The following is a 144,179-nucleotide window of genomic DNA, read 5'->3' on the forward strand; positions in this document are numbered from 1 at the left end:
CAGTTGAGGCCTAGAGAAAGGAAGGGGTTTACTTAAGGCCATTTAGCTAACCAGCCACACGTGGGTCTCTGGTCTTCTGATATTGTTTCAATTCAGATTTCTTACCATTTGGTAAATAATTATATTGACTCCCAAACAGAAGTAACAAAAATTATTAATTAACAGTATAAGCTTTTATAATGCTTTTAATTTATTAAAAGTATTTTTACATTTGCCATAACCTGTCCCTCCCGAGACTTTCCCATCTCAGTTACCAGCACCACCATCCAGCCAGTTACTCAAGCAAGAAACTTGGTTATTTTTGATGTTCTGAGCTTAGAAAATTCCGTGTCACAGAGCGGACATTCAGTAAATATTTGCTGAGCGAAAGAGTACTTGGACAGATATATGCATTTGAAATGTCTAAAATCTGATGTAATTCACACTGCTTTTGTATCATAGGTCGTAAAGGCTTTCACATGAACAATGAATCTCAAACATTTGGCACGTAAAGCACGGGATGCCTTTTGGTGTGCTTTCTAATTTTTAAGGTGATTTGAAATAACTGACCATATTTTATAATGCAATAAGATTATATTTTTATCATTCATTTTGTCCATTTCTTCCCTTTTTCCATGAACTATTTATAAGGTTGTTATTATGTACTAGACCCTGTGCTAGCACTGGTGATGAAGATATGAACAAGAGAATTATCTTCTCTGCCCTCAGGGTGTTTACAGTTTGGCAGGAAAGGCAGACAGAACAAATAATGAGAAATGTCCCTTTTCATGTGAGTGTGATGTATTATGGGAGTGTGTAGCAGGTGCGCTCAACTCAGTCTGAGAATGAGAACAAAATGGAATCAGTAAAGCCTACTGAGGGAGGTGACATCAGAGGGGATCTAAGAGTAGGGTAGCAATGAGCAGGTGAAGAGCGAGGGGGTGCATGTTGCAGGCAGAGGGAACAGTGTGTGGAAGGAAGGAAGAGACATTGCACATTAAAGACAAACAACAACTGCCCCAAACCTAGAAGAAGGCCTGTGGGGTTGGATCAGGATGAGTGATGGGAAGAGTGATGTGACCGTATGTGCATGGATTTATCTATGGGCTTTCTATCCTGTTCCATTGATCTATCTTTCTGTTTTTGTGCCAGTACCATACTGTCTTGATTACTGTAGCTTTGTACTATAGTCTGAAGTCAGGGAGCCTGATTCCTCCAGCTCCGTTTTTCGTTCTCAAGATTGCTTTTGCTATTCGGGGTCTTGTGTGTTTCCGTACAAATTGTGAAATTTTTTGTTCTAGTTCTGTGACAAATGCCAGTGGTAGTTTGATAGGGATTGCATGGAATCTGTAGATTGTTTTGGGTAGTAGAGTCATTTTCACAATGTTGATTCTTCCACTCCAAGAACATGGTATATCTCTCCATCTATTTGTATCATCTTTAATTTCTTTCATCAGTGTCTTATAATTTTCTGCATACAGGTCTTTTGTCTCCTTAGGTAGGTTTATTCCTAGATATTTTATTCTTTTTGTTGCAATGGTAAATGGGAGTGTTTTCTTGATTTCACTTTCAGATTTTTCATCATTAGTGTATAGGAATGACAGAGATGTCTGTGCATTAATTTTGTATCCTGCTACTTTACCAAATTCATTGATTAGCTCTAGTAGTTTTCTGGTAGCATCTTTAAGATTCTCTATGTAGAGTATCATGTCATCTGCAAACAGTGACAGCTTTACTTCTTCTTTTCCGATTTGGATTCCTTTTATTTCCTTTTCTTCTCTGATTGCTGTGGCTAAAACTTCCAAAACTATGTTTAATCATAGTGGTGAGAGTGGGCAACCTTGTCTTGTTCCTGATCTTAGTGGAAATGCTTTCAGTTTTTCACCATTGAGGACGATGTTGGCTGTGCGTTTGTCATATGTGGCTTTTATTATGTTGAGGTAAGTTCCCTCTATGCTTGCTTTCTGCAGTGTTTATATCATAAATCGTTGTTGAATTTTGTCGAAAGCTTTCTCTGCATCTATTGAGATGATCATATGGTTTTTCTCCTTCAATTTGTTAATATGGTGTATCACGTTGATTGATTTGCATATATTGAAGAATCCTTGCATTCCTGGAATAAACCCCACTTGATCATGGTGTATGATCCTTTTAATGTGCTGTTGGATTCTGTTTGCTAGTATTTTGTTGAGGAGTTTTGCATCTATGTTCATCAGTGATATTGGATTATAGTTTTATTTCTTTGTGACATCCTTTTCAGGTTTTGGTGTCAGGGTGATGGTGGCCTCGTAGAATGAGTTTGGGAGTTTTCCTCCCTCTGCTATATTTTGGAAGAGTTTGAGAAGGATAGGTGTTAGCTCTTCTCTAAATGTTTGATAGAATTCGCCTGGGAAGCCATCTGGTCCTGGGCTTTTGTTTGTTGGAAGATTTTTAATCACAGTTTCAATTTCAGTGCTTGTGATTGGTCTGTGCATATTTTCTATTTCTTCCTGATTCAGTCTTGGCAGGTTGTGCATTTCTAAGAATTTGTCCATTTCTTCTAGGTTGTCCATTTTATTGGCATAGAGTTGCTTGTAGTAATCTCTCATGATCTTTTGTATTTCTGCAGTGTCCGTTGTTACTTCTCCTTTTCATTTCTAATTCTATTGATTTGAGTCTTCTCCCTTTTTTTCTTGATGAGTCTGGCTAATGGTTTATCAATTTCGTTTACCTTCTCAAAGAACGAACTTTTAGTTTTATTGATGTTTGCTGTTGTTTCCTTCATTTCTTTTTCATTTATTTCTGATCTGATTTTTAGGATTTCTTTGCTTCTGCTAACTTTGGGGGTTTTTTGTTCTTCTTTCTCTAATTGCTTTAGGTGTAAGATTAGGTTGTTTATTCGAGATGTTTCCTGTTTCTTAAGGTGGGATTGTATTGCTATAAACTTCCCTCTTAGAACTGCTTTTGCTGCAGCCCATAGGCTTTGGGTCATCGTGTCTCCATTGTCATTTGTTTCTAGGTATTTTTTGATTTCTTCAGTGATCACTTCATTATTAAGTAGTGTATTGTTTAGCCTCCATGTGTTTGTATTTTTTACAGATCTTTTCCTGTAATTGATATCTAGTCTCATAGCATTGTGGTTGGAGAAGATACTTGATACAACTTCAATTTTCTTAAATTTACCAAGGCTTGATTTGTGACCCAAGATATGATCTATCCTGGAGAATGTTCCATGAGCACTTGAGAAAAATGTGTATTCTATTGTTTTTGGATGGACTGTCCTATAAATATCAATTAAGTCCATCTTTAATGTATCATTTAAAGCTTGTGTTTCCCTATTTATTTTCATTTTGGATGATCTGACCATTGGTGAAAGTGGGGTGTTAAAGTTCCCTACTATGAAAGTGTTACTGTCGATTTCCCCTTTTATGGCTGTTAGTATTTGCCTTATGTATTGAGGTGCTCCTATGTTGGGTGCATAGAAATTTACAATTGTTATATCTTCTTCTTGGATCGATCCCTTGATCCTTATGTAATGTCCTTCTTTGTCTCTTCTAATAGTCTTTATTTTAAAGTCTATTTTGTCTGATATGAGAAATGCTACTACAGCTTTCTTTTGGTTTCCATTTGCATGGAATATCTTTTTCCATTACCTTACTTTCAGTCTGTATGTATCTCTAGGTCTGAAGTGGGTCTCTTGTAGACAGCATATATATGGGTCTTATTTTTGTATCCATCCAGCCAATCTGTGTCTTTTGGTGGGAGTGTTTAGTCCATTTACATTTAAGGTAATTATCTATATGTATGTTCCTATTTCCATTTTCTTAATTGTTTTGGGTTCGTTATTGTAGGTCTTTTCCTTCTCTTGTGTTTCTTGCCTAGAGAAGTTCCTTTAGCATTTGTTGTAAAGCTGGTTTGGTGGTGCTGAACTCCCTCAGGTTTTGCTTTTCTGTAAATATTTTAATTTCTCCATCAAATCTGAATGAGATCCTTGCTGGGTAGAGTAATCTTGGTTGCAGGTTTTTCTCCTTCATCACTTTAAATATGTCCTGCCAGTCCCTTCTGGCTTGCAGAGTTTCTGCTGAAAGATCAGCTGTTAACCTTATGGGGATTCCTTTGTGTGTTATTTGTTGTTTATCCCTTGCTGCTTTTAATATGTTTTCTTTGTATTTAATTTTTGACAGTTTGATTAATATGTGTCTTGGCGTGTTTCTCCTTGTATTTATCCTGTATGGGACTCTCTGTGCTTCCTGCACTTGATTAACTATTTCCTTTCCCATATTAGGGAAGTTTTCAACTATAATCTCTTCAAATATTTTCTCAGTCCCTTTCTTTTTCTCTTCTTCTGGAACCCCTATAATTTGAATGTTGGTGCATTTAATGTTGTCCCAGAGGTCTCTGAGACTGTCCTCAGTTCTTTTCATTCTTTTGTCTTACTTCTGCTCTGCAGTAGTTACTTCCACTATTTTATCTTCCAGGTCACTTATCCGTTCTTCTGCCTCAGTTATTCTGCTATTGATTCCATCTAGAGTTTTTTAAATTTCATTTATTGTGTTGTTCATCGTTGCTTGTTTCCTCTTTAGTTCTTCTAAGTCCTTGTTAAATGTTTCTTGCATTTTGTTTATTCTATTTCCAAGATATTGGATCATCTTTACTATCATTATTCTGAATTCTTTTTCAGGTAGACTGCCTATTTCCTCTTCATTTGTTAGGTCTGGTGGGTTTTTATCTTGCTCCTTCATCTGCCGTGTGATTTTCTGTCTTCTCATTTTGCTTATCTTACTGTGTTTGGGGTCTCCTTTTTGCAGGCTGCAGGTTCATAGTTCCCGTTGTTTTTGGTGTCTGTCCCCAGTGGCTAAAGTTGGTTCAGTGGGTTGTGTAGGCTTCCTGGTGGAGGGGACTAGTGCCTGTGTTCTGGTGGATGAGGCTGGATCTTGTGTTTCTGGTGGGCAGGTCCACGTCTGGTGGTGTGTTTTGGGGTGTCTGTGGACCGATTATGATTTTAGGGAGCCTCTCTGCTGATGGGTGGGGTTGTGTTCCTGTCTTGCTAGTTGTTTGGCATAGGGTGTCCAGCACTGTAACTTGCTGGTCGTTGAGTGAAGCTGGGTGCTGGTGTTGAGATGGAGGTCTCTGGGAGATTTTCGCCGTTTGATATTATGTGGAGCTGGGAGGTCTCTTGTGGACCAGTGACCTGAAGTTGACTCTCCCACCTCAGAGGCACAGCACTGACTCCAGGCTGCAACACCAAGAGGCTTTCATCCACACAGCTCAGAATAAAAGGAAGGAAGGAAGGAAGGAAGGAAGGAAAAGAAAGAAAGAAAGAAGGAAAGAAGGAACGAAGGAGGGAAGGAAGGAAAGAAAGAAGATAAAATAAAATAAAGTAAGATAAAATAAAGTTATTAAAGTAAAAAAATAATTATTAAGAAAAAAAAATTTTTTAAGAAAAACAAAAAACAAAAACGGACAGATAGAACCCTAGGACAAATGGTGGAAGCAAAGCTATTCAGACAAAATCTCACACAGAAGCATACACATACACACTCAATAAAAGAGGAAAAGGGGAAAAAAATCATAAATCTTGCTCTCAAAGTCCACCTCTTAATTTGGAATGATTCGTGGTCTATTCATATATTCCACAGATGCAGTGTACATCAAGTTGATTGTGGAGCTTTAATCCCTGCTTCTGAGGCTGCTGGGAGAGATTGCCCTTTCTCTTCTTTGTTCTCACAGCTCCCAGGGCTCAGCTTTGGGTTTGGCCCTGCCTCTGCGTGTAGGTCGCCTGAGGGCATCTGTTCTTCACTCAGACAGGACGGGGTTAAAGGAGCAGCTGCTTCCGGGACTCTGGTTCACTCAGGCCGGGGGAGGGAGGGGTACGGAGTGCGGGGCGAGCCTGCGGCAGCAGAGGCCGGCGTGACGTTGCACCAGCCTGAGGCCAGCCGTGCGTTCTCCCTGTGAAGTTGTCCCTGGATCCCAGGACCCTGGCAGTGGCGGGCTGCACAGGCTCCCCAGAAAGAGGGGTGTGTATAGTGACCTGTGCTCGCACACAGGCTTCTTGGTGGCGGCAGCAGCAGCCTTAGCGTCTCATGCCCGTCTCTGGGGTCCGTGCTGTTAGCTGCGGCTTGCGCCCGTCTCTGGAGCTCCTTTAAGCAGGGCTCTTAATCCCCTGTCCTCGCACACCAGGAAACAAAGAGGGAAGAAAAAGTCTCTTGCCTCTTCGGCAGGTCCAGACTTTTGCCCGGACTCCCTCCCGGCTAGCCGTGGTGCACTAACCCCCTACAGGCTGTGTTCACGCCGCCAAGCCCAGTCCTCTCCCGGCGCTCTGACCCAAGCCGGAGCCTCAGCTCCCAGCCTCGCCCGCCCCGGCGGGTGAGCAGACAAGCCTCTCGGGCTGGTGAGTGCTGGTCTGCCCTGATCATCTGTGTGGGAATCTCTCTGCTTTGTTCTCTGCACCCCTGTTGCTGTGGTCTCCTCCGCGGCTCCGAAGGTTCCCCCTCCGCCACCCGCAGTCTCCGCCCGCGAAGGGGCTTGCTAGTGTGTGGAAACCTTTCCTCCTTCACAGCTCCCTCCCACTGGTGCAGGTCCCGTCCCTATCCTTTTGTCTCTGTTTATTTTTTCTTTTGCCCTACCCAGGTACGTGGGGGGGTTTCTTGCCTTTTGGGAAGTCTGAGGTCTTCTGCCAGCGTTCAGTGGGTGTTCTGTAGGAGTTGTTCCACATGTAGATGTTTCTCTGGTGTATCCGTGGGGAGGAAGATGGTCTCCGCATCTTGCTCTTCTGCCATCTTCCCCTCCAAGCGAAGCTCAGGTTCTTGATGTCTCATCGCAGAAAGAATTCAGTGAGAGACCAAGTGATAAGTAAGAAGTGGATTTATTTAGAAAGAAACACATTCCACAGGCAGAGTGTGGGCCATCTCAGAAGGCGAGAGCAACCTATTTTCACTTTTAAAATAAGACTTTGGCTTCTGTGGAGAGGTTGATTAGAGAAGGTAAGAATGAACACACAGGTGGAGACCAGTAAGGCAACTGTAGTCAACCTGTTACTGCATCACAAATCTCTCTAAATTTTAGCAACCTGCAGCAAGCACTATCTCATAGTTCATGGGTCAGGATCCCAGTGCAGCTTGCCTGGTGTCACTGATTCAGGACTCACAAGGCTACCATCCGGGTGTCAGCCAGAGCTGCTGTCATGTTTGACGCTCACGGGAGGGAGGAGCCACCTCCACGCTCACTCACACGGCTGTTGGCCGGAATCAGTACCTCAGAGACCATTGGGCTGGGAACTTAGTTGTCATAGTTGTGGCTGGAGGCTTCCCTCAGTTCAGTGTCATCTGGGTCTCTCCACAGGGCAGCTCTCACTCGCAGCAGCTGGATTCCTTCAGAAGCAGCAAGTGAGAGAATGAGAACAAAATGAAAGCCAGAGTCTTTTTGTCACCCTCTCAGCCATGGCAACCCATCATATTTGCTGTATCCTATTTAGAGGTGAAAGGAGAGAGGATCACACCACACTGTGAATACCAGAACGTGGTGGTGGGGGGTGTCACTGGGGATCATTTGCCACCGTGTAGCTCTTGCAATGGTCCAACTCAAAAATGCAGTTTGAACTTGGGTGGTAGCAGGAGGGTCAGAGAGAAGTGCTGGTATTCTTCCTCTTGCCAAACACGAGTAATATTTAGAAGACAGAATTGGAAAAACTTGATAGTTGCTTGGATATGGTGGATAAAGGAATGAGAGATTTTAAAGAAGACTGCAGATTTCAGGCTTGAACACCTGAGTAGATACCAGCACTATTTGCTTATAGTGATATCCTACAGGAAGGGAGAGATGATAAGTTCAGTCCTGGATATAGTAGGTTTCAGGTGACTCTGCAGTAGCTAATTTGACATAAGCAGATAGGTAGTTATATATTGAAACTTGGAGCTCATAAGAAAGTTATGGGTCATATGATAGAGTTTGTATTTGTCACCATAGGGATGGTAATCAAAGCCTCTCTTAGGTCTGGTTCCCTAGAAGCTCAAATTTCCCAAGTGACAAGTGGTCACTGGGAATGAGGTGAGTAGACTCTAATTCTACCCTGGCTCCTGGATTCATCCATTCTATGTATTGGAGACAGAAGAGCACATAATGACCATTGGCATAAGGTATATGTTATATCCTGAAAGCAACACCCCAACCTCACTGGGTGTCATCTCCAAACTGTAACCTTAGTTGTCCCTCCAAGAGGCTGTTCCAGTCTCTTATCAGGACAGTAATGTCTGGGTTATGCAGTATGCGAGAGACCAGCCTCAGTCTACTTTTAGTTTGTACCAACATACCAATCTGACCCAGCTATGAACCAGACCTAGGTCTTTTCCTCCTCCGTCATTGGATGGATTCTCAGGTATTATATAACAGAACCATTTTAACATGCCCACATCCTGGGGCCTTTGGATCTTCTTCTTGGAACTCTAATGAGGCTGTCCTGGCATCTTCACCTCACTTAACGTGAATCACACATTTCTCACACCAAATGTGTGGTTTTTTCTTCCCGCACCAACCAATTTTCCAACTTCCTGGACACCAATTAGGTGTCCTATGATTCAATTATAACACTATCTGGAGTTAGCTTAGACCCCACAGGTTAAGAGCTTAGACCCCACAGGTTAAGAGCTCAGTCCCAAAAGGCTGCCCTCCCTCACAACTTCAGACATTAATCACAAGTCCATGTTGTCACCTGTGTTCTGACTGACCAGCTATAAATCAAAGGTTTCTGTGACCCCCTCTTGAGGTTTGACAATTTGCTAGAACTGCTCACAGAACTCAGGAAAACAATTTATTTACTATATAACCAGTTCGTTATAAAAGGATACAACTCAGGAACAGGCAGATGCAAGAAATGTACAAGGTAATGTGTGGGGAAAGGGAGTGGAGCTTCCATGTCCTCTCCAGGGGTACCACCCTCCTAGTACCTCCATGTGTTCACCAACTGAGAAGTTCTCTGAGCCCCATAGGATTTTTATGGAGGCTTCATTACATAGGCATGATTGAGCAAAGCCTTCGTCATTCGTGATTAACTCAAACTCCAGGCACGATCCTCTCCCTGGAGGTCAGGGGGTAGGGCTGGAAGTTTCAACCCTCTAATCACTGCCCAGCAGCCATCCTCCAGGGGTCACCTCATTAGCATAAACACAGGTATAGTTGAAGGGGACTTATCATGAATAACAAAAGAGGCTCCTCTTATCACTGCCACTCAAGAAATATCAAGGGTTTTAGGAGTGCTGTGCTAGGAACCAGAGCCAAGAGCAAAATATTTGTTATTATGTCACAATATCACAGATGGGGATGAAGTAAACTGTGGATATACAACCCACACTTGATTGCCAACTGACTAAACTGTCTGATCTGTGAAATTATACTAGAAAGGTCATGATTCCTGAACTTATGTTTTTTTCACTACTCCCACTTCAACTAAATCCTCCTCCATAGGCACCCAAATATCTTTCTGGGCCATGTAGAATCTGTGTTAAAAAGAACAGCACGTTTCCTGACATCCACAACATTAGGGAGGAAGGGTGAAAAACAATTGCATAATTACTGTTGCACAATCGCAATTGGAACTGATCCTTCCAGCCTGAAATTGGTTCTTGGTCTCCCCTGGTGACATTGCAGACCTTCATTATAAGTGGAGAAACTTGGTAACCATGTCACACATTTCCCTGTGGTCTGAAACATTTAATGAGATGATGACCTGTATTTATCTACAAAATTTGACACCATTAGCTGTTAGCCAAACATACAGAGTGGAGGTTGAGACCATGACTTGTAATCTCAGAATTTAGATGTTTCTCTAAAAAACATCTGGGCAAAATGAACAAATTTCCTCTATTACTAGGGATTTTGATATTAGAGCAGATGCATTGTAACTCGGTAGCGGAGTGTGTATAATAGGCTGCATAACTGTTTACTAATATTCAGTGCCCCATTTTCAAAAATTTTACACTTATCTCACCCTTTGAAATTAGGTTTGGTTATATGACTTGCTTTGGTCAAAGAAATGTTATGGCAGTGACACACATATCCTTTCCTGGTGGAAGTTTAAGAACCGGTACATTTTTGTAGTGCTGCCTTTCTCCTCTGCCTTGGCAACCGGCAGTTATAGCCAGTGGTTCCTTCTCTGGCTGGATCACTGGGTAAGGACAAAGTGATGTGGAGCAGAGCCCCCAGCTAGCATAGAAGGGAAATGTATTATGAGTAAGAAATAAACCTTTGTAACTTTAAGCCACTGAGATTTGGAGTTGTTTGTTACCACAACATAATCAACCTAACTTGACTGATAAAGAGTGTATATTTCTACTGCACACCTCTATTATATTATCTGGAGTCATTTTTATAAGAAAGAAACATTGGGGGGAAAAGGTAGTGTGGGTGTAACAAGAAAAAATTGGTAGAAAATAGTCTTTAAACTGTCACTACAAATTGGTGAAAATAACCTACTTGTTCTTTCATGTTTAACTATATACTGCTGTAAAAATGATCAAATATTTTGTTTTAAGTGCTTAGGGGTAAGGAAGGAGGTGGAGGAGTTGGGACTTCAAAATACTAAATGTACAAAGTAATGGAAAGTTCTCCAGATTTTCTAAAAGGATCAAAGAAAAGTGAACTAATAGAAATACCTCTAACTACAGAGACAAAAAAAAACCCTGTTGGCTGGGTGTTTTTCTAACTCGTCATCTAGGATTAGCCTGTGGGTGTTACCCCACTCTGCTCATCACATTTTAGAGGATCAATCCAACGCTTGGAATATTGGAGAAATCTATCAGATCTGCCTACCACCCATGAGGTAGGCAAAGTATGACGGCCAAAAACTAGTTAGAACTAAAGAAAAGTCCCCAGAGAGACTTTCTCCAAGTTGCTGAAGACTTTATCGGGTTGATATATGTTTTCTTGGTTAGAAAGGATTTCTTTATGTCTCTTAGAGTGTTCCTCAGATTGAAATGTGAATTGAAAAGTCTGATGAGATACATTTCTGTATTGCAATATGATTACCATCATAGCATTAACTAACACCTCTATTATATCACATAATTATTTCTTTTTTTGTGGTGAGAATTAAGATCTAATCTCTTAGTAACTCTGAAGTTTATAGTATGGTATTATTGACTACAATCATATATGAATGTATCAAATCAAAATGTTGTACATGTCAGTTATATCCCCCCAAAAAGTTTGATGAGATGATAAAATCAGGGCCTGACTTTAGTGTTCTTTGAAGAAAGTAAGCACGAGTTGCTTCATCTGACTTGAATGTATCGACAGTTATCTTTAATTGCTTTGCAGGGTATGTATGTGTGTGGAGGGAGCTCCAAGAAATTAGACATGATGTAATTGACCAGTCAGCTGTTTTCAAGGGTTTCCAGCGGTTACTTGAGAAATGTGGCATCAGTGCAATAAGGAGACCAGGTTTTAGATTCTTCTCCAAGCAGGACATATCTGCTTCCACAAACAGGGTTTATAGCATCCCTTTAAACACAATACCTGGAATAGAATGAATTCTGCCTAAAAGAACCAAAGTGTAAGTAAAAAATGCTTAGGTTTACTGGACATGTATGCAGTCTTACTTGGCCATGATATACATTTGCTGACAATGCTATAGAGAAGGAAACACTTGCAAATATCAATTGATTAAAAAAAAAAACTTCTCTTTGAGTAAGTGCATAAACAAAACCTACAGCTTAGTTTACTGCTATCTATAAAAGCAAGCACAAAGGAGGGAGGTAGGAAAATGAAGAAACAAACCCAAATTTTTCTTCAGTGTAGCTAGAACAGAGCTCCAGAGCTCCAGATTTATGTAGTCTGCCTGCTAGCCACGTCCACTTAAGTGTCTAACGGGCATCCAAACTTCTGTGTCTCGGCTGCACTCTTGATATCTCCCTCCTTTAACCTGCTTTCCCTGCAATCTTTCCCATCTCAGAAAATTGAAACTTCTTTTCTCCAGCTGCTCAGGCCAAAAACTTTGGAGTTACGTTTGACTCTCCTCTTTCTTTCACACTGAATGCATCGGTAGATTTGGTCTGCTTTATTTTAAATATATATACTGAATCTGACTACTTATCACCATCTCCCTTGTTCTCAATCTAGTCCAAACCATCACCAGTTCCCTTCTGGACTAAGCAAGAGCCCCTACTCATCTCCTTGTTCCCAGTCTTGTCCTCTCAGAAACACTTCTCACCAAAGCAGCCAACAGGAATTTTTTTAACATTTATTTTTTAAAATAACGTATACATATACGTAATTTAAAGAGTCAAATAATTTCAAAATTTGTTACTTAAACAGCAGTCCCTTACCTCCACCCTCCCCCCTTTTACTGCTTCCCAGAGGCAACCACTTTGAACTCCTTTATCTGATTCTTTTGATATTGACCACATTTCATTCAGTCACCAGTGCCTGTGATTATATGATGCTACAAAAGCTGCCAGTTACACCACGTACGCCATGGGTTGAGACATATCCTGATTATGGACATGCTGAAATGTGAAAAAATGTCTCAGAATTGAAGAAATATGGTACTTTCATTTCTTTGAATAATATGGTTTTATATATGTGTATATATATATTCTTGATTCTTGGGTTTAGCCATTAAACATTGACCTCCCACTGTGGAAGATGAAGCTCCATTATGCTTTTATATCCTCTCCCCTACCGTCATACCCCTCATCCACATATAATGTAATATGATTGTATTAATATCCAACATCTTCCCAGTATGACTATAGAAACATAGTCACAGCTGGACCATATAATCTTTAATTATCTTGTCTCTTTCTTTCCCATTCCTTTCTGTTTTCCCCTGGAATTATTGTCTTTTAAAAAATTTGCTTACATTTCTATGCAATTATTCTCAAATTCACTCTCCTGTGTATAAATCTCAGAAACTTTCAGTTCTTTGTCCCAGAGTCTTCTGAGCCCTCTAGCCAGGAGTGTGACGGCAGAGCCTGCTGCAGAGCTGTGAGCTCGGCATTTCTTTTCACCATCACCCTGGATTCTTGTTCCCTCTCTCAACAGACCCTTGTTCCTTGGATCCCGCATAGTCTTTCTTGGTTTGCTCCTTTGTATAGAGTGTCTATTATATTACTTTCCTGAGAAAGTTTCAAAGTAATGTTTTGAAACCTTGCATGTCTAAAAATAATTTTATTCTACCCCTGCATTTAATTGCCTGGGTATGAAATTTCAAGCTGGAAAGAATTTCTCCCAGTATTTAGAAAGTGTTGCTCCATTTTTTCCCCTGTAATCCAGTATTGCTGTTATGTGAACCCTGTCTTCTCCCCTTTTTTGAAAGTGCTCTTTCTTTGTGACCAGGGTCCTGAAACTTCACAGTGATTTGTCAGTAACTCCTTGAATCGTGAGGGGATTCAAGGATACTCAAGGGGATGATTTCATCCCCTCCTCCCCAATATTCTCTTCTCTGTATTTTAAAACTTTCATTATTTGGATATTGACCTTGTGGATCATTGTCTTTTTACTATATATTTTTTTCTATTTTTGATTTTTCATCTTTGTTTACATTCCTCTATTTTCTATATTTTTTAGTTATTTTCTGGGAGGTTTTCATTCAATCCTCTCACTGTTTTTTCCTTTATTTCCAGTATATATTTTTTGTTTCTTAGAATTATTTTATTCTCCAGATTTGTCTTTAAACAGTTAAGAATCCATTTCCTCTCTTCTCAGTCTGAACACATCAACATTTTTTGAACTTTTCTTCTTATGAAGTTTTTGTTTCTTCTAAGTTATTATTTTGGTTTGTTGGCTTTGTCTTCTGACCTTAAGATGAGTAGCTATCCTCAAACATCTGTCAGTCCTGGATGCCTGTTCAAATTTAAGTATTAGACACCAAAAAGCTCTTTTGGAAGCTGTGTGGCTGGGTTTCACTCCAACACTGGTGAAATGTTGAGCCATTTTGTTAACAAGCACCCAATATTAGTATCTTCAGATATTTTCTTTTGGGATAATCATATTCCTCAGAGAACAGTCTCCATTAATCACCTTTCTGATGTCTAATCACCTCCCTGCCAGAGAACTGGAACCAAGTAAGGGAAGACAGCTGAGAGTCTCAACATTCAGTAGGTAAACTTCACTCCCTCTTTTCAATATGTACACCTGCTCTCAAGTGATTCTCTGTCTCTTTATCCTGCTCTATTTTCCTTCTTAGTGCCCTTCATTGCATGACCCATTATATATTCATCTGTTTGTTTATTCTTTGTCTTCTCCAATTAGAATGTAAGATCAGTGAAAACAGGGCTTTATCTCTTTTTTGTTCACTGCTGTATCCCCAATATCTGACAACAACGTGTTGCACATAGGATGTGCTTAATAAAAATTTATGTAATGGGATAAGTTAAATCATATGAAATTTCTGCTATTCAACTATATGCAAATTCATATAGTTCAAGCTAAATAAAAGAGCATCCTAGTGGCTAAGGATTAATAGCTTTTTCTTAGCGATAGGGAAGTGATTATAGGAGGTATTGAATATCTTTTATAGTTTATTGTATGAAAGTAATCTAATAAATAGTGAGTGAGGAAACTCAAGCCCAGAGAAGTTAAATGACTTGCTCAGGGTAAGACTATGTTAGGCAGTAGTAGAACCAGGACCAAAATCTTATATGTACCAGGCACTATTAGAGGCTCTGGGGATGAACCAGTAACTGAAGTAGACATGGCCTCTGCTGGGGATTTCTGGAAGTTAGAGAGAGAAAAACCAAGCAAACAAGTATAATAGGGCATTGAATGGAATTGTTCTTATTATCTTGCAAATTCAGCCAAAGGCCCCAAACATAGGCAATATGAACCCTCATAAACTAAAGAGAGCAATGTGGAGCTGTCAGATACCCCTCCAGGGCCAGACTGGTCCTTCAAATCTCACCCCGACAACTGTACCCAGCCTGTTCACTCAGAATATGGAAGTTCATAGAGAAAGGGGCACTGATTCACAGTAAAGGGTAGTCTTAGGAATTGAGAGCACTGTGGCTTTATCTGCGCTGCCTCTGTATTCAGACTGGGGATATGGTAAAGAGACTGGATTGTAAGTGCCCAGCCTGAATGCTTCTACTACTTGGTGCAACTATGATTCCAGAGAGATTTAATGTGAAATTATGAGAGTATGTAAATATTAAATGTTCAAGCAAAATGACAAAAGAAAGCACATATCATTCCTATTTCTCCCAGAGAAGATCAACGAGAAAGCTTGAGGCGCTGAGTTACAGATTCCCCTGTTCATGATGTAAATCAAATTGGAGGGCTCTCTAACCACGTAGGCCTAAAAGAAGCAAAGTTGATATCCATCATACACTCACTCACACTTCCAGTTCTTGGTATCCATCTTCATGTTGAAAGGAAATGAGAAACACTCATTGAGCAGATGGCAGTCTACATCAGGGCCCATGAAGTACACCTGTGTCTTGCAGGCCACAGCTACAGTGGAAACAGCTGTTGACCTGGACGCATGTGTTAGTTTTCCATTAGCTCACTGTGTTCACCAGGCCATCTGTAGTTCAGAGCTAAGTAAATGGAGTCATTTTTTCATGGTTGGCTCATTTCCATAGGTTGTTATGTAGAAAAACTGATAAAACATGATTGCTTCAAAGGGGGAAAAAAAAAAACCCCGCTCAGAGTTTCTGGCAAAGTTTCCAGGAAGGTCATCATTAACAAGGCTATTCAATAAACTCTTACCCCCAGGTCATCATTAACAAGGCTATTCAATAAACTCTTACTGCCTGTAGGTACTTTACTAATTCTATGGCAGCCTGTGGTGGACGGGAAGTCTACTTGGATTGCTGTCAAATGTAGTGTGGGGCAGAGGGTTAGCATATCCACATTTATGTTATTTTTCAATGGCACATTTCCTCCTCTCTCTCCCTTTCTTTTCCCTTCCTTCTTTCAGGAACATTTTTGCCAGTGATATGGCGATGAAGTGTTTTATAAGGTGAATGAGCTCTCAAGGTGTGAAATAGCACTTTTCTTCATTTATATTACAGCAGGAATCTCTGTTTCTTTCACCTGTTGAAATACACTTTCCAGGAAGGAAGGAACCATTCTGAGTATTGGGTCCTCATTACCTACCATAGCATCTAGCACATATTAGGTGCTCAATAATACCCACTGGCTGCAAGTATGAATAAATTGTATACATATACTGGGAGGAATTTTGGTCATGAGCCTAGATGGTCAATCTGTATTAGTCTTTAAATAGCACACTAGAGATATAGACTGAAAATAGAATAAAAAATGAAGACAAGCAGGAAAACCCCCTAAACACAGCAGTATTTATAATTAATATAGAGGTAAATGGCACTTTATAATCTAATACTAAGGCAGTATGCCTGGCTGCCTTTATTATCACTGATAGGAGTTCCCTAGCTCACTTTCTGATTTTTTCTTCTAATAAATTGCCCTTGATTAAAAATTTCTTTAATAAATAAAAAATTCACATTTATTAATTATAGATACTGTGCAGAGATGTTTTATCGATGTTTTCGCCTGCAAATTACAGGAAGCAGAGACCATCACTATTTTGGAGATAAAGAAATTGAAGGCTCTGAGAGTTTAATTTTCCCACAAATAGTAAATAGAATGGCTAAGATTTGAACACAGGTTTACTTGACTGCTACATCATCACACTGTCTGTTAAACATCCGATGGCTCTTTCAGTGCTCCCTGGATATACCTCATCCCCTTGAACTCTATTTAGGATAGAATTTCCTGAGAGCTTCGTTCTTCAATGCTTCAGTTTTTTCTTTTGCCCATAAATTTGATGACACTGAAGTTGCACCCATGACCTTTAGAATACGACTAGACCTGGGGCAGCGTCGGCTCTTATAGCCAATGAACACTGTGGTAGCTGCCCTCAGAAGCCATGAGAACCTGCTGGAGGAGGACTTGGGGAGGATGAACCCCACTTGCTCAAGAACACAGCTGAAGACTCCTAGAGAGACCAGAACTTACCAGGGAGTGCAACATTGGCCACAGATGTGGATATCATGGACTTGGATAGAAGATGAACAAGTCAGATGCCAAGGTGAAGGGTAACTGGGAGGTCCTATTTCCGGATTTAAATGTCCTTGTCCCTACTAAAGCAACAAACCCTGCTGGGGCTTCCTTCACACCTTCTGGGCTGAAATCTTCCAGATTTCTGCCTTTCCTCAGGATACACCTTGGGAACCACTCTCTTATTTCCTTTATCTTCTGTGATCTTTCTTCCTTGTTTTATGGATAGCCTCAGCCTGAGACCCCATCAGTGCACTCTGAAGAGAGCACCTTCATCATCATCTTAGAAAATTAGCTTGTAGTTGCCTTTTTCATCAAGTTATACTCAACCCGATGAAGCAGTTTCCCTGACTTCCTGACAATCTGTGTCTCTGCCCAGCGTTTGGAACAGGAGTGGAGCCACTCCCGACACTTCCTGTAAGCTCACAATTACTGTCTGTTCCTTATATCACTGAAACCTCACTTTCAGCCCATCCTTCTCTTTATTCTTCATGGTCAGGCCCCCAAGATGAACTGCAGCAGTTCTTTTCTCAGTGGCTTTGGCGTTTCATTTGGAATTTATTTAGTGCAGTGTCCAGGCACATCTAGGAAAGGAAATTGTTTGCTAATTAGGACGTACAACCCTCTCTCTTTTGATCTGATCCTCCATTTTCTTTGCTTTCTTCCTTATGAGAGAATCTTTAGCATCTGCTTGAATGCAGGCATGCATATCTTTCCGCTGTAATACTTTCTCTCCATTTGACAGGCAGGATTGTCTTACAAGGAAAAGCTGAACGCTCTGACAGCTGATTACGTTACATGCCTTTTAAAATTTTGCTCCTTAAAGAGCATTGGATGACAGTGATGATGACCTATGAAAAGCAGTTAAGGCTTCAGGATCATTTCTACCTGTGAGCTGGGAATGAGATGGCAGGGAGCACCAAGGGACTCTTTGTGATGGATAATAGCTTCTTTGGGTAAGGCACAAGGTAGGACATGAAATACTGTATCTTAGCTTCTGTAACAATGAGTTGTTTTTTTCTACTAAAATAGGTAAACAAATGCAATAGAATTCTCGAATGCTGGTAGATCAACTTAATCGTCTCTGTTTTTGCCAAAACATTCCACAGAGAGTGTAGCCATTTTTCTTTTTCAGGAACACCAGGCTTTCCTCTCTCACTAAGGTGTAGGGCTTTCAGAAAATTGCTTAATATCCTAGAAGATTTGCAGCCCTGTAGAAATTTTCATAGGGAATGAAAGCGGCTACTCCCTTGAAGCCGGTCTCGTGAATAACTTCACATCTAAGGGTGGAATTGTCATGCTCAGAGGCGCAGGATGAGCAGTTTTATTATCGGTGAGGCTCGTTTTGCTGGGTATGGAGCATGTAATTTCCTGTTGATAGAATCTGAGTTGTTGGAGCAATGGAAAGTCTTGTTGTTCTTTGAGTCACCGGCAGAAGCACCTTGACAGAGTATTGTCCTATTTGATTGGTAGGAAGAAGCCTGATTGAGAAATCTCAGTCTACCAGGATTCTAAAAATCTTTGGCCTTGCATGCTATCTTCTTAAACTGGCTGTTTTGCTGAAGAGAGTTGATATTTTGCCTCTTCTGAGTGTGGGCAGTAGCATTTGCTGTTCCATTTAGCATATGAAGTTTATATAAAATGTGTAAAAACATTAAGATGGGGCACTTTATGTAGAGAACCTCTTCTGTGCCACTCAAAACTGGATAATTGCCAGCTATTCAAATATACTTGGTGGAGAAAAGATGAGTTTCCATGGCACCAAAGCAATGTCTGCCTGAACCATATGTTTTCCAATCCAAATACAAGGTTTTTTTTTTTAAAAAACTCAGAACGTTCTCCCTCTTTATCAGATTTTTGCTATCATGACAAGCAAGAAAACAGCAGGAAATACTTAGGACCTTATAACACAGATCCATTTCCAGAAAACAAGCCAGTCCTTTAGAAAAGGACATTCCAGAAAAAATCCCTTATATGTCCATGTTAAGTATTTAATCTATTCTGAAACTTTTGACATAGAAAAGGTGTAATAGAAAGCGTTGTGGACTGAAATAATTTGATTTCCATTCTCTAGGCTCGGGATGAGGGAGGAGGGAATGCTACACAATGAGAACACCATCCCAAGCCTTCTTTGTGGCTCAGCAAAGTATCAACTTTAATCTGAATCATGCATGTGCCCGTGGGTACAGTAAGCACCTATGGCTGCTTAACATCTTTTGAAAACACTCTCTTATGTCTTGATCATGTCCCCATTTTGAGTCCTGCCTTGTTGAGATATGATGCAAAAGACTGCCCCAGAATCCCTCGCTGCTTAAGGTACAGAAGCACACGACCTAGATTCTCCCATTTGGATGCACCTGTGCAAGAGATGAATGAGGAAGTGAACAATGCTAGGATGTGGTCCCACACAGACCTGGCCAGCGTGGTGGCAGAGGGGTTCTTGTTCTTCTGGGTTTGCAGTGGTGGCACATCTGGCACCCAGTCCCAGGTACTCTCAGTGCCAAGCAGTGGGCAGTGGCAGCTGTGGTGTTGTCACTAGGGTGTTTCCCCACAGGTGGTTGGGTGTTGTTCTTGGGCACTTTATTACTCACTAGTCAACAATGCAAGTCTAATTCTCTGACTCTGCTTGAGATTCTGGAAACAAAACATGGCAACAGAGAAGTAGTTTAACTTCAGCAGAAATAGATAAGAAGGGCTTTGGAAATGGAAGATTCAGAGTGTCCACAGATTAAAAGAATCTGATAGATTTTGAAGGCCCTCAAATTGAATGTTCTTTTTTGATTAAATATGAGATTTTTCCCTTTAACTTTCCCCATAGCTGTACAAGGAACGACACTAGGGAAAAATTCTTGAGTATATTCAAGGGCTTGTAAAATAGTATGAAGGAAATAAAAATTGTCCCAAATCATCATTTGAGATAAGTTATTATTAGCTTTTTTCACTCCAGGTTTATTGAGATATGATTAACATACGACATTGTGTAAGTTTAAGGTACACAATGTGATGATTTGATATGTGTATGAATTGTGAAATGATTCACACAATAAGGTTAGTTAACACATCCATCACTTCACATAATTATTTTTGTGTGTGTGTGTGTTTACGTACAGTGAGAACTTTTAAGATCTACTGTCTTAGCAACTTTCAAGTATAAAAATACAGTATTGCTAACTGTAGTCACCATGTTGTACATGAGATCCTCAGAACTTATTCATCTTATAACTGGAAGTTTGTACCTTTTGACCACTTTTATCCAACCCCCCCGCCAGCCCCCTGCCTCTATCTAACTTATTTCACTTAGCATAGTGCCCTCAAAGTTCATTCATATTGTCACAAATGGCAGGATTTCCTTCTTTCTATGGGTGAATAATATGCCATTGTTTATCCATCTATCTCACCTTTTCTCTATTTGCCAAGGGACACTTAGGTTATTCCTATGCCTTGGTTATTGTAAATAATGCTGCAGTGAACGTGAGGGTACATATATCTCTTTGAGATAGTGTTTTCATTTCCTTCACATATATACCCAGCAGTAGACTTACCAGATTATATGATAGCTCTATTTTTATTTTTTTTTTAGGAACCTCCATACTGTTTTCCATAGTGGCTGCACCAATTCACATTCCCACCAACAATGTACAAGGGTTTTCTTTTCTCCACATCCTCACCAGCACTTGTTATTGCTTATCTTTCTGATAATAGCCATTGCCGTTCTAATAGGAATGAGGTGATGTCTAACAGTGGCATTGACTTGCATTTCCCTGATGATTAGTGATGTCCAGCACCTTATCATGGACCTGTTGGCCATTTGTGTATCTTCTTTGGAAAAATATCTATTCAGTTCATTTGTCCAATTCTTAACTGGATTATTTGGTTGGTTTTTTGTTTTGTTTTTGCTACTGAGTTGTGTGAATTTCTTATATATTGGGTTGGCCAAAATGTTCGTTTGGGTTTTTCCATAAACATTTTACTGAAAAACCCGAACGAACTTTTTGGCCAATCCAATATTTTGGATATGAACCTCTTATCAGATATAGGATTTGTAAATATTTTCTCCCTTTCCATAGGTTGCCTTTTCATTTTGTTGAGCATTCTTTTGCTGTGCAGAAGCTTTTAGTTTGACATAGTCCCACTGGATTTTTTCTTTTGTTGCTCATGCTTTTGGTGTCATATCGAAAAGTTCATTGGCAAGACCAATGTCAAGGAGATTTTTCCCTATGTTTTCTTGGGAGTTTTATAGTTTCAAGTCTTACATTTAAGTCTTTAATCCATTTTGATTTCATTTTTGTGAGTGGTGTAATATAGGAGACCAGTTTCATTCTGTTGCATGTGAACATTCCTTTTCCAGCATCATTTATTGAAGACACAACCTTTTCCCCATAGAGTATTCTTGGTCCCCTTGTCAAATATTAGGTGACTGTATATGTGTGGGTTTATTTCTGAGCTCTCGATTCTGTTCTGTTGGTCTATGTAAATGATTTGATGCCAGTACCATTACTGTTTTGATAGATCTTTCTATCTATTAATGTGATGTTTCATATTTATTGATTTGCAATGTTTAACCACCTCAATAATATTGAGTGTAAACTGGACTTGATTCCCCCCCAAAAATTATTTATTTATTTATTTATTTATTTATGACTGTGTTGGGTCTTCGTTTCTGTGCGAGGGCTTTCTCTAGTTGCGGCAAGCGGGGGCCACCCTTCGTCGCGGTGTGTGGGCCTCTCACTATCGCGGCCTCTCATGTTGCAGAGCACAGGCTCCAGACACGCAGGCTCAGTAGTTGTGGCTCAGGGGCCTAGTTGCTCTGTGGCATGTGGGATCTTCCCAGACCATGGCTCAAACCCATGTCCCCTGCATTGGCAGGCAGATTCTCAACCACTGCGCCACCAGGGAAGCCCCCTCAAAAAAATTTTAAATGCTACCCTAATAAATTAGTTTTGAGGAATTTTGCATTTCAATATCATGAGGCTATACCAAGCAAGTTAATATATTCAGCAATAGATTAGGATGACCTCCCAATGTGAATGTAAATGTGGGAATAATGATCAATAACAGTCACATAAATAAGAGAAGTCAGAAAGAAAAACAGTTTAAAAAGCCTCTTTGACACTTTGTTCACATGCACCGAAGACTACTGAACTTGGTTACTGGCACAAGATGGTGAACGCAGCTCTTGGTCTCCTAGGGAAGCTGTTTGCTTTGCCATGTCACATACACAATTTTTTGATCTCAGATACTATTCTTCTGTCTGGTTTCCTTGTGTTTAATACTTCTGACATTTGGCTTGTTTCTCTACCTTATATTATGTCGTTTCATTGGGGGTACTTTGAAATCAGTATAAGGAATAATCAGCAGACTACAATTCTGTCTTAAGTGCATTTCCTTATCAAAATACATAGAATTATATGGCATTCTTAGGATTTAGTGCTTCTACTGATGACATATAATGTAGAGCTGAGTAAAACTATATAGCCTGAGATAGTTAAGTCTATTATTACCTGATATAGAACATAAAAACAGAAGAGGGAAAGCAACTGGATGAAAACAGCCAGAGAAAGAAAAGAAAGGTGTTTTCCTGCTGTCAGTATTTCTTTCTGAGCTTTGAATTTATCTCATTTCCTCTCTCCTTGGGACTCCGTATTTTCAGCTAGTTTGATATAACTTAAGCGTACTGTCAGTACAGTGAAGTCACCTGTGCTCAAATGCATCTTCACCACTTATTAGCTATGTGACCTTGATCAAGTGACTTCAGCTGTCTGTGCTCTAATTCCCTTTCTATGTAATGGGTATAATAATAAGTGAACCTACATCATTGAATGAAGATTAAGTGAAACAATTCATGTACCATGTTCAGCATCCTGCCTGCCACCAAGTGAGTCCTCCATGGATATCAGCCATGACTATTCCGCCCTACTTTTACTCATTGGCACTTTTATCTCAACTGTACTTTAAATGAGTAGGAGAAATAAAGAACTATATTAGATACTTCAACAAGTACATATTAAACTATTATATACCAGACATTGTGCTAGAGTTGGGGATACAAAATGAATACAAACAGTGTCTAGAAGGACAGATGCTTTGTCCATGTAGCACATTACTCAATTTCTAGCCTCTATCAAAGTGTCTGACATATAGTAGATGTTTTAGAAATATGTGCTGAAAAGCAAATAATCAACCTATGAGGTAAGTATAATTACTCTCACCGTTTTACGGATGAAGAAACTAAAACTTAGGAAGATCCATTTATTCTGTGTCCATTCAGATCCATTTATTCATTTATTCAATAACTCAATTTCATTTCTTTTTATGGCTGAGTAATATTCCGTTGTATATATGTGCCACATCTTCTTTATCGACTCATCTGTCAATGGACACTTAGGTTGCTTCCATGTCCCAGCTATTGTAAATAGAGCTGCAATGAACATTTTGGTACATGACTCTTTTTGAATTATGGTTTTCTCAGGGTATATGCCCAGTAGTGGGATTGCTGGGTCATACTGTAGTTCTATTTGTAGATTTCTAAGGACCCTCCATACTGTTCTCCACAGTGGCTGTATCAATTTACATTCCCACCAACAGTGCAAGAGGGTTCCCTTTTCTGCACACCCTCTCCAGCATTTATTGTTTCTAGATTTTTTGATGGCCATTCTGACTGGTGTGAGATGATATCTCATTGTAGTTTTGATTTGCATTTCTCTAATGATTAGTGATGTTGAGCATTCTGTCATGTGTTTGTTGGCAGTCTGTATATCTTCTTTGGAGAAATGTCTATTTAGATCTTCTGCCCATTTTTGCATTGGGTTGTTTGTTTTTTTGTTATTGAGTTGCATGAGCTGTTTGTAAATTTCCCAGGTGAATCCTTTGTCAGTTGCTTCATTTGCAAATATTTTCTCCCGTTCTGAGGTTGTCTTTTCATCTTGTTTATGGTTTCCTTTGCTGTGCAAAAGCTTTGAAGTTTCATTAGGTCCCATTTGTTTATTTTTGTTTTTATTTCCATTTCCCTAGGAGGTGGGTCAAAAAGGACCTTGCTGTGATTTATGTCATAGAGTGTTCTGCCTATGTTTTCCTCTAAGAGTTTTATAGTGTCTGGTCTTACATTTAGGTCTTTAACCCATTTTGAGTTTATTTTTGTGTATGGTGTTAGGGAGTGTTCTAATTTCATTCTTTTACAGGTAGATGTCCAGTTTTCCCAGCACCACTTATTGAAGAGGCTGTCTTTTCTCCATTGTATATTCTTGCCTCCTTTATCAAAGATAAAGTGACCATATGTGTGTGGGTTTATCTCTGGGCTTTCTATCTTGTTCCATTGATCTATCTTTCTGTTTTTGTGCCAGTACCATACTGTCTTGATTACTGTAGCTTTGTGCCATATTCTGAAGTCAGGGAGCCTGATTGCTCCAGCTCTGCTTTTCTTTCTCAAGATTGCTTTGGCTATTCGAGGTCTTTTGTGTTTCCATACAGATTGTGAAAATTTTTGTTCTAGTTCTGTGAAAAATGCCATTGGTAGTTTGATAGGGACTGCATTGAATCTGTCTATTGCTTTGGATAGTATAGTCATTTTCACAATGTTGATTCTTCCAATCCACAAACATGGTATATCTCTCCACCTGTTTGTATAATATCCTTTAATATCTTTCGTCAGTGTTTTATAGTTTTCTGTATACAGGTCTTTTGTCTACTTAGGTAGGTTTATTCCTAGGTATTTTATTCTTTTGGTTGCAATGGTAAATGGAAGTGTTTCCTTGATTTCTCTTTCAGATTTTTAATCCTTAATGTATAGGAATGCAAGAGATGTCTGTGTATTAATTTTATATCCTGCTACTTTACCAAATTCATTGATTAGCTCTAGTAGTTTTCTGGTAGCATCTTTAGGATTCTCTATGTAGAGTATCATGTCATCTGCAAACAGTGACATCTTTACTTCTTCTTTTCTGATTTGGATTCCTTTTATTTCTTTTTCTTCTCTGATTGCTATGGCTAAAACTTCCAAAACTATGTTGAATAATAGTGGTGAGAGTGGGCAGCCTAGTCTTGCTTCTGATCTTAGTGGAAATGGTTTCAGTTTTTCACCTTTGAGAACGATGTTGGCTCTGAGTTTGTCATATATGGCCTTTATTATGTTGAGGTAAGTTCCCTCTGTGCCTACTTTCTGGAGGGTTTTTATCATAAATGGGTGTTGAATTTTGTCGAAAGCTTTTTCTGCATCTATTGAGATGATCATATGGTTTTTCTCCTTCAATTTGTTAATATGATTTATCACATTGATTGATTTGCATATATTGAAGAATCCTTGCATTCCTGGGATAAACCCAACTTGATCATGGTGTATGATCCTTTTAATGTCCTATTGGATTCTGTTTGCTAGCATTATGTTGAGGATTTTTGCATGTATGTTCATCAGTGATATTAGCCTGTAGTTTTCTTTCTTTGTGACATCTTTGCCAGGTTTTGGTATCGGGGTGATGGCACCCTCGTAGAATGAGTTTGGGAGTGTTCCTCCCTCTGTTATATTTTGGAAGAGTTTGAGAAGGATAGGTGTAAGCTTTTCTCTAAATGTTTGATAGAATTTGCCTGTGAAGCCATCTGGTCCTGGGCTTTTGTTTGTTGGAAGATTTTTAATCACAGTTTCAATTTCAGTGCTTGTGATTGGTCTGTGCATATTTTCTATTTCTTCCTGGTTCAGTCTCTGAACATTGTGCTTTTCTAAGAATTTGTCCATTTCTTCCTGGTTGTCCATTTTATTGGCATAGAGTTGCTTTAGTAGTCTCTCATGATCCTTTGTATTTCTGCAGTGTCAGTTGTTACTTCTCCTTTTTCATTTCTAATTCTATTGATTTGAGTCTTCTCCCTTTTTTTCTTGATAAGTCTGGCTAATGGTTTATCAATTTTGTTTATCTTCTTAAAGAACCAACTTTTAGTTTTATTCATCTTTGCTATTGTTTCCTTCATTTCTTTTTCCTTTTTTTCTGATCTGATCTTTATGATTTCTTTCCTTCTGCTAACATTGGGCGTTTTTTTTTGTTTTTCTTTCTCTAATTGCTTTAGGTGTAAGGTTAGGTTGTTTATTTGAGATGTTTCCTGTTTCTTGAGGTAGGATTTTATTGCTATAAACTTCCCTCTTAGAACTGCTTTTGCTGCATCCCATAGGTTTTGGGTCATCGTGTTTTCATTGTCATTTGTTAACAGGTACTTTTTGATTTCCTCTTGATTTCTTCAGTGATCTCTTGGTTATTTAGCAGTGTATTGTTTAGCCTCCATGTGTTTGTATTTTTTACAGATATTTTCCTGTAATTGATACCTAGTCTCATAACGTTGTGGTCAGAAAAGATACTTGATATGATTTCAGTTTTCTTAAATTTACCAAGGCTTGATTTGTGAGCCAAGATATGATCTATCCTGGAGAATGTTCTATGTGCACTTCAGAAGAAAGTGTATTCTGTTGTTTTTGGATGGAATGTCCTATAAATATCAATTAAGTCCATCTTTTTTAATGTATCATTTAAAGCTTGTGTTTCCTTATTTAGTTTCATTTTGGATGATTTGTCCATTGGTGAAAGTGGGGTGTTAAAGTCCCCTACTATGATTGTGTTACTGTCGACTTCCCCTTTTATGGCTGTTAGCATTTTCCTTATGTATTGAGGTCCTCCTATGTTGGGTGCATAAGTATTTGCAATTGTTATATCTTCTTCTTCTATTGGTCCCTTATTCATTATGTAGTGTCCTTCTTTGTCTCTTATAATAGTCTTTATTTTAAAGTCTATTTTGTCTGATATGAGAATTGCTACTCCAGCTTTCTTTTGGTTTCCATTTGCATGGAATATCTTTTTCCATTACCTTACTTTCATTCTGTATGTGTCCCCAGGTCTGAAGTGGGTCGCTTGTAGACTGCATATATACGGATCTTGTTTTTGTATCCATTCAGCCAGTCTGTGTCTTTTGGTTGGAGCATTTAATCCATTCCCATTTAAGGTAGTTATCCATATCTATGTTCCTATTCCCATTTTCTTAATTGTTTTGGGTTTGTTATTGTAGATCTTTTCCTTCTCTTGTGTTTCCTGCCTAGAGAAGTTCATTTAGCGTTTGTTTTAAAGTTGGTTTGGTGGTGCTGAATTCTCTTAGGTTTTGCCTGTCTGTAATTTCTCTTTTGAATGTGAATGAGATCCTTGCTGTGTAGACTAATCTTGGTTGCAGATTTTTCCCTTCTTCACTTTAAATATGTCTTGCCAGTCCCTTCTGGCTTGCAGAGTTTCTGCTGAAAGATCAACTGTTAACCTTATGGGGATTCCCTTGTATGTTATTTTTTGGTTTTCCCTTGTTGCTTTAAAATTTTTTTTTTTATTTAATTTTTGATAGTTTGATTAGTATGTGTCTTTACGTGTTTCTCCTTGGATTTATCCTGTATTGGACTCTCTGCGCTTCCTGGACTTGACTGACATTTTAGTTCCCATATTAGGGAAGTTTTCAACTATAATCTCTTCAAATATTTTCTCAGTCCCTTTCTTCTTCTCTTCTTCTTTTGTGACCCCTATAATTCGAATGTTGGTGTGTTTAATGTTGTCCCAGAGGTCTCTGAGACTGTCCTCAATTCTTTTCATTCTTTTTTCTTTATTCTCATCTTCAGTAATTATTTCCACTATTTTATCTTCCGGGTCACTTATCCGTTTTTCTGCCTTAGTTATTCTACTATTGATTCCTTCTAGAAAATTTTTAATTTTATATATTGCATTGTTTATCATTGTTTGTTTGCTTTTTAGTTCTTCTAGGTCCTTGTTAAACATTTCTTGTATTTTCTCCATTCTATTTCCAAGATTTGGGATCATTTTTACTGTCATTACTGTGAAGTCTTTTTCAGGTAGACTGCCTGTTTCCTCTTCATTTGTTTGTTGGGTTTTTACCTTGCTCCTTCATGTGCTGTGTGTTTCTCTGTCCTCTCATTTTGCTTAACTTACTCTGTTTGGCACACTTTTCTCAGGCTGCATGTTCATATTTCCTCTTGTTTTGGGTGTCTGCCTCTAGTGGCTAAGGTTTGTTCAGTGGGCTGTGGAGGCTTCCTGGTGGAGGGGACTGGAGCCTGTGTTCTGGTGGATGAGGCTGGATCTTGTGTTTCTGGTGGGCAGCACCACGTCAGCTTGTATGTTTTGGGGTGTCCCCTTTTGATATTAGGCAGCCTCTCTGCTAACGGGTGGGGTTGTGTTCCTGTCTTGCTAGTTGTTTGGCATAGGGTGTCCAGCACTCTAGCTTGCTGGTCGTTGAGTGGAGCTGGGTCTTAGCATTGGGATAGAGATCTCTGGGTGAGCTTTCACCATTTGATATCATGTGGATCCAGGAGGTCTTTGGTGGACCAATGTCCTGAACTCAGCTCTCCCACCTCAGAGGCTAAGGCCTGACACCCAGCCGGAGCACCAAGACCCCATCAGCCACACGGATTTTGGGAGGTCTGAGGTGTTTTGCCAGTGTTTAGTATGTGTTCTGTAGGAGTTGTTCCACATGTAGATGTATTTCTGATGTATTTGTGGGGAGGAAGGTGATCTCCACTTCTAACCCCTCCACCATCTTGAAGGTCTCTACAACAGTCCATTTCTCTGTGTTTTGTACCCTGGAGTTTCCTCCTTCTGTACTTCAGGAACTTTCTGGTTCGGTCAGTTGACTGATCATAAGGTGCCCAAGGGAGGACTTTACAAAGCCCCTGTTCTTAAAAGCCTGGCTGGAGTCTCCAAGGTGTCCTGTGTTTTCCTTGACATTTGAAGCCACCAATTTCAGAAACAGGGCACATTTCTCAGTATAATTGCTTTACAGTGGTGTGTTAGTTTCTGCTTTATAACAAATTGAATCAGCTATGTATATACCTATATCCCCATATCTTAAGGAAGGAATTTTTAAATTAATCTCTGAAGGGCAAATAGCAAAGAATTAACTAGAAAATAAATTGAGAAAGAGCATTTCTGGCAGAATAGTGCATAGTCATGACTAACTCGGGGCGTTGCAGTAAAAGAAAGAAGGCCAGTGTGCTACACCCAGAGAGCAAGTAAGGCAGTAAGTTGCATGAAGCTATAGAAACAGGTTAGGGCCAGATTTTTCAGAGCTTCAGAACCAGGTTAAGCATTTTGGTCTTATCCTAAATCCAGTAGGATTTAAAGAAGAGAGTGATGTGGTAAGATGTACAATTCAGAAAAATCACAGTATGAAAGGACAAGAGGGAGAACTCTGTTGAAAGAAGATGGCAGTGTGGACCAGGATAGTGGGTAGGAGATGGAGAAAAGTGGGTAGATTTGAAAGATACCTGTGGTATAGACTTCATAGACTTGTTAACTTAGATCAGGGAGATGAGCAGGAGGCCAGTCCAGATTTTATGGGACCTGAAGTTTATGAAACTGCGGAGTTCCCCCAGAAATTGATTTCCTGTATAAAGGAAGGTCCAAAGATGGCTGGCAGAGGCCCGGAGACATTGCATGCAGAACACAATGAGGTCTGGACGAGGAAGAGGAGGGGCTTCCTTTCCTGCATCTCTCTTTATTGAGGGACAACACTTTCCCCAGAATCCTTCACAACATTTCTCTCAAGTGTAGGAGGTTGGATAGAAAAATAGACGATCCCTTCCAATTCTGAGACTCTCTGATTGTGGTGGGCAGAAAACAATTTAGGCAAGTGCATTATCATCTGTGAGCCAAGAAGGCAATGCACACCCATGCTCTAGTAACAAAATACAGTTATTGTCCAACAAGATACTGTTGAAATAATAATTTATGCTTGGACAACAGAGGTAAACTGAGCTGTACTCAACAAATTGGGAAAATGGCCACTCTATCTATTATGGACATGAGTGACTGGGTAGGTTCCCTCTTTTTTCTCACATCTCACTTGTCTCCCCTCATGAAGATGAGTTCCAGCTCTCCCCAGGGATCACTGTGGGTGGGCTCTGACTCATCTCCTCATTGATAACAGTTGGCACACGTTTTCTGTCAGCTGACGGGTGCTGTAGCACTTTGTACTGAGGCAAGGAGAAGGCATGAGCTGTACAGTCTCAGAAAGAATCAGGCATGTGGTGATTGTAAGCCTTACCTCTGATAGAACCCAGAATCACGCTAGGAAAGTATTAACTGGAGGTAGTTTTCTGGCAGATCATATCTCCCCAAGTGAGCTGAGAGAACACTGGTCCTGGAAGACAGTCCAGGAAAAAAGGATTCTGTCTGGAGAAGTACATCTGCCTCTTGAAGAGTTAGAATGCACAGCATTGTATTGAGAGGACTTCTGAGAACTCCTACAATAAGGGAATACAAAACACTCAGTTTTTCATTCACTGTTTCACAACTGTACATGACCAGGGAATCCCTTTTTAACACACACATACACACACACACACACACACACACACACACGCCACTGATTAATATGCTGAAGAATACACTTTCAGGGAAAAAAGATACATCAGCATCAAGGCAGGAAGGGCAAATAAAATGGCCCAACATAGTAGAAAACTCCTAGAGATCATGCCCAGACTAATAACATCCATTTTCAATATGTTTTGGCAGCCCTTGGGCTGGACTACACATGAATTCATGTGGAGTTGATTCTTGATCCAAAGAATGCGTGAGTTATTGGATTGGACTGTTGCTCTCTTAAGAGAAGAGCTTTGGTTCATTTCAAGATAGGTCATAGAGTGATTACTTATAAAGACAACTGCCTCTCCCAGTTTTAAATTTATTGAGATTTGAAAATTTGAAGTAAAGAAGCAGTATAAAATCTATCTAGTTGTTTCTGGAAGCATAAGACTGCCTATTGAGGCATCAGTTTGAAAGTTGAAAGTACAACCGAAAAGTCAAACAGGATGGCATAGTGAAAAGATGGGGTCAGATAGACCAGTTTTAAAATTTTGGCTTAGCTGTGTGACCTTGGGTCAGTGACTTAACCTCTCTGAATCTCAGTTTCAATAACTGTGAAAACATTTCCCGTGTAGCATAATGCAAGCATTAGAAATAGTACATCCATTCTCGTGAATTATTATCTCATCATTGTGAAAATATAGAACCTATGTGCTTATCATGTAGTAAATGTTCACTTAAAGCTATTTCTATTAATTCTAATAGAAAAGAACTAAGACACATACTATTCATTTGATTCCCATACTATAAATATTTTCTCAAATCTATGTCACCTTTTTGTCTTGCTAATATAAGGCATAGCCTGCGATGTGGAATTACTGCCAGGTTAAAATCTCAATTCTACTACTTGTTATCTATGTGACCTTGAACAAACCACAGTACCTCTCTCTGCTTCAATTCTCTAATCTACAAAATAAGGACACTCATATTATCTATCTCCTATTTCGTTTACAATTTTTGTGAGAATTCAACTAAACAATGCACCGTGCTGCAGATACAGTTAAGGACTCATTGTTTTCAATTGTTGTTAGTATCAACAATTCTCAATGCTTTAAAAAATGTTTGCATTTGAAAACTCTGACTCACTGCACACAGAAAAAGTGATTGGACATAAGACAAAATGTAGCAAATGGTTTCTTTATTTCTTCATCTCCTTTCTCTTCACATGTCATCTGTGGCTTTCCTTGGCCTTGGGTAACTGCTGTCTGAGTCTTAACTGTCACTTTGACACTGACTTCTCATTGCAGTCCAATCTTCATTGCCTTAGGAGAAGAAAGTTCCCATTGCAATGACAATTTCCAAGGCAACATCACCTTGGCCAGTAATAATTTACAGTATTTCCATCTTTTTTTACATTTTTATTTGAGTATAATTGCTTTACAATGGTGTGTTAGTTTCTGCTTTATAACAAAGTGAATCAGTTATACACATGTTCCCATATCTCTTCCCTCTTGCGTCTCCCTCCCTCCCACCCTCCTTATCCCACCCCTCTAGGTGGTCACAAAGCACCGAGCTGATCTCACTGTGCTATGCAGCTGCTTCCCACTAGCTATCTATTTTACGTTTGCTAGTGTATATATGTCCATGCCACTCTATCACTTTGTCACAGCTTACCCTTCCCCCTCCCCGTATCCTCAAGTCCATTCTCTAGTAGGTCTGTGTCTTTATTTCCATCTTATCCCTAGGTTCTTCATGACATTTTTTATTTCTAAGATTCAATATATATGTGTTAGCATACGGCATTTGTCTTTCTCTTTCTGACTTACTTCACTCTGTATTACAGACTCTAGGTCTATTCACCTCACTGCAAATAACTCAATTTCGTTTCCTTTTTTTTTTTTCCTTTTTTTCTTTTTTTTTTTTTGTGGTACACGAGCCTCTCACTGTTGTGGCCTCTCCCGTGGTGGAGTACAGGCTCCAGACGGGCAACCTCAGTGGCCATGGCTCACGGACCCAGCCGCTCCGTGGCATGTGGGATCTTCCCGGACCAGGGCACGAACCCGTGTCCCCTGCATCGGCAGGCGGACTCTCAACAACTGCGCCACCAGGGAAGCCCTTGTTTCTTTTTATGGCTGAGTAATATTCCATTGTATATATGTGCCACATCTTCTTTATCCATTCATCCTATGATGGACACTTAGGTTGCTTCCATCTCCTGGCTATTGTAAATAGAGCTGCAGTGAACATTTTGGTACATGACTCTTTTTGAATTATGATTTTCTCAGGGTATATGCCCAGTAGTGGGATTGCTGGGTCATATGGTAGTTCTATTTGTAGTTTTTTAAGGAACCTCCATACTGTTCTCCATAGTGGCTGTACCGATTCACATTCCCACCAGCAGTGCAAGAGTGTTCCCTTTTCTGCACACCCTCTCCAGAATTTATTGTTTCTAGATTTTTTGATGATGGCCATTCTGACTGGTGTGAGATGATATCTCATTGTAGTTTTGATTTGTATTTCTCTAATGATTAATGATGTTGAGCATTCTTTCATGTGTTTGTTGGCAATCTGTATACCTTCTTCAGAGAAATGTCTATTTAGATCTTCTGCCCATTTTTGCATTGGGTTGTTTGTTTTTTTGTTATTGAGCTGCATGAGCTGCTTGTAAATTTTAGATATTAATCCTTTGTCCATTGCTTCATTTGCAAATATTTTCTCCCATTCTGAGGGTTGTCTTTTGGTCTTGTTTATGGTTTCCTTTGCTGTGCAAAAGCTTTGAAGTTTCATTAGGTCCCATTTGTTTATTTTTGTTTTTATTTCCATCTCTCTAGGAGGTAGGTCAAAAAGGATCCTGCGGTGATTTATGTCAAAGAGTGTTCTGCCTATGTTTTCCTCTAAGAGTTTGAAAGTGTCTTGCCTTACATTTAGGTCTTTAATCCATTTTGAGCTTATTTGTGTGTATGGTGTTAGGGAGTGATCTAATCTCATACTTTTACATGTACCTGTCCACTTTTCCCAGCACCACTTATTGAAGAGACTGTCCTTTCTCCACTGTACATTCCTGCCTCCTTTATCAAAGATAAGGTGACCATATGTGTGTGGGTTTATCTCTGGGCTTTCTATCTTGTTCCATTGATCTATCTTTCTGTTTTTGTGCCAGTACCATACTGTCTTGATTACTGTAGCTTTGTAGTATAGTCTGAAGTCAGGGAGCCTGATTCCTCCGCTCCTTTTTTCATTCTCAAGATTGCTTTGGCTATGCGGGGTCTTTTGTGTTTCCATACAAATTGTGAAATTTTTTGTTCTAGTTCTGTGACAAATGCCAGTGGTAGTTTGACAGGGATTGCATTGAATCTGTAGATTGCTTTGGGTAGTAGAGTCATTTTCACAATGTTGATTCTTCCACTCCAAGAACATGGTATATCTCTCCATCTATTTGTATCATCTTTAATTTCTTTCATCAGTGTCTTATAGTTTTCTGCATACAGGTCTTTTGTCTCCTTAGGTAGGTTTATTCCTAGATATTTTATTCTTTTTGTTGCAATGGTAAATGGGAGTGTTTTCTTGATTTCACTTTCAGATTTTTCATCATTAATGTATAGGAATGACAGAGATGTCTGTGCATTAATTTTGTATCCTGCTACTTTTCCAAATTCATTGATTAGCTCTAGTAGTTTTCTGGTAGCATCTTTAGGATTCTCTATGTAGAGTATCATGTCATCTGCAAACAGTGACAGCTTTACTTCTTCTTTTCTGATTTGGATTCCTTTTATTTCCATTTCTTCTCTGATTGCTGTGGCTAAAACTTCCAAAACTACGTTGAATAAGAGTGGTGAGAGTGGGCAACCTTGTCTTGTTCCTGATCTTAGTGGAAATGCTTTCAGTTTTTCACCATTGAGGATGATGTTGGCTGTGGGTTTATCATATATGGCTTTTATTATGTTGAGGTAAGTTCCCTCTATGCCTACTTTCTGGAGGGTTTTTATCATAAATGGGTGTTGAATTTTGTCAAAAGCTTTCTCTGCATCTATTGAGATGATCATATGGTTTTCCTCTTTCAATTTGTTAATATGGTGTATCACGTTGATTGATTTACGTATATTGAAGAACTCTTGCATTCCTGGGATAAACCCCACTTGATCGTGGTGTATGATCCTTTTAATGTGCTGTTGGATTCTGTTTGCTAGTATTTTGTTCAGGTTTTTGCATCTATGTTCATCAGTGATATTGGATTATAGTTTTCTTTCTTTGTGATATCCTTGTCTGGTTTTGGTATCAGGGTGATGGTGGCCTCGTAGAATGAGTTTGCAAGTGTTCCACCCTCTGCTATATTTTGGAAGAGTTTGAGAAGGATAGGTGTTAGCTCTTCTCTAAATGTTTGATAGAATTCGCCTGTGATACCATCTGGTCCTGGGCTTTTGCTAGTTTGAAGATTTTTAATCACAGTTTCAATTTCAGTGCTTGTGATTGGTCTGTGCATATTTTCTATTTCTTCCTGATTCAGTCTTGGCAGGTTGTGCATTTCTAAGAATTTGTCCATTTCTTCTAGTTTGTCCATTTTATTGGCATAGAGTTGCTTGTAGTAATCTCTCATGATCTTTTGTATTTCTGCAGTGTCCGTTGTTACTTCTCCTTTTTCATTTCTACTTCTATTGATTTGAGTCTTCTCCCTTTTTTTCTTGACGAGTTTGGTTAATGGTTTATCAATTTTGTTTATCTTCCAAAGAACCAGCTTTTAGTTTTATTGATCTTTGCTATCATTGCCTTCATTTCTTTTTCATTTATTTCTGATCTGACCTTTATGATTTCTTTACTTCTGCTAACTTTGGGGGTTTTTTGTTCTTCTTTCTCTAATTGCTTTAGGTGCAAGCTTAGGTTTCTTAAGGTAGGATTTTATTGCTATAAACTTCCCTCTTCAAACTGCTTTTGCTGCATTCCATAGGTTTTGGGTCATCGTGTCTCCACTGTCATTTGTTTCTAGGTACTTTTTGATTTCCTCTTTGATTTCTCCAGTGATCACTTCGTTATTAAGTAGTGTATTGTTCAGCCTCCATGTGTTTGTATTTTTTACAGATCTTTTCCATTAATCGATATCTAGTCTCATAGCGTTGTGGTTGGAAAAGATACTTGTTACAATTTCAATTTTCTCTAATTTTACCAAGGCTTGATTTGTGAGCCAGGATATGATCTATCCTGGAGAATGTTCCATGAGCACTTGAGAAAAATGTGTATTCTGTTGTTGTTGGATGGAATGTCCTATAAATATCAATAAAGTCCATCTTGTTTAATATATCATTTAAAGCTTGTGTTTCCTTATTTATTTTCATTTTAGATGATCTGTCCATTGGTAAAATTGGGGTGTTAAAGTCCCCTACTATGAATGTGTTACTGTCGATTTCCCCTTTTATGGCTGTTAGTATTTGCCTTATGTATTGAGGTGCTCCTATGTTGAGTGCATAGAAATTTACAATTGTTGTATCTTCTTCTTGGATCGATCCCTTGATCCTTATGTAGTGTCCTTGTCTCTTGTAATACTCTTTATTTTAGTCTCTGTTGTCTTATATGAGAATTGCTACTCCAGCTTTCTTTTGGTTTCCATTTGCATGGAATATCTTTTCCATCCCCTCACTTTCAGTCTGTATGTGTCCCTAGGTCTGAAGTGGGTCTCTTGTAGACAGCATATATATGGGTCTTGTTTTTGTATCCATTCAGCCAGTCTGTGTCTTTTTGTGGGAGCATTGAATCCATTTACATTTAAGGTAATTATCGATTTGTATGTTCCTATTCCCATTTTCTTAATTGTTTTGGGTTCGTTATTGTAGGTCTTTTCCTTCTCTTGTGTTTCTTGCCTAGAGACGTCCCTTTAGCATTTGTTGTAAAGCTGGTTTGGTGGTGCTGAACTCTCTCAGCATTTGGTTGTTTGTAAAGTTTTTAACTTCTCCATCAAATCTGAAAGAGATCCTTGCTGGGTAGAGTAATCTTGGTTTTAGTTGTTTCTCCTTCATCACTTTAAATATGTCGTGCCAATCCCTTCTGGTTTGCAGAGTTTCTGCTGAAGGATCAGCTGCTAACGTTATGGGGATTCCCTTGTGTGTTATTTGTTGTCTTTCCCTTGCTGCTTTTAATATGTTTTCTTTGTATTTAATTTTTGACAGTTTGATTAATATGTGTCTTGGCGTGTTTCTCCTTGGATTTATCCTGTATGGGACTCTCTGTGCTTCTTGGACTTGATTAACTATTTCCTTTCCCATATTAGGGAAGTTTTTAACTATAATCTCTTCAAATAGTTTCTCAGTCTCTTTCTTTTTCTCTTCCCCTTCTGGGACCCCTATAATTCGAATGTTGGTGCGTTTAATGTTGTCCCAGAGGTCTCTGAGACTGTCCTCAGTTCTTTTCATTCTTTTGTCTTTATTCTGCTCTGCAGTAGTTATTTCCACTGTTTTATCTTCCAGGTCACTTTTCCATTCCTCTGCCTCAGTTATTCTGCTATTGATCCCTTCTAGAGTATTTTTAATTTCATTTATTGTGTTGTTCGTCGTTGCTTGTTTCCTCTTTAGTTCTTCTAGGTCCTTGTTAAATGTTTCTTGCATTTTGTTTATTCTATTTCCAAGATTTTGGATCATCTTTACTATCATTATTCTGAATTCTTTTTCAGGTAGACTGCCTATTTCCTCTTCATTTGTTAGGTCTGGTGGGTTTTTAATCTTGCTCCTTCATCTGCTGTGTGTTTTTCTGTCTTCTCATTTTGCTTATCTTACTGTGTTTGGGGTCTCATTTTTTCAGGCTGCAGGTTCGTAGTTCCCATTGTTTTTGGTGTCTGTCCCCAGTGGCTAAATTTGGTTCAGTAGGTTGTGTAGGCTTCCTGGTGGAGGGAACCAGTGCCTGTGTTCTGGTGGATGAGGCTGGATCTTGTGTTTCTGGTGGGCAGGTCCACGTCTGGTGGTGTGTTTTGGCATGTCTGTGGACTTATTATGATTTTAGGCAACCTCTCTGCTAATGGGTAGTGTTGTGTTCCTGTCTTGCTAGTTGTTTGGCATAGGGTGTCCAGCACTGTAGCTTACTGGTCGTTGAGTGGAGCTGGGTGCTGGTGTTGAGATGTAGGTCTCTGGGATATTTTTGCCGTTTGATATTTCATAGAGCTGGGAGGTCTCTTGTGGACCAGTGTCCTGAAGTTGGCTCTCCCACATCAGAGGCACAGCACTGACTCCTGGCTGCAGTACCAAGAGCCTTTCATCCACACGGCTCAGAATAAAAGGAGAAAAAGTAGAAAGAAAAAAGAAAGAGGATAAAATAAAATAAAGTAAGATAAAGTTATTAAAATAATTTTTAAGAAAAAAAATTTTTTTAAGTAAAAAAAAAAATCGGACGGACAGAACCCTAGGACAAATGGTGAGAGCAAAGCTATACAGACAAAATCGCACACAGAAGCATACACATACATACTCAAAAAGAGGAAAAGGGGAAAAAGTCATAAATCTTGCTCTCAAAGTCCACCTCCTCAATTTGGGATGATTCATTGTCTATTCAGGTATTCCACAGGTTCAGGGTACATCAAGTTGATTGTGGAGCTTTAATCTGCTGCTTCTGAGGCTGCTGGGAGAGATTTCCCTTTCTCTTCTTTGTTCTCACAGCTCCCTGAGTTCAGCTTTGGATTTGGACCCGCCTCTGCATGTAGGTCGCCTGAGGGCGTCTGTTCTTCGCTCAGACTGGACGGGGTTAAAGGAGCAGCTGATTAGGGGACTCTGGCTCACTGAGGCCGAGGGGAGGGAGGGGTGCGGATGCGGGGCGGGCCTGTGGCGGCAGAGGCCGGCGTGACATTGCACCAGCCTGAGGCGTGCCGTGTGTTCTCCCGGAGAAGTTGTCCCTGGATCCCGGGACCCTGGCAGTGGCGGGCTGCATAGGCTCCCGGGAGGGGAGGTGTGGATAGTGACCTGTGCTCGCACACAGGCTTCTTGGTGGCGGCAGCAGCAGCCTTAGCGTCTCCCGCCCGTCTCTGGGGTCCGCGCTATTAGCCGTGGCTCGTGCCCGTCTCAGGAGCTCCTTTAAGCAGGGCTCTTAATCCCCTCTCCTCGTGCACCAGGAAACAAAGAGGGAAGAAAAAGTCTCTTGCCTCTTCGGCAGGTCCAGACTTTTCCCCTGACTCCCTCCCGGCTAGCCGTGGTGCACTAACCCCCTGCAGGCTGTGTTCATGCCACCAACCCCAGTCCTCTCCCGGCACTCTGACCGAAGCCTGAGACTCAGCTCCCAGCCCCGCCCGCCCGGCGGGTGAGCAGACAAGCCTCTCGGGCTGGTGAGTGCTGGTCCGCATCGATCCTCTGTGCGGGAATCTCTCTGCTTTGCCCTCTGCATCCCTGTTGCTGCGCTCTCCTCCGTGACTCCGAAGCTTTCTCCCTCCGCCACCCGCAGTCTCTGCCCGCAAAGGGGCTTCTTAGTGTGTGGAAACCTTTCCTCCTTCACAGTTCCCTCCCACTGGTGCAGGTCCCGTCCCTATCCTTTTGTCTCTGTTTATTCTTTTTTCTTTTGCCCTACCCAGGTACGTGAGGGGGTTTCTTGCCTTTTGGGAGGTCCGATGTCTTCTGCCAGCATTCAGTGGGTGTTCTGTAGGAGTTGTTCCACCTGTAGATGTATTTCTGTGGTATCTGTGGGGAGGAAGGTGATCTCTGCGTCTTACTCTTCCCCCATCTTCCCCCTCTAGCCCATCTTCTTGATTGATTCTAATTTTTTCTCCTGTCTTGAATTTGTAGGTAAGAGCTGCATATTGAAATCTATTTGGCTTTAATGTCCATTTTGTTTTCACAGCACCATAGTAATAATAAGGGTAACAGTCTCACTAATTATAAAAACTAAAATTTATTGAATATTTATTAGGTCAAGAACCATACCGAATTATTTATCTCCATTATCTTATTTAATTCTAACAGTGAACCTATGAGCAGTAGACTTCATTGTCATACATGAAGAAACAAGACCCAGAGAGGTGAAGTAACCTTCTCAAGGGCACACAGCTGGGACATTGTAGAGCCAGAATTCAAATTCACTTGTGGCTGACTCAAGAACCTATACCTTTAACTGCTGCTGTTGCATTTTCAGACTTTTCTTGCCCTTTAATAGTGATGATGCCAGTAGTAACTCTAAAGGATTTAAGGCAGAACCAGATATAGAGGCTACTCTCCTCACATCAAAGCAGCATCTAGATTTATAAACCATCTGCTGTTAGGGCTACTAGGGCCAGGGATAAAGGAACTGACGATGGAAGGGAATAGTCATGACAGCCCTGCAGGAGCAGACCTGAGAATGTTTCCCCCTACCTTCTCCTATGAAGAAGACCCTTTTTGAGACTGTGGCCCCTTCCCCAGGTAAATATTCAGTGAAAATACCTACAATATGGGCTTCTATGGAGGTGGAGGGTATGTGGGTGTGGATGAGAGTGAATGTCCTTTATGGAGTTCCAGGCAAGTTGTCTGGAAGGAGCACATATGATAGAGGTCCCGTATAGAAAGTGATTTTTGCCTCCCTTGCACATGCCCTGAGAATGGTGGACACATAATGACCATAGTCACCTCTTTACCCATACACTGATGATAGATTAGTGCTTACCTAATATCTATATGTAGCAATATACAGGCAACACAAATTGTACAGATGTACAAATTGCAAGCCAAAACCCAAGTGAGCAAAAGTTACTTCATTTTTTTTTTGTAACAGAACTTTGTTTATGTTGAAAATTGCGTTTCTAATAAGTGGTGTCAACTTGATCTCAGCCAATCAAGTTTTCTTCCCTTATGCTGGGGTTGCTTCTGAGAGCGGCTGGTGGACCATGAAGGCATTGAATGGGGTAGGGACGGGGGAGAGAGGGGAGCATAGGTGTCTGCTCTGAGCTACCTTCTACCAATGCCATTGTCAGCTGAAACATCCATTCTAGTCTTTGGGAAGTCTTGTGCTGATCAATGTTACTCCATGCTCCTTGAGAGTTATGTGAGAGTCATTTTTGCTCTTGGCTATTACCTCCTAAATGGCTACCTGTATGCAGTTGTTTATTATCTGAGGCTCTGCTTCCAGGTGGAACTAAGCTTGGGCAGGGTTTTTGTTTATCTATTGGATCAGCATTAAGAGGTGTATGGTTTAATACTGGCTCTTTTTTGTACTCTAGGCTCAAGAAGGCACAATTTGAAAGGGATGGTATTGGTAGTGGAATGAACAAATGGAACTTTTATTAGTTTTGTTGATATAGTAAGGCTGTGTAATCAACTACCTGAAGACTCAGTTGCTTACAACAAACATTTATTCTCAATTCAACTTGCCAAGGTGACGAGTTCAGTTTATTTAGGCTGCACTCATCTGGACAGCTCTGGTTCATGCTGTGAGATGGCTGGGGTTTGTTCCAGAATGTGGATCTGCTCCATATATATCTGTTCCGGAAACAGGCTGAAGGGGCAATAGCTCCCAGGAACATACTCTTCTCATAGCACGGAACCACCGAAAAGTAAGCGCCAAGCCAAACTGCGAGCAGATTTAGGTCCCTTATTTGCACCACGTTCACTAATATTTCGTTGACCAAAGCAGATCAAGCTTAGCATCCGTAGGCCAGGAAAGTACACTCTGTCCACTGGGGCAGAAGGAGTAGAGTGAATAATCATCATCATCGTGTGTATTAGTGCTACATAGGCTTGTAAAATTATGAGGCAGTTAGGAAAACACTGCTCTTCCTGCTTATGGGTTTAAATTTATATTTAAGAATTAATGTCTGTCCTTGAGTCATGTGTGTGTATTTGTGTTTGTACTCACAACCTGCACATGGTTAGTCCAAGTGTCAAGGCATTCAAAAGAAAACAGAGATATATCTTCAACCCTCCTGGTGGGAAGACTTTGAAGGTGGCTGGATATGGAGGACAAAAGCCAGTTGAACAATCCTCTGGAATTCTTGAAAAATTATTTTAGTTTTACTGAGTATTTATAACTTAAGGGGAAGGAATGGAGTCTGGGGGAAAACCAACACTCCCCCTCCCACCCCCCAGTAGGAAGAGGTCAGATTCTGAAATGGTGGGTGGAAATTCCTGGAATGAAGGTTTGAAGCAGGGGAGAAAAATGGGCCTGAGAATAGGAGATCAGAGTTAGGAATTGGGGGCTTCTAATGAGGGGCCCTCTGGGAGGGAGTTAATGCTTAGTTGCTGTAATCTGGCCTATAAACAATGTCATGATTAGTGAACTGTTGCAAATGACTTCTCTCACATGCAGTCCCTGTAGTTCGGGTTTTTTGTTTTCTGTTTTTCCCTCAACACTTTAGTTAACGCTCAATCATACAACTCACACAGTGAAAGACGGGGCTATAAAGGAAAATGAAATATACCTATTTAAGCAGATTCTTAAATTACCTTTAAGAAAGCCCATTTAGGGACTTCCCTGGTGGTCTAGTGGTTGAGACTCTATGCTTCCACTGCAGGGGGCTTGGATTCAATCCCTGGTCGGGGAACTAAGATCCCACATGCCCTGTGGTGAAGCCAAAAAATAAAGAAGAATAATTAATAAAAAAGGAAAGAAAGCCCATTTAACTTCTTAATGTAAACCTTCACCTTTTCCTTTTTACAGTTCATTTGGGAAATATAATAAGTAAGAGAAGGAGGTCCTGTTTTTGTTGGAAACATAAGCTTTTTTTTTTTTTGACTTTGTGAGAAACCATTTATTCTTTTGATTTATAAGCATATTGTACATATTCTAGTTAATACATCAAGTATATAATGTGGGAGTTCCTTTAAAAATGCTAAGACCATACATGTTAAACTCAGCTACACATTGTATTAGGCTACTAGACAAATGTCATTTTTAATACCACAACACATATATATTACACTTCTTTTTTCACTGACAGAGGAACATGCCTTTCAAAAATATTTTATTGGATGAAACTCTCTTATTCTCAGGAAAATTTTGGTTTTTGATATAATTTATTATGCCTTTTAAAATTCTGTTTGATAAAAGCATTTGGTAAAGCATTATAAATACCTGTAAAGAAAATATAGTTTAAAATTCTGAGGGAAATATTATATAAGTTTCCTTTTCTACATTTTCACAAAAATCCACACAGGCACTAAGAAAGACTGACAAAAATATTTTATGTCTGAACAGTATGTTCCAGGTTGGAAACATTCAAACATGACTTTATTTAAACATTAAAGCTTCTCTTGATTGAACCTTTGGCTACAATCCAATGGTTGGTTGGGGTTTTAACCAGGAAAAGATACTGTCAGAAGAATGAAAAAGAAAGCTTCATACAATTAGCACTAGGTTAGGAATGGGGATAGGATGAGTTTTCATTTTTTACTGTTTATTGGCCTCTCTGGGCCTTAGCTTTATTTTTTTAGTTGAAAATTGATCTAACAACTCTCTGGTACTTTTCAGCTTTATTTAATACTTTTTGTTGTGCAGAAATTTTCAAAATTCTATCTAACACTATGTATCAAACATGTGATACTTCCAAGGACAGAGTGACACTGCAATTCTTTCAGGAGAACATCCTACATGCATCATGGGTATTGCTCTGGAAATACCCTCATTCTTCACAAATTCAAATGGTAGAATTGGGGGTGAAAGTTTGTCTTACCAAACACACTTTAAAGCAAGTGACAGACTCTAGGGTTCTTTTCCTGATCTAGTTCAATGTAGTTCTCTTCCTGGTCCAGTGCATGTGTGGCCTTATGAAGTTCAGACTTCATAGAAGAATTGCAAATAGCAAACTCAGTGGGAGAATGCCAGTATTGTAGGTGACTGGAACCTTTGTGAGCATATAGGGAGTGGGAAGTGAGGGGATTGGCAGTTAATGAATTAGTATAAATGAGCATCTGGGTAAGGTGAGATTAAACACGTAAGTCAAACAGGATTTCAGAGCTACTTTCAGGGGTCTCAAATACCATTTTTTTTTGGCCTATAAATTAGATCATGACAGATTCTTATAATTATTGATTACCATACAGAAAGAAGTTGGGGATATTTCTTTCCTAATGCATTTACACTTTGTACATGTTCATTAGTGCAGGAAAGGGTAAAATCAAATGCCTATTGAATGCTGACCTGTAAGGTGCCCGTGATAAGCAGCACGGAACAGGGTATCATGGGGGCATGTGTTCAAGTCTAGCTGGGCAGCTGCTACTCAGCTCCAGCCAACTGTTGCGATGAGGGAAGATGGGTCTGAGAATTAGGTTTTATGTGAAATCTCATATTTTCAATAATCACTCACATATTTAAAACATTTAACAGGCCAGACAAAATCTAGCCTTTGGGCTGCCAGCTTGTGTCCTCTGAGTTGAAGCTTGGAAACAGTTTGGTGAGAATTTGGATACTATCATCTATAAGACTGGAGAAGGGCCTTTAGCGTCAAGGAATAAACACTCAGTTTCAAAGATCCAGAAAAATCTGCTCTAATGAACATAATTTAAAAAGCAAATGAAACCTCCCACTGGCTCACCTTATTATGAATATTTTCCTGTTATTGGTTTTCCATGTTATGAGTGGTTTCCTATTATGACTATTAAAAACATTATGATTAGGAATTTGCCAAGTCCCGAGTATAAGTTTGTTCTAAGAAAGTGGTATCAGTAGCTCTCTCAGTATTTAGTTTGTGGCTGAGAAAGGAGAAGGTAATGAGGAAGAGAGGAAGGCCAGAGCTCACAGCACGAGTCACAGTCACCTTTAGATCCATGGAGGCCTCTCCATGGTACACCAAGCCAAGCAAAGAAAAATGCTCTAAAACTGCTCCAACCAGAAAATGCAGGGTTTGAGGCCTGTTTCTGGATCTAAATAACCCAGCCTTTCCCCAGGATTATCTAATGGCCACTTCCGGAATGAGCAGTACTTTGGAGTAGAAAGACCCAGGGTGTGAGTCTGATTGTGAACTCCTTCATTAGAGACTTTCCAAACCCTTCTTTGGCATCAAAATTTGAATCACCACATGGCAAAGACAGAGGACAAGCTGTTAAGAATAGTTTTCCTTCCTCTCATTTTTTGCAGATTACTTTTTCAAATTAACTGTTGCCCAGGTGATGCCTTTTCTTTTCAGACATGAAATGGGAGGCTTGAGGAGGCATTCTCATGTGGTATGAGGACCACGTCTGAACCGTGGCTCTAGAAAGAACAAAACATTTGGCTTGTGCAGGCAGGGAAGATGTGTTTTGAAAGAGCTATAATCAATTCAGGAAGTTGGATTTACTGCTTGAGCTCATAGCTTTCAACTGTCCATGTTGGGGAGAAAAAGAAAAAGTACCGCAAAGGATATTACAAGCAGAAGAATCAATGACAAAACAACCACTTCAGACACAGGCAATATCTAACGGGAAGGAAAAAGCATGACTATTTCCAACTTAGGACCACCACTCATTTTAATTTTCCTTCCTCAGAATGTCCACCAGAGCTTGCAGCAGCCGGTCATCCCTGTGCTTATAAGGTTTCGTGTTATAGAAAACATCAACGTAGTCATTATACAGACTATCCTCAGAGTCTTTAAGCTGGGAAGGTTTGTTCAGCCTTTCCAGGGCTTCATAGAAATTTTCGTAAGGGATGTTGAGCTTTGCACTTGGAGACTTCTTTGGTGATGGCTTTGGGGGTGAGTTTTTGCTGAAAGCGCTTTGTAGGAGTTGTAGCATGGCCTCAGAAAGGGCTCCCTCTGCCAGCTCATCCCTTCTGCCCCCCACACCGCTGCTGCTGGGGCTTTTGGATGCCAGAGGGTTCTCATTCAGGTTCTCTTGTGTGGGCTGCTCCTGAAACACAGAAAGCCACCGGCAAAGGGGAGAAGGCTCATTATTCAGGAGCAGGCAAGCCAGCTGCAGCACACGCCCACTGCCTGCCCCTCGAGAGGCAGTCTGGGGAGCAGAGAGAGCACAAGGCTTGGAATCACACTATCTCGGAGTTCAATCCTCATTTTCTTATTTACTGAGACACCTTTGGCAACTTTTTAAACTCCGTGAACTTCTCCTGTAAGATGGCAATAAGAATCCCTCCATTTCTGGTGGTTTTGAAGACTGAACCAGATGATGTATGTAAGCGCTCATACCTATCGGTCTCCTTCACTTGTCAGCCTGCTGTAGTAGAATTCATGTTAGGGAATTTAACAATATTGAATTCATTAATTTTAATGTCTGAATTCTGGATGAAAAAATAAATTTTAAAAGATAGTAGGGGGCTTCCCTGGTGGCACAGTGGTTGAGAGTCTGCCTGCCGATGCAGGGGACACGGGTTCGTGCCCCGGTCCGGGAAGATCCCACATGCCGCAGAGCGGCTGGGCCCGTGAGCCGTGGCCGCTGAGCCTGCGCATCCGGAGCCTGTGCTCCGCAACGGGAGAGGCCACAGCAGTGAGAGGCCCGCGTACCGCAAAAAGTAGATAGTAGGGTTTCATCCTATGGAAAAGAAGCAGTTTACCACTCCCACTCCCTTTCCTCCCACCCATGTTTTGGGAAGGAGCTGATAATAAAGTAGGTAATAACTCGTACAGAGGCGCCAACAGTGCTGTCATGTGGGAATAGCTTTCTAGAGGCCTCTTGCTCTGTCAGGAGCTGCACTTTCAGCCTCTGAGTTGTCAGAAGGGGCCTGGGAAGAGATTGGGGTGGTGGGCGGGGAAGGGGGGAACTGGAGAAATCAGAGAAGCGGCTCTTTGTCAACGTTGTGGAAGCATTTCAGTATTTCAACAGCCAAATGGTCCTGTTAATACCCCTTAAGGAATCTTGGAGGAAGAAATACCCACAAGGTCCACCTGCCTCCAGAATTGGGAAGAGGAGGCCTCCAAGGTGGAGTCCCAGAGGAAAGCTATTCTGCAGAATGTAAATGGGGCCATAATATGAGCTGAGGCCTTCTCACAGCTAGTTCATAAATTTCTTGAATAAATAATGTCTTTGTACCTTCCAAAACACCTGTCACAGAGCCAGACCTATTCAGGAAAGGACATTCTGGGAATTCTGATAACCTACCTACTACATCTGAGGCACCGTGCTAGAGGCCTGGGGGATACAGAGATAAAGAAAATGTGTTTTCTGCCCACCATCTGATAAGGGAGAAGCCAGCAGCCTCAGTAGGCTGAGACCTAGGAACGTAACTGACTGACTTTAGCTTTCCTTGGCAACTTTCTGAGAGAAACTGTGATTCTATAGCTCCCCTTGGAGTTGCCAAGAAGTGTCAGTTAAGGAATTAGTAAAGAGAAACCTGCATGATTTGATCAGTTGAGCCTTGGTCTTCTTTCTGTAAAATGGATATATTGAGGTCTATCCTTTCTAGGTTACAAGGATTATACGTTAAATGAGACAATGTGAAAAATGCTTACAAACTAGGTGCAATACAAATGTTAGCTATACGTGATCATACAAAAAGACAGCTCTCTTTAAAATTTGATATTGTTATAAATGGAGAAAATTCATGTTAGAGAACTGAATAATTTTGAATTCATTAATTTTAATTTCTAACTTTCGGATAAATGAATGAAACAATTTCCTATGGAAAATAAACAGTTTACTCCTACTCCCTTTGCTCCCAACCCATGTTTTTTGTGGTACGCGGACCCCTCACCGCTGTGGCCTCTCCCGCTGCGGAGCACAGGCTCCGGACGCGCAGGCTCAGCGGCCATGGCTCACGGGCCCAGCCGCTCCGCGGCATGTGGGATCTTCCCGGACCGGGGCACGAACCCGTGTCCCCTGCATCGGCAGGCGGACTCTCAACCACTGCGCCACCAGGGAAGCCGTGCCCACCCATGTTTGATTCACTTCCTGCCTAAAAATTAGGGGCAGCTTCACCCACTACACTGTCTACTACAGTTCACAAAAGAACATGCCAGTAAGAACAGAGCCACACAGACCTCCCCCGAATCCACCATCTTCTCCACCCCTCTTCGGTCATTCTGAACGGTGTTGTAGGACGTGTACACTCGGGGCTGTTTCATGTGTTCTGGTTGAGAAGAGGTCCCATGCAGAATTAGCTTCCAGTTCACGATTCTTCCTTCATTTTGCATTCTTCCAGACTAATGAGTAAGCATACATAATTTTAGTGTATGTTCTGAGCAATATAAACTCCTTCAAAATAGCTAAATTTTATAGTTTAATTTTAAAATTCTGTGCATTTCATGTGTAGAGCTCTGGGTGCAAAGACAAAAATCACTGGCCTCACTCTTCCTATGAAAATAGATAGTTGACAGGTTCAAAGATTTAAAAACTGATTAATTGCCTTCAATTAAAAAAGGAGAACTCTCTACGTGAACCTTCTTTTCTATACTGGGTGTGTCCTTGAAAAGTTGACCGTATCTTATATAATGAGAATTATATTTATCAATTATCAACTTGTAGAAACATTCCATTGGGGAAAAAAAAAGTCTGCAGAGTAATATAAATAGCCCTCAGCATTAAGCAGTCCTTAAGAGCTGTATATTTATGGGAAGAGTAATCATTTTCACAGGCTCAACAATTATGTTAAAAATAATGCTGAAATCTAAAATATCTTTTAAAAAATTCTAAAATATCTTTTTAAAAAATCTAAAATATCTTTAAAAATAATCTAAAATTGTAGAATCAGATTTTGCAGACTTGGTATAAAATAGTCCCATCTTGGTAAACAGATTTTCTTAGTTTCCTTATGGTGAAACTGAGTTAAAGAATGGAAGCCAAGGTCAGGAACAGGACCATAAACTAAGGATGTTTTCTTGTTCTCCCTATGAGAGCAGAAATTTTTACAATTTCCATTGCTAAATCACAATTTTAGCAGTCTTTAGATGAAAGCTATTCTCAGAGAAAAAAAAGTAACAATGACTGTAGAATTTTTATTAACTTAAGTAACATCTCCAGGAATTTAAAATCATTTATTTTAAAAAAGTTATCTAGACATTGAATCTGGTGCTACTGGTACTTATAACACTGCTATCTCAGAATAACTTGGACCTGAAAAACCATTCATTTATATGTTCACCTATAGAAAATGCTGGAGAAATGATATAAAAATAAATAATTCAAATGTATTTGGCTTTTTGCTCAGACACTTTATTTTTGGGACTGTGTGTTACAATTATAGAAGAAAATCAGTGTTAGCAAACAGAAAGAAAACTGAGAAATGCTTTTGTTTCATAATTGAAACAAAACCAAAAAAGTCATATTAAATAAGATATGTTATCTAACAAGTAAGCTACTTTTAAATAGCCACTGCAGTAAATATTGGTAAGAGTTCTGTCATATGACCCCAGCAGAGTGTCATAGCAAAGTTGGTGTAGCATTTAACTATGGTTGTAAATACAGCTGATTCTGGTGGCTGAGTAGGTCATGTGGCTGGCTGTGTTTTGACATGACATGGGTATACTTGGATTTGCCCCACAGTCTGTCACATTGTGTATCAAAATATCTTTTCTTCCTTCTTATATGGCTGGTGCCTAATTTTTTAAAATTTATTTTCTATGTAGCCAAGTGGGGAGAGCTTGAAACACTAAACTTTCTCCTTACCTCTATAAGGAGTGATCAAATTTCCTTTGGGCCCTTTCTTATGCACTAACTTTAAAAGAGCTTCAGAGTGTTTAAAAGTGAGCTTGTGGTTCTGAATCCTTTCATTCATACTTACAATGTCTGTAATTCCCAAAGTCCAAGTGCCTATGGGATTCTCTCCCCATGTGTGAACAGACATGAAGTCCCAATTCTTAAAGCCATTAGGAGATGTATCCCGCTCTCTTTCAGCCAACAGTACGGTGCTGGTTCCTGTTTTCATGCAAGCATCACAAATTAACAAGTGTCCTAACAGATCTGATAGTAGGACACACTTTAGCATTTGATAACTGAAAATGGAAGCCGGGTAAAACTAGCCCTCTTAATTTTCCATTTGAGTATAATACTAGGATGGAGACATTCTCAGGAAATAAAAAAGTTTTTATTCACAGTACTTAGTGCATTGCCTGACATATAATAAGCTGTCAATAAATATTGTAGAAAAATAAATAATGGATGAATATATTGAGTAAGGTTTATCTGAATAAGGAGAATTCAGAGAACTATGTTTATGAACTACATTAAAGAAGAGCATCAAAGACCTAACATACATATTAATGGAACTATCATTTTGAAATTTAAGAGGAAGTTTTGAAAATTTAATAGGTGCCTGAGTCTATAATGTAGCACAGACATAATAAAATAAAGCCATATATAATTTAATCTCTTGTAGTACTACTAGTAAAAGTAGTTTACTAGTAAGAGTAGTTACTCTAAATTTTCAAATCCAAGTTCTCTATAGATCAATAAATAATATTTTTAAGAGAAAGTGTCAAATGAACTATAGGGCCATTAATGAAAAAGCATTCTGCCAATATTTCAGGCCAATTCCAAGGTATTAAGGAAGCATAATTCCAGAATTAACAGAACTTACTCCAAACCTCTAGGAAGTTCATATCCTGGAAGGGCATTATAGAGATAGTTCATCTTTCTCATACATCACTTATGGGAATTAAATTTAGTCAGTTGAACCCTACTAAAACATGAAAAAGGATTAGGACAGCTTCTCCTGGTTGGATCGTGGTTTATGTTTCACAAGCTCTTTACCATCTATGATCTTGTCTGACTTAGTAACCTTTCAGGAAAGGACAAATTGTCCATATATCATATCATATGCCTTAATCATATAATTGTGGAAAATTTGTTAGTCTCCTCAACTCTCTTTCATGGATCAGAATTCTCAGTTTTTCCACTTAATTCCTTGGATGAGACTGATATATCTGTCAGCTTAATTATTAGAGTAATTTTCACTAATGTGTTACCTGAGAGAAATGAATGATAGATCAGTGACCTGGGATAATGAGCACAGTTTGAAAATGCAGAACTCAGAAGGGTTTATTAATTGGTATTATTTGAATAGGCCTCATTCTTTGCTTATCTAAGGATCAGTTTGAATGAGCAGAGCAGAGTTCTGATGCAAAAAAAAAAAAAACAAACAAACATATTTTTTAAGACCTGAAAGTGTCTATGGGAAGACTTAGGTCTATATATAAACAAAAGTCAATCATTGATTTGAAATCATTTAATTTATACTGAAAAATTCAAACACATAATTTAGAAGAAATTGAATTTTGTTTTGTTTTGTTGAAATTTACCAGCAGCAGAAGTGAGGGTGACATGAAGGTCTCCTCTGCGGGAATATTCAATTGTTGCTTCAAATTGCACATGTTCCAGTGACTTGATAGCATTTTCTTGTCCTTCACAAGCTCTTGTTGGAATTTCTATGATAACTTCTCCATTAGCTTTCAGGGCTCTAAATACATTAAAGAATCATCGCTGAACAAAGTGTATCTCTTCTTCCTTGCATTTTATGGAAATACGTACACAACGCTCTTAAGGAGATACTCAGCTAGGCTTGTTGTCTCTCTCTATTAAGAGTAGAAACCAATTCAGGATTAGGTATAAAGTAATTTTAATGCACAAGAAAATGATAAGGTTTTTCTGGAAATAGAAAAAACAATTCTACAATTTATATGGAACCACAAAAGACTATAAATAGCCAAATCAACCCCAAGAAAGAAGATCAAAGCTGGAGGAATCACACTTCCTAATTTCAAAATATAATACAAAGCTACAGCAATCAAAACAGTATGGTACTGAAGAAAAAAACACTAATTCGAAAGGATACATGCACCCCAGTATTCCTAGCACCATTATTTATAATTGCCAAGATATGGAAGCAGCTTAAGTGTCTATCAACAGATAAATGGATAAAGACGATGTGATACACACACACACATACGATGGAATACTAACCAGCCATAAAAAAAAATGAAATTTTGCCATTTGCAACAACATGGCTGGACTTGGTGAGTACTATGCTAAGTGAAATAAGTCAGAGAAAGACAAATGCTGTATGATATCACTTATATGTGGAATCTAAAATACACAACAAACTAGTAAATATAACAAAAAAGAAACAGACTCACAGATATAGAGAACAAACTAGTGGTTACCAGTGTGGAGAGGGAAGTGGAGGGGCAATACAGGGGTAGGGGATTAAGAGGTATAAACTCTTAGGTATAAAATAAGCTATAAGGTATATTGTACAACACAGGGAATATAACCAATGTTTTATAATAATTATAAATGGAGTATAAACTTTAAAAATTGTAAATCACTATATTTTACATCTGCAACTTATATAATATTGTACATCAACTATACTTCAAAAGAAAAAAAGTATAGTACTGGCATAAAGACAGAAATACAAGCCAATAGAACAGAATAGAGATCCCAGAAATAAACCCACCCATTAGACCTGAAACTGTAAAACTCCTAGAAGAAAACAGGGAAAAAGCTTCATGACATTGGTCTTGGCACTGATTTAATGGATATGACATTAAAAGCACAGGCAGCACACACACAAAAAATAAACGAGTAGGACTACATCAAACTAAAAAGCCTCTGCACAGCAAAGGAAACAATCAAACTGAAATGGCAACCTGCAGAATGGTAGACAATATCTGATAAAGGGTTAATCTCTAAAATATATAAGAACTCCTACAACTCAATAGCAAAAAAACCAACAACCTGATTCAAAAATGAACTAAGGACCTAAATCAACATTTCTCCAAAGAGGACATACAAATGACCAATAGGTATGTGAAAAAAAAATGTTTACCATCATTAATCATCAGGGAAATGCAAATCAAAACCCACATCAAAACACCTGTCAAGGGGCTTCCCTGGTGGCGCAGTGGTTGAGAGTCCGCCTGCCGATGCAGGGGACATGGGTTCCATGCCCCGGTCCGGGAGGATCCCACATGCCGCGGAGCGGCTGGGCCCGTGAGCCATGGCCGCTGAGCCTGCGCGTCCGGAGTCTGTGCTCCGCAACGGGAGAGGCCACAACAGTGAGAGGTCCCCGCGTACCGCAAAAAAAGAACACCTGTTAAGAGTCAGATGACTATTACTAAAAAAAAGAAAAAAGACAAGTGTTGATGAGCATGTGGAGAAATTGGAGCCCTTGCACAATTGGTGGGAAAAGTGGCAAAATGGTACAGCCACTATGGAAAACAGTATGAAGTTTCCTAAAAGAAAATAAAACTGCCGTATGATACAGCAGTCTCACTTCTGGATATTTATCACAAGAATTGAAACCAGGATCTCAAAGAGATATTAGCACTCCCATGTTCATTGCAGTATTAGTCACAGTAGCCAAGATGGGGAAACAACCTAGATATTCATCAACAGATAAATGGATAAAGAATATGTAATATTCCATACATACAATGGAATATTAGCTTTAAAAAAGAAGGAAATTCTGCTTTATGTGACAATATGGATACAACTTGAGGACATTGTGCTGAGTGAATAAACCAGTCACAGGTAGATAAATATTGCATGATTCTACTTATATGAGGTATCTAAAATACTCATAGAATCAAAGAGTGGAATGTTGGTTGCCTGAGGCTTGTGGGGGGAACGGAGAGTTCCTAATCACTGGGCATAAACTTTAAGCAAGATAAATAAGTTCTAGAGATCAGTTGTACATTGTACCTATAGTTAACAATTATGTATTGTACACTTAAAATTTAAGAGGGTAGATCTCATGTTAAGACTTCTTAACACAATAAAATAAAAAGGGAAAAAAGGAAAAAAAATGTTAAGGAAGACACAGATACTTAAATACAATGCTATTTGCCATGGCATTGAATTCAAGCAGATTTGCCTTATAGCCATCAAAAAGTGGTCCAATACTGAAATATACCCTCTTAAGAAATGATTTTCTCTCCCTAATGCAGGCCCTCCAAGCCTCCCACCCTTGGGTATTTTGTGTGAGGGGGTCTTCGGTATAATTGCAGTTGCCTTGATACGAGATTCTGCTTCCGTAGCTAGATGTAGTGGGAGAGGTGTAGTCTAATTGAAAGCCATATGATAAAAGATCCTTCACGGAAGGAAAGTCATGAATCACAAAACACTGTGGCATGAAGCGAGGTTCTTTTGGAAGTAGGTTTGGGGTAACACTGGTTGGCAAGTACTGCATTTCATCATTTCTAAGATGCATTAAAAAAAACTTTAACATCTTTGAATTTGGAATGAATATTAAAGAACTGATGGTTGGTAATAGTTTAATTGGCAGTGATTTTTCTTAGTGATATATAAAACAATTGTGCACATTAACTTACTGCTATCTGGTTGGTAGGATATGAGAGGAAAATACAAATATGTTAACATGATTTGCAAATCTTTGATCTCTGTGATTCCTCATGGACACACAGGGAACACTGACAAATGCCATCTCCATCTACTTCAGAAGGGTAGGTGAGAAAAATTAGGCAGAGTGACAAATGTCATACTCAAATAGTGCCATGGGCACACATTTGTTTAAAATTCCTGGAGACACTTACCTGGGCTCAAAGTCATTGTCCTTTACAACACATTCCTTCTTCTCAGGCACACTGCTCCAGGTCCTGGGATCAGCTAAATCCACCAGAGCTTTGGCATTTAGCAACCCGAATCCAAATCGACTATTCACCATCAAGCCTGCTCCATTCTTTTTCCATCCAGGGTTATTGGCCAGTGGGTCATACTCAGAGGTCCAGACAACCAAGTGCTGCATATCTCGCCAGGTGAGATTTGGACTGGAGAGGAAGTGACCCAAAGAATCTTTAAGGGACAAAAAGAAGTTTCCTTGCAAAAGCAAGTGCTAAAAACAATCATCTCCATTCAGAGATGATGAGGTATCTTTTGCAACTGTGCTTATGTAAATTTTGTGTGTATCACTATTGTTATGTCTTTCATTCATAATTTAAAATACAGTCTTGAAAACTTCTCCTCATACCACATAAGTTACAATCTTAGCATGAGTAAAATTGGTTTTCAGCATTGTAGAAAAGTAGAACCTGGCCCCTGATTCCTATGTACTTACATTTAACTGGAGCAAAAATTAAAAATGACAGCACTTCCTTTGTGCCCTCCAATCTTCTGCTGTTCATTAACAGCCTTAGTATTTTCAGCATTATGAACCCACAGTTGAGCTTTTGACTTCCTTCTTAGGAAGACTCAGATTTAGACATGGGCTGGCTACCTACTCTTAAATATATATATATATATATATATATTTTTTTTTTAATTTTTCTTTTTTTGCGGTACGCAGGCCTATCACTGTCGTGGCCTCTCCCGATGCGGAGCACAGGCTCCAGACGCGCAGGCTCAGCGGCCATGGCTCACGGGCCCAGCCGCTCCGCGGCATGTGGGATCCTCCCGGACCAGGGCACGGATCTGTGTCCCCTGCATCGGCAGGCGGACTCTCAACCACTGCACCACCAGGGAAGCCCAACTCTTAAATATTTTTTATCTCTTTTCTTTATATAGCAAAGGTGTCAAGAAGCTCTTAGCTACTTGAGATCATTCTTACAAGGCACCATGCTGAATAGTGTGGGGATATTCAAGGAGGTAGTTCATGTTTTTAAGAAGTATACAATCAAGTAAATGAACTAAGTCTTTCAATAACTATAATATATCTGTTGAATGCTGTATTCATAGCATAATGTATTGTAGAACTTTGAAGAGAAAGAATTCTTTTGGGATGGAAAGATCTAGGATGGCTTTTCTAGGAGGAAATATTTTAGTTGATTTTTAAAGGGTGGGTAGAATGTCAAAAAGTTGAAAGAGAGAGAACAGGGGATGAGGCAATGGGTCAAAATCTCTGACAGGGGAAGGATAAGATGTGGCCAGAGTACACTGAATAGTCTGGTTTACTGAAGCAAGGAAGAGGTGAGCTGGAGTACTGAGCCGGATGGTGAGGGCCTTGAATGCCAGGAAAAGGAGCTTATACTTTATCGTTTGGGTAAAGGGGAGCCACTGAGGATTTTTGAGCAAGGGAATGGTATAATGAGGAGTCCTGGCAAAATTAATTTAGCAGCAATATAAAGATAAATCAGAGATGCATGGGATTGTCAGGTCTGTTATAATGAATATGAAACCTTCCCTGATCACCCTATTTAAGATTTCAATTCTCCCCAAATACTCCTGAGCTCTCTGACCTTGCTATACTTTCTTTTTTCTTTCATAGTGCTTATCATCTTCTAACATACTGAGCAACTCATTTGTTTTGTGTATTATTAATGTCTGTCTCCCCTGCTAGAATCAGCTGGGAGAAGGGCTGAGATTTTTATCCATCTTGTTCTCTGATGTGTACCAAGCATTCAGAAGAATGCCAGGCGCAGGGTATATATGCTGGGTAAATATCGGTTGGTTGGATGATTGAATGTGTGCAAGTGTTTAACTAGCCTTAAATACAATTTTAAAACTTACTGCTATTAGTCATTAGAGTCTTTCATGATCTCAAGCTTTTCCTTAGCTTTGAGACCTGCATTGTTTCTATCAAGCCAATCAAGCATTATTTATTAAATAAAAAATGCCTAAGTGTTGAGTCTTCAAGGTTTCTATCTTACCACTAGGTTGTGAAACAACCATCAGGGGAATCTGTCTCAACTTGCTATTTTCTCCCCAGAGCCCATCATGGACTGGTTTAACAATCCCCTGGTGACAAGCAAGAGGCAATACACATTCCTAAACACTGAGGAGTCTGTTGCTGGCTAAGATCTAAGTCCTCATCATAAGCGCTGCAAAGGCTCTATCTGGTGGGCCTCACGGGGAAGCTGTCCTCTCCACCCCAGTTTGAGTGCACAGCCCGTGCATCACCATCTCTGAAGGGAGCTGCAGTCAAGGACTCAGGCCTTCCTCCCCCATCAAGCTCTTCCCATATTTACATTCCTAGGCCCTGCGCCTTCGTTCCTAGGTCTCCTTATCTGAGGCCTTGGGCAAAGCTCTTCTTCAGGCCCTCAGCCAAGGCCTCCTAATGGGGGAGGAGAAGGAACCTTGAAGATACTTCTCCCCACTCCGACTCAGTACCCAGCACTTCTCCACTCCGAGCCTTCCCCCTCACCCCACCCCACCGCAGAGTCCATAAAACTACCAGAGCCTTCTGTTGGGGCTTCCTCAACAGTGAGACAACCCCCATGTCCATGCTTTCACCTGACCATCAGCTGGTGCACCTTTCCATGAGGGAAAATGGAATAGGGAGAGTCAGTGTTTTCTCTGGTTTTAGACTCTGGCCTTTACCATCACAGTAAGTGATGAAAGGCTTAACTCTTTCATTTTTGGTCTGTTGCTTTAAAGCTACTCTGACCCCTGGCAGCTCAATATGCTTTCTCTCTGCTCAGCTGAGCTCCTGACAAACAGCACAGAGAATGATTGATAAAGGCCTGAATCTACTGAATCAAAATATCTGAGGGCAGGGCATGATTTTCTATGTATATTGGAAAAAAACTGTCTAGGCAGTTTTATGTTATACCTAAAATAATAGGAGTTGGAAGAAAGAATACAAGCATATAACTAATTAAGACAATTAGGGGTCAGAATAGGGAGTAACAGAAGGCACATTAAATTATATTCTACTGCCAAAGACCTGTGTGATCTTAAGCAAAGCACTTCATCTCCCTGGGCCTGAGTGGACTCATCTATAAGATGAGTGGTTGAGTATGACAATCTTGAAAATTCCATATTATTCAGAGCTCCAATCTGCCCAATACCATACATACTTCATTGTAGATCTTGTTTCCACATTGGCCATCCCACACGGAGGAATAATTAACTAGCTGAGCAGAAGTGGCTTATTTTCTGAATGTGGAAACTAGTTCTGGCCTATATGGCACTTTATTGAAATTCTTGCTTCCAGTCTTTTAAAGGGAGTTTTAGGTAAAAGCCTCTTATCAAGGGGGTCTCTGGGCAACACACCAATTTCCCACTTGGACTCTCAGTGCGGGCAGGTGTGTGTGTGTGTGTGTGTGTGTGTGTGTGTGTGTGTGTGTGTGTGTGTGTGTGTGTGTGTGTGTGTGTGTGTGTGTGTGTGTGTGTGTGTGTGTGTGTGTGTGTGTGTGTAGGTTGGGATGAGGATATGTAGTAAGGAGGCATGGTCTTGATAATCATGATAATCAAACACAAAGCAGATTTTCTACATTTCTACAGTTAGAGAATTGTTTTTTATTTAGTTGCAGATTTTGTTTTTTAATTTTCTTTTACCTATTCTTTGCAAAATATTCAAAGAGGCTTCATTGTCATGCAATTAGGGAAATTAAGCCTATTTTTCATTTGAGTGAGTGCATTTGGTAAATGAAAAGGAGCTTCTAACAATAGTGCATCTCATTCCTGACAGTCTTCCTCTGTTAATTAGCAACTCACTCCTCAGTGGCATCCAGAATAATTAAATTTTTTAAAAATTACATTGGGTTGCTAATCAAGGCTGTGTTTATAGAAAATAAGGGCTTTGGAATTAAACACTGAAATTAAGCATTGCTTCTAATTAGAAGAGTGTAGGTAAAGTAATCTGGAGACAAAACTCTAAGGGGAAAAATCTTAAAGGCTACGTGGGTTAGCCTCTAATCACAATTAGATAAGCCTAGATGTTGAAGATTTTCTAACCTAGAGACTTTCCAACATTTCACAATCCACTGAGTCAAGGATTTCTTTGATGTGACTTATCCAAAGGTTTCACGCAACTTTGAAAGTCCGTTTCCCATCCTCTAACCTTTAATGAAAACAGAGGATTGGTTCATCTGTTTGTTTAATACCTCCAAAGATGTGAAGGGATTCAATGTTTCACTTTTTGTTCTTTATTAAAAATTATTCTGATTCTTTGCTCTCCCCTCAAAAGACAGGTTACTCTCTGCCATCTTTCTTAAGTATAATAGTACCACAGGCATTTATCCAAGGAATTCCTGTCTCTCTTAGTGTGTGTGTGTGTGTGTGTGTGCGTGTGTGTATTATATATATATATATATATATATATATATATATATATATTTCCAGGATATGCCTATTAAGTATCCTAATGGGCATCTTTACAGTCACAGCCCAGTGAGATTGTAGGAAAATACAGTTGTAAGGTAACCCTTCATAGCAGCTGTTTCTCAAATTTTGGCTAAGGTAACTACCAGCATAAACATTGCCTGGAATATCAGAAACTTCTGAATCTGAGTCACTGGCCATTGGACCCGGGAATCTGCAAACTAAATAAACACCCAAGGTGATGACTGTATGCTGGTGTTTGAGAAACACTCTTTTAGGGAAGGAAAGTATTCCTCTGTACATTTGCCCCAGAAACTATTCTTTGAGCCAGAAATCATTCTTTCTCCTTCCCTCTCCTCTTCCCTTTCCCCAGAGTCCCATATTTAATGCAGCATAGTAAGTAATATGCATGACAGGAGCCTTTTATTCAGAACTCATAAATATGAGTTAAGATGTTTCTTTATCAGTCTCAATCTTCTTAACTCCTCTTTCTTTGAGGGGATGAACTTTCCCCTCCCTCACAGGACTATAGGAGGCAGTGTCCCATAGCTGCTGGTAGTACAGGCTTTGGGGTCAGACAGACCTAAGTTTGAATCTTTTGTGGGAACTTGGTTACATTTCTCAACCTCTCTAAGTCTCAGTTTCTTCCTTAGTAAAATGCAATTAATAATTTCTGTGTCACAAGACTGTTGTAAGGATTAGAGTTGGTCTTGTATATAAAGAGGTTAGCACAGTGTCCGGCCATGGTAAGAGGCTGATAAATACTGAATGTTATTATCCTTGATAAATTTAGCCCAGAGTTGTTCTTCAGTCTCCATAGTTGTTCCTTGAGGAGAAGCACATGGTTAAATGATTCTTCCAATCTTGATTGTCTAGGGACTCTTCTAGAAATTCTGGCATTCAGATTTTCTGAAATAGTCATTTGGGTATAGACAATTGAATGGAGCTAAGAAAACTGCCCAGTTGAGGACAGACATCCCAATAATCTGTATGTACTTTGGCAGGAAGTTTATGAATGTTAAGATAGATTATGGCCATCTTACTGATGATTGAATCAAAACGAAAAGAATTAAATTCTTATTACATGCACCAGGGAGATCATAGACTCTTAATGTCTCTTAAATCGTGAGCAGTGTGAGAATCTGATGGAACCTACAAACCATTCCCCCCAAAATGCCAGACACGCACTCCCAAACATTTCTGCATCTAGTTTCAAAGAAGTTCATGGACCCCACGAACTTCTTTGAAACTAGATACATTGTTATGTATTTCATATGTATTTCATAACAATCCATGGAGCCCCTGCTTTATACATAGTCCATTAGGAATTAACTGAGATTAATAAGGCTAGATCATTCTTAATCACTTTCTCCTTATACAGAAATAGAAGGTTTGAAATTTTAGAAGTCAGAGATTACACTTTTAAAATTTCAGTTCTTGGTCAAAATAACATTACATCTGTTCAGCTAGATGGGTGTTTCTACTATTCTGGTCACTAGACAAGGATGGGCTAGGTCTGGCTAGTTACATTTGCATGCATCTGATAGGTGTTGGGTAGGGAAGACAAGATTTTAAGGATGGTTTTCTTTTAAAAGCTCCCTGGAGCTAAAAGCTTGTATCCTAAAATCATAAATATCATGATCTTGTTTCACTACGTGTGTATAACTACTTGCCTTTATAGGACCTTATTTCTTTCACTCTGGACCTCTTACCACCAACCTCAGCAATTCATGTTAGATGATCTCTATATGCTGATACCTTCAGTTTCAAGCTGGAGGATTTTGTAAAGGGAAAAGGTTCGAAAAAAAATAATCTGATCTGACCCCTCTATTCTATAGATGATAAATTGAGCCCTCTTAATTTGTCTAAGGTCACATAGCTAGTGATACGCCTAGAACTTGAAGCCAGGTGTTCCTTGCACTTTTCACTGCTTAGATTATCTTTCCTCAAATTTGGTTTGGGTCTGCTGATGCCAGTCAAAGCTTGAGTCTTTAGACTTTGCCCTCTGTCCATCCCCTTCCTGTTACAACTGGACTCAGATTCTGAACATAGCTTTTCTGTTGGATTCAAGAACTTCAGATTTCCCTGTTTCTGATCGGGCATCTGGATTTGCTCTTCCTTTATCAGTATCTTTCCAGCCTCTCCAAGTAGGTAGACTCTTGATACAAGCCTTACTAGGCCTATCTTTCTTAGCCGCTGTGGCCGTTTCATAACTGAGATACCAGGGACTAAACCACAACTCCACAGGTGGCTCCAGGGCTCCTGGAACAATGCTGGACTCTCCTCAGCAGCTGCAGGGCTTTTCCAGCTATGGCCCGGGCCAAGGAGTTCTGTTCTTCTACTACTGTGAACCTCACCTCATCTACTGAACCTGACATGAAGGAACTGCTTTGTCCTCTCTGTAGAGAATATGGATGTTCTTCTAAGATAACTTCCTTATTAGGAAGGATAATAGTAATTTACAAGTTTTAACACGTCCTCTATCACACAACCCTAGCACCTGACTTAACATTTAAAGATTTCTCACCACACAACATCGGAACATTTTTTCCTCTGTATTAAGTATTAGACTATTGAATAACTATTATGAAGGGAAAAATGTTGCTAAATCTTTTTGGTAACATACACTAAAATAAATTCCAGGGGGATTTAGAACATAAATATGGTAAAAGAACCATAATAAAAGACATATAAATAAATGTGTATATAATTTGGAGTTGTAAAGATTTTTCTGAGCATAAAAAGGAAAAAAGCTTAAAGAGACTAACAAAGATAACTGTATACATATTAACTTCATTACATTAAAAATTACATGTAAGTAAAATTAAAAGGTAAATGTCAAACTAACCAAGCATTAGTAGCTTTTCTAACTAAGGCCATAAAACAAACTCAAGGTCATAAACAATCACAGATGATAAATGGCAAAAGAATATAAAATACTGAGCTTCATTAGTAATGAAATAAAAGCATATAGAGATGAGATGCCATTTTCACCTAACAAAGTAGCAAACATTTTAAAAGATATTAAAAGTAGGTTTGATCAGGGTTTAGGAAACTGGCACTCTCACACATATACTGCTGGTGGGAATACAAAATGGTACCATCTTTATCAACAGTAACTTGTCAATATGTATCAAAATCATTAAAACATGCATGCCCTTTGACCCAAAAATTCCAATCGTAAGTGTTTATCTTAAGGAAATTATCAGAAATGAGAACTGATATCTATGGACAAGGGTGTTTGAGCATGAAATGGCCTTAATAAAATTTGCATTTATATAATGGTATACTGCAAAAAGATAAAAGTCCTGTTTTTAATTCTCATGTCCCCTGATGTGTTATATCAGCTCTAGGATGGGGCTTATATAATCTAAAAAAAAAAGGATGTTTTTTAAACTTATTATTCCTAACACTACCCACAGGAAATTATCTGGACAAAGTCTTTCTTGGTGGGAATAAACAGAAGTGAGAAGGCTTTATAGCTGAGTAGTAGGAGGACTGGAGAGGACTGAGTGGGAGGAGAGCATGAGTTTTTTTAAAGTCAAGGAAGATTGATTTAGATATGAGAAAGTGCTCTTAATATAGGTGGATTAAAAAATTTACAAAATAGGGCTTCCCTATTGGTGGCGCAGTGGTTGAGAGTCTGCCTGCCGATGCAGGGGATACGGGTTCGTGCCCCAGTCCGGGAGGATCCCACATGCCGCGGAGCGGCTGGGCCCGTGAGCCATGGCCGCTGAGCCTGTGCGTCCGGAGCCTGTGCTCCGCAACGGGAGAGGCCACAACAGTGAGAGGCCCGCGTACCGCAAAAAAAAAAAAAAAAAAATTACAAAACCGTGTGTGAATTAAGATTCCAATGTTGCAAGATAAGTGTGTGTATTTAATCTACATTAAGATGTTGACAGGAAGAGAGCTTATTTTTTATTATTTTTTGTAGTTTTCCACTGTAACCATATATTCAGAAAAAAAAAATGCTATGAAAAAGAAGGAGAAACAGCTTTTTACAGGTGATTAGACGCTTTCTGGGCCTTACTTTGCTTCCAGGGCCAGAGCGAAGATGCCAGCAGCCAGGGGTGCTGAGGCAGAGGTGCCTGTGTGGGTCTCTGTGCAGTCGTTGTGCAGGTCAGCACTCGTCTGAGGGGCACCAGGAAAGAAAGAAACATGGGAGAACATGTGAGGAGTGTGATCCTGTCCCCGGGGGTTAGCCCTACCGAGGGCTGCATCTGTTAGGATCAGGAAGCCCAGCTGATTCGATTCCCTACTTCCTCCTCTAAACTACAGGCGGATGTTTGCCATCTGCTGATGTTTTAGCTCACTCTCCTCTATATGCAACTTGTCTATAATTCTGGCATCAGAATGCCTTTTTCTGGGGATGAAGTCCTCCCACTATGAATTTTTTTTCTCTTCTGAGATTCCCAAATGAAATGCTGTCTGTAAGAAAGGGAGTGTTTCAAAATCACTGTGAATCATGCTGGCCCATTAATCATCAGGTCCATTGTGTTTGGCCGGGCATATTTAGAAGGTTTGCCTCAGGCACAATTCCCTTCTGCCTTCAGATTGACATTTGACTGCCTCTTCAGCAGGAGGAGGTAAAGCCATCCTGATCTGGGCCACTTGAACTATTTGCACAAAACGTGTCTAGTGTGTGGTTTGCACTCACTGTTGATGTAATCTGATGGCCATGAGTTAGTGTCACATTTGTACTTTGATGAACATGGCGAGTTTTTCAAATGAAAGTGTGCTGGACTTAGATCTGGGCTCAAATTCTAAACCTGCCACTCAGTAGATGTGTCCCATGGGCAAGCCACTTGGTTTCCCCATCTGTCAAATGAGGTTGATATTTCTTGACTCCTATTCTGAGGCTGAAATGAGATCCTGTCTGTGAAAGCATTTTCACACAATGTGATTGCACATAAGGAATTACCCAGGCTAATTTTAGCTTAGTGAAGAGGTTGCTGAGATGAAGGGAAGAAACCAGAGAGACTTCCAATTAGTCTGCCTGAGGACCACAGTGGTGTTGGTTGAACAAGTACCTGGGCCAAAGGATTACTAACAAGACACCCACCCAGGCTCTCACACTATGCTTTTTAGCTAGAGATTTCAAGGTGTGGGAGGGAGGTGCAAAAAAACCAGTTTGTTCTATTATCACCTCCTTTGGCTTCCCACTTGGAGTCGCTGAATATCTCAAGTTCTGGTAGCCCTGTTCCTCTGGGGGCTGCGGAAGCAAGGTTGCCCTTTTTACCTGTTGACGCAAGTAAGCCCCAGAGATGACTGTGCTGAGGAAGAGGTTTGCGTAAGACAAAGGCTATGTTAGTGCAACTGTCTCAAATAGAATCCACCAGCTGTCTCTTCTATGGCTCATTTACTTAAGGAGGGATCTTTACAAAGATGGAAATTCTTCCTCCTGCTTCACAGAGTGGCTCAGATGAGGGACCGTCTATGAAATGGTGACTCTGAAACGGACCACAGGCCATTTTTTGAAAAGCCACTCTGAACACCCACAGGGTCATCAAGAACCAGGGGCTGTGAATGCAAGTGGGGCACATGTCTGGTAGGCTCCTTTACAGCAGGGTATAAGATATACCTGCCGTAAAGAACCCCTAGGTAGAATGTTACTGTCTCTTTGAGTAATTGAAGATGTGGGCACGAGAGGTAGGCCAGGGCTTCTAAGTTGAGACCATAGTTTTACTGTCTAAACTAGAGTAGGTTGCAGAAACAGGGAGTTCCGGAAGAGTGATCCTGCGTGAAGATCGTAGTTCTGACAGTTTTGTTGAGATGCCATTAATATGAATTTTACACACATTCCAAAGGCTAATTATTAGGCAGGTTACCCACAATCTAATTGGATCATGACCTGGTTTTTTACTGAGATTAGGCTCTACATACTTTAGCTGGTTGGTTCTTTCTGTGTCAGGAGTTAAGTTTGAGGCTTTCAATTCTTAAATGAAAAGAAGTGCCTCTCTTTGTTCTCAGAGCCCCCGAATGGGCCTTCATCATCATGCCCTTGAAGGGAAATCCAATAATTGCCCTTGGCAGTCTGACTCATGGAAACGAAGGCACAGCCACGCGGGGGCTGGAGATGTTCTCTGAGCATATAACCTTCCTAAGCTCCTTATTTGGATGCTGAGAAGTTCACCTCAGGGGAAATTTAGACTGTTATTTTCCTGTAGGTCGTCCATCCTTAGGAGACATAGCCAGTGTATGCTCTGTATTTTTATCATCTGCTAAAGGGCAAGTCAGACATTTTCCCTGCTATTAAAGGATCAACAAGTACAAGGGTGATAAAGCTCCAACAGCCCTAAAATCTCCTTTAAGGCTGTTTTCAGGGAGGCATCACACAAGCTGAACAGACATTTGGAGTCTCGGCCATATGTAATGACAGATTGGTGGCTTCTCAGGGCTGAGTTTAAAAATGACTGAGAGGCGACATCATTTTGGCAGAAGCATCATTATGCCCGGGAGGGAAAACTTCCCAATATATACCCACCCTTCAAGTGAGCAAAGTGTGAGTCTCCCCAGCTGAGACATGAAGCTTAAGCAAATCGGTTTGACCAAAGGATCCTTCTGAAGGCGAGCCGTGTTCTCCTACCTAAGCAGAGAGAGTTAGACAAAAGCAACCTACGATTCGCTGGTCGGTGTAATCCCCGCTGCTGTACGAGGTGGCCAGCGTAGAGGAGCACTTCTCAGCGTACCAGGGGGATAGGCCTTGCTGCGAGGCACTGCTGATGGAGATGGTGTAGATACTGTCCGTGTACCCATCACAGTCACAGTTATCTCCCTGACGCCCCCCATTCCCAGAAGCCCAGACGAAGATAGAGCCCTTTCCTTGTCTCCCCTAAAGGAAAAGCCAAAACATATCACGTCTATTATCACTGGGGTCACTGTCACATCCCAATAAAATCCCCAACAAATATATAAATACATGCATGAAGTTCTCAGAAACAGTAATTTGGAGTCTGTTTCAACTCCAGGTCCTCCAGCATCGATACTGGAACTCTCGCGAGACTGTATGTTATAAGCCACTGAGCTCTGGTGCTGCCAGCCCTCCTCCATCTGGGCCCTCTCTGGGATGGCGCTGAGTGAGGACTTTTCTCTTTTTTCTTTATTATGTGGATTCATAATCTGGCCTTCAGCACTCACTCGAATTTCTTCACTGTTCCCTTGGCTTATGTCACTACACTTGAATCTTTGAACTTCCTTTCTTTCTGCTTGAATCTTCTGGCTGACTGATAGAATGACAAAATCAGGCATTATTCAGATCTGCTTTGCAGCTGCATTAAAATGGACTCTTCAATTGAATGGAACTCGTCAAGGCTACCCTTTCTATGAGTTTTCAATTTGTGCTCTCCAAAATTCCTACTTTTGTTTCATCCTGTGCAGAACGAGGCCTTAGAATCCTGGCAAGAATGCACTCAACCCCAGTGACAGAGAAACACAACCAAGGCACAAGTATTCATCAGGCACGTGCAGAGAGGGAGGTGGCACATTGCTATATTTAAGGATGCATTTTCAGAGTATTTGAAAGAAGTCTGGGTAGTAGTTTACCTCATGTAGAAATCCAAAAGCAGCAGGAAAATGAGAAAGGACATATCCAGAGTATTTTTGAAAGTAAATATTCTAAGACTAATGAATATCTGTTGAATGTCACACCCAAATGGGGAAAACTTTCTTAACCCTTAACTTCCATCCCTTTTAAGAACGATTTGGCTCTCTAAATGCACTTCAAATCATAAACAATAACAAGAAGTTCACAACCATTTCTATGCATATAAACTAAGTGTCCTTCCCTTCTCCTCATATTCAAATGGTCAGGTTTCATTTCAAGTGGGTCTGTGTTAAGCATCTCACCTGTTTGACACCATATTCAAAAGCCTTCTGGGCTAGTCGGCCAGGCCCCTCCACAGTTTTCCCATCATCATTAGGGCCCCAGCTCGCACTGTAAATATCCACGTGTCCAGGATTAAATCCAATTGAGCTGGCTTCAATAGCATCCGTCACAATGCCATCGAGCATCCTTATCCCTGAACAGCAAAACAGACAAATACATATGCTGATGTCAGTGTGTACATGTAGAATGGCACGATGCTCTTAATATTCATTTTTTAAAGGACTCCCAAAAGAGTCAAAAATAGGTAACCAGTGTATGTCCCAAATGACTGTGACCCAGCTGCTAAAAGCACAGCAGGGAGATCAAGTCACCGCCTGCATAAGCTTCCTTATGTGCTGTGCTGTGCTGTGGCCATGGTTGTTGTCGCTTACAAAATGTCTCCCCTCCCTCTGCTGCCCTGATAACCTGAAAATGACAGGATAGCTTTCAGAAAGAGGCATCAAACAGCTCTCTCTCAACATGCCTGCTCATGACTATACCACGAATGGCTGTGGCCCGGTCAGTGCCTTACAGAGGACTCTGTACGGGAAACCGTGCAGCTTGAAAAGATCTACTTACAATAGGAAACTCACAAATAGGGAACAAACTCTTGTTTCTAAGCACTGATTAAAAATAACCCAGAGGCCATTCTTTTATGTGTTTGCTAAGAAACATTTTCAGGGAACATGCTTCCTTTTCTTCTAAATAATCTCAAGGATGAAATCATTGCCATGGATTTTACTCCTGAGGGGGAATCGGTTTTCATCAGGAGAAGGCAGATGCAGTGGCTCTATGCTTTCCAACAGGCTGTCACCCATCATCAGACTCATGTATTCAAGAGCCAGGAAGGCAAAAGCAATTTAGACGGATCCAGGCAGCTACCTGGTTATTCCTGGCTTCAGGCTAATGATGCAATGGAGTGCACAGCTTTATATTTTCACACTATTATTTACTATGGAGCTTGGGTAAAAGAACAGGTAGTTGACATGACTAGTAGAAGTTATATTTATTTTTAAAAAATTGTTTAAAATGCATTTAGGAGAAAAATCCCAGCTCTGCTATTTACTAGCTCTGTGATCTTGGGCAAGCCACTTAACTTCTATGTGCCTCAGTTTCTTCAGCTGTAAAATGCGGATGATAACAGCTCGTGTGCATTGAGAATATACTATATGCGGCTACCATTGTACAGGCCTTAAACATATGAACTCATTTATCCTTATGACAACCATTTGAGGTGGGTGCTGTAATTCTCCCCATTTTACAGGGAGAGAGACTGTGGCCAGAGAGGGACAGGGACTTGCCCAAGGCCACACAACTTGCAGCTGGGAAGCTGGGACTTGAATCCCAGAAATCTGGCACTCAAATCCATCCTGTTAACTTCCAGGATGTGGATAATGTCTTGGAAGGTAAATGATGGACATACAGTAGGTGTGTTTTGGTTTCCTGGAGAATCTTGCTTCTGATTCCTCCTCTATAAAATGAAGGGATGAGATGATTCTCTCACAGACTATAGCTACTTAGTTCATCATTACTTAAAAGCGCATTCTTTTTCTAGGTGATTATGTAATTTGTGCTCCTGCCTCCATTTTCTTTAAATTAACATGGCATTTTGACGATGCTGGTATAAAGGAATCAAGAATGACCCTTAAAATCTAGGAGTGTGCTGTAATAGTGAGAGATGCATTCTATATGCTAGGATGTATATTTATTTGATTTCTGAAACGGAATACAAAGCCAGATTCAAGGTATACTCAGGTAGAGCTTAAAGGAGTTTTACTGTCATTGCCATGTTCTACAATGAATCTTTTTTGTTGTGGTTTTAGAAAACAAACTAAATGCAAAATTCATGGTATAACCATGAAAGCCTGAGGCAGGACTAGTGTGAAGAGGAGAGACAAGTGTTTTATTCTCTGTGAGCCCCTGCAGATCCACTCTGCACCCTTTTTCACGGGAACGTGGATGGCAGCAGTGGGTTCTTTTGTCTTCCCATTGGTTTCAGCCAACTGAAACAGCAGCAGGAGGTTTGGGGGTGAGGGGAGAGTGAGGTACTCATTCCTGGATCCCCCCCTGCTTAGAAGCGGCTCCATTGTTGTACTCATGGCCACAGCTCCTGTCCAGTGGCTGTCTCATGTGGTCACAGCTTTCTCTCTCCAGTTTCCATGACTACTCCCTCCCCTTGCTCCATTAAGTCTAAAGGTGGTAACATCTGCTTACATCAGTTAGTCTCTTGTTGGTTTCTTTTAGCTCTTGTAAATACTTCCTTTATTAAATTGCCCTGATGGAACTTACCATATGCTTACCTATAAAGACACTGACTGAAACAACCAGAGATTCTAAATTTTTGCTACCACAGATAACCTTTGGCTCCTTACTATAAGAAGTATGTATTCTTTTTATTGTTTTTAACTGTTCTTTGTTATGAACTAAAGGACTACAGAATTGAGAGGCAGGGAAAATCTTCGCCTAAATTTACCTCCTCCTCCTGTTCTCTTAGCAAGCACTCAATAACAAACTCTTCTAAATCAGAACACAGAGAAAATTAGATTTGCTTCAAAAGCTATTCAACATTTCCTTTTCCCACCCAACAAAGACGTATGGGCTATATTCAGCTATCATTTTCTAAGAATCCAGGTCAATTGATTTGCTTGCAAATCACATTCAAGTCGTGTAGCAAATTTTGCATGGGGTTCATTTCTTCCTCTGGTTGTTGAAAAGTCCCCCCACACCACCCCATTTACACCAGGTAATGCAAGACTCAAATTAAGGTGCAAAACTACAGGAACAACCTTTGCTTTACCTCCAACTTTGGAATTGTATGCAACTCCGACCCCACACTTGTGATTATTTGCTTGCATGGCAATTTCTCCTGCACATCTGGTCCCATGTCTGAGGATTAGAAAATAGGATTTATAAAACGTAAATGAGGACAAACATTGGTGTTGCATATGAATCCATGGTACATGGATATGTTAACTTTTTGTCAGGCTTGTTGCTGGTTTTCTTCCCATCGGTATTAGATGAAGTGTAGGTATCAGATGAAGGGAACACGTACTGGAGCCCAAGTATATGAGTTCAAGTTCTAGCTTCCGCCACAAACTAGTGATGTGACCTTGGGTAAGTTACTGGTCCTCAAAGAATTGTGGCATCCCGTGAAAAATTGTATGCAAAACACTTAGGAAAGTGGCTGGTGTATAGTAAGAACCCAGGAAGTGTTAGCTATTGATACCATCTCAAAGAAATGGTTTGTGTACCAGAATTTTGGTGTTAAAGTGACTCCTCACTTCCCCTCACTAGTGACTTCCTTGGATTAGTTTAACCTGTACAAGTCCTAGTAGGATGTGTAAAACAGAGCCCCCTCTCAAGCCCTCCTCTCCTCCTCTAACCATATACCAGACTAAAACATCTGAAGGTTTCCTGGTACCAAGAGGATTTTGAAATTTTAACAAGACACTACAGGCTATTTGGGAAACCAGGGTGCTCCTGCAACTCTGACTGGGACCAGAAACCTGAACAAGACTAGTTTTGCAACTAGGGACAATGAGGGTAATTTATGATTTCAGAGTGTTTGGGGAAAAAAAATAATCCATCTCTAAAACAGACCAAAGTCCACCATTAAAGTATCAATTCTGAAATTCTGGGGATAGTGATTGTCTTTTCCCATCACTTCCCTGACCTCAGGAGGGTCAATAAGTTGAGAGAAACTTTAATGTGAATTTGTTTACTTCATGACTTTATTCCATTGTGGAAGCTCCTGGGAGCAGCATGAAGGCTGTTAGTGCCTTGGAGGAGCCACTGACCAGATATGCTGACACAGAGGAAAAAAGAGGAAGGGTTAGCTCTGAGCAACTCTGTCAGCCAGCTCCCTTTGAACACTACTGTACTAGACATCAATTAATTTAGCCCAGCATGAAATATAAAAATCCTAAATTGACTGGGTCATTTAAAATAAGCCTGTTTCAATCCCTGGTCTGGGAAGATCCCACATACCACAGAGCAACTAAGCCCGTGCACCATGACTACTGAGCCTGCACTCTAGAGCCCGTGAGCCACAACTACTGAGTCTGCATGCCTGCCTAGAGCCTGTGCTCTGCAACAAGAGAAACCACTGCAATGAGGAGCCTGCACCTCGCAACGAAGAGTAGCCCCCGCTCGCTGCAACTTGAGAAAGCCTGCGCGTAGCAACAAAGATCCAATGCAGCCAAAAATCAATACATTAATTAATTAATTTTTAAAAATTGCCATCCCTCAAACCACTAAAAAAAGTTAAAAAAATTCTAAATATTGATACTTGATTTATTTAATACTTGTATTATGAATTAAAGAAAGAATAATTCCTAAGGAAAAAAATAAAATAAAATAAGCCTGTTTCACTTATCTTTTTTTCCTAAAATACCAAAGATGATTTCCTGTTCTCCTTCCACTAAATGATGTTCCTCCTTTATGTTACTACTGGATAGGAGTCCTAAGTCAGAACAATGTAATTATCTTTAATTCACAGTCTTCCCTAATGTAGCAGGCACCCACTTCTTTTTGGTCTTCTAGCATTTCCCCCTTTTGGGAAGTGGCCCTCGCTCACTTCTTGTGATTCTCTATCATGAGGCTTGTCCTCCCAGAGAGCATTTCAAGAATTGATGCAGATTCTGGGGGAAAGAATTATATTCTTTCTCAAGAATCTTCAGCTTTAAGTTCCACGTGAGCCATGTGGATCTTGCTACCAGGCAGTGTTCTATTGAGAATGAAGCTAAGTGGAGGTGAGCAGCACTAGGAGATGGATACAGAGTAATTGGTGTCCTGATGGCATACTATTTGAGTTTCTGGATCTTGCAATGCTTGAAGCTGAACATCTCTTGGGGAAAAATATTTTCATATCTCCATTTTACTTAATCTTTGTGTTAGGATTCTCTCACTTGCAACTGAAGCTCTCCTGACCAACACACCCATTCTCTGAGAAATGCATGCATATTGAACACATAGAAGGCACCTTATGCCTGTGGATTAGCCTTCTTTCCTTTTGTGGAAGGGAAAGTTCATTTGCCATCATCGGGGAAATATGCTACCAGAAGTCACTACCACCTGTATTTCCATTTACACAAGATGGAAGACAGCGCCCAAGATAGCAAAGTCTCCAGGTAGAGCCTACAGAATCAACCTGTTGGCAAACATCTCCAGCATTGTACCTCTGTCCTAAAACTGATGCAGTATGACACTACCTATTATTTATCTCTCTTTATATCGTGTTTACCTCTCTTTACATAGTACTATTTTCTTAAAATGTGCAGGATCGTGGTACAAATAGGGGTTGATATCTTTGTTTCCTCTTATCCTCACTTCTCACCTGCACACCTTGAGATAAAAAGACTTTATTAAAGTGGTTCTATATCATTCTTCCTAGACCTGCAGTTTTCTTTCCTTAAATCAGGCTCTGAGATAAAAGAACACTCTATTATCTTAGAACAATGGTTATAACTGGCATTTAAACAAATTGATTTTTAAAAAATTATTCCAGAAGATAATTTAAAGACTACTATTGTACTAGTTAAAATATCCTTGCCACACGTGTTATAAAATAGAAGAATAATCTGTAATTGGTGTTGAAATACTGATCACAAATTCATGCCAGATTAATAGTAAGAGTTACCTGCACTTTTAAGATTTTGTTATTTAGTGATTCCTCATTTGATTTGCAGAGGAGAATTCAAATGTAGCTTTTATTAACCTCATTTACATAGTAATAAAGAACAGCAACAACACAGATAGTTTGGAGAGATAATGCCCTTGGAATTGGGAGATAATAGGTCTCTAACTGCTATAAAGGCCAAGACAAAATGGGGCCATTCATTTTCTAAACTTAAGGGATTTATTTCTGACAATACGCTAGAAGGGTAACTCTACTTTTATTATACATTTTGATAAATGATGGGGATGCTAGCTTTTTGGTTGATAGTCAAGAGGACCGTGAGAGATAGCTGCTTATTGTGTAATTTTCAAATAGCAGATTCTGAATTGGCTTAGAAAATTGTCTCTGCTTCTGCTCTTATCAGATGATACTATTCTTGTCATGCTTTTTTTCTCAGTGAAAGGAGGTCTACCTTAGTTGCTAAATGAAAAACCTTGATCATTATCATCATCATAGCACACATTTAACTTTTTCTATATACAAGGCACTATCCAAGCCAATTACATATATAAACTTATTTAATCCCCCTAAGAACCCAATGAAGTAGGTACTATTATTACCTCTTTAGTAGATGATAAAACTAGTCACAAAGAAGTTAAATAATTTGCTCAAGGTCACTCACCTATTAAGTGGAAGATCTAAGATTTGATCCAAATCTAGCCGCAAAGTCTGTGCTCTCTTGTTTGGCCATGCTACACTAACTCTATGCTATGTGCAAGGTCCACAGTCTGCTATGCTCTGGAAGCTCAGAGTTTTCAGGCACAAAATACATACAATTATGGGTTGCTTCCTTGGGGCCTTTGGAACTCTGTGAATTGGGGGAAATGTGGCTATTATCGGTACCATAAGTTGAGAGTCCCTTTTTTGGGGGGGAAGGGAAGAGGGACATCTGAATTCCCCTTCTCATGAGTACAAAACTCTAGAGAATGTCATTTCACCAGGTATTCACCTATCATGCATCTACCACACAAGTTATCACCCACTTTGGATCCTGGGCCGGACCCAGTACACACTGCCTAAGAAGGAGGCTGACACCTTCAGCTAACAGTCTCCTCAGCTGTGCCCGTGTGGTCGGGAGCAGATTTCCCTCTTAGTCTTGATCAAGGGGATGGATTGAGAGTTGTCATTTTTACTTCATTCTAGGAAGAGTGTCCTTTTCTTCCAAGCACTTATTGCCCATTTCCTTAGGAAGCTTCTTTTAGGAGGGTAGGGAACAGATACCTTGTCACCATTTTAGGAGATGAAATAAAAAGTAGAGGCAGAGTGAGATGAGTGATTTCCTCAAGGTCATCCTCCCTCCTGGTAATTGGCAAAGCCATCACTACCAGGCAGGCTAACATTACAAGGTCATGCTCTAAAAGAACATGTGTTCCTCCTGGTCTTGCACTGCCCTCACTCAGAAATACGGCTGAACGTTTGTCTCGGGGGGTCCTGCTCTAAGTTCCTGAGATATCCCACTTTCCTCCAAGGGTGCCCTCTCATGGTTCCTTTTGTATTGTTACTGGAATGTTCTAACCTCAAGGGCTGTTTGCTGTTAACCCTTTTAAGAGATAAACCCTAAAAGAAGTAAATGGTGCTGAAAGAACCCTCCCCAAGCCTCCCCTTCCCCTCAAGGAAGAAATATACACTCGGAAGTTGAGGCCAAGTCCTGGAGCCCCAGCCTCCCTTCCTGGGGTTTGTTGGCCTCCTGGAGGACAATCCAAAGTAACAACTTTAGGTCAACATTACTACACCAGCCACAAGGGAATTCTGAGAAAATAAGGGAGAAGGGGAGAGGGAAACTGAGAGCAAGAGAGAGAGAACTCTATTGACCCTAATTGGTTAATAATCTGAGAGAGGAAGAAAGAAAAGGGAAGCACTTTATGTGGCATCCACGAAGAGCTTTTCACTACTTGCTCTTTCCATCCCCACTTGTAGCAGCACTCATTTTGCCTTGGCTTTCATCTGCTTTGGTGCAAGTTTCTTTTGGGTGGAGCAAATGAAGAGGAAAGTGTGAATGTCTCCTTGAAGTCTGTGAGAGACATCATTATGCACAAAGATGAGTTTTCACATGGGCGTGGACACTTGAGGCTGTGTGCCTAGAGGGTGAAGTTCCTTTGGAGCTAAGAAAAGAGAGGTTAAAATGTCTCTTGCCTTTGGGTCCTTATTTGGCCTCTTGCTTCGGTGGGTCTGGCTCTTGGTCTCACTCGTCACCTTGGGGCTGCTATGGAGAGTTAATTTAGGGATCAGAAGATATCCTTTTTCTCTTCCCTTTAGCTTTAGAATAGCCAGCAGAAACTCTGGAACAGGCTACTAATTAGCCCAATGCCCCGGAGACTGTGTTGGATTTGAGGGCCAAGCCCACGGTATATTTCTCGTCTGGTGCCTTGTCATATTCTTCTGAGGGAACTAGTGAGCATGGTTGTGGCCAACATAGGAGGTCGTGGGGATTTGTTACCTTGGTCATCTATATTTCTCTTCATGACTAACATCAAGCATGTTGCTAGTAATAAACGATTCATAGAGGAATTGGGGGCGGGGGGTGGACTCAGATTTTTATTCTTTATGTCTCAAACAATTTTTTTTAAAGCCATAACTATTCAGTAACATTTGAGGGGAACATTTCATAATGTAAGAAGAAAGTTTAATTGAAATATGGTTCTATAAGCCCAAAGGAATATATAAATAGAAACTTTTGTTTCTGTTTTAAAAGCAACAAAATATTGTGGTATGGATGGTGTACACGAACATTTTCTGAGAGCTCAAATGTGGATTATATTTATAGTGTAATTTTCTCAAGTAAGATAAAAGCATTTTAAAGCACTTACCCCCACCCCCAAATCCACATTTACTCACTTGTTCTCATTTGTGGGATCATATCGGGGAAATGGATCATGGTCATTATCGTTAAAATCATAGCTAGCCTCTGGATCCTAAAGAGAAAACAAAAATAACATGGTAGCATCATAAAAAAAGCAGTACTTTCCGAGTCTTCTATCCCTATCCTATTCCCATCCTGGCTGATAGCTCGAAAGTCTGCATTTTAGAGTTTCTGGCCCAGTTTCTGATCATTTATCATCCCCATAAACCAGGCAGAGGTGATATACACAGAAAAGTGAGTCATCATCCAATTCTCAGTGAATGTTTCCAAACCTCTAGCTCATAGACTCTCATAGGATATTAGAACAGAAGGAGTCAAAGTTTACTTAGTTCAACCACCTCATTTTCCAAATGAGAAAATTGAGGCCCAGAGAATTTGAATGGCTTAATTAAGCTAGAGCCCTAGTTAGTGACACTTTGATGCTCATCTTTCTTAAGAATATAGGTGCAAAGAGCTGGCTGTGGGCTGGGGCTCAGGTCTGCAGTGATCTCCTTCAGCCTCCTCAGTTAAAATAAACATGTAATTTAATTAAAGAGGCTGTGCTTGAAATTCAAGACAAGCTTCCAGGTCCCACCCCCCTTTGCAATCAGATTGCTACACTTAAACATCTTCCACGTAAGAATTGTATCACTACTACTGCTACTTCTCTATGTTTTCCATATCTTTTAATAACTCCTAATCTTTTTCATCTCTTCTTTTCCTTCCTGTTTCCTTTGCTCTTTAGCTGGGGAATGTTGGTTGAGTAGAAAGGATGAGAGAAAGACAAGGGGCAATATTCAAGATGAAACACTGATTTAAAGACCTAAAATATTATGGAGAACTTCATAACCAATTAAGTAAATAACTTTCATTTACTTATTTCCCATTTTTAGTAAACTTTTCTCAGCTTGCCATTTTTGTATTGTGTAGTGCACGCTTTGATTTGCATGGAAGGAATCGCATTCACATAACTTCACAATGTGAGAGATATTGACCCATAAGGGATGTCAGCAGGAAGACTGTGAAAATGGTCTCAGGCATCAGGCTTGATTTGATTGCTTTCATGTCCCCAAATACTGAGTGGCATAGAGTTTGAATGGCTTTTAATAATTTAGCTGATGTTAAGTGCCTCCCCCTACCCCAACACACATGCTTTCGTATAATCCTTGGCTCCAGCAAATTCTTTCGATGCCCAGTGATACAAAAAAAAAAAAAAAAAAAATTTATGTGCACTGGCAGAAGGGTGAGGGAAGTGGCAAAACCGTGGCCCGTCATTACCAGGGCTGACATCAGAGTAGCCTCCTGCTTGAGGGAAGCAAAGTCCTAACTGTGTGTCAGTGTAGACAACTCCCTAAGTTGCAGCAATGGGAGGGCTTAGACTCACATAGTTGGCATAGATGTCTGTGTGATTCCACTCCAAGCCATCATCCAGTACAGTGATAACAACTCCTTTGCCTGTGATGCCTTTTTGCCAAACAGGTATCACATGGAGGTCCAGCTTGGGCAGGGCTGCAGTCATCCTAGTATCTTGCTGATAAAGAAAAACCAAGAAGCATTAGTAAAACCATGACTTGTTTGCTGCAAAGTAAGAACTGAAGATCCAGTCTGGAGACCCATCTTTCTTCTTCCTGGGGTCACTCTATTCGTTAGAAGCGGGCAATTAGGTGAAATAAAAAAACAAAGTTAAGGGTGAGACCAAGTGAATCATCAGAGTGCTGCTCTTTTTCCAGTTGTTCCAGTGGAAAATCACTCAAAAGGATGAATCACCCTGTGCCCCTTGTCTTTGAGCTGCGTGGCTTTGAAGAAGTTCATCCCTAAGTTGCTTTCATTTATAATTACATGCTCAAGCTTTTCATCTACCAAAGCTTTATTTGATGTCCCATGTTTCCATCTCCCCCCAAATCCTGAGCCTCCACTGCCACACTGAATGTACTTTATATTGTCTGGTTCACAGTTCTTCATGGATGTTTTTATAAATTTTCTAAAAGAAAAGACAGAATCTGGAATGCCCAGGAGGCTGTGGTCTTACCAAGACTTGCAATCTGACTGCCTATGTCCAAGTATTAGTGATTTAGGGAGTAAGTACCTGTGAGAGAAGATTTGGGATTTGTTTTCAGATAATTTTTCTGTTAGTTACTGTATGTGGGACTGTAAGGAAGAAGAGCTAGACAGCAAGGGAACACAGATATGAGCACATCCCCAAGCATTCAAGAGAGATGCACTAGAAGAATGCCTGCTTTTTAGTGAAGAGGTCAACAAGATATTTATAAATAACAACAATCAAAAGTATCAGTGAATGCATTGGCCCCTGGCTGATGTCCTCAGAAAGAGGTGGGGGCAAAACAAGAATTTACTAGGCCAACATGAAGCTGAATCACAGGAGGCTGGAACTACACACAGATTGTTGGCCAACGCCAGAGAAGAAGGACTCTCTGTCAGTCAGAAGAACAATCATAGAGTGTGGTTGTTAAGAATATGGCCTCTGGAGCCATGAATTATGCCCCCTCCACTATAATTACGTGATTTTGGCAAGTTATTCAACTTGCCAATGTCTCTGTCTCTTCATCTGTTAAATGGGGATACTTACTATACCTACAACAAAATGTTGTGTGAGAACTAGATGAGTTAACTCATGTCAAACATTTAGAATAGTATTTGACACATAGCAAATGCACCAGTGTTAGCTAATGAGTCTCTTCTGCTGCAAGGAGTAGGTATTGCCTAGGTTAAGAGAGTTTCAAGAGGAATTGATCTCCTTTCCCATCCATTATGCAACAAGGATGTCTAAGCGTTAGCTTATGGTTGTCATGAAAATTCATCTTTTATAATATTCTCAACAATAAACACTTCTGTTAACATGTATTACTACGATAGAGGCTTAACATTAAAACAGAGGAGAGCACTCCGTAGGCAAGCAGGAACACTTACAGTTTCTCCACTAGGTGCCTACATTCCAACAAGCATTTGATAACTATCTTAAAGGTAGAACTGGTTCGCAAGTCTGGACCTCTGCAGATAGATGCCTTTTGTCTTTCCTTGTGTTCCTTCCTTTAGCCTAGTTCAGAAATTCTCACCTGTAAGCATGTGCAAATTGCCTCTCAGGGCTATATATACTGAATCATGTTCACTGTACTCTTTGGGTGATTAAAAGTGTTCTCAAGAGTAACTTTGATCAAATATGTTTTTTTGCCATGAGTACTGTTTTGGAACCCCTAACTTGCAAGACATGATTCTTCTGTACTTATTCCAGATAAGCTTAAGAAGACAAAAGGCAACAACCCTTCCTCTCATAGTAGCTAAAGATCTGTGTTTCAGACATCCTCACATAGTAAAACAGAAGATCCAGATCATGGAAGGTCCCGTCAACCCTAATCTCTAGGTAACACAGCCCTCTGCTGAATTATCTATCATTAAAAAAATCTGTTGTGCAGCTATAACAAATAACCCAGGTCCTACACAGTCCTCCTGTAGGTACTTACCAAGTACCACTGCTGATTCCACATCGGATCATTGAAGAGATCTAGTGCTGAGTCTCTTAGAACTGAACGTTTACTTCTCTCTTTTTCATACTGTTGTTCAGCCCATAGCACCTACAAGGAGTTTTAGAGCAAAAAAATCAACAAATAGCCACCTCTGGTGTAATCATCTTCCCTCTAACTAGCTCTAGTACTCTCTCCATCAGAGTTCAGGCAGCTCCACAGTGTTTTCGTTTGACTACAGATCAAACTGGCAGCTCAGTGAGAAGAAGGGATTGCCCACTGGTGAGATGAACATTTCCTCTATTACAGTAAAATGTACCTTTAGGGGGAGGAGAAGCAGTCAGTGAAGTGATGATTCCCTCAAATTATTTACACTGTGATTACAGTGGAAGTAAAAGTTCAGCCTGCTTTCATCAGCAAATGGACCATATTACTCACTTTTATATTGAGGTTCCAGGGTTCTGTGGCAGAAAATTTGTGCATTTTCGTGGAATGAGTCAACAAGCTAAGAGATCCTAGAACTGCTGTTATGTTGCTCTTACAGCTTAATTTCTCTTTCTTTATATACAAAAATAGAAATTGCAAATGTGACAAAAGACAAGAAAGGCGCTATGTCTTGGCAGATTTGAAATTCTGCCTCCTCTATTCTTCAGCCTTCTGTTTAAGTGTGTTTAATATGAGAAACAGATCCAGGGTGATGAATGGGCACTACTGACCATGCACACTTACCATTGATTTAGTTTCATGTATTATGCAGACACCTGACAATACAAAAATTACCTTCCCCACATTTATAGCATAATCCTATTATACTTGAGGCCCTGAGAGGGTGAGGGGCTGCCTTGTGGTTATATTCATGATGAGATAATACCATGCTCTAATTTTGCTGAGCAACATGACTCTTTCCTACCCAAAACATATCCTCTCTTCTGTCCTCATGATGATAGTCCATGGTGTGATAGGATATTTTTAATGTGAGAATACTAATGAGTCAGATCCAAAAATAAAAACTGAAAAATAATTTGCAACTAAAGGATAAAACCATCCACTAAGACTGTCCTGAATTTCCAATTAGAAAATATACTGCAAACCTATTATAAACATTGGGAGGGACTTGAGAGTTGGAAATCAGTCACTATAATTTATTTTTAAAGTGGCTGTGTTTTCAAGCGTAAGTGTTTTGGCTTAAAATACCTCAATGCTTGGAATATACTGCCTGTCTTCTGAGTTGGTCTTCGGGAACTGGCTGCTAGGGAACAAGTACTAATCTTTGAGGGAGAGAGTCACTTACAGTTGGAGATTTCATTAACAGGCTTATAAAGATAGCTTATTGCTGCATTTCAGAGTGCTAATTTGAAAGAATATCATCCCTATCAAAAAAAAGGAGCAATAAAATGAAAATCAAAGGCAATTTTTAAAAAATGGAATATAAGAGGAGACACTCTGTCATCTGATCAGATAAACATCCAATTGTTGGAAACAGTGTTATGATTAATGTCATTAACTCCAAATGCCATATCTCCGTAAGAGCAGACCAAGTGGAACAGAGCAAATTAATGGTGTCCTTCTATTATGTATATAATAAGTATCATGTGCTTAATTGTAAACAATCCTTTTGATTTGAAAAGGGAATTAAAAATCATCTAGTCTAACCTCCTACTGCAAGCTTCAGTGTGTTCTAGGGTTTTTCCTGAACTAAAGTTATTCTGGGTATAACTTTTCATAGGATTATATAGACTGCTTTTTTATGAAGTTATGCTGAAGAGTAAATTCTCATCTCTTCTTCCTTATGCTTTGAGATTTCTCCCCCAAATCAATTATTAAGGAAATATCTAAAGAATAGAACTGGGCTATCTGTTCATTTTAGTGAGATATTGAGTAATAGTAACAGTTAGGTCTGCTCCACTCTATCCAATTTCCTCCTATTAAGATGAGAAGGAAGGTCAGTTTTACTTTCTTGTGCATTAATGTCAGGCATGTATTTAGGCAGACAAGGAAATCTCTCTCTTGTTTTGCCCAAGGACTAAGCCTAGCCAGAGTGCTAGAAGTTGCCCTACTTTCAAAGCCCACATACAATTAGCCATCTGCCTTGGGACAGCGAAGAGAAGATTTCGCCGGACAAGAAACGTTTAAAGTAATGTTCAGGGCCTCTGATTAGGTCTCTCACTTCTAGCCATTAACTTGGGTAAAAGCCAGCAATGGTTGTTTGTGAGCTGTGGTGTTGCTGTCTGTGGTCCTGATACAGCATTCTTGGTCTGGGTTTGGTTGCTTCTTTCATGTTTGAACACTGGTAACCCAGGCCCAGTCATTTCCTACTCTCTTAATCTGTCTTCCTTTTCTTCTTCTTTTTTTTTTTTTAAATTCTATCAGTTGCATAACAAATAAAATAGCAAATTATTTTACAGGGTTCACGAATTCCTGTACTTTAAACAGTTCTAGCACCTTTCTGTCACTTATACTTTTCTTTATGGGAAGTTGAAAGTATGTGTTGTATCTCTCACAAAGCTTCCAGAATTCTTTAGAATGTCCTAGACAACAGAAATCATGTACACAGATATCAGGCCAGCCAGGATAAGTGTTCACCAGTATGGCACATTCTTGTGAAACGACAACGTTGTGTATGCAGATTCCAATACTTCAAATTTCTATTTCATTTTAACATTCTATTGGTGTGTTTGCTGACCCTGAAAACAGACTTCAAAATCAAAAGGTACATTAGATATACATGAAATTGGCTCCACACTTTACCTATATCCATTCTAGACATTTCCTGCTGTTGCCTAATCATTGACTATGTATACAGACCAGGATAAAAAGAGATCAAATTCTTTGGATCAGACTATACAATACTTATAGAAACATTTGCCTCATGAAGACATGGATTTAAAGCTCCTTCAAAAGCACTAGTTCCCTGCATAACCAAACCAGACAGAATGGCAGAATGTTTTTTCAGTTACACTGAAATGTTATTAAGAACAGGGTTTATGTATTATATTTCTTTGGCATCATCACATCGGATATCAAAGTGCTTGGTACATAATAGGCATATAATAAAAGTTTGTTGATCGATTGTATTGTCAAACAGTTCATCAGTGCTGCCACTTGATTCTCATATTCATTTTCATGCTCTTAGACTGGATTTGTGAGCTAGTGTTTATAGTGTGTGTGTGTGTGTGTGTGTGTGTGTGTGTGTATAAAATTTAGTCAACCAATTCAATCTGATCCAGTTATTATTATGTGCAATTATAACACTATGGAGATAATAAGAAACACTACAGATTTTGTGAACACAATAAAAAAAATCATATTTGCTTTTGCTCTTGTTAGCAATCACAAAGAAGGCAGATAAGTCAGGTTACTGGTTTGAAGACAAATGCACAACACTTACACGATCATCATCAGATAATCTCTTAGTGATATGAAGGGCACTCCTTCGAGACCTCCGAGGATGGTTTTTATGTTTGAATAAGTAGTGATTTTCAAGTGACCCAATCTATAAGAGAAAAAATTAAAATAAAAATCCTCTTTCCAAAGTAAGTATCTATAGGTTAGGTTGAAACACAGCTAACTTGGAGACAGGCAGCTTTTGTTAAATCCATTTCTTGTATTGAGGTTAACTTTTTTCTTCATGAGGAAGACACTGATAGAAGCCTTCCCTCTCAGTGTGTTGAGTGAGACGAGCTTCATGACATTATCACTTGGGCTCACAGCATACTTGGGAGCTGTTGATGCTTCTGTTCCATGTATTTCAGAGGAACTACATTTGCTTTTCTAGGTGATGTTATTGTGTAGATAGACATTTCTTAAAAAATATTCATTTTGTCAAATTTATTCTGTCAGAGAACAATAATTTGTGGAAGGCAGGCAAACCCTTTGGTACGATATATAGGCAGTGCCACATTCAGCTAGAATAATTTGTTACGAAATATAGCCATTGAATCCATAGTGATAATTATTATAAGCTACTAGTAGTGACCATCTGACTTTCCAGTAGTTCAAGGCTTTGAGGAAGAAACCAGCATGCCACATTTAGGACAGGTGTTCCACCTTGGAGTGTGTAAACTTCTCTGGGTGACTGTCAATACATTTGGTCCATTTAGAACTAAGTTCATTATTCTTTTAAGCTAGTTTCCCTTTATTCAAAATAGTACTTAATTTGAACCTACCAAATTCTCTAGATGCCCTCTATGTTTTTAAACTGAGACAAACAATTGACAATGGGTTATTTCAGAAGAACTACATTCTTTAAATTGGTGTTTCTTATCACCTAGAGAATTTTTTAATAGAGATGCTTAGGGCCTGCTCCAAGCCTGAACCTCAGGGGCTGAATCTGCTATAAGCTTTACATGGAGTTGGGGAGAGAGAACATTAGCCATAAGAAAAGATCACCAGTGCTTAGCTCTGTTTCTGCTATCAACTGATTTTGCTTCTTGTCACCCCTGCCCCCAATCCTAGCTTTTGAGGCCTTAAGGAGCTCAAGATAGTGATGCTAAGTTAAGTGTAAACAAAGGAAGAAACAAGCAGAGCCAGGAAAGCACTATCAGTCTTTTACAAAGAATTATTATTTTAAAAACATTTACTAGTAATGCCATTTAACTGGAAATATGCATATGCAAATCGCATGCAAGTATAGATAGGTTTTCCCACTATTTTCTGAAGCCTCTTGTACTCTGCCACCCCTTCCTCGAAGATCCTACCAAGAGTACTGATTTATTGTTATTTATTTATTTATTGAGACTTGTGATTTTGAAAGACAGTCCGCATAATGAATGGTCCGGGTATGGATGTATGTCTGGGGCTAATAAGGTGAGAAAATGAAGAGGGAGTTATTTTTTGCTCTCTCCTCCAATCTCCTTTCACACAATTACCAATGCTATTTACCCAAAAGATTAAGTTCCCAGTTTTTTTTTTTCCCCTCATAGGACACACAAGATTTCCATGATGCCCACAGTACCCACCCATACAGTTCTGCCCACTACTCACTCTCTTTTTAGATCCCAACAATGCCTTGTGGTTTCCAGACTTATAAGTAAGTCACTTTCTTTTTTATCTCCCTGGTTTCCCACAAGCTGTTTTCTATGCCTGGAGTGCCTTCTCCGATGTCCTCATGTTCTCCTGGGCAACCTTTGATTCTTCTTCCTAAACTTGTGCAAGTGTTTCCTCCTTGGGCTGTCTTCTTTCACCCCTCCCCAATTCCCTTCCATCCTCAATCCTTCAATCAACAAGTATTGAGACTCCAGGAACAGTTTCTTTTGCTATACCAATTGCTTGCAATTGCAGTCATTTGTTTCTAAACCAGTCTCTAGACTCTTGATTCCTTGAAAGTTTATTTTCCTCCTATTATTCCTCAGCCCCTAACACGGAGCCTAGCACAGAACAAGGACTGGACAAAAGCAGAAGTATGGGTCTGCTACTGGGACACGGAGAAGAGAATTCAATATGCGTATTGACTTCCCTGCTGGGGATTTCAGACACTTTGGCTCATGAAGTTGGAGAATGAAGCCTCTGGGAAGGAAAGGCACATTCCCCAGTGGATCTGGATCTATGGAATTGCCAACACCCACACCCCATTACTCATCCATGACTTCAGCTGCATCTCTACCACCACCTCTAGAAAAAACGCGCCAAAATGTTTTACAACTCCTTCCTCCCTCCCCCCCCCCACCCCGTTTCCATGTACAGCAACTCACAAGGCAAGGAATGAGGGCTTGATTCTGAGCCAAGGGAAAGGAAAGCTCAGATTAGAACTCACACTCCCTGCGGTGCACAGCTAAGGAGCCCCCTACATAATGCCTTAACGCCCCCCCCCGCACCCCCCAGCTATCTATTAACCCAGGCCTTGCTTGGACGGGCAACAGCTTTTTTCACTGGATGAAACCCCTGGAGAGCGAATACGCATTTGGCTGGGGAACAAGAAAGATATCCTTTCCCCAGTCACTTCGGCAGCTTGACCCTTCAGGGGAACTGACCGAGCAAAGTTGTGAAGCTCGGACTTTGCAAGTTTCCATTGAGAATCCAGAGCTCGCGGTAGAGGCCCGGAGAGTTGGTCCCATGTTTTTCACCCACCTCATTCTGCCACTCCATAGCCCCCGAGCCCCCGGGTCGCGAGGCCCGGCCACTGACACTCTCCCATTGCCCTGGGCGTATCCTCGAAGGTTGCCGGCGAACATCTCCAAGCCTGCTTGGCCCCTTGGATCAGGACTTGGATCTGCTGCTGCCATATTGAAAAGAATGAAACAGCCAGCTCCTGACGCAGACCCGCGGAGTCTCAGGGGACAGAGCGCACTGCCTCTCCTCTGGGCACTGGTTAGTAAGAGCCTGCGTGCATCTCAAGTTCCGTGAACAAGCGTGGAGGGATTTTTCTTCCAAACCGCGCGGGAACGGATTTCAATTCCAGAGCGGACAGCAGCAAGACTAAGCTGTACCCAGCTGCAGCGGCTTGGTTCTGCCTGGCTGCGCCCAGCCCAAACAATAAATAAGGCAAGCCTTCTCCAAGCGCGCCAGGGCCGAGAGCTGGAGAAGCTCCCGCTCCTTGCCACTGTGCTCAGGAGAGTGCAACCTGGGACTCCCACATGGGAGATTACGCTCCAGTCCCGCCAGTCCCCTCGAGCCCCAGAAAGTTTTTTGAAAGTGCAAACTCTTACCTGACCCAAAAGGTCATAGCCCAGCTCCTCGGCTATCGCTGAGGCTGCCTCCGGTCCCCCGGGGATCTCCGCCGCCCATTCATTCACAAACTGCCTCTTCGCTTTTACATTATTCAATGCACACCAAGCGCAAAAGAGAGCGAAAGCAGTACACTGCAGAGTCCAGGCTCTTGGCTCCATGGCTCTCCCACTCGCTCGCACACGAGTGGGAAGGAGAGGGGGAATGAGAAGCAAGATAGAAAAGCCAGAAAGGATCGCCCCTTCTACCCTCCGGCTCTGGACCACTTCTCGCTCCCGGTTGTTCTGCGACAAGACAGAGACGCGCAGGAGAGGCTGGGCGGCGGCGAGCGCTCAGTGCAGCGCTTCGGTCTCCCGGTCTCCCGGCAGAGTGGAGCCCCAGCCCTTCCGAGTCGGAATGGAAATCAGTGTTTACACGTCAAATCTACGAAAGCCATCTCTTGACGTCAGATCTACCTGGACTAAGATCTGGATGGTATCCCCAGCGGGATGGAGAAGCGGCTAAAATAAGCAGCAGAGAAGAAAAGGAAGGAAACCTTTGCTCGTATCGGTTAAGTCTGCTCCCGTTCTGATTGTAAATTCTGTAGCCGTGAGGAACACCTTCACTTCTCAAAGAGAAGTGCCCCATTTGAATATAACTACCACGAATCAAAGATCTGTCGTGCAGCACACTTTCCTTCCCTTCTGTCCGTTTTCTTTATCTTTACTTGATTATCTTGTGTAAGAGGAGAAGGGAGGGAGGAGGATTCTTATAACGGCCCTGTGGATATCGGCACCTGCTATGAAGAACAGGGCTTTTCAGTCTTTCAGATCGGACAGAGGCTGGGAGGGCAGAGAGAAGGGAAGCTTCTACTGCCCGGATTCTAACCTAAATCGCCTGGGATAAACGAGCACTTCTGGAAGACAATGCTAAAGCAATATTTTAAAAACGTATTTTTAACCGTTCAAACCACCTTAGTTAACAAGTTTACATCCTTCTCTCCTCCGTTTCTCATCCTCAGTAAAACAATATCTAAAATTCTATTCCAGATATTGCAGGACCCACTACCACCCACTTTACAGTCCTTATCAGAAAAAAATGATTAATCTCGTGATTTAAAAATTTTATTTATTTTTATTCACATGATTTTTAAAAACAGAAAATTATTTCCTTTATTTATAAACAAGGGAGTGTAGGGACCCAAGTGCTGTTGTGTTGACTCAGGGAGAGAAAGAGCAGGTTTCATTAACTCTGAACTTTCCATTCTTCCTTCAGTAGAGCTCTTCACTTTGGTGTTGAACTGAAGCTATGCCAATACTTTCCCATAAAATGCACAATTTCTTTTTGTGGAAGGGTGTTTTCCCGTGGAAAGAGAATAAGCAGACGTCTAAATGGTTCTCCCCGCCACCCACCCCTCCCCCCCCATCCCAGAACAGGGAAATGGGTACAGTGCACTGTGGCTGAACCTATTCTGATCCTGAGGGGTTGAACCTGGCGGGAAATGCCAGGATCTCCATTCAGCACCGAGGAATGGACAGCGCCACAAGCGCTGGTTGCTGGAGCTGCCCTTCTGAGCTCCAAAAACTGTCGTCCTCCTGCAACCGCCTAGAACCAAACTGTTTCTATTTTGACTGGTGCCTTTCCTCTCTTTAAAATGGAAAAATAAGAAATTGACCTCAAGGGAGAAGGACGGTTAGGTAATGATCGTGACTACCTCCGTCGGAGTTCGCGGGAAAGCGACGGTCTCAGCCCAAAAGTAAAATTGCAGGGGATTCAAAGTCTTGCCTGCGAAAGGTCTTTTTCTTTTTTTAAGCTCACAGCCGCCGGGGGGCGCAGCCTATTCTAAAAGAAGAAAAGAGATAAGAGTGGAAGAAAGCATATGAGCTTGTGGAGAAAGGAAGCAAGAGATAACTTTTTACCGGAAGCAAGTGAGATGGAGGCTTGGTGGAGGATAAGGCTGAGAAATGCATTTGCCTCCATGTTTGCAGAAATGTGGAGTAGATTGATAATTTCTTTAAACATAAAGCTTCTTAACAAAAACAAATTCCAACGTTAATAAGCCATGTGATGCAGTTAAGTCTATTACTATAATGTAACTCTCACATGAGGTGCTGTAGAATGGGCTCAGATTGACAGTTCTTCTGTCAGCTCCGTAAATTCACGTGTGTGAATGTTGATGGCTAGGTGAACTGTCTTCTTTTCTCTTCGTGCCTCAGCCTGAGTTGTGGCCTCAAGCTCTCTAGGGTGTTTCATTCTCACAACAGACAGATGCTAACTGTGTGCTAGCAAAGCAAAAGAAACTTGTGGCAAATATTTAATAATGGTGTTTCATTATTACATATTTTTAAATATTTCATATTATTTAATAAACATTTAATATTATTTAATAAATATTATTAAATATTTACTGTGAATTTGACAGTTCAAGTAAATCATTAGTGAGGCCAGTGTCTCAGTAATGAAGAATTTGTCTAAAATGGAGCACCCTACACACCTGGAGTAAACATTTGGTTGATATATTTAATAGGGCAAACTAAATTCTCACAGTAAAACGATAATATCCCCATCCAAACTATATACTATATATATATATATATCAGTAATTTATTTTGAAATTCTGTGAATCTTATCTGATGGACCTTATTTGCCACAGTTTCTGGGATGCAGAAGAAATGAATGTTTACTGAGGCTGGAGGGTGCAAATAGATGTAGAATTCATCTTAACTTTGTCATATCAAGGGCTAGTCTTATCCTGCTATGTGGATCATAGCAGGCCCATCACTGTCTTATTTTATATCATGAATTAGGAGAGCCAATTATCACCCTTAAGTTGGTTTTAACAGCATTTGATTCATCTGATTAATTTATGTAGAAAACAGGATAATTCAGAAACTGAGGAGGACTGTGTTTCTATTATGAATTATTAAGTAAGTGTCATGCCTTTCATGACTGCTCCCAACTGCCCAGTGATACAGTTAATCATTTATTACGTTTTCTTGGAAAGTAATAAGAGCAAGGCTATTATGAACAGGAAGTAAGAATATGTTCAGAGGTGACCGTATCTCTTTAGTCTTAGAAAACAAAATGTTTAAACCTTTTGTTACAGTGAAATAAACTATGTACACTAAAGTGCACAAAGCCAGGTGCTCAATGATTTATCACAGCGTGAACACTATATAATCATTCAGGTCAAGAAAAAGAGCATTGCTAACCCTCCAGAATAATATTCCAGGTTTTTTTTCAAGAGGCATAGGATAAGGAGTGAGGAAATAACTTAGGTTTAACATTTTCCAATTGTTATGTAGACTTACCTGTTTTCTTTGGGTAATAGTAGCTATATATTAAGACAAATATATAATTAATTAGTCCGTATACTAGAAGATATTTGGTAACAGAACACATTATAGAGGGAAATCTGCCTATAGCAGTGTTCCCCCAAATAGAAAATTAACAATATTTGTATGACACACTGGGGTAAAACTGGAGGAAATTTGGGAATATCTGTATGGTACTTAGTAAAGGTATTCATTACATTTTTTTATATGATACAGTTTTGGCAAGAAAATAAAATACAATATTTGGAGCAATATATTAAAGTTGAATATAGATAACATTAAATTGAGAACTGTGAATATACTTCCATCAATATAACTTTTTATCTCAGGTTTTATGCTTGAAAGCCTATATACCATTTCTAATCAAAACAGTAAGTCTTTTTGAATTGTTGATGGTTGCTGTCAATGAAAAAAAATTTTGTACAAGAGAATAAAAATTTTGAAACAAGTTTTACAACCATTAAACAATTTGCAACATTTGATTTTAAATATAGCAACTCTTCCTTTTAGCTCCTTGTGAGATTTACCATTGGAATTTCATAAGAGGATGCTATAGATTTAGAATTTACCTAAACTTTATATGTCAAGTATTACAAAATCACTTTTCTAAATTGAAAAATACACATACCTTTTAGAGATGTTACCATGCACCTACTTTGCCACAAATGGATAAAAGTATTTAATGTATGGGAAGACTGATATCGGGATCATCACCTAAAGACACACCTGCCAAAAACCTCTTTCTTTCTCATTGTCTATCCTCCCATGGCCAAATTTTGGTGGACATGCTATGCTAGTGAAGCACTTAAGACCTGAACTTCTCCAACAGATCCACAGAGCCTTCTCCTAAGATAAAAACGGACATGCTTGCAGCAAGTTGCTGAAGTTGATATCAAGATGATAGACACTTGGCTTGGTTGAGCTCAATGTCTTGAGGCCAGACTAATGAGTGCTAGGTGTCACTCACTAATCGTGATTGACTAATTGTCAATCTGGTTGGGTCTTCTTCCCAGGAGCCCAGGATCAAGCTACTTGGCTGGCCTTCCCAAAGGATAAGAAGACCGAATATCTTGAGGGACATCTATAGTTCTACCAGCGGGAAAGCCCTAATCTATAGAAATGAAGGTAAGAGAATAATAAAGTAAAGTCAGTACACTGAAAGGCTGTGAAGTGGATGGATAATTATAAAGGACTTCTGCTGAGTGAACTAGACAAACACTTAAAGTCTTGAATTTAATATAGATTTGGATTATTAAAATTGAAGAAATGAGTGCTATTAATTCTGATTACTGAACATGACTCGTCACTTCTAATGAAAGTGGATAATTAAATGTAGTCATATACAAGAATTTATTAACAATTTTTCTTACCTTAGAATAGTTTCCTTAAAAATATGCATTTACTGGGTAAGTTTTGTAGTATGGCTGCTTCTGTCTCCAGGCAATGCTCCTGCTTCCTCTATGTGCTCAAACACTGCCATTTTCATATGGAAAACACAGTACGTAACTGCTTTCTTTGTTCCTGAAGTGTATTTTTTTTAATGAAAATTATAGACTCTCAGTATCAAAAAGTAACCTTAACAAGCTATCTGGTTCCTTGCTTCTCAAAGTGTGGTCCATATACCACATGACAGGCATCACTTTGGAGCTTGTTAGAAATTTAGTCTCTCAGCCCCCACCCCAAAACTACTGAATCAGAATCAGTTTTTCTAATTAGTCCATGTCGATTCACATGCAATTAAAGTTTGAGAAGCATTGATCTAGTTAACACGTCCCTAAATACATAACACTCCTCAGGAATAGTCCTTTTCACCATTGAGAATGATGTTAGCTGTGGGTTTGACATTTATGGCCTTTATTATGTTGAGGTAAGTTCCCTCTATTCCCACTTCTGGAGAGCTTTTATCATAAATGGGTGTTGAATTTTGTCAGCAGCTTTTTCTGCATCTATTGAGATGATCATATGGTATTTATTCTTCAGTTTGTTAATGTGGTGTATCACACTGATTGATTTGCATATATTGAAGAATCCTTGCATCCCTGGGATAAATCCCACTTGATCATGGTGTATGATCCTTTTAATGTATTTCTGGATTCGTTTTGCTAGTATTTCATTGAGTATTTTTGCGTCTATGTTCATCAGTGATATTGGCCTGTAATTTGTGTGTGTGTGTGGTATCTTTGTCTGGTTTTGGTGTCACAGTGATGGTGGCCTCATAGAATGAGCTTGAGAGTGTTCCTTCCTCTGCAGTTTTTGGGAAGAGTTTCAGAAGGATAGGAGTTAACTCTTCTCTAAATGTTTGATAGAATTGGCCTGTGAAGCCATCTGGTCCTGGACTTTTGTTTGTTGTAAGTTTTTAAATCACTGTTTCAGTTTCAGTACTTGTGATTGGTCTGTTCATATTTTCTCTTTCTTCCTGGTTCAGTCTTGGAAGATGGTATCTTTCTAAGAATTTGTCCATTTCTTCTAGGTGGTCCTTTTTTTTGGCATATAGTTGCTTGTAGTAGTCTCTTATGATCCTTTGTATTTCTGTGGTGTCAGTCGTAACTTCTTTTTCATTTCTAATTTTATTGATTTGAGCAGATAAAGAAGATGTTGTACATATATATGATGAAATATTACTCAGCTATAAAAAGGAATGAAATAATGCCAATTGCAGCAACATGGATGGACCTAGAGATTATCATACTAAGTGAAGTAAGTCAGACACAGAAAGACAAATATCATATGATATCACTTATATGTGGAGTCTAATAAAAAATTAAAGATCCAAATGAACTTATTTACAAAACAGAAATAGACTACAGATATTGAGAACAATCTTATAGTTACCAAAGTGGAAACGTCGAAGGGGGGAGGGATAAATCAAGAACTTTGGTGAACACACACACACTACTACGTATAAGATAGATAACCAACAAGGGCTTACTGTATAGCACAGGGAACTCTACTCAGTATTATGTGATAACCTATATGAGAAAAGAATCTAAAAAAGAATGAATATATATATATATGTATAACTGAATCACTTTGCTGTACACCTGAAACTAACACAACATTGTAAGTCAACTCTACTCCAATAAAATTGAAATTTTTAAAAAAAGGAATATTTCTATCAAGTGGTTAGGTAATTCAGGGTCTCCCAAAACAGCCCATTCTTTGGTTTGGGTTGGCTCAAATAGTTACAAAGCCCTTCCTTATAGTGACATAAATCTTCCCTCATTACCTGCCTCTAGTCATGCTAACTTTGCCCTATAGTACCACACTGATAGGTCTCAAGCTCTTTTCTTTATGACAGCTCTTCTGACCTGGAAGACAGATTATTTTGTCTTGTCTAAGTTTTTTCTACTCTAGGTTAAACATCCCCAATCTTTTTAATGATTTTGCATCCTGGTTACTCTTGTCTGAACAGGGTCTTTTTACCACACTTTTAAAAATATGGTACCCAGAATTAAATGTAATATAGTTGGCCAAACCTTGATTAGAGCAAGAATTTTACCTCTTTTTGGAAACTATCCTTTTGCCACTATAGCCTAAAACTGAGTTAGCTTTACTTTTTTCTTATTGAACAAACAATTTACTAGAATCTCTATTTGTAGTCACATGTGCTGCTATTAAGTTACATTTCCACCCTGATTTGCACAGTTTTTATGTTTTTGTTATCTGTGTATATAGAGGCAGGGGGTTAAGTGTTTTCCTTGTTGAGTTTCAGCCTCTCAGGATTTTTGGAATCTTGATTTTTTCATCCATTGATTTGCTCCTAGCTTTATGCTATATACAAATGTAGTCAACTTTCCATTAGTATCTTCATTCAAGTTATTAATAAAAGATTTAAATTAATTAATTAAAAGACAGGAGAAAAGATAGAACCATTAGAAACTTCCCTACAAGTTAATTGATTTAATAATCATTATGCTTTAGAATCAGTCACAAATTTATCTTGCCGGTGACTGTTCAAAAGGAAAGCAAAAAGACCTTGTCACATGATATGCAGAAGTCCAGATATATAGTGGCTATAGGACTGACTCTATGTCATGCTGGGTGTCAGTGATCTAAATTTATTTTGTGAGTAATAAAAAACAAAACTTTAATAATTTGTTCTGAAATTGATGGTAGTCCACTGATCTAGTTCATAGAACTTACTTCTTTTTCATTCTTGGAACTGAGAATTTTTGACTCTCTCGTCTTTCAGTACGAATCTTTATTCTGCTTTCTAATATTCCTCAGTGATCTTTGACACTGGTTCAGGTGTCTCACGTTTAGAATAAATTTATTCTTAATTGAAGTTTAACCATATTATCTGTCCCCCGCCCCTTGAATTAGTCCCAAGTAGTAGTGGTATAAACAGAATCATTTGATACATGTAACATTTTTGTCTATCAAAACAAAAGTAATCTTGGATGAATCAAAATTATTTTGGTTTCAAAAGACAAAGAGCTGTATCCTAACTAAAACTAGCTTAAACAAGAAAAAGGAAATACATTGGCTTATGTTATTAAAGCTTGAAAAAAGAAAGATAGAACTGGCCCAGGAGACTGGAATCAGAGACTTAAACAGCATTATCGAGTGCCCTCCCCACCCCCTCTCTCCTCACTTCTCAGCTTCTACATCTTCTTAGCTCTCGTTTCTCAGGCTTTTCCAAAGGGTGAAGTACACAACTGTTGGTACTTCTGGGATCGCAGCTTTCCAGTTCATAATCCAAGGAGAAAAAGAGGACCTCCTTTCCATCCTCAACATGAAAATCCCAGAACAAAACTCTGGGTGCTAGGTAGGTTTGGGTGATATGTTCGCCCTGGGCCAATCACTGTGGCCAGGAAGTTTTAATGTTGTGATAGACCAGACGTAGGCCATGTGGCCAACGTTGTATTTGAAAGTGGGAGGAGGGTATTAGCTTTACTACGACTTGTAGCCGCATCATTATTTCAGTGTTTTCAGTAAGGAAAGAGCAATTCCCCAAAGGAAGGGTGAAGTGGAGGTCCCTATAATAAAGGAAGAAAAAGTGTTTAGAAACAAAAGGAAGTTCCCATAATAAAAGGAGAAAAAGTGTTTAGAAACATAAGCAATCACCATGCCCTTCAGTAGGCAGAAAGCAAGTAAAGAATAGTCATTGACAATTCATATTTTCCCATTCTGCATATTATCTGTCCTGTGTTTGATGCATTTAAGCATCATTTAACATTTAAAAGCAAATATCAATGTTGAATTAGTTAATTTAGACAAAATAATATAAATATAGCATGTGATAAATTTAAATCCTTAAAAATTGTTTAAAGAAGACTTAGGGGTAAGGTTATAAAAACAAGATAATATCTTTTCTAACTTTTCATCTTGAAAGTTTAGATTTACAAAAGGTTACAAAAACAGTACATAGAACTCTTATGTACCCTTCACTCAGCTTTCCCACCTTATGTATCTATAGTACAATTAGCTAAACCAAGACATTAACATTGATACAATACTATTAACTATTCTACAGAACTTCTTCAAATTTTCTCATGATTAGATTGGAATTATGCATTTTTTAGTAGGAAGTGATGTTATGTCATTTTCATTCCTGGTATCAGGAGGTACGGATATCCATATGTCTAATTACTAGTGATGCAATCTCTGATCACTTGAGTAAAGTGGCATTGGCCATGTTATCCTCCACTATAAAGTTACTATTTGAGAAAGACTATTTCCATGCAAAAATAATTGTTGAGAAAATAAAAGAAAATAAAAATAATTTCACTTCCACGGACACTTGTACTTATGATCCTCATTATTTATTTTCCCACGTTCCAGGAGATTGCTTTTCAGCCTTACTGATTGTATTTTTTGCTTGTCATGTCTGAGATCAGGGTTGACCCACTCTTATAACCACAATTAGAGACAATTGTTTGAGGCCTGCTTTTCCTCACCTGTTTACAGCAGCTTCAGTGCAATCCTTCCTGGATTACATTTGTTTAAACAATAAACAGATTAATTCCAGCATTCACTGGTGGGACATGAGAAGCAAAGGAAAAGTTAGGTTCAGTCCATTGTTGTTTATCCCTCACTGAGGATGACCAATCCTAAAGCTGATGCTGGGGGATGGCACAGATGACTCAGTTCTCAGCTGCTCTCCTGGGCCTCTTTGACCACTGCTCTCTGACTGGAAAGAGAAAGCAAATTTGTGAAAGCAGAATCGGTCCATAGCACATTACTTTAAAATTCTGAACTGGTTTCTGACGCTCAAGCTCAGGAGATGTCTAATGCAAATAGGGTTTTCTGGCTTCTTTTAAAAACTAGAAAATATGGGTCTGAATTCCCACCATTCTCAGACACTGAGACAACAAGTGTCAATTTCTGCCATTACGTTTACCCCCGCTTTTGTTTTCTTATGATAGAGTTCAGGTATCCTTAACTGTACCGAGAGTGGGAAAACAAAGCACAGCAGAAGGAATCAAGTTTTTAAAGACAACTTTCTCTTATGCCTGACTTACTCGTTCAGCTATGGTATCTGCCTGTCTCCTCTGAGTATTTGTGTCTGCAACCTTTTCCCTGGAGCTTCCTGAAGACTCTTTCCTGTATTGTCCAGAACTGGCCACACTGCAGCCATAGCTCTTTACTCACAAGAAGAAAGAGGCAAAGGACAGCAGGTCCAGTAGCTTAAGAAAACATGTAATTGGCCAGGTCTGGGTTGTTACATCCCAGGAAGAAACTAATAGGTGGCAAGAGTTCATTCCCAGCCCATGAACTTGGGGAAGAGATGGACTTGTGAGTGGGTGTGTTGGTGGGGATGGAGGTGGAAGGTATGTTAGCAAGGTGAAGGGGTCAATTCAAGGATGCTCATGGTTTTCTGACTCTCCAGTCCAGGTTAATCAGGATTCTAGGGTGGCGTCACACCTACACATGGGGAAATGTGGGGTTTGGCACTGGGAAAGCTGGGGAAAAATGGGCATGAGAAAGTGTTTTGTGGTATGTCGTGGCTGGTGATCCATTTTCTCCTTCCTGGTACTCTATCACTAGACCAAGCAGAAGCATGGCCTTTAATTTTATTTGCAAGGTTAGTTGAGAGTTGACTGGAAAACTGACACCATTTGACAGACTGGCCCCAAACTCTACATGGACACTGTTTTGAAAAGTAATAAGCACAGAGGTAAGAACAGGCTCTGAAGCAGACTGCCTGGGTTTGAATCCCAGTTCTGCCACTTATTAGCTGGTGATGTTTGGACACGTTTCTGACCCTTCTGTGCTTTAGTTTCTTCATTTGTAAAAAGGTCTATAATCGTAACTTACCTGATGCAGGTATATAATATACCTAGTGCAAGTAAATGATAGTTATTTTTATTGAGAAAAGAGCACATTGGATATACCACAGTTTGCTATGAAGTGTCTTTTCAATGCGGAGGAGGTTGTGGGGCTGTGGAAGCACACTGGTTGTGTGATTGCAGTGTTTAAACCTGCCTGGCTCTGGCACCCAATTCACACATCACTCTCTCTTCTGTTCCTACTCACTGCTTTCCAGTGTGCTTCCCTCCCTCTTTTCTCTCTTTCTATCATAGTCTTGCATATTCTCAGTAGTTTTTTCCCATAATCCTGTTGAGAGGAGCAAGACAGATTTGATTAACTCTACTCCACTGAGATGGAGAAGAGCGAAGTAATTTACCTTGGGCTCATGCAGCTGACATCACACATTTGACTTTGGGTACCAGCTCCTTCCTCTTTGAGCACTTGGCGTTTGATTTCATGGTGGAGAATAAACAGTCACTGAGTTAAGGGTATTGGGAAGAACTAGAAAGTTACTCCTCTAAACACAGTCTCTAAAAATGGCACTTTAAAAAAAATGAGGTACTATGTTGACTTGATATGTTAAGTATGATGAAAATGTATTGTGTGGGGCTTCCCTGGAGGCGCAGTGGTTGAGAGTGCCCCTGCCGATGCAGGGGACACGGGCTCGCGCCCCGGTCCGGGAAGATCCCACATGCCGCGGAGCGGCTGGGCCCGTGAGCCATGGCCGCTGAGCCTGCGCGTCCGTAGCCTGTGCTCCGCAACGGGAGAGGCCACAACAGTGAGAGGCCCGCTTACCGCAAAAAAAAAAAAAAAAAAAAAAGTATTGTGTGAAAGCTTGAGCCAGTGTATTCTACAGTCAGTATCAGGAGTAGTGGTCAGAGTTTGAGGCACACAGAGAAAACAGTCAAAGGGGCACCTTTTTAAAAACTTTACTTCACCCCTCCACCTTGTCCTCCTGCTATTAGAACCAACCTATGATTCTACCTGTGTGATTGAATAGTAACAAAATTACTTCATTTCTATTTTCTAACTTCATGTGGGAAGATTTAGATCTGGCCCACGTGTACCATGATTACAGGAGTATAATGATAACTGGCATTTATATGGTACCTTATACTCTTGATAAAGAGTTAACATCTACTAGCTTCTCACTACACCAATACCACCAATCCCATTTTACAGACAAGTAACCTAAGTCATAGGCAGGTGAGGCCACCAGAGTTTGCATAATTAATCTGGTAGAGCTAAAATGAGAAGGCAGGCCTGCAGTACTTCTATCTTCCTTTGCATGGAATATTTTGATGTTTAATAGTTTGAGCAGTTGAGGATATGAGTCCTCTTACTTAAACTGAAACTTCAGCTTCCTCATCTGTGCAGTAGGGGAAATAATACTGACTACTCTTTATAAGAACTGAAGGTTCTCAGTCATGTAAATCGCTTAGAACAGGGCTTGGGGCGGCCCTGGTAAGTGCTCAGTAAAGGCTACCTGTCATGACTGCTGGTCTGTCCTCTCTGGTCATTTTCTTGGCCTTGAATCAAAGAGAACTGCCCATGGTTTGAGAGTAATCCTGGAAACACTATGTCCCTAGGTTTATATTATCTTAAAATATTATTACCCTTTGTTGCTTTTGCAAGACTGGGAGCTCGCAAAATAAATGAGTTAAATTGGACAGCATCCCTGGCATTAGTACCAGGCATATTTTAGGCCAGTAATTTTCAAACTGTTTATTGTACATAAAGCTCACCTGGGGTGCTTGTTTAACATGCAAATTGCTAAGCATCCCTCCTCCCATTCTGATTCTTGGATAGTGTGGGGTGTAGCCATCTGCAAACTTTAACAAATACCCTTGGAGGTCGTAAGAAACTCTGAAAGGCCCTTAACCAGTGTTGACTCCTACTCTGCTGTTGCTTCTCCTGCTTCTCTTTCTTCTGTTCCTTTTTTGTTTTTGTCACTGTGACCATCATCCTCTTCATCCCCTTGTCTTCTCTATCTTCTCATTTCTTTCTTCTTTTTTTTAGCCCTTCAAACAGACTTCCTGAGGTTATTTTCCACTGTTAAGCTAGCTATATTATTATCTCTTTAGAGAAAATGCCACTGAACCTGGGGGAAAAATACAGAGTAATTACTCTAAGGGAAAATATATATATATATAACTTCCCTGGAGCCAATTAGGAAGACAATTATTTAGTTGAAGTGATCATTTTGCTCTCACATGGCTGCTGGGCTCTGGCCCTGTCACAAAGAGTAAAATAGCCCATGTTTGTTTCCAGAGCTTATTAACGCTAGAACCAAATTTAATGCCCTGAAAGTCTTTAATGCCCTTAAAGTCTTTCCTATTAAGATGCATAACTAGGTATAGGATTATTATCCATACAATCCAATAGGAATCTTACTTATATTGATTTTTTGCTTCAAATCAGCCAGGCATTCCAAGAAATATGTTCTTGGTCCTCTCTCCCCATCCCAACTCCCACCTCATTGAACCTTATTGCTGAGAAACCAGAAGAGAGAGCCAAGTGCCAACTATAAACCACTTAATCGAACAAAGTATGGTCACCTATTTGGATACTATATCTGTACCGCTTCAAAGAAAGAAGATATTTAGCGCTTACCAACTTTTAAAGAAATATAAATAGCTAATCCAAAGCATGAGTTTCAAAGTGTTTTTAGCCCAAATTATAGATGTGATTATCAGTGGTTGTCAGTTCTTGCTGCACATTTGGGTCATTTAGGTAGCTTTTAAACAATACTGATGCCATGGACCCACACCCAGAGATTATGATTGAATTAGTGCGTCCCAGAGCATGCTAGGAAGGGACTCTACTGAGCATCACAGGATGGTTATTAATACACACAGATCAGATTTACTTGACAACTGCAGCTCTCTGCCTTCCTCTGTAAGGCATAGGTACGGATTAAGATTAGAAGTAAAATAAAGCAGAGAATTTTAAGAACGTTTTAGTCTCAATTCCTGCATATTTTAGGGAAAGTGAAACATTAGGTCTAGGACTTCTTAACTGCCTGAATTCTCCATTTCATTTTGCTAGGGTGTACTTGACCTTGTCAAAATACTCTTATCACCTAATAACATATGCAACTTCAAGGACATTCCAAGTGAATCTTAGCAATGTGAAGAATGAAGGTAAAAAGCAAGTTAAGTCTGCTGGTCAGTCATTCCTCATGGCTGAATCAGAGTAGTCATAGAAGTAGCCAGAAGGAGTTGAGAGTTTATTCACCCCCCCTCACCCTTTCTGGAGCTTGTGAAGATTAGCTGGAGAGATTTATGTAAAGAGACTATTTTTTCACACTGGTCTTCAATTTTGGCTTAGGCCTTTTCAGCTCTCATTGAAAATAGGTGCTTTGAGATCGTGATTTGCCAATATGCCTCGTGTAACAGATTTTTCACTTTGTAGGTGCTAGGCATAAAATTTGTTTTATTTAGAAAGATCACTAATAAAGTTCTTACTTGCTGTCTGCCTAAATGTTCTGGCACTTGGGAATAAACTTCTCCTGTTTTCTATATTTTAAAGTTTAAAGACCTTTTAGAAGTTGAATTCTTTTCTGATTTTATCTCATGCTGCAAAATCTGCTGGCTTATATAATTTAAAATCTTTCCTTCAAAGATTTCCACCAAATCATTGTGTATAATAGATAAAAGAAAAATCTTTTCTTTCTCATTTACAGTCTTTTTTTTTTTTTTTTTACTATTTCTGGAAAATTTTTCTTATATTCCAGCTCTTCCACTGAGTTCTTCATTTTCATTTTTGCCATCATATTGTTAATTTCCAAGAGATCCTTTTTGTTTTACGAATGTTCCTTTTTATTTGTCCTTGTTTTTCTCTCATCGTTGCAAAATGTCCTCGTATCTTTGAGAATATTCCTGCCAGTTTTTTGCTTTTTTGAAGTTTCCTCCCCCTGTGCAGCCACTAAGTTTTTTTGGTTTTTGTTTTTTTCTGTTTCTGCTCTGTCAAAGCAAAGGCATTCCTCAGATATCTGGCAATCCTTGATTGCCAGACCTTGTTTAAGAGTGAGGCAAGGAAAGGATGGTTGGAAGTTGTGATCCTTTCAAAGGGGACTGACAAGTGAGAACTTTGCTATAGGGCGGTCTAGCAGATAGTCGAGGTGAGAAAACTGATGCCGGAGTCTTTTAAGTCTTTCCTCTTGGGTTGGTCAGGTGCCACAGAGAAGACACCAACCTCCAACCCCCAGTCTGGAGGGAGAGAGGGTGGCTGCAGAGGGAAAAGAACCCTGGGGAACTCAGCATCCATTATGTCTCACGTAGTTCCATAGGAAAACTCCACCTTTAGTTGTGCTTGTGTCCTGATAAATCCCTGTTTTACTCTCTGTAGGGAAGAAACCTTTAGTCTTTGGCTGGGGTGGCAGAAGAGTGGATTCCTGGTAGTGATAAGGGGATCTGGGGGTATAGTTGCTTCAGAAGCAGGCTTTAGAGTAATCCATTTTATTTTAGCATCTCTTTACATCTCAGCTTCCAGAGCCATTTGGTGCCATGAATTCCCAAGCCTTAGGGGAATTCTGAGATGTAGAAAGGGTTAGTTCTTAGTTTTCCCTGCCGCTGGCTTAAGATTCAATTTTCTTGGGTCCGCCAAAGTATTTGCTTTTCTGCTTCCATAATTTTATTGCTATCGCTTCCACTCCTGTTCTCATTACAATGAGTTTATGCCCTAAAAAAATTCCTTCCCCGTAGTTTTTGAGGGGTTTGGGGAGGGAGTGCATGTAGACACATGCATTTAATCAGCTAACTTTACCTGAAAGGATAATAGCCAAACAAACACAATCTAAATGACCCCCAATATTTGACTAGTTAATAAACCGTAGGACTCTCATAAAATGGAAGATTATCTAATCATTAAAAAATTATGCCAATGAATAGTTATTGACATAGAAATGTATCAATTTCCATGTGGAAAATGACAGATTAATAACATTAATAATAGTAGCTAACAAAGTACTTTCTCTGTCCTCACTCTTTGCTAAGGACCCTAATGAATTTTTTTCATGTAATTTCACACAAAAAAATGTTATAAGGAAACTATCTTTATTATCCATTTTATAGATGAGGAAACTGAGGCTTAGATAGACTAAGCAATTTGCCCAAGGTCACAGTGTCTTTGGCCCAGATTTGAGAAGACTGTAACTGGGTTCAAAAATGACAGAAATAGAACTCATAGGCACCAGTGAATTCTATTCACAAGCTGTATCCGGTGTCAAAAGGGTATGAGAACAATATTGACAAGGATGCCTCTGACCAAGAATAGCCTCTGGTGTTCTTCTTCTTCCCCCAGGGATAAAGCAATGGTCAGCAGCTTGAGCAGGTGAGAAATCTGACAAGTCTGAGAGGCCCAGGGCAAACAGTGGTCAGGCTTACTTCCTTGTATGCGTTCCAGGCCATTTCCATCCCCAGAAATAATTTATTCTACCATGTAAGGTAATACTTAGCAATCGTGCTACCTGGCTGTGTCCAGGTTCTAGGCCCAGAGATTCTTATTATGACACACTTTCGTGATTTACTTTGTTCTACACCTGCACTGTGGGAGTCTTCCACTCATGTGTATTCAGTGGCTGTCCATAAGTAGGCCTGGTCACAGCCTATTTTGTAGAGTTAGTAAGCAAAGTTTATAATATATGATTCAATTTCTGTAAAATGAAAAGAAACATGCTGGGTTCTGAGAAAAGATGAACCCAGTTCTCATTGTTCTATGTGAAATTGGGGTGGGGAGTAAGGGGTGCTGGGATTCTATTTGGAATTGCAAAATAATTTTGTGTCCAAAAGAACATCACAGAACTCCTAGGATTACCTCCCTACCAGAACCCTTCATTGAGTCTGCATAAGAAACCCGTCCTTCTGTTGTTAACTTGACTCTTTATTATGGTATAAGAACCATTTACTCATGACCCTGGGTTACATCACAAAGTACTCTACCATTACCATGACTTTGAAGGATACCATGGCCAGTTGCTTCTCTCTAATTTCTTGGCCTTCTTCCATGTTTGAAAAAAGAAAGGACTGGGTAGGCCCATCACTCTTACGGGGGTGGCAGGATAAAATTTTGAGATGTTAGCCAGGGTCCAACATCCTCTCCTATTCAGTCAGTAGCAAGCACTGCTTTAGAGAAGATGTGGGGTTTTATACCAAGAATACAAAAAGAAAATAAGCAGTCAGTGCTCAGCTTTTGAATGTCTAAAAATAAAATTTCAACCTCACTGCAAAGAAAGTAATCTATAAAGTCAAGGGTACAGATATTCCAGTTTCTTTTGAGCTGCAAGAGGCCAAGCCCCGAAGGAAACTGAGCATAAAGTTTGTGCTATAAACAATAGAATGGGAAGAGAATACAGAAAGAGTCAGAGTGCCCCATCCTGGAGACCAGAGAAAGGTTATCTAGACTTGGGGAAAAAGTTACCTTGAAGAAAAAGCAACAGTGGAATATGGGCATGAGACTTCAGCTCCTGTCCCCATCAGAACAACATCTAAGAGAGAGAAGTGACTGAGCCTTCTATCATTTCAGAGATTTGAGAGTATAGTCATCATTCTAAGTATTTAACGTAGCACAAAGATTGGCCAATTAGAAGAGATACACAATCAAACCAACTGATCATTCTGGTGCATGTTGGCTAAATAACAGACCTGGACAGAGTGGAGTAATGCCTGATTCCCATTTGAGAATTCAGGGTGGCAGAGCCTTGTGTATGTGTTTCATAGGACAGTGGCAAGAGAGGAATAAAATAAAAAAGTTAAGGCATGAGAAAGCATGAGATACCTCTCTGAGTTTCTTTCAGGCTTCCAGTAATATGGTGACAGCTGAAAGTGTGCAGCCCCAAGGGGTCTTGGAAGTGGCTGAGAACACCGGTGGACTCTAAGAAGCTGGAACCCGTGTTAGGACCTCAGGCAGTAGCAGAACTAAGGAGCATAAGGGCCTATTTCCAAAGGGTAGGCAAGACAATTTAAATAGCAGCTGATGCCAGCAGAGAATAAAGAATGCCTATTGACCACACACACATGCACACACACACATGCACACCCCTGCCAAGCCCTCTTCAGAATTTAAATATCGTTCAGGGGAGAAAATAGAGAAAGGCAGAACCTTAAAATTGTCTGAGTTTGAAATTAGAATAGCTGAGCAATAATTTTACTATCCACTTGGGAAAATTTGATCACATTTTCTGCTTTTAGACAGAAATGTGAATTTATGATAGACACTACATTTATTTACAGATAAATAAAGATGTATTTTACCCATTGGGTGCCTAATGAGGTGTGTGTGTGCACATACACGTGCACATGTATATAAAACCCAGATGTCAGCCGAGGGGCCCTGTTCTTTGAGATTCTAATTAAATTGGCTCACATGCTGTCCATCGTGTAGTGAGACCACATATCTGTTCCAGTCTCTCCAGAAAATACACAACAAGAAGTAGAACGGCTGCTCTGCCAGAACAGCACATGTCTACATCAGTGGTTTCATTTTAAGCGGTAGAGATGTCCTGTTGGATGGAACTCTCATCTGTAAAAAAAGATAAAAGCAGGGCCCTCCTGGCTGAGTGGAGAGGAGGGACCAGGAAGCAACTCAGGGCATCTGTCTGGAGTATTTTCATGGGATAGGACTGCCCCTATATAAAGAACATCATTTTGAAAACTATTGCTCTACTATTGCGGCACTGGGTGTGTTACAGAGAGTGTATTAACCGGTGTGGGGGCTATTAATCTTTTTTTTAAATTAATTAATTAATTTATTTATTTTGGGCTGTGTTGGGTCTTTGTTGCTACGTGTAGGCTTTCTCTAGCTGTGGTAAGCAGGGGCTACTCTTCGTTGCGGTGCGCGGTCTTCTCGTCGCGGAGCATGGGCACCAGGCACGCAGGCTTCAGTAGTTGTGGCACATGGGTTCAGTAGTTGTGGCTCGCGGGCTCTAGAGCGCAGGTTCAGTAGTTGTGGCGCACCGGCTTAGTTGCTCCGAAGCATGCGGGATCTTACCAGACCAGGGCTCAAACCCATGTCCCCTGCATTGGCAGGTGGACTCTTAACCATTGCGCCACCAGGGAAGCCCGGGGCTATTAATCTTAAAGGCCTAGGTTTAATTCCAAATGGAACAGGAAATTTGTGCATAAAATGTTTCTAGTTATGTCCCTTGGGTTTATAACTTCATCTGAGTCCTTGCCTTGCTGGATTTAAAGAAGTGATAGAAAGTAACCAAATGTTTTACTCTGGCATATGCAGACCATCCTGTCAGCCGTCCCAAAAGAATTTGCTATATTTCATTCATTCTACGTATGTTTATTATGCTTTCACCAAATACCAAGCACTGTACTTGGAAACAGTTTCCCTGCCCTCAATTGACTATGATATCTTTACATATATGCTGCCTTTTCAGATCAGAACAAGCTGTGAATATTTGGATGTGTTTCTAACAGTGCTTAAATTCTCAAAGCTCTTAGTGCATTTAGTCCCTTTGGAAAGATCAACCCAGAAACTCGAAATATCTAGAGCTTGCCCAGGTTGTCATGTTCCCATGAGGAAGGAATCTGGTCTAAGAAGACACAAGGACACAAAGATCATATCACTGATCAAAAAAGGTAGGCCAGCAGAGACCCTCAAAAACATTTCTGTTTGCTGCTTAATTGATTCATATGCCATTTAAAAATGCAACCATTCCCTAGACCTAGACTCCTTGATAAATGGTGAAGAAAAATAGTACCTTTAAAAAGATTTGGCATTTTATTTGTATAAAGTTATACACGTAATTATATCAACTACTTCTGCTGGACTCAGTATGAAATGAGGAGTCCTCTGCCCTCCATAGTCTGTTCCATTTCCAGTTCCTCCAAAACAACACTTTCTGCTTTCTTAGCTTTCAGTATTTTATCTTCATTTTATTTCCACATCTCTATATTACCTTAGTTTCTGCTTTCTTGATTTTTTTCCCATTTTAAGCATTATCTAGCCTAAAAGCACCTAGTTTTCTTTAACCACATTTGCACTCCAGCCATACGCAGTAACTTTTGTCTCTTCATACAGTTATATCACAATCTTGTTTAAACACATATTCAGTGTTTACATGATTAGACTGTGTAAAGTCTTTTCACCCATGAGGCATATTGTCTACTATGATTACTTTTCCCTTCTTATACACTTTGCCAGGTGTGTTCTTTGCTTAGTGTTTTATGTGTTTATCACCAATTCATCTCTAAATTCTCACCCATTTGTCTAAATCTCCTCTCGTTATGCTCAGATGCATCAACTAATCTGTCCATCTCATCTTCCTGGGGATATTCTCCCAGAGCCGCCTGGCCTGTCTGGACAGGATTCTTCTCTTCATGCCTGGTGTATCTTGTACACTTTCATCATCATCAGGGATTCTCTTCACCACCCTCTTGAGTTAGAGCCAATTTCTTGGATTCTGTCTCTTTTGCCTTCTTGGTATTTTCCCTTGTGTTTATAGAGTACTTTTAAAAATACGATTATGAAAATGTGTAGTACGTGTCTGAAAATGCCTTCAATTTACCCTCACATTTAATTAAGAATTTAATTGGATGTATAATTTCATGTTGGAAAAATGTTTTCCTTGGAATATTTTAAATATTACTCTAATTTCATACTACTGCCAAATGTTTTGTTGAAAAGTTCAAAGTTATTATGATTCCTGTTGTTTGTTGTTTTTATTGCTGGAGGTCTAAGATTTTCTTTTTAAAATTATCCCAGTGGGGCTTCCCTGGTGGCGCAGTGGTTGGGAGTCCGCCTGCCGATGCAGGGGACGCGGGTTCGTGCCCCGGTCCGGGAAGATCCCACATAACACGGAGCGGCTGCGCCCGTGAGCCATGGCCGCTGAGCCTGCGCGTCCGGAGCCTGTGCTCTGCAACGGGAGAGGCCACAGCAGTGAGAGGCCCGCATACCACAAAAAAAAAAAAAAAAAAAAAATTATCCCAGTGTTCTAAAATTTCACAGTGAAGTACCTCAGTGCAGATCTATTTTCATCCATTGTACTGGACATTTAGTGTATCTTTCAATCTGAAAACTCATGTGTGTCAGGAAATCTGAAGGACAATCTGGAAACTCATTTTCTTGCCATCAATATTCCTTATTCTCTCTTTCTGGGACTTGTATCTGTTATTTAGATGCTGGACCTCCTGGACTGGTCATTCTTATGGGCAGGAATTATTTCATATTCATATTTTTATCTCTCAGAGTCCCAGGTATCTTATCCTTAGCAGTTGCTCAGCAAATCACGGCTGAATCAGACTAAACTGAAGGAGTTCATATTAAGAAAATTCTCTCCTGCTGGGATGCCCTCCTTCTTCATTTACTGACATTCTGCCTTTCCTCCAAGATCTGACCTATGTCCTCTCTTCTGATTCTTCTACTCTTTCCCTGCAGTACTCCAGTGCACCTATCATTTACTTCTGCAGCATATATTTAACTCTTTATATGAATTCTACATAAGCTTAAATTGCAAACCCCTGAACAGCAAGGACCTAGTCATACATCTTTGCATACCACCTATTACCTACATATAACCTCAAGAATCTAACTCAGTGCTTACCACTACATAGTTCTTAATAAATGTCTGTTGAACAATGAATAAATGAAAGTGAGGAAATTGATGTATTTTTAAACATCCTGTCACAGAAATAACAAGTAGCTAAGGAATAACTTCAGCCAATGAACAGCCATGACCCCCAACAGCTATAGAGAAAAAAAACCCAACTGTTTATTTCAGCTAAGAAAGAATGAATACAGAAAAATGGGCCTCCAAAGTATGATGAAATGTAAATCCTCAAAGTCATTGTTTCTAAATCTCAAAACATAGCAGAAAGAGCTATTTAAAAATGCCAGTTGAAAACTTAACCAAGGAGGTGAAAGACCTATGCTCTGAAAACTATAAAACACTGGTGAAGGAAACTGAAGATGATACAAAGAAATGAAAAGATATCCCATGGTCTTGGATTGAAAGAATAAATATTGTTAAACTATCCATACTACCCAAAGCAATCTACAGATATAATTCAATCCCTATCAAAATACCCATGACATTTTTCACAGAACAAGAATAAATAATCCTAAAATTTACATATAATCACAAAAGACCCTGAATTGCCAAAGCAATCTTAAGAAAATAGAACATGGCTGGAGGTAGCATGCTCCCTAACTTCAGACTATACTACAAAGCTACAGTAATTAAAACAGCATGGAAAGACAGCTTACTGAACAGGAGAAGATATTTGCAAATGACATGACCAATAAGAGATTAATATCCAAAATACATAAAAAGCTCATACAACTCAATATCAGAAAACCCAACTGAAAAATGAGCAGATGACCTGAATAGACATTTTTCCAAAGAAGGCATACAGCTAGCTAACAGACACATGAAAAGATGCTCCACATTGCTTATTATTAGAGAAATGCAAATAAAAACCACAGTGAACTATCATCTCACACCTGTCAAACCTCAAAAAGTCTACAAATAACAAATGTTGGTGAGGATGTGGAGAAAAGGGAACTCTTGTACAGTGTTGGTGAGAATGTAAATTGGTGCAGCCACTATAGCAAACAGTATGGAGATTCTTCAGAAGACTAAAAATGGAACTGCCATATGATTCAATAATTCCACTTCTGGGTATATATACAAAAAACCAAAAACAATAATTTGAAAATATATATGCACTCCAATGTTCAAAGCAGCATGATTTAAAATAGTCAAGATATGGAAGCAACCCAAGTGTCCATCAACAGGTGAATGGATAAAGAAGTTGTGGTATCCTAAAGATGCCACCAGAAAACTACTAGAACAAATCAATGAATTTGATAAAGTTGCAGGATACAAAATTAGTGCGCAAAAATCTCTTGCGTTTCTAGACACTAACAATGAAAGATCAGAAAGGGAAATTAAGGAAACAATCCCATTAACCATTGCAACAAAAAGAATAAAATACCTAGGAATAAACCTACCTAAGGAGGTAAAAGACCTGTACTCAGAAAACTATAAGACACTGATGAAAGAAATTAAAGATGACACAAACAGATGGAGAGATATACCATTTTCTTGGACTGGAAGAATCAATATTGTGAAAATAACTATACTACCCAAAGCAGTCTATAGATTCAATGCAATCCCTATCAAATTACCAATGGCATTTTTTACAGAACTAGAACAAAAAAATCTTAAAATTTGTATGGAGACACAAAAGACCCCAAATAGCCAAAGCAATCTTGAGTGAAAAAAATGGAGCTGGAGGAATCAGACTCCCTGACTTCAGACTGTATTATAAAGCTACAGTAATCAAGACAATATGGTACTGGCACAAAAACAGAAATGTAGATCAATGGAACAGGATAGAAAGCCCAGAGGTAAACCCACACACCTATGGTCAATCTATGACAAAGGAGGCAAGGATATACAATGGAGAAAAGACAGCCTCTTCAATAAGTGGTGCTGGGAAAACTGGACAGCTACATGTAAAAGAATGAAATTACAACACTCCCTAACACCACACACAAAAATAAACTCAAAATGGATTAAAGACCTAAATGTAAGACTGGACACTATAAAACTCTTAGAGGAAAACATAGGAAGAACACTCTTTGACATAAATCACAGCAAGAAGTTTTTTCATCCACCTCGTAGAGTAATGGAAATAAAAACAAAAATAAACAAATGGGACCTAATGAAACGTCAAAGCTTTTGCACAGCAAAGGAGACCATAAACAAGATGAAAAGACAACCCTAAGAATGGGAGAAAATATTTCCAAACGAATCAATGGACGAAGGATTAATCTCCAAAACATATAAACAGCTCATGCAGCTCAATATTAATAAAACAAACAACCCAATGAAAAAAAGGGCAGAAGACCTAAATAGACATATCTCCAAATAAGACATACAGATGGCCAAGAGGCACATGAAAAGCTGCTCAACATCACTAATTATTAGAGAAATGCCAACCAAAACTACAATCGGGGCTTCCCGGGTGGCGCAGTGGTTGAGAATCTGCCTGCTAATGCAGCGGACACGGGTTCGAGCCCTGGTCTGGGACGATCCCACATGCTGTGGAGCACCTAGGCCCGTGAGCCACAACTACTGAGCCTGCGCATCTGGAGCCTGTGCTCTGCAACAGGAGAGGCCACGATAGTGAGAGGCCTGCGCACCGCGATGAAGAGTGGCCCCCGCTTGCCACAACTAGAGAAAGCGCTCACACAGTAATGAAGACCCAACACAGCCCTAAATAAATAAGTTAATTAATTAATTAAGAAAGAAAAAAGAGTAATTCCTATTTAAAAAAAAAAACCCTACAATGAGGTATCACTTCATACCAGTTAGAATGGGCATCATCACAAAATCTACAAACAACCAATGCTGGAGAGGGTGTGGAGAAAAGGGAAACCTCATGCACTGTTGGTGGGAATGTAAATTGATACAACCACTATGGAGAACAGTATGGAAGTTCCTTAAAAAACTGAAAATAGGATTACCATATGACCTAGCAATCCCACTACTGGGCATATACCCAGAGAAAACCATAATTCAAAAAGACACACGCACCCCATTGTTCATTGCAGCACTGTTTACAATAGCCAGGTCATGGAAGAAACCTAAATGTACATCGACAGACTAATGGATAAAGAAGATGTGGTACATATATACAATGGAATATTACTCAGCCATAAAAAGGAACAAAATTGGGTCATTTGTAGTGAGGTGGACGGACCTAGAGTCTGTCATACAGAGAAAAACAAATATCGTATATTAACCCATATATGTGGAATCTAGAAAAATGGTACAGATGAACTGGTTTGCAAGGCAGAAATAGAGACACAGATGTAGAGAACAAATGTAGGGATGCCAAGGGGGGAAAGTGGCGGGGGGCGGGTGGTGGTAGTGGGATGAATTGTGAGATTGGGATTGACATATATACACTAATATGTATAAAATAGGTAACTAATAAGAACGTGCTGTATAAAAAATTCAAAATAAAACCCTAAGGTATGTATAAATTGTTTAGAATGAATAAGGGAAATTATCGAAGTTGAAGATACAAAAATCAATTATATTTCTATATACTGGGAATGAACAATTTAAAAAAATGAAACAAAAAACTCAATTTATGGGGCTTCCCTGGTGGCGCAGTGGTTGAGAGTCCACCTGCCGATGCAGGGGATGCAGGTTTGTGCCCCAGTCCGGGAAGATCCCACATGCCGCGGAGTGGCTGGGCCCGTGAGCTGTGGCCGCTGAGCCTGCGTGTCTGGAGCCTGTGCACCACAACGGGAGAGGCCACAACAGTGAGAGGCCCGCATACTGCAAAACAAACAAACAAACCAACAAACAAAAAACTCAATTTATAATAGCACCCAAAATAATATACTTGGAAATAAATTAAATAAAAGATGTTCAAGACTTGTACACTGAAAATATCAAAATGTTACAAAATAAATTTAAATAAAGCGTAAAACAAAATGAATATGTGGTATATATAGAAAACGGAATACTACTCAGCCATAAAAATGAATGAAATTCTGCCATTTTGCAACAACATGGATGGACCTAGAGAGTATTATACCTAGTGAAATAAGTTGGACAGAGAAAGGCAAATACTCTATGTTAACATTTATGTGGAATCTAAAAAAATAACACAAATGTATATGACAAAGCAGAAACAGACTCACAGATATAGAGAACAAACTAGTGGTTACCAGATGAGAGGGAAGGGGTGAGGGGCAAGATAAGTGTATGGGATTAAGAGATACAAACTATTATATATTAAATAAATAAGCAACAAGGTTATATTGTACAGCATAGGGAAATATAGTCATTATTTTGTAATAACTTTAAATGGAATATAATCTTTAAAAATTTTGAATCACTATGCTGTACACCTAAAACTAATATCACATTGTAAATCAACTATATTTCAATTTAAAAAAATTTTAAATGCCAGTTGGATAATTATCTGTTATTTTTCACCATGTATACGCATAAATCCAGTTTTGATCCCATTTCGCATTGACACAAGCACAGTTATTAATTGTATTTAAGGAGAAGTAGTAAGGTTTATAATTGGTGAACAAAATTATTTTCCAGATTACCTTTATTTTGCCACTACCTATGTATGGTGAACTTAACAGAGTTCTTCTAGAGAGGACTGTAAGTAAAGGAAACTATGAATTTTAATTCTATTCAACGGAATAGAATTCCTTTACGAAATCAAGAGTGGAACAATATAAAAAAGAAAATGGCTATCCTGGCTATATTACAATAATGTGTCAATGCAGCTGCAGGAGGTATTTGGGGCCTCACCATAAAGCACTGTTGGGGGAGATCCAAGTGTGATTTTTCTATTGACCATAACAGTCTGAGCGAGGTCTGAATGTGTAATTGTTTCCAGTGTATATGGGGTATGATTCATTGACCTTTCAGGTAACTAGACTCAATCAAAAGCACTATCAGAAGACTTTGGCAGCAACTAAAAACCTAAATCTAAAAATAATTCTTCAGTATGCAAAAACATCCATGAAACACAGTGGGCAAAGCGATGCATCTCTTGGTCCACACTAGAGCTGTATCCATGCTGCAAAAGAGAGAATTCAGGAAATCATCTAGATGAATCAAGACCATAAAAAAACAATGCAGACCGGCCTTCCTTAGTTCTAATGAGCAGGACTTTTGATCTGGAATGCCTGCATAATTTCTTCAAGATTTCTCTCCAATCTGTATCCTTAGAAATGCTGACTTTGCCTAATTCTGACTTTGCCTAATTCTCTAAATATAATTTTTTCTTTCTCAACTATGATGTAAGAAGAGACCTTGGAGCTATTGTAGACTATCTACGTGCTATCCTAAAAAATAGCTCCAAATTATTGCAGCCCTACTACGTGACAACCATAATATATGTGCCACCTCATTAGTCCTGATAACATCTCTATGAGAAAGGTATTATCAGACCCATATGACAGACAAGGAAACCAAAACCAGAGAGACTAAATAACCTGGCCAAGATCTGAAACTAGCGAGTTCCTAAGCATATATTGGAAGATAGATCCAAAGTTAATTCCCTTTAAAAATTCTACAGTGCTACTTTCACGTCGTTAGAACACAAAAGAGGTGTTGGTGATTGATTCACTGTCAACAGACCCAGCACTATGATTTTATTGTCCCGGAGTTCAGCCATCTTACTGTGCCCGAATCTTTGCAACCAAAAGAAGCAATTTTGTGGATGTCTGGCAGAGGCAGGGTGCAGCTGAAGTTGTAGATGTCAAGGTGGCAATTATGGGGTGTCTGTCCTGTTCCCAGCTCTGTGCTGAGCCTAATGGGACACACAAAATACTGAAATGTCCAGTCTACTTCCTTGGTACACTAAATAGGCATTGTTTCTTTGAAAAATTCCCCTATTTCCCAAATGTTTCACCAGTGGCAATTGAAATGATTTTAGGTGGTCCACTGACCCCTGAATTAAGTAATATTGAATCTCAAAGGGAATATTGTATTCCCTTTTCTATCCTTCTAATAATCATCAAGAAGAATGGCTTAGCTTGGTGCTAGTATGCTTTTTTTTTTTTTTTTCTTTCGGTACGCGGTCCTCTCACTGTTGTGGCCTCTCCCGTTGCGGAGCACAGGCTCCGGACGCGCAGGCTCAGCGGCCATGGCTCACGGGCCCAGCCGCTCCGCGGCATGTGGGATCCTCCCGGACCGGGGCACGAACCCCGCGTCCCCTGCATCGGCAGGTGGACTCTCAACCACTGCGCCACCAGGGAAGCCCGGTGCTAGTATGCTTTTAAAGCTCCTGCTAATCTCTTTTACCAATAAAGTGAAAGCAGGCATTTGGTTCAGAGGTTTTGGCAAGCAACAGAGCATTTATTTTATTAGTAGCTTCTATTTATGACAACTGATGCTAACTTTCCATTTGTGATAATGATATAAATTGTCCTTTCTAAATGAATTTAGGCTAAAAGTGAGCCAAGTGAAATAATGATATTTTAAAAGTAATAATACAGGCATATGGTGATAATACATGTTAAAAAAAATAGTACAATGATATGGCAAGGTAGCCAACCCTGGAAACAGACTGGAATACAACCAAAAGAGAATAGGCAGGGTCTCAGGCAGCCCAGCCTGCAGTAGGTCCTGAACTAGGCTCTGCCCCTGCTTAGTTGTAGGGAGAAGCTACCTCCAACCTCTTTTATAGAGATTAACAGGTGGAAAGTTCTTTTTTATAGAAGAGAAATTGTGCGTTAAAAAAAATTACTCCTGTAAGCCTCATTCACGGTCATAAATAAACAGAGTGACCAATAGGTGACTTTTATTCTAGGCAAACTATAAATAACCCCTGGAAATAAGATGAAGTTGTTTATAAAAAGATACAGATAATGAAGCTTGACATCATGGTTCTACTAATTAAGAGAATTTCATTTGAGGGGTTGAAACCAGAATACGCAGGTAATACATCTGCCGCTTAGTTGTCACAACTAGGGAGTATCTTGCCTCCTGTACAAACTTTCTCCTTAGGATGCAGATATGGGCAACTTAATGATGGCCCTCCTACCCAACACCAGCCGAGAATGTACACTTCACTAAAGCACACATCCCAGATCCAAAGCTTGGTGATTTCACCCCATCCTCTGGCTTCAAACACCTTCTGTGTGCTCATGCTCCTGTGTCAGTTCCGTCAGGTTGAGATTTTGTCTCTGTCACTGGAACATGTGGAAGCAGTCCTGAATATGTGCTGATTGAATTAATGCAGGCTGCCACTTAAGCTCCTGATTTTCTATAGTTATTCCAGACAGACATTATCCTGTACTGTTTTTCACCCCTCCGCAATCTCTGAAACAGAGCAGACTGTCTATAGCATGACACGCGTTACCTCTATGTATCACGGCTGTCAGTACGAAAATTAAATAACTAAGGCACAGCTACACAGACACTGACCTCCTCAGGTTCTATGAGCATGAAGCTGTTTCCCTCACCAAATAGCCCGGGTTGATAAACCCTCTAAACTCTTGCCACTACTTTTTAATGTTTTTCTTTCTCTACCATTGTTACAAGACTGTCAGGTATCATGATTATTCATTGTCAAAGTACCTGACTTCAGCAGACTTCTTTAAACCTTCTAGAATGGCTGCTTCTAGATAACCAGGCTTGTTAGAACTCTGCGATATGTAAGTATAAATACATATACATATAAAAACACACGTATTCACACATACGTACATACACATATAATTTTTCTGGTTGGAATCCAGTGCTTTGGAGAAGCAGGGGGACGCTTTTCCACGACACGGTTAGTAGAGTGCTGCACGAGCTTAATATGCGGGCTTTGTGACATTTGTTTTAGCTGCCGAGAACCATTTTCTTTTCTTCTTCATTCCCAGTTGTGATCAGTCTAGTCAAAGTTTCCAGATAAATGACCTCTGAATAAGTGGGGTGCTGGTGTAAACAATAAATATATACAACCTAATAATACTTTGAAGCTCGTTTATCTTTTACAGTTTGAGATTAGCCTGTGCCAAGTTATTTCCCAAGGTAATACCTGTTTTACCCAATTACATCATTTCAGAGATAATGGATTTTCATGTTCCAGTCTCCATGAGCTCTGCTGATTCATTTCAGTTTGCCATGATTCTTTTAATTAAAAGTTTTGATTCCTATTAAAATAAAAATCCACCTTCACCAAGAAAGGTAATGTATTAACTCCCACCAGTGAGTTTAGTTTAACCCAAAAACATTCCAATCCTTTCTTGAAAGCAAGTTTTTGTGATTATTATGGACCTATTCCTTGTCAGGTGGGCCTCAGGGCCTTTGCTATTGTTCCTCTCTCCGCCTGGCACATTCTTCTGCCAGATGTCCACATGACCTGCTCCCTCACTTTTCTTCTGGTCTCTGCTCAAATGTCACTTTGTCAGTGAGGCCTGCCCTAAACACTTTACAGAAGGAGCACTCAGCCCCCTTATCCTGCTCTACTTTTCTCCATAACATTTGTCACTGTCTTGCGTACTACTTACTTATTAACTTAATATCTGTCACCCTGCACTAGAATTTAAGCTCCAAGAAAACCGGGACTTAATTTTGTATACTTTTGCATCCCCAGTACCCAGAACAGTACTTGGCACTATAGGTCCTCAATAAATGTCTGTGAATGGATAAATCATACCCCATATACACTGGAAACAATTACACATTCAGACCTTGCTCAGACTGTCATGGTCAATAGAAAAATCACCCTTGGATACAGCATGTTCTAGAAATATCTGGCCCAAACTTTGCACATCATGGAAGGCTTTTTGGAAGAGGCCACATTTAATGTTAGCCCTGAAGGATAAGTAGGAGATGTTGGGCTGTAGAGGGATGATGAATGTGTGTGTGTGTGTGTGTGAATGTGAATGTGTGAATGTGTATGTAATAGCCTAGAGGCAAATGAGAGCATGATAGCTTCAAGGATCTGAGAAGTTTCTATATGGCTATAGCAAAAATGAATTAAATGAGATGGAAATAAATCAGTAAGAAGAGTTTGGAACTGTGGAAAGCTGGGTTATGCATATTGTTATAAGGTCACAGGAATGCGGGGCTAGTATTTGCAGATCTTCTAATTTTTCAAGAGAAACTGGATTTTGAAAGATTGCCTCAAATTTATAAAAATGCTATATAGACTAAACAAAACAACCACATATTAGGTGTAGCTCCTGACAATTCCCTTTTAACCTCTGCCTTCCACAGTAAGATACACATTTTTAGCCCTCCTTAAGCTCTCCACTAACCATGTTTGCAACTTTATCTTTAATTCTTCCTGAGTCCAAATCCCATCCTATGTCTTATGAATTGTCTTTTGAACTCAGCATGTGTTCCTACCTGCACAACTTCATACAAGTGAGTCCCTTAGAATTCCTGACTCTTTTCCCTTCCTATCTGAATCATGTTTCCTTTAAGGGATCGAATGGTCCCTTGTCTCCCCGAACTCGGAATGGATCAGTTACTGTCCTCCATTTGGAAGCCACCCCTCCCAGCAAAGGGATTCTGTTGGGACACGCACCTGACGAAGGTCACCTAGGTAGGGAACTGTACTTTTTCTCTGTGCTGGGTTTATAACTCCTTTGTGCAGCTTACAGTTGGGCTTTAAAACTTAATGCATTTCATCTTTCTTGTGTTACTGATTTGCTCTGGAAAATGGATTTTAAATTTCCTTTCATGATATATATTTACATGAAAAGGAATTGTCAAGATAAGTCTTATTCCCTGTTTTCATGGGTTAACAGCTTGTCCAGTGTCCTGTCAGTCAACTATGGACCAAGGGCCAAAACTGCTCAGCCACCTATCTGTATACAGTTTGAGAGCTAAGAAAGGTCATTACAGTTTTAAATAGTTGAAACATCAAAAGAGTCATAATATTTTGTGGCACATGAAAATTTTACGAAATTCATATTTGTGTCCATTAATAAAATTTTATTGGAAAGCAACTACACTTACTTGATTAGGTGCTATCTAGGGCTGCTTTTCACTACAATAGCAGAGTTGAGTAATTGCAAAATATATATGGCCTACAAAGCCTGAAATATTTACTATCTAGATTTTACAGAAATTTAAATCTAGAGAAGTAATTCCTAGACTTTGGGATCTCCTGGATTAGTAAAATTAAAGAATTGGAGAGGAGAGTAAAGAAACAGAGCTGCCAGCTTGTAGTTGTAGTGTCTTACCAAGTAAAGACACTTAAATGTTGCCATTATCACCAGAATTTAATAAAAGAAAATGTATTATAGCCCAAAGAAACAAGAATGAACATGCTCTTAGAATAAGGAAAATATTGTGCATTTAGGAGCATGGGGCCTTAGAATTAAACCTAACTGGTTTGAGTCCAGGGTCCAGTTTCTTCTATATGTGGGAAATAGGCCTCATTACTTTACCCTTTTAATCTTTAATTTCCTTAATTTAAGGGTTGTCATAAACACTTTCAGAATTAATCATTTTTTTAGTATTATTTCAACAAAATGACAAGTTTCTAGGTTATCCCATTTTGCCATGTTATCTTTACCCAGCTCACATCCTCAGTTCTCACCGTACTGAGAATGCCTATAACATGAGGATGTAGCCCATGTTTTGGCATTTATTATTCATCACCTTTATTTATGCATTCCAGTACCAGAGTAGTTTTAATATCCTCAAAGGCAGAGACTACAATTTATAATTTTTTTCATTTTTTAGTGCCTAATGTGATGCCAAAAATACCGTTAGTGCCCCTATACCATATACAGTTAGTCCTCTTGATGGGGCAGGCTCCTGGCTCTCCACACTGTCTCTTCTGCTTTATCCATAGAAAATACTGAGGTTGAGAAACAAATAAAACCCTCAGTCTTTTCTACTTACTAGAAATAAATGACTGCTCTCCAGGGCTGCTTAGGGTGGTCCAGTGTTGGCAATGCAAACATGGCAGAACGCCTCCTCTTATCTCTTTTTGTATAATTCATTTCTCCTTTGGTCATATAATACAGATCACAAGTTCAGGGGCATCTTGCATATCAACCAGGTGGCACAAAGTCAAGTGAGGTTCCTATCAAAATGGGTAACTGAGTCAATAAAGCCTGTGCTTATTGAGAGGAAAATTAATATAGTAGTTGAAATATATAATTTGCTGGCTTAGGAAAAATGGGCCGTGATGGCTCTTTTTTAAAAAAAAATTAACTAATTACAGCAGGATTCAGCTGCTTTAGCTTTAATTCGGCAGAGCACCAAAGAGCCCTCAGGACTCCCGCAGAGTTTTCTCTCTCCCTCTCTGCTGGAGCTAAACCTTTGAAGTAATTAAGAAATAATTTTAGAGTAGCCACACATGTAGGCAATCAGACCCAATATAAGAAACACCTGTTTTTACTTCAGTTCTGGCCTGCTTACTAATAGGGCATATTTGTCTTGGGACATTGTGTTTGCTTGTGTAATTGTGCATAGCACATTTTCAGATTTTACCACAGATGGGTCCTGGAAGCAGCTCTGAGTGAGTGTGTCTGAGTAAGCAAGACAAAAAACGTTCCTCATCTTCTGTACATACAGACGTAAGCAGAATGAGGCCTTGCCCTACCCTCTGCCCACATCATGCAGGGCAAACAGGAAGCTGTCCGCGAACAGCTTTGGTTTTTCCGGGCTTAGCAACAAGCCTTCTTTTGTTTGGTTAACAATTCCAGACCTATCCAACCAAAAGGGGTGGAAAATATACACAGTAACAGCTAAACATTGAAAGTGCTGACAATGGCCCTGATGTCACAGAAGTAGAAGAGGCTCTGACCCAGTGGGAGGATATGTTTCGAGTGTTTGGAGTTTCAATATCGTGCATATTAGCTGCACTTTGACGAATGTTTTCATGATCTAGCCCGGAAGAAGGATGTTCTGAGAAGCACAAAAGAACGGGAAGAGTTCCTTGAAGACATGGAGAACATAGAGACAGAAGAATTGCAAGGAGAACATGATCAGAGGAGAAATAAAACTCAAGTCCAAAGAAGTAGATAAGAATGGAACATGGTATCCAGTAGCCTTGTTTATATCTGTGAATGGAAATGAAGTGGAGAACAGAGGCAATGGGATGGAAAAAGCCATGCTTGCAAAAAGTAGCTGCCTATTCATGGTAAAAGTATTTTCAGGCTTGAATTATCTTTTCCTCAATTTTATACTTTGTTTTGAATGGAGAGAACTGTATAAAAATATTAACTATATTCATGACTTCTGTATAAACTGTATATTGTTAGACATAATTTCTTAGATAGAAGTTATATTGAGGTATAATTCACATACTGTAAAATTTACCCTTTAAAAGTGTACAGTTCAGTGGGAGTTTTTTCATATATTCCCAGAGTTGCACAACTCTCACCACTACCTAGTTTTAGAACATTACATCCCTCCTCCCCCCAGAACCCTATGCCCAGTAGGAGTCACTCTCCATTCTTGCCCCCAACCTCTTCAATCACTAATCTGATTTCTGTCTCTATGGATTTCTCTGTTGTGGACATTGAATATAAATGGAATCATATAATATGTGATCTTTTGTGTCTAGCTTCTTTCACTCAATATGACGTTTTCAAGATTCCTCCATGTTTTAGCGTAGATCATTACTTTAGGTCTGGATAATATTCCAGTGTATGGATAGCTCACATTTTGTTTATCTGTTCATCAGTTCATTGACATTTGGATTGTTTCCATTTTTTTTTGGCTATTATGAATAATGCTACTATGAACATTCATGTGCAAGCTTTTGTGTGGACGTACGTTTTCAGTTATTGGGTACATAGGAGTGGAATTATTGGATCATGTGGTAGCTATATGTTTAATTCTTTGAGAAACTATCCAGAATCACCTTCCAAAATGATTGTCCCATTTTCCATTCCCTTCAGGAAGGTTCTAAGAGGGTTCCAATTCTTCTACATCCTCTCCAACACTTGCTATTGTCCATCTTTTTGATTATAGCCATTCTAATGAAGTGATTAGACACAGTGATTCTTAGTGGCCCTCCAGAATGGACTAGTACAGGTCAAACAGGTGCGGGTCTTTCATCAGGTTTTACCATCTAATCCATATTATTTGGGGGCTGCAGACTAAATTAATTAAACTAAAAATATATATTTTATCCTAATTTGGGGCTGGTTTTACCCAAGACTAAACCATTAGTGGATATGATTTAATATGGGTCATGTTTTAATAATTATCATGGGCATCATACATGCATGCTTTCATTTGCAAAGTCAAGTTTTCTGTTAAGTGCTGATATATACCAACTGATTAAGCTGATAACCAAATAGAAGTAGATGAGCGCTCCATCTGCTGGGGTGTGGCCAATACTGACTGTAACTGCTTAATAACCAAACAGAGCAGCACAGGTAAACAACCTTAATAATGAATGATGAGGCCCTTTCTAATGGAGGTACAATGAAGCCATACAACATGAGGTATTGAAAAGAGCCCTGGCCTGGGATTCAAGGGATCTGGATTCCAGTTCTGTGAATGAACTGTATCCTACCCTGTTCCCCAGAACTGACTCTTTCCTACCAGGTTAGACATGTCTGCTCTTTGCTTACCACACTCTCCCCATACTGACCCTAAGAGTGCACTTAAAATGTTTTACACTATTGCTTCCTTAATTGACTGCCTGTGGCCCCTGGATTGTAAGCTCTATGAAGTCAGGGAATCCTTTCTGTTGTGTCTACCATTTCATTTTCAGTGCTTTAGCCCAGTACTTGACTTAAAGCAGCTGGTTAGTAAATATTGTAGAGATCTTGTACAAGTCGCTGAACTACATCTTCAACTTAACATTAGAACGGAGTGTTATCATTTACCTAAATAGTACCTCTCTCTACAGATAAGATTCCTTATCTGTAAAATATAAGATGGGATATTAGTAGTACCTACTTAATTGTGTCATTACAGGTCTAAATTAAATATAAGTTAACACCCTAAAATTGGTGGCACACAGTAAACAATCAGTAAATATTCATTGTTATCATTATTTTGATTCTCACTCTGAGGTATCAATTTCTCAATAAAAATTAAAAAGGTCTGAATAAGCGTCTCTCTAACATGCCTCTCAGTGCCAATATTTTGATAGTATGTTTGTTAACATGATAATCCCTTCCCATCGTGGTTCTGAATATTTCATTCCTGGGGAAAGTGGTATGGTTGACACATGTATGTAGGAGCTTGATAACAATGGAAGTGCCCAAATTTCATTCATGGAGACAAAATTCCATTTGATAATTTGTATTTTTCTCTAATTCATTCGTGTTTTGGAACTCAGCTTTATTTTTCTCTTGTACATTGATGATACAGAGTGAAATATTAGGGTGAGTTTAGAAAAGTTTAAGAAAATGTCGTGTCCTTTTTGGTGAAATCAAATCCTGTGGGTTGGTCGCTTTTTGATTTGGAAAAGGTTATTACCATAGACCATTTCAAATACCAAAGTAACTTTCAGAGCACATTGCTCCTTGGGGGAACCACATTATAGGAAAAATACCAGTCCTTTCTGCGAATCCCTGATCTTATCTAGGAGGGAAACACAGTATTAATTCCTGTTCTTCTGAAAGTATTTTCTTGAAAATAATAAACCTCCAGTTAGAGAAAATGGCTGTTACTCAGATTCCGTTCATTCATACTGATACTGATTTGTGTTAAAGGATTTTCTAAATGGCTTTGTCAGTCATAAGTGGATTAATGGAGCATAGATGATAGTGCCTCAGCTGAGCCCCCATCGGTAAATTTCACCCAATTTACCCAATCTGTCTTTGTGTTTCTCCTTCCTCTTTCATCTCCCCTACCCAAGACTGAACTTTCCATGTCTCTTCTCCTTTATCTTTCTTTGTTTTACCTTCTATGATCACTTGACTTTTGCTTCACCTCCATCTCTTATTTTTTTCTGAAACTCTTGCCTCTTTAACCATTCTATTTTAACATGAGGACTCAGAAAGTGATAGGGAGAAAGGGAGGAAAAAGTAGAAGCTGGGAAGAAAAATCTGGAGGAGATGTAGAAACAAAGTTAATTGTGATTGAGGAGCATAAAATGAAAGAGAGGACAAGTTACCAAAGTACTTAAAGGAAACATATGTGATACATTTTCTGGGAAGGCAAGGATAGAGTGTTTAAAGAAAAAGTACCCAGGCTAGACATCAACACACTTTTCCCAACATTGAAAAAGAACTGCAGAAAATATCCTGGTAAAAGAAACATGCTATCTGACTTTTTAATAAATTCACTTCCTCTTTGAAACAGACAAAGTATTTTCCTAGGTTGTTTCTCTCCCATTATTACTTGTGAGCTCTTTTGTTCAGCCAAAAATGCCAGTACATACTCTCTCTGATATATTTGAATAGGGTTTCATGTTAAGAGTAGTTACTGAATTCAAGGACCAGGCCCTATACCGTGTGTGTGTGTGTGTGTGTGTGTGTGTGTGTGTGTGTTTTCCTTTTGGTAAAAGTCCTAGGTTTTACATAGTCCCTTCTTACACCTTAATGTCACTGTACTTGAGATAGCCATAGCTGATTCCACTCAGGTCAAAGAGCATATAGTCAAAATACCAAGTCACATATTACGTGGCTTTGAACCATTTGCAGTCCAAATACTTAATACCCACAAATGAATCTTGGTTGGAATGACAGAAAGAGAAAACCTTTTTTTTTTTTTAACAAATTTCGTTGTTTAAGTATACCCTTTATTGTGAAATGTAACACAACAGAAATCATCTATTCCACAATAAAGTGAGTAAACCTAGATGTATAGCTTAATGTATATTGTAAACACCTGTGTAGTCATGACACAGGTCAAGAAATATAACATTGCCAGCTATAGATTTTTAGGAATCTTGACGTCTGCTCTGGTCTGAATGTTTGTGTCTCCCTCCTAAATTCATACCCTAGCCCCAAAGGTTATGGTATTAGTAGTTGGGGGCCTTTGGAAGGTGATTAGGTCATGAGAGTGGAGCCTTCAGGAATGGATTAGTGTCCTCAGAAAAGGTCCCACAGGGCTCCCTAGCCCCTTCCACGATGTAAGGATACAAGTCTGCCACCCAGAAGGGGACCATCACTAGACCATGCTGGCATCCTGATCTCAGACTTCCAACCTCCAGAACTGTGAGAAATGTATTTCCATTGTTTATAAGCTCTCCTGGCTGTGATATTTTGTTACAGCTACCCAAATGGACTGAGACAACATCTAATAGGGCAAGTCCCCCCAACTTGTTCTTCTGGTGTGGCTTAGTTCTTTGCCGCCATTTATTGTTCCATTTACATTTTAGAAATAGGTTTTCAAGTTCTAACAAAAATACTGCTGGGGCTTTCATTAGGATTGCATTGGGTTTATAGATTGATATGGAGAACATAGTATATTTATCAGTTATTTTCATTTTAATCCTTATACATATTCTTTTCTTGCCATACAATACCAACTAGGACTTCCAGTGCAATGTGAAATAGAAGTGTTGTTCCTATCTTGAAAGGGAAACTTTCAGTATTCTTATCATTAAGCATAATGTATGTGATAGGTGTTTATAGATAATCTTTGTCCAGCTAAGGACGTTTTGGGTTTTTATTCCTCATTTGCTATGGGATTTAGTTTTTTAATCATGATGGATTTTGAATTTTGTCAAGATCTAGGTGCTAAGGTGCTCATTGTTACTGGAGTCTCCTTGCTTCTAGACCATTTTAGTGAAGAGAGCTAGGAAATGTAGGTATGGATGGATATACTCACACATATACATGAATCTATATCTATCTCTATATCCATCTCTGTGTGTGTATATATACCTTTGAGTTCATAACTGGTACCTCCAATTCCAACTCATCTCCACAGGGTTCATTCTAGCCTTCCTCCTTGCCTTATTTGTAATATTTTCTCCAACAAGAAAAACCTGGATCCCATTATCCAAAATATATTTACTTATTTTTTCAATCCTAGAATACACATAAAGTAGTTTTAGATTTTCTAACCCATAACCCTGTAAAAACCAAATTTACAAACTAGAGTACTATATTTGTATATAGTTTCTTTTGTCCTTAGCCTTGGAGTTACTGTGAAAATATTGTTTTACTTAGGTTCCTTTTCTTTTTCCCCTACCCCCTTCAGTGTGATTTTTTTTGTTGTTGATTTGTTTTATAGTTAGGCACATTTGTTATTCTTTGTATTCTGTTTGGAGTTGCTTTCACAAACTCACGTCAATGAATTTAAATTTTTGACATAAAATAAGATTAAATTAATGGTTGTGAAACATTATCATGGTTCTAAAAGCCAGAACTGTATGAAAGGGTACACTCGGAGCAGTGTCACTTTGATCATTCCTCTTTTCTGTTTCAATTCTCCCATTCTTTCCATCCCGTTCTCACCCACCCTTTGTAGATAACCTATCTCATTATTTTCTCTTTTATCCTTTCTGTATTTTTTTGCACAGATAAATACATTTTATCTCATATCCCATTTCCTTTACAAGATAGCTTACCACAGATACTCTTATATTTTGTTTTTTTATATTTAACAATATATCCTGGAACTCGCACCATATCAATTCATAAATCTCTTCCTCATCCTTCTAATTACTGCTGCATAGTACTCCATAATTTATTCAGGTACTCTATAAGAGATTTATGATGTCTCCAATATGTTTCAGTGCAAACAGTGCAACAATGAATAACCTCGTATGCATGTATTTTTGTATTGTTGAAGAGGTAAATTCCTAAAAGTGGAATCACTTGGTCAAGAGGTAAATGCATACATAGATTTGTTAGAAATTGCCAAATTCTAGAATGGTTGTACCAGTTAATGTTTGCATCAGCAGTGTATAAGACTGTTTCCCTACAGCCTTGCCAAAAGAGTGCATTGTCATACATTTTAATAGTTGTTGATCTTATAAGCAAAAAATATTATCTTAGTGTTTTAATTTTTATTTATCTAATTATTAGTAGTTTTGAACATCTTTTCATATGCTGAAGGGTTATTTTATATTTTTTTTTCTGTCAACTGTCTTTCATGTCTTTTTCCCATTTTCCTATTTGCTTTCCATCTTTGTCCCACAAATTTTAAGAATTCTTTTTACATTAGGGGTATAGTCCTTGGTCTATGATATATGTTGAAAATATTTTCTCTTAATGTTGAAAATATTTTCTCCTATGCCTTTGATTATGGGTTTGTTTTTTTGACACATACAAATATTGTTATCAAATTTATTAGTCATTTCTTTTATTCCCTCTAGATTTTTAGACATAGTTAGAAAAACTTCTTCTACAGTGAGATTAAAGAGAAATTCACCCATGTTTTTCTTCTAGTATTTGTATGGTTTTATTTTTGCATTTATGTATAATACTGTTTTTAGTATTTGTCCCTAATTTTCTTGGAGTTCATTCTTGTGTGTAGACCTAGTTTTATATTTTTCCAAATGACTACTCAGTTTCCTTAGCACTGTTTATTTATAAGCCCATCTTTCTATAATGCAGTGTCATACCTTGGATTGGATCCTGGAACAGAAAAGAGCATTAACATCTGAGGCTCCATGTTCTCTTGAGCAAATTGTGGATGATATCACTTTTCAAAATACTGGTGTGCAACTTAAATGATGTAACCTATACACTACACTGGGCACTTAATAAATGCTAATTTCTTTCCCATTAAAGAGTTACTATCTGTTGGCTAAGTGTATCTAGATGAAACACTGTCTAGAGCAGTGGTCCTCAAATACTAGTGTTCATGAAAATCTCCTGGCATGCTGGCTAAAAGGCAGATTACTTGGCCCTATCCTTCGGATATTCTAACTTAGTGCATCTGGTGTGGTTCAGGAATCTGCATTCTGCCCAAGCCCATGTGTTATTTTGAAGACAAACCCCAAGAAGCATTAGCCTAAGGTGTGTGCCTATTTCATCCAATCCCATGGTAATGAGTACAAACATGAAAAATTTATAACCCAGCTAGGGTCATAAATCACTATATTCATAAAACTATTTTACATCACTTATAGACCAATATTTGATAAAAATACTGAAGACTTAAAAACTAAAAGTGCAATTAGAGTTGATTTTAGTTAGTTTGAAGTAGATAATTTTTGCGACAGATTATGAAGAAAATTAGGAAGGAAGATGAAAAGAGAGCTGTTGTTTGTGTGTTTAGTAAATTTTGGGTATGTTAGTAAGTTGCCCACACCAAAACATCCTCCCCTAGAATATGTCAAATGGAGCAGAAGGATAGAAAAAGCATCTTTTTATTGGCATTCCAAAGCTAATTAGACAAAATAAAAGATAAAGGGGATCCCTTCTAGAACAGATTCTTTTTGAGTTCCAGTTAAGCTAAAAATAACATGTGCTTGACTTACACACAAACTTAAATTTTATGCCAGAAAATGTCTCCCCAACTATTGACTTCAATAAATAGACTGACGCTAAAAGCACATGTACTGTTTAGAAGCCATTACAAAAGAATTCGGTCTCTATATCTCTTACTCCACTACTGATACAGGCAGCAGGCGACACGGAGACCATAGCTATGATTCATTCACAAGTATTGTGTCTAAAAGTAATTTTTGTGGCAGCTCAACCACTGAGTGATTTCAAATTTCTAAATAGGTGGTAAAGCACATCAGCGTGATTAAATGCACTCCCCCAGGAACAAGTGTTTGTTCTCAATATCATCGTGTAGCCTGTACAGCTCTAATTTGAGAGTCTAGATGTTCAAAAACACCTGTCACAATATGTTGAACATGATTATGTTTTGTGTGGTGAGATGGTGTATGACAGTCAGGCTCTTGACTAAAAAGTAAAATACGAAGTGGCCTCCTTCCTCCAAAAAGGATTCAACTGCCAAGGTGATTTTTTTTTCTTTTATCTAGGAGTTTTTAAAGATTAGAAACCAACTTTGCCTTTAGAAAATTTGGTCACTTTATTCCAGTTGGGTCATTTCTCAGCTAGGTGACTTTTAAGGAGTCAAATACAAATTGAGATAAGACCACCCCTTGTCTCATTCTAATGGAGAAAACAGAATGCATTGGAAATAACCGTCAAGATACTGTACAAATAATACGCACTTATGTGTATACATGTATACATATGATTTACATCAGACACTGTTTTCTAGTTTGGTGATGATATGTAGTCTTTTGAAAACTACCTCTGTAAAGGAGCATCCCTCACAAAATAAGAGAGGAGAAAGGAGCAAATAGATATATGTATTTTGTGTTTGTATAAAGTTTCCAAGAACTTTAAAATTATTATAAAGGTGGTGTGAATTAAAATATAAAACATGAGTATCAATTTTTTATAAATCTGTGTTATCTCCGCCTCGTTCTATTACGTTGCATTCAAGTCTGTATTATGATATCTCAGACTTCTTCAGTGTGGCCTCCTTTGGCAGGACCCAAGATTCCCCTGCCATGCCTACCCCCCACCCATTTCCCACTTCTCAAAAGGAAAAAGAACTAGGTGAAGAAAAGGAAGTATCACTATATAAGCAAATACATACAGGGAGAGAAAAACAGACAGAGACAGAAGGCATTCTGATTTTAGAAATGACAGAAGGGATGATTCACACTGAAACCACGTAACATAGATGCATAACATCTAGTCATTACAGAAATCATGGGTCATAGGCCAACAATACTGTTGTTGCACATATGCATCACCATACACTGTAGCATTAACCAAGCTACCACAGTAAATAAACAGGTAATAATGGAGCTAAAATAATGATAAATTAGAATGGAAAGGCAAAAAGAACAGCATCTAAAATGACATCTATTTTAAGACAACAGTGGTGCTGCAGCAATACCAGGATTCTGACATTCAAATTATGTGTATGCATGTAATATTCAAACTCTACCACATTTGATAGCACAGTGTGGTCTTCATAGTATAATACTGAATTTAAGTCCTCAGTATGCTTAGTTAATGTGCTAATTTTGCAAATATCGAATTTAAGTAACTCTAATAGCTCATCCATTAATTTAGCCATAAACAGCCTTAAGTCCTATGTGAAAATAAGAGTCTACGGTTTTGTGTATTCCTTACACGTAAGAACTGAGAAAGGATGTACTTTTCGAGAGAGAGTGAAATATATTATTAATCCACTTATGGCCTTGGAGCTTACTTTAAGAGTCACTGGTTACATGGCCAAAGGGAAAGTGCATATATTTTTTAAAAGCAGCCATAAATTAGTGTATGCAGATGTCACAAATTGTTTGGCCAGAGTTTCACACTGTTAAGAGCTTAATGAGATTCAGTGCTCAGTTGTCACTGGTTGGGCTGACCTCAGAGCCTCTTTGCACAAAAATACATTACAAAGTTGAAAAGGGCTTTGAGGTCGTGGAGAGAGGACATTCCTTCCAATAAGTCTGCAGCCGGATTAGACAGACTTGGAGGTCTTTGTAATTGTGTTAGGACCTGAAGGTTACAGTAGCCGTAAGTGACTTGACTGATATCACAAGTCAGGTGGAAGACAGGTCAAATTTGCACAGTTCCATAATTTCTGAATGTTGAATCAGTAACTCCCAGAGTCATATTCCTAAGATATCAACTGACAGAGAATAGAATATTTGCCAGAGTATTTACCAGAAAATTCAAGCCATACCTCACCTTGAACTGTTACCAGGCCCTTTCCAGATTCTTGGACAACAATACCATAGAAATGAATATCGCTTCCACAAGACTCTTAGGCAAGTAAAGCTTTTTATTAAAAGAGCTTGTGCACAAGGAAGAAGGTGGGGAAAAAAATGACAGGTCCTCGAGTAGAAGGGACAGGTTGCTTTTATAAAATAAGGGAGGGTTTATCTCATGATCACTGATAATTTCCAGAAATCATCACACTTATTTGACCAGCAGCAGGCGGCTCCATGGTGGTTGTCAGGAATGGGGAGTGCTTCTGTGAGGAGGAAGAGATGCAGGATAATTTTATGCAAGAAAGCACAGGAACAGATAAGGTGAAAATTTATAGTTGAGCTTCTTATCTTGTGGCAACTAGGTATACTCATCAGTATAACTGAGATAAAGTTCATCTTTTATCCCTGCAAGCTTAGTTTTTTTTCCTCTGGGAGTCAGGCCCCCAGGGTCTTTGTTCTTTAGCTTGCAAGGCCTGTATTGCCCAAGGCCGGTCCCCAGTCCTTTTCTAAAATGGCTGTACCCTTGTCTGCCTGTGTCAGAACCAAAGTGTCCGCCTGAGACTACCATAATATCCTCAGATTTTCTCAGCCTCCAGCCAAAGTTATGTTCTATTTTCTCTTTTCACAATCAAATTACAATGAAAAACATAATTTTGCTTCAAATGACTGAAAAAAGACCTCAGGTATGGTCAAAGGAGGTGGTATAACATGAATTGAGGTGTCTGGCATGTTGATATAAAAATGCCTGCTTTGGGCTTTCCTGGTGGCGCAGTGGTTGGGGGTCCGCCTGCCGATGCAGGGGACATGGGTTCGTGCCCCGGTCCGGGAGGATCCCACGTGCCGCGGAGCGGCTGGGCCCGTGGGCCATGGTCGCTGGACCTGCGCATCCGGAGCCTGTGCTCCGCGACGGGAGAGGCCACAGCGGTGAGAGCCCATAGCAGTGAGAGGCCTGCGTACCGCAAAAAAAAAAAAAAAAAAATGTCTGCTCTACACAGACTGGAGAATTTAGGACTTACAGACACTGGCATTCTGAAAATGAATTTGCTTACACAGCATCTGTTTCCAATGGATTCCTGACTCTCACCAAATTTTAGAGCCAGCTTCTTTGAGACCAAGATAAAACCTTAAGTTATCCTTTCAAATTGAATGTGGGGTGTGTGTGTGTGTGTGTGTGTGTGAAATTTTCATTTGCATATTGGACTGGTTAAGTCTTTAAATTTAGCTTGCATTTTTTTCATTATTTCTCAGAAGTTCAGCTAAAGACACATTTAACCTCATACCAGCCTTATTCTGGACAACTATCCACAGCTATTATTTTAAAGTTATCTACAACACCTTCCAACCTCTAGCTTTTACTCTATAATGGAAAATGAAATCTTTTGCTTCACTGAGGTACACTCTGAATTTCTTGAGATTCTGATTTAGGCAAGAGAATGTCCTTAACTCTTCCCCTGGGTTTTAGCGGTCTGTTTCATCTAGCACCAAGCACTCAGCCCCTCTCTTCAAACTGAGGTCCGCCACTCCTGTGCTCTTTAAACATCAGAATAAGAAAGAGCTGCCAGCAGGCCCGAGTGGAGTAAATTTTTATATGAAAACAAAGAAAAGGTACATACAACTGTGGAACTGCCTGAAAATCCAAGGCTGAGGGTTTGGAAGGATAGCAAATTGAAGGTATTCTTCAGTTCTTCCCTCCCATGTTTATGGAAGACATCTTTGCTTCATCAGAACACTCTTTCCAGTATCAGCTCTATGGAGACAAGGATTGTCTCTCCCATGTTTATGGAAGACATCTTAGCTTCATCAGAACACTCTTTCCAGTATCAGCTCTATGGAGACAAGGATTGATAGATTGCTTAATTTTGCTCTTTTGTGTGTTTTGGATTCCCAGGACCTAGAACAGTACTTCATGTATTCACATAGTAGGCATTCTATAAATAATTGTTGGATAAATGGAATAAATGACTCAAATGCAGCTTCAGAATCCTGTGCAACACAGTACCCTAGGCAATCAAAATAAAATCTGTCTGCCATCCTTGGATTCCGGGTTCTTAGATGCTGACTTCATTGTGAGGATGCCAAGACACAGAACACAGAATTAACAAATTGTTAGCTCACAAAGCAGACCAAGTATCTCTTCTGGCTCTGATCCACCCCACATTATAGCTCTAGGGCTGACCTGCTCTAAGAGAAATCCTAGGGTTGGTGACTCTAACATAAGCTGGCATGGTGCCAATCTTAATACTGCAGGCATGGGCATGACATTAGATTTCCAGGACTGCTGTGACAATTTACTGACTACATATGGCTTAAAACAATAGAAATTTATACTGTCTCATTTCTGGAAGCTAGAAATCTAAAAGTATCTGCAGTACCACACTCACTCTGACAGCACTAGGAGTGAGGCTTCCTTGCCTCTTCCAGCTTCTGGAGGCCCTGGGTGTTCCTTGGCTTGTGACAGCATAACTCCAATCTCTGCTTGCAGCATCGCATGGCCTTCTTCCCTGGATGTGTCTTTGTATCCAAGTCTCCCTCTCTTTTCTCTAATACAGACACCAGTCATTGGATATAGGGCTCTAATCCAATAAGATGCTTCTTAACGTGATTACATCTACAAAGACTCTATTTCCAAATAAGATCCCAATTCACAGACACCAGGGATTAGAATTAGAACACAACTTTTAGGGGAACACAATTCAAGCCACTCTAATCACTGTCCTCATGGAGCTTACCATTGAGAGTGAAGATACAGACAAGTAAATAGGAAATTCATAGGGGCAGTAAAGGATGCTGTGAGAACAACTAAAAAGAGCACCTAACCAGCATGCCTAAGGGACTCAGAATTGCACTCAGAAGGCTGACAACAGTGACCTAACTAAATAGAGATTTATTTGTATTACTTAACAAGAAATTGCAGGTAAGCAGTTCATTTCTGGTGCAACTGTACCAGGAAGTCATTGAGAACCCAGGCTCCTTCTGGTTTCCTTCTCCAGTGTGGCTCTTATTCTTATGGCCACAAATCGTCTGTTTCAATGCTGGACATCAGGTCTGCATTACAGGTAAAAAGGGAAGGAGCAGGGAAAGAGGCATCTGTGGACTGAGTCTGACCCTTTACATCCTGGGGGCCCCACTTGGCGGACTTCTACTTGCAACTCATTGGCCAAGACTGAGTCACAGAGCCATTCATAGTTTCAGAGAGACTAAGGAGGTGAGTAGCACTAACTGGGCCCACACCAGTCTGTGTAAAATTGGGGTTCTGTTAATGATGTAGAGGGAGGAGGGGAACTAGCAGATTCTGCCATAGAAACTGTCCCAATGGTAGTGGTGCCAAAACTGAGACTCAAAGAATGAGTAGGTGCAGAGGGCAGAGAGGGGTTTTCCAGACGGAAGGCAGAGAGTTTCTACAGTTCTGGAGGAAAGAAAGAGCCAGCAAGAAAAGATGAAAGACTTTAAATGTGTCTAAATTGCAGCGTATGAGGTGGGAAGTCACACTACAAGATAAATCTAGGGAGGAAAGTAGTGGTCGAGTCATAAAATGTCCCGTAAGCCATATGTATCATTTAGGGCTTTTGGATGCAATTAGAAACCAACTGCAGCTGTTTCAAGCAGAAAATGAAAGTACTAAGATGTTCTTAGGAAGCTCACAGAATTTTCCAGACCTAAAGAACCACGTAGGGCTGCACTGTCAGGAAGAAGGTCCAAATTAGGATGCAGAACTGATAAGTCAGGCTACCACTGCTGAGCACTGACCCCACCAGACATGAGATGCCACCCCCAAAAGCCCTTCTTCTGGGGGCCCAGGAAGGCTCCCCTCCTGAATTTCCTTGCTAAGTACAACTTGTGTCAACTCCCAACTCAAAGTCTGTGCAAGAGATCTTGATGGCTGGGGTCCCTGTCATGGGCCTAAATTCCAGCTTTCAAGGAAGTCTGAATATTTGGCATTTTTTCCCTCCTGACATGAGAAGTGTCTCTTCCTCTCACCAAGAAATTCCCCCAAACATTGGAAGAAGCTTCAGATGCTGGCAACCAGGATGGCCAAGGGACTCAATGAGATAACAGAAAGGATGTACAAGGAGTACCTGAGAGAAAGGAAGAAGACCGTGGTCAGGAAGTGGGGTAGGGGGGAGATTGAATTTAAGAAGATGAACCACCCTGGGGTCTGGTTAGGATCTCGGTCTCAGAGAATGCCTTTGCCTAAGGAGATGGTGTGGACACTGAGACCAGAAACTAGGTCTTCTGGATTTTGCCAGACTGCCTTGTGGAATGAGACAACTGTGATATTTAGCCTTTCTGTACCTGTTTTAAAAACAATAACAATAAGAAAAACTGTGCTGTTGGACAACAAGAAGAGAAGAGGGAGCAAGGCCTCACCTGTCCTCTGCCCTTTGGCTGGTGCTCTGGGCCAAAGGCAGCAGATGTCTACTCCCCATGGCAGCGGAGATGGTCAGTAGCCCACTTCTACCCCTGCCCCCAGAGGAAGCCCTAAATACAGCATTCATTCCCAGAGAACAAGACCCCAACCAGACCCCAGGGTAGTTCCTCCTCTTAAATTCAAATGCACCCCACCCCCTTCCTGACCACAGTCATCTTTCTTTCTCTCAGGTACTCCCTGTAAAGCCTTTCTGTTACCTCCCAGAGTCCCTTGGCCATTCTGGTTGCCCAGAATCTGACGGTTCTTCCTGGCCAGTGGTGAGTCTGTCAGAGTGAACCCCCATCCCAACCTGTGGGGAAATGAAGCACCAGGGTGAGTAAGTAGCTGAGGACAGGACCTGGGATCACGCCTCCCCAGCTTTACCTCTCATAATAGCATCTTCATCTTAAATGAATTCATAAGGATTTATTACCATGGTACTTTCCTCCCTCTGCCCCTGAGGAAATGAAGTCTCTAAATCCCACTAAGATTAAGCACCAGCTCTAGTTGCAGGAAGACATAAATAATGAAAATCGCTGGACATTCTCCTTTCCATCTCACACCAAATCACGAGAAATGAACCTGGATATTGACTTCAGCAGCTTTTAGGCCCAGCTGCTTTTCCTGTTAAATAATGAGCAAATGCTGCAAAGCAGGTCAAGGGGGCTGAGTGCCCCGGGGTTGGCGGGCGGGGAAGGAACTGCAGTAGTGGTCAGGCTGTGCCCTATTGACCACACAGATTATTCTGGCAAATCCACTTGGTCCATGAGTGACAAGCAGGGGTCTTGGAAGTTCCCACACCCTCCAGTGAGGGGATGTGGATTGGAAAATGTTTGGGGGTGAAATAAGAGGTTGCTGCAAAAAAGATTGTGAAACAGGGGGAAGTTTCTAGGACTACACCTCCAAGAGTAGGGGGCAGCTCATCTTCTTGAATGGCCAGACTGAACCAATTGCAGCTTAAGGGTCAGCAGTGCAGAAAGAGAATAGAACAGTAGAGAAGTGAGGATTCAGGGGACGGTCAGTGGATCTAAGACTCCAGCTACCCCTGCCATAGGGTCACAATTAGTTTCCCTTCATATACCAGAACTCCATCGCTTTATCTTGGGCAGGAAAAGGGAGTCACCCAGAAGAGGCCACTTAAACCCTCCTTTACTTGTTATGGAACATTTAGAAGAAAGTGAAATACTATTTATTGGCATGTCTTCTCCCTGCTGGTGAGGACCTCATAAGGAAAATCACTTCAGCCATAGAAAATAAAGAAGCTGCTTTGTTGGGTGCACATTTGGTGTTAGAGTGGGTAAATTTAAGGTGCAACTACATTTTGCATTAAAATTTATTTTTGTTGATTTTTTTCATGCCAGTGGTTTTTTGTTTTTATTTCTGGATAGCACCAAACTTATTTTTCCCCATGTTCATGCTTGTTTGCCTGACTTGATTATTTCTTAACAATGTTAACTTGAAAGAGTGTCATGGTTATCCGATGCCAAGTTGACCACTTACCATCGCTCCCAGCAGCACTTCTAAAGTGATACTAGGAATTATTCAGAAAGATGTTTTAGCTAGAGCTACACTCAGGAATTTTTAAAGCCAGGACAGAGCAGTATCACTTTGCCTCTTCATTTCTTGTTCTTTTTTTAATTTCATCCAAACACTTGAAACATTTTAAATGGAAGCTCCAAGGAAAATTATAAACACATTTCAAAAACGTCGGTTCCTTGGCTAGCCTTTTCTCTGTGCTTAGCCTGAAAGACTACCCATGTGGGTATCCCTCAGGACAGTCCTGATATTCATGGCAAATTAGTCCAACTTCCAATAGACAGGAAGATAATTGTGCAATATGATACTTTTCTTTCCTCTCTCATTCTCTCAAAAACACACGCACACACGCACACATACACACTCTATTAACACATCTTCCTGCATATACACTTCACAGTTGTTTCAAAATAAGTGGACATCTCTTGCCTTAGTGTAGAAAGAAACAATCTCAATGCCAGTCATGATGTGGATAGCTAAAAAAAAAAAAATTTATTATTAGAGCCCTTTTAATTAAGTCCAAATATCCCAGCTAGACATCAATCTCTATTTCCCTCACAGTGGTTGATCTAGTAAATGGTAGATCAATGTGTCAAAAAACAGAAGTTTCACAGTATCAGGAAACTCAAAAGACTACTTTTTATGTTTCATAAGGCAAACATGTACAAATTCTGCTGAAAATTTGCAGGATCTCTTTAATCTAGGCAGGATAATTATTATATCAGTTTAATGAGATTTTTGTAGTTTACATCAGGGAATACATATATAGAGACATATATGGGTAGAGAGAGCTAGAGATACATGCACACACACACACAATATGAGGATCTCTAGACTGGCTCTGTATTTGGCCCATTCGTTTATTCTTTTTACTTTCAAATGGATCCATCAACCTAGGTAAATAGTGCCTTTGTGAAGCCTTCTTACAAAATAGTTACTCCTCGGAATAATTCAACAATCACCTTGACAATTTGCTTTCACAAACATTATTATCAGCAATTACTTTTACAATAGTCAGCATTATATTTTGACCCATAGTTCTTCAACATCCAGCGATGGTGTCCAGCGTTCCTAGGTTGATGGTACAGGCTGTATATGCTCTCAATACCACCCCTGGGCTATTTTAAGATACGCTAACACAAAAATCTGCATGTCTTTTCTTCCTAGTCTTTGCAGGTGAAAATATTCATTTTCTCTCCCAATTTGATTCAGTTATCCAGGTTGCAAGTGCCAGATTTGAACATATAATCAAGGGTTCTAAAAGGAGGATAAAGAGCATCAGAGACGATGAGAAAGTGGGAGGGTAGGAAGGCTTGTTGATTTTCCTCATCAAGCAAACTGTGTAAGAACGGACCTTCAGGCACAGAGGCTGGAGGTGATAACTAGGCTCGAAGGCATGGGACCCAGAGCTTGTGCTACTCAGGGACACAAGCCAAATGTTCAAACACCCGTTTTCATGCCCCTTATTCGCACTGTTAATTTAAGCATTCCTTTATAAGCAGTGATATAAGTATATTTTCCAGATAATTGATCTTAGACAAATACCTCACTTTTCTTTTTAAGAGACTTAAATCATTTGTAGTTTCTAAAAGTTCACCATTTTTATAACTTATTTTAATTTGCTTTATCAAAATAAAGTATAATCCCCTTCACATGCCCTTATCTCTACATAAGTGAGAACATTATCTATCCTCCAAAGGTCCAATAGGAGCCCATTGTACCTCCAATAAAGGAAATATTTGTTTAATTCTTTGCTGTGAGAAACTAATAAAAAATAAGTGCATTTTATGCGTCATTTTACCCCACATCAAATTTATGTATCTTAAATATTACACATCAGTTGAAATGAAGCACATTTGATAAGAAATGCACATTGGCCAAATGATAGGATTTAGATGCAAAGTGAAAATTGTCCCATTAATTGTTTCCAGTCTTCTTGTCACACTCAGTTCTTGGTTTTCTGTCAGTTTTCTGGAAAGCCATTGGTCCTTACTATTCGTCAAGGTGAAACTTCAAACCATTTCACTCTTTGCAGTTTCATCTGGTTAATTATTTGAGAGTGGTTGCAGATTGTGTTTAATATACCTACACATAGTTATTAAGAAACTATTTACATTAAAATGGATTAACATAAAGTAGAAAGAATACTCTTTCTTGTTTCTAACATCGTAATTTATTTACTGGCATTTATCCCATAAGCAGCTACTCACTGAGTACTTACTTTATGTCATGAGCATGACTGGTGACAATGATGTAATATTAAGAAGGCTCCTTTCCCTCCAGAAACCATAAAATGAGTACTGACATTGGAGTTAGAGCCCAACTTGGCCACTGAATAGCTTTATGATTACAAGCTTCAGTTTCTTCCTTATCAAATAGGGGAAGTAATGACTACTTCACAGCATCCTTGATAAAACCAATTGAACACATGAGGTGGTACATAAGGCGTGACCCGTGATAGTAGTAAAGGTGGTGAGAAATGAAGTAAGGTGCTAATTGGACGTAACTGAGGGAACAGAACAACAGTAGAAATTGAAGAAGTAAAAAGTGAGCGCCGGGTAGGATCCACACAGAGCAGGATATCTGTCTAACAGGACCCAAGCCAGGTCTCCAAGTCACCTGGGAGGAGACTGCATTTAGAAGCCTGCAGGTCAACACCTGCCTAGCGAAGTCTCTTCCCAGGTGACTTAGAGACCTCATTTCCATAGTGGATTGAGAACTCAGACATCAGTGTTGATAGAAGAACTCCTATCATTGGTGGCACCAAACAATCAACTTAACAACGCTAGTTCAACAGATCTCTTTGAAAGTAAGTGCACATAATGAGAATATCTGGGGAGAAAGCTGCTGTGAAGTTAGCCTTTGAAATTCATTCAATCATTGAAGAAAGATTTACTCAGTAACTACCATGTACCAAACACCCTTACATATTTTGGAGGGGGAGGGAAATTACAATAAATTATAAGAGGGAAAATACAGCTGAGGCCTAAAGGGAGAAAAACAGCTTACTAGGCAAAGAGGCAGGCAGCAGGGGCAGCATGGGCAGCTCCTCCAAGGTAAGGGGCAGCCGAGCTCTATGGAAGAACTTTATAGAGGGTGGATGCTGGGTTTATGGGAGAAGAGGCTGGAGAATTAAGAAGGCACAAGAACAAGCAGACAATTGTAAGTCAATGTTACAGAGTTTGCATTTGATCCTGAGAGCTTTCAAAAGACATTAACGGCTTTAAGTGGGGAAAAAAACATGATCGGATGTGCAGGTATGTTGACTCTGGCCTCAGGGTGGAGCGTGGTTTGCAGGGAATTGAGGCAGGAGTTAGAACAATTAGGAAACTCAAGGGGGAGTCTAGGCAGGGAAACTTGGGGCCTGGACTGAGGTAGTTCAGTGGAAAGGGGAAGAAGGGAAATGAATATAGAAACAAGGTACAGAGGAGTCCTGGTTGAATCCTAGTAAGCTGTTGTAAATCATGATGGATAAGGAACAGGGAGAGTATGTTTGGAGTGGATGTGGCTGGAAGAGAGGAGGAATCCTGTTCTGGGCAGGTTGACTTTTTAGCGCCTACAGATACATCTAAGTTGATATGACTCGTGGACCGTTGTATCAATGGATCTGGTACTCCAGCGATAGGCTGAACTGGAGACAGAAATCTGGAAATTATTGACATTTACAGTACTAGGAATTGGAGTTAGGCGGTTGGATAAGATCACCCAGAGAAAGTAAGAGGATAGCCTGGGAATGAACCCTGAGCAACAATTACATATAAGAAATGAGCAGAGGACAAGAACTTCATGAAGACAGAGAAGTGGTTAAAGAGGCAGGAAGAAAACCAGATGTTTTGGTGCCACACAAACCAAGAGAAGAGCATATAGTAGGAAGGACAGGGGGTCTATACTGTCAAGGTTCATAGACAGGTAACCAGTGACATTCTGAAAGCAGTTTCGGTGAAATGGAACAGGCATAAGCCAGATTAGAAGAGAGCAGATTAGAGGGTGGCAAGCAGATGGAGACAGTGAGAATAACTCTTTCAAGAATTGTAGCCATGAAAAAAAAAAAAAAAAAAAAAGAATTGTAGCCATGAAGGGGAAGAAACAATTAGGACAGCAGTTAGACGGGGGCCAGATTTAGACCACAAATAGCCTTCCAAAGAACGAGACGGTCACTGAAGCTGAATTCATTGGAGCTAATGGATACCTTTCATAGTCATTTCAGGAGGGAGGCCTGTAACTAAAATGACACGAGGAGAGAGAGCTCTCAACCAGAAAAAAAGAATGTGCATGAAAGAAGCAGTGAAGGGATGTTGGGATCCTTCTCATCATTTTTAATAAGCAGAAAAAGGCAAATAGATTTACGTTTCGATTCGTGCTCTCTCTCTCTCTTTGTTCCCTGCCTCCCTTTATACTACTCTCCTGTATGTACTGTATATTCCATTTAAGAAGACTCTCTAGTCTAGAACAAAAGGAACTCCTCCTCAGAAGAAATAAACACTCATAGTCACTAACCATAGCACTTTCTTGTTTTCATACAGTCAATATCCAATTCTCATTTGTTACATTCTGCTCAACTGCTTCTCTCTTTGCTTAATAAATCAAACTTATTGTGAAGCTACAGGAGACAAATGACAGGTAGTTCTAATGGAAATCAGAGGCTTCTTTTACATCCGTTAAAAGCAGCTTTGAGAATATTTTCTGGCATTTTAAGTAAATATGCTGATATCTACTTTGTAACCTGAGAAAGCCAATTTAAAAATTCTTTATTGCTCATTCAGTCTAAAAGGCAGGTTGAGCTGAATCGTCTGTGGAGCTGGGTTATTGCCTCCTGGATTCCAGTAAGAAACAGATGTATCATAAGTGACAATGTTTGTATTTATTTACAAAGCATCAATATTTCAACCCCCTCATAGCCATAACATTTCAGGAAGAGTCCTTAATATTCTCTCTCTCTTGCACTAAAGCATCCTTTCTTATGAGGAAATATGTGAAAGGTATCTGATTTCAAGATGAACTCAAATAATTTTCTCATCTGGAGAATACATGAAAAGGTAAATAAGTGGAAAAATACTTTTGAAAGGATTTAAATTAGTGGCATTCAATGACTAATCATAAAGTCCTATTGGTTAAAAAAATGCCTACTCATGTCCGAAGGGGAAGTAATAAAATATCACACCAATAAAAAGTAATAATCACAATCACTGTGGATCTACAAAACCTTATTAAATATCCCTTGACAACAATTTTGAACAAAACTCTAAGTAATTATCGAGCCTCATTTTAAATTAAAACCTGGCCCTGGTGCCCACGTCACTCTTACGCACGCATGGTAACAAAGGAGACTTGTGATGGCTTTGTATATATTGCTGTAGAGTTAGCTGGCTGGCCACCCTTATGATATAATCTCCTTCTACTGCAATTTAATTAAAACAGAAAGATCTGACCTTTGCTGGAGATTTTCTTATCCATAGTACTAAAAATATCCCCTGGAAGCAATCTGTCAATATGATCTTTCAAACACAATCATGCTAGTACTAGAGAAGAAGAGAAAGGAAATGAGAAAAACCAGGACCCATAAAGGTTAGCACAGGTTAGCACATGGTAGTTGTACTGAACCAGAGTCACAAGGTTGTCTATAAGGAGGATACGAAATACATTTAAGCCACCTAATTACATGAAGCAATGAATGAAAGTCCTCCGTCTAGTGCCCACGTGTAATAAGGGACTTATATCATAGGATAAGGCAATGAGAATTGCCTCTCATTCCCCCACCCCTCTTCTAGGAATTATCCTTGCATCTGTTTTGGTTTGGATGATCCTTAGAGGATTCAGAGCCTTGATTTATAGATATTCATAATATTTTCCTGTCCTGTAACCCCCAGAATTCTGTAGCAAAAGATTTTGCAATGAAGACAGAGCTCTTCTCTATTGATGGTGACAGGAGTTCACTACCCACTCTGTTCTAATGATTGAGATGTTCCTGCCTGGTCATAGGGCAAATGTCATGTATCTTTATAGCTATGATGAGAGAGGAAATTTTCTCTTTTTCACCATGTGAATGTGGGCTTCTAATTTTTAAGTATAATCTGATGGGTGAGGAATGAAAGTGTTAGAGAGAAAAGTATAGCTCAAGGAGAAACAGAACCCATGCTGGGAAAAAAAGTTTTGCTAATCGTGCTTATCATTCAATGGAAAATGGTAAAAATGTCCAGATTTGAGGTCAGGCAGACCCAGAGTCAACTTCTTCAGCACTTCCTAGTCATTACGCTTTAAGAAATACACCCATCACTTCTGAGCCCCTGGGTCAGCCCATTAAATGTCTATTAAAACAGTATTATCAACTTTGCAGACTTCTCAAGATAACAGAGGTAACTTTACTATATCATCCAGTATATATTTGATGTTTAATAATAAGTAGAAACTATTATAAACGGTCAAGAAAATTAAAACATCCCTAAAGAAACCGTGGGTCAAGATGGGAAGCCACAGATTCCCCAATGAAATCCAAACTTAAGTTAGATTCTAATGACCAAACTCCTGTTGTCAACCAATGAATCAGATAGCACACATTGGTCAAACCTAACTAGTACTTCAACTATCTGTGCTTTAACTAGTGCCACTTACCAACTGTACATTTGGAAGACTGAGATGAATCTAAGGCATGGACAAAGGCTAAGAGAAACTATGTTTTATTCATATTTGTATTCAGAGCTAATCCTTAAAATCTTTAAGAATCAGTACGGAATGAACATCGACCATAAGAATGGGTGCTGACTACAGACAAGTGCAATAGCTGTGACAGTGTTTGCAGGATGATTATCAGTCCTACACTTCTCTGTAATGCCTAGCATTGAACTTTATATATAGTAAATGCTCAATTAATATTTATTGAATTGAATTCATGCTGTGTTAACCTGCTCATTTTGCAAAAGTGAGGTTAATTAGGAAAAAAAGTTGAATTAACAATGATCAATTTGAGGATTTATAAAATAATTATTCTGACTTTTTTCCCCCATGAAGATTTTTCAGCTTTTTGTGGATCAATTTGAGTATATGTTGTCTGACTTAAATTTGATCTTCACTATTTTTCTTTTGATTAAATAACCTTTTAGTTATTTTTAAAACTAAATTTATTTTTATTGATTGGAAAATCCATTTGTATCTGACTTGTTCCAGAAGGATATGAAACAGCTCTATCTCGATTTATAATTTACAAGCAGCTGTCAGGATTCTTGTGTCAACAAGTCCAGAGAGGTCAAGTGGCTTGCCAAAAATCACACAGTCAGTGAAGTGCAGAGTCAAGATTCACACCCAAATCACTGGGTTTCAAATCCAGTGCTATGTTCTCTCTACACCATGCACCCTCTTGGCTGCGGAAATGAAGTCAAGGCCAGGCTTTATTTGGGGCAGACTCCAGCCTTACTGACAATTAATTCTCTTAGCGCTGTGTTCATCTTCTTGTGCTCAAGCTTTAGCAGCTAGGACAGAATCTGCATACATGCATGTTTAATAGTCTCTACATGTGTTTGCAGACTCTTGTCCATCTTTTTACATTACCAGGATTCTCTGGTTCTCATGAGAGGCTGGAATTTCTCTGAGCCTGTTCCTCCCTTATGCCTATGGTTACCATTACCAATGGCTGTACTCACTGTCACAACTGTTCAGTTTCCCCCAACACACACCAGTTGTCACTCTGAAGCACACTTTCATCCCAGCTAATGGTTTTGTATGAATAGATTGGAGTTGTCTGAAAAGTGAAGCCATAACAATTTCAGTTGTGATGAAACATATATACTTTGCCCCTTTACATCTGCTTTTAAATCAAGTATAAATTTTAATAATTATTCTCAGCAGAGGCATCTGGAAGATGTGTTGATACTTCTTGGCAGTAGACACCAGATGGGTTATTCAATCTGGAACAGATGGTAAATTGATATTAAATAATGATAAGCCTGGACTTCTCCACCATTCATGATTCTCATTTTCTATTGATAGGTTTACCATTTTGGTTTAGCTCAGTTTTCTAAATTTCTTTTTCTAACCCATACGATTTAAGGAGAAAAAGAGGAGAAATTTTCTCCTTGATCAGAGAATATCTGTGGCCCTCAAGACCCTCTGGGATTGAAAAATGAACTCTCATGAGCCCATGATACTAGGGTAGAGCTAGGAGACTCATCATTGTTTTTATGGCCACAGATCTAGGACTTTTCTACTCCTGCTCTGCCAAATTAATGCAGCCCACTTCCCACAATCCTCCTCCCCCTATTCTGTACTGTCAATAAAATTTCCAAGGGGAATTCTATGCAAAGGAAAACAGCCAAATGAGAATGAAGTACACTTTTGTTAGTAGCTGCTTCAATATCCAATATTCAAATGTAGCTGTCTTCAGAAGGCAGGAGTTGGAGTAAACACGTTAGAGTTAAGTCCTGAATGGGACTTCTTAAACTGAAATTTTGGGCTAGATGCGTGAAATAAGGAAATAGAGGGAAGAAAGGAGTGAGTTTTCTGGTCTGTGGATCAGTTTCTGCTTTGTCTCAAGAGAAACAGTTGCAGGATCGCCAAGGCTAGGCTGTGGATCCACTTAGACTCCTGGATGGAAGAGTGAGAGCTGGATTGGTGACATGCAGGGACAACACAAACACTCTAAGTCAATGTTGTCCAAGTTGACCAATCAGATCATCAATCCCTCTTCCCTTGGAGAAGGGGAAGAATCTAGGAAGGGATAGAATTAGTGGAGGAAGAAAGAGAGTAGCTGTCCACATGCAGCAATATCCAGGGTTCTAGAAAGTTACTATCACATCCATAGGTCATAACTCTCTAATGCCTGAAGTTCTACTAACAATCTGTTCAGAATTTTATTTTAAATATTTTATAGCTAATAAAATACAGTTTAAAAATGCTCAGAGAGCTGATTTGGTGGCTTTAGAGTAAGGAGGCAATGACTACAAAAAGAGGAGAGGGAGTATAAGGAGAGTGGGGGAAGAGACGCCCAAATCTGAACAGTTCAAAACTAGGACCATTGAAGAAAAACATAATTTGCCTTGAGCTGGCCTTAGAAGTCAGTTAAGGTATAGCAGAATTGTTTGGGGTTTTTTTTGCACCGTGTGGCTTGCAGGATAGTTCCCCAACCAGGGACTGAACCCAGGCCCCTGCAGTGAAAGGGCTGAGTCCTAACCACTGGACCACCAGGGAATTCCCTCTAGCAGAATCTTCTTAGTAAGAGTCTTACTAACTGTTTAACTTCTTCATTGATTATCCAAAGTGGAGTGAGATATCAGTGAACTTGTTTCATGAAGGCAGGGAGAACGCCCAGAGAGAGTGCATCTTCTCCCAGTTCCACCTCAGTCAAAGGTTTTCCTTTCTGTATTGAAAATAGAGCACTCATCCTCATTTATAAACTCTCCATCATGCCAATTATTGGGGTTATACGAAGAGTACACTGCAACTAAAAGTTAAGAGTTTCTTTTGAGCTCTTGGATTTTGTTGCTTTTTTTCCTTTAATTTACCTAGAGACAACACAGAAGTTAGATGGGTGGTTCCTGAGGCCATAGTAGAACACCTCTGGACTTCTAGAGAAGTCAAAAATAAATAATGCTACCTTTATGAAGTTAAACAATAAGAGGAATATATACTACATCAAAGCAGAGATATAAAAAGCCACCATAAAGGTAGATAATATCTCCAAAGATAGGAGAGCAGTAAATGAAGATAGTAGCATTTCTAAAGTTAGAGGTGATCAATGTACAGAACTAGAAGCACAGTCCCGGGAAAGGAGGAGCACCCCTTTCCAATGCAGGAGTAACCCATGCCTCTGAGAATAAGGGAGCCAGGTCTTTGAATTCCCAATTCCAGCAACAGTAGCCATCTGCCATTGCAGACTCCTGAGCACACACTCTGGTTGGAGACACACTCTCTTACTAAGTAGGATTTTGTCCTCAAATCCACATGTGACTATCTACCTTAGTGGGCACCACCAGACCACCCAGGGGCCTAGGCAATGAAATTGTATTCCTCAAGACCCTAGGTTTCATACAGTTATCCCGTGGGCTGCCTCAGGGAGTGCCAGGGAAGTTGAGCAGGCAGAGCTTCTCCCTCTACCCCATCACCGTTTCCACCAGAGTAGCTCACTTTCATCTGTATATTACACTGAAGTTCTACATAAGATCTCCTGGGGACAGATTCTGCACCTAAAAAATGTACAAAAACTCACCGGTATTAGTAAGGTCAACTATTAGAGTCTGCTCTTTGGATTCTTCCCAGTGGGCTCTACCTTGATCCCCAGGTGGCCTCCAATTGAAGTCCCTTGGTATCTTATCTATGACATGGACCTCTATGAGATTCTCTAGAGAAAGAAAAACACAAAGTCATGTATCTCAGAAATAAGCCAATCAAATAGTGGGCATGCTGTACACAAGGTAGAGATTTTTTAATTCTTTTTTTTTTTTTTTTTTGCGGAACGCGGGCCTCTCACTGCCACGGCCTCCCCCGTTGCGGAGCACAGGCTCTGGACGCGCAGGCTCAGCGGCCATGGCTCACGGGCCCAGCCGCTCCGCGGCATGTGGGATCTTCCCAGACCGGGGCACGAACCCGTGTCCCCTGCATCGGCAGGCGGACTCTCAACCACTGCGCCGCCAGGGAAGCCTAGATTTTTAAATTCTTGATTCTTTCCGTCAAAGGCCAACTTGTGGATCTCAACCAGGAGTTGAGGTATTGAAAAGTGGGGCATTGAAAAATATGTGAGGCTGCTTTTGGGTGTTACAGTGATTGGGGAATATCATTGTAATCTTAGTGAGAAACAGAATGCAAAACATCTGTAATATGTGAGACAGTTCTGTATAATGATATTGGATCTCTCCACTAGAAGGCTAATACCATACTTGTTTAAAAATACTGCATAAAAATGGTCTATTCTCTTAACATAGTAAAATCATGGGAAATGTTCCTGGAATTCTCCCTAGAGGTTAGAGAATGCAGATATTTGTTTATATAGATTGATATATC

At 39.7% G+C, this 144,179-nt stretch overlaps 1 protein-coding gene across 1 annotated transcript; it reads right to left on the bottom strand.

Moving 5' to 3' along the window:
• Window positions 1-44,665: 44,665 nt before the first annotated feature.
• PCSK1 (proprotein convertase subtilisin/kexin type 1) lies at window positions 44,666-84,761 on the bottom strand. Its single transcript, XM_060146166.1, has 14 exons — window positions 84,582-84,761; window positions 81,326-81,430; window positions 77,938-78,048; window positions 75,843-75,989; window positions 74,455-74,531; window positions 68,740-68,828; window positions 65,924-66,096; window positions 64,698-64,910; window positions 62,109-62,209; window positions 53,635-53,868; window positions 50,380-50,537; window positions 48,864-48,997; window positions 47,125-47,286; window positions 44,666-45,043 (listed from the first exon to the last, which is right to left on the bottom strand). Exons 1-14 carry the CDS (start codon window positions 84,759-84,761, stop codon window positions 44,666-44,668), a joined length of 2,262 nt encoding a protein of 753 aa, XP_060002149.1.
• Window positions 84,762-144,179: the final 59,418 nt, after the last annotated feature.

The sequence above is a fragment of the Lagenorhynchus albirostris genome, chromosome 3 (assembly GCF_949774975.1).
Source record: "Lagenorhynchus albirostris chromosome 3, mLagAlb1.1, whole genome shotgun sequence".
Classification (NCBI taxonomy): Eukaryota; Metazoa; Chordata; class Mammalia; order Artiodactyla; family Delphinidae; genus Lagenorhynchus; species Lagenorhynchus albirostris.

What these genes read in the sequence shown, in the direction of transcription:
- PCSK1 (XM_060146166.1), bottom strand. Translation starts at nt 84,761, where the DNA reads ATGGAGCCAAGAGCCTGGACTCTGCAGTGTACTGCTTTCGCTCTCTTT. An exon ending in GACAATGACTTTGAGCCCAG is followed by an intron (nt 50,538 to 53,634) that starts GTAAGTGTCTCC and finishes TAATGTATTTAG; the next exon opens with AGCCCTGAAAGCTAATGGAG. An exon ending in AGATGGTGGATTCGGGGGAG is followed by an intron (nt 45,044 to 47,124) that starts GTCTGTGTGGCT and finishes TCTGTGTTTCAG; the next exon opens with GAGCAGCCCACACAAGAGAA.